The 121,896-nt window shown below is 35.3% G+C and overlaps 9 protein-coding genes and 1 non-coding gene across 16 annotated transcripts; 5 read left to right on the top strand and 5 right to left on the bottom strand.

Annotated features, from left to right (window-relative positions):
* Positions 1 to 530: 530 nt before the first annotated feature.
* AGD5 (ARF-GAP domain 5) lies at positions 531 to 7,504 on the top strand. 2 transcript variants are annotated; one of them, XM_059586856.2, is made up of 11 exons: positions 531 to 785; positions 2,367 to 2,425; positions 2,677 to 2,767; positions 2,875 to 2,929; positions 3,042 to 3,132; positions 3,272 to 3,497; positions 4,848 to 5,073; positions 5,220 to 5,407; positions 5,643 to 5,888; positions 5,988 to 6,046; positions 6,957 to 7,504. In XM_059586856.2, exons 1-11 carry the CDS (start codon positions 735 to 737, stop codon positions 7,114 to 7,116), a joined length of 1,452 nt encoding a protein of 483 aa, XP_059442839.2. In that variant the 5' UTR covers positions 531 to 734; the 3' UTR covers positions 7,117 to 7,504. The 2 variants fall into 2 exon arrangements, with proteins under 2 accessions (XP_059442839.2, XP_059442840.2); XM_059586857.2 differs by having other exon boundaries at positions 533 to 785; positions 4,851 to 5,073.
* Positions 7,505 to 14,011: 6,507 nt separating this feature from the next.
* LOC132174903 (cotton fiber-like protein (DUF761)) lies at positions 14,012 to 16,001 on the top strand. 2 transcript variants are annotated; one of them, XM_059586647.2, is made up of 2 exons: positions 14,012 to 14,686; positions 15,224 to 16,001. In XM_059586647.2, exons 1-2 carry the CDS (start codon positions 14,074 to 14,076, stop codon positions 15,604 to 15,606), a joined length of 996 nt encoding a protein of 331 aa, XP_059442630.1. In that variant the 5' UTR covers positions 14,012 to 14,073; the 3' UTR covers positions 15,607 to 16,001. The 2 variants fall into 2 exon arrangements, with proteins under 2 accessions (XP_059442630.1, XP_059442629.1); XM_059586646.2 differs by having other exon boundaries at positions 15,221 to 16,001.
* Positions 16,002 to 18,072: 2,071 nt separating this feature from the next.
* On the bottom strand, positions 18,073 to 23,207 carry CCDA (cytochrome c biogenesis protein family). 3 transcript variants are annotated; one of them, XM_088514600.1, is made up of 13 exons: positions 23,085 to 23,207; positions 22,806 to 22,884; positions 22,260 to 22,394; positions 21,549 to 21,604; positions 21,068 to 21,198; positions 20,875 to 20,960; positions 20,732 to 20,763; positions 20,095 to 20,256; positions 19,663 to 19,735; positions 19,450 to 19,550; positions 18,783 to 18,875; positions 18,668 to 18,714; positions 18,073 to 18,346 (listed from the first exon to the last, which is right to left on the bottom strand). In XM_088514600.1, the coding sequence occupies exons 2-13, from the start codon at positions 22,882 to 22,884 to the stop codon at positions 18,271 to 18,273; spliced, it is 1,071 nt and encodes a 356-aa protein (XP_088370726.1). In that variant the 5' UTR covers positions 23,085 to 23,207; the 3' UTR covers positions 18,073 to 18,270. The 3 variants fall into 3 exon arrangements, with proteins under 3 accessions (XP_088370726.1, XP_088370727.1, XP_059444941.2); XM_088514601.1 differs by having other exon boundaries at positions 22,260 to 22,400; positions 22,815 to 22,884; XM_059588958.2 differs by having other exon boundaries at positions 22,260 to 22,400; positions 23,085 to 23,206.
* A 3,407-nt stretch (positions 23,208 to 26,614) lies between these two features.
* LOC132176099 (uncharacterized) lies at positions 26,615 to 28,280 on the bottom strand. Its single transcript, XM_059588224.2, has 3 exons — positions 28,162 to 28,280; positions 27,969 to 28,023; positions 26,615 to 26,978 (listed from the first exon to the last, which is right to left on the bottom strand). Exons 1-3 carry the CDS (start codon positions 28,241 to 28,243, stop codon positions 26,819 to 26,821), a joined length of 297 nt encoding a protein of 98 aa, XP_059444207.2. The 5' UTR covers positions 28,244 to 28,280; the 3' UTR covers positions 26,615 to 26,818.
* An 8,063-nt stretch (positions 28,281 to 36,343) lies between these two features.
* LOC148586703 (uncharacterized) lies at positions 36,344 to 37,066 on the top strand. Its single transcript, XM_088514143.1, has one exon. It carries the CDS (start codon positions 36,344 to 36,346, stop codon positions 37,064 to 37,066), a length of 723 nt encoding a protein of 240 aa, XP_088370269.1.
* A 5,929-nt stretch (positions 37,067 to 42,995) lies between these two features.
* On the top strand, positions 42,996 to 58,521 carry ATM2 (myosin 2). Its single transcript, XM_059585264.2, has 25 exons — positions 42,996 to 43,277; positions 43,609 to 44,142; positions 45,055 to 45,156; positions 45,259 to 45,402; positions 45,499 to 45,649; positions 45,769 to 45,796; positions 45,958 to 46,126; positions 46,277 to 46,340; positions 46,477 to 46,490; positions 46,573 to 46,657; positions 47,378 to 47,481; positions 47,586 to 47,724; positions 48,488 to 48,606; positions 48,698 to 48,850; positions 48,937 to 49,026; positions 50,800 to 50,877; positions 51,255 to 51,413; positions 52,612 to 52,815; positions 53,059 to 53,264; positions 53,358 to 53,493; positions 55,059 to 55,188; positions 55,997 to 56,107; positions 56,187 to 56,302; positions 57,129 to 57,338; positions 57,588 to 58,521. Exons 2-25 carry the CDS (start codon positions 43,675 to 43,677, stop codon positions 58,059 to 58,061), a joined length of 3,654 nt encoding a protein of 1,217 aa, XP_059441247.2. The 5' UTR covers positions 42,996 to 43,277; positions 43,609 to 43,674; the 3' UTR covers positions 58,062 to 58,521.
* A 529-nt stretch (positions 58,522 to 59,050) lies between these two features.
* LHCB3 (light-harvesting chlorophyll B-binding protein 3) lies at positions 59,051 to 60,540 on the bottom strand. Its single transcript, XM_059587661.2, has 3 exons — positions 60,291 to 60,540; positions 60,030 to 60,191; positions 59,051 to 59,695 (listed from the first exon to the last, which is right to left on the bottom strand). The coding sequence occupies exons 1-3, from the start codon at positions 60,426 to 60,428 to the stop codon at positions 59,186 to 59,188; spliced, it is 810 nt and encodes a 269-aa protein (XP_059443644.2). The 5' UTR covers positions 60,429 to 60,540; the 3' UTR covers positions 59,051 to 59,185.
* Positions 60,541 to 61,475: 935 nt separating this feature from the next.
* TRNAF-GAA (transfer RNA phenylalanine (anticodon GAA)) lies at positions 61,476 to 61,548 on the bottom strand. The gene has a single exon. It is a non-coding gene; the product is annotated as a tRNA-Phe (tRNA).
* A 13,525-nt stretch (positions 61,549 to 75,073) lies between these two features.
* On the top strand, positions 75,074 to 78,091 carry LOC132175649 (uncharacterized). Its single transcript, XM_059587660.2, has 5 exons — positions 75,074 to 75,252; positions 76,234 to 76,298; positions 76,403 to 76,432; positions 76,541 to 77,651; positions 77,804 to 78,091. Exons 1-5 carry the CDS (start codon positions 75,184 to 75,186, stop codon positions 77,948 to 77,950), a joined length of 1,422 nt encoding a protein of 473 aa, XP_059443643.2. The 5' UTR covers positions 75,074 to 75,183; the 3' UTR covers positions 77,951 to 78,091.
* Positions 78,092 to 79,666: 1,575 nt separating this feature from the next.
* MRE11 (DNA repair and meiosis protein (Mre11)) lies at positions 79,667 to 93,503 on the bottom strand. 3 transcript variants are annotated; one of them, XM_059585587.2, is made up of 23 exons: positions 93,391 to 93,503; positions 92,864 to 92,940; positions 91,524 to 91,659; positions 90,682 to 90,839; positions 90,380 to 90,470; positions 88,827 to 88,946; positions 88,673 to 88,741; positions 88,498 to 88,589; positions 88,211 to 88,313; positions 88,012 to 88,119; positions 87,854 to 87,916; positions 87,701 to 87,772; positions 87,476 to 87,553; positions 86,469 to 86,531; positions 86,309 to 86,369; positions 83,667 to 83,749; positions 83,263 to 83,376; positions 82,947 to 83,024; positions 82,450 to 82,521; positions 82,067 to 82,314; positions 81,147 to 81,267; positions 80,662 to 80,853; positions 79,667 to 80,054 (listed from the first exon to the last, which is right to left on the bottom strand). In XM_059585587.2, the coding sequence occupies exons 2-23, from the start codon at positions 92,878 to 92,880 to the stop codon at positions 80,022 to 80,024; spliced, it is 2,172 nt and encodes a 723-aa protein (XP_059441570.2). In that variant the 5' UTR covers positions 92,881 to 92,940; positions 93,391 to 93,503; the 3' UTR covers positions 79,667 to 80,021. The 3 variants fall into 3 exon arrangements, with proteins under 3 accessions (XP_059441570.2, XP_059441571.2, XP_059441573.2); XM_059585588.2 differs by lacking the exon at positions 93,391 to 93,503 and adding an exon at positions 93,308 to 93,381; XM_059585590.2 differs by lacking the exon at positions 87,476 to 87,553.
* Between the last annotated feature and the right edge of the window lie 28,393 nt (positions 93,504 to 121,896).

The following is a 121,896-nucleotide window of genomic DNA, read 5'->3' as shown; positions in this document are numbered from 1 at the left end:
ATCTGCTTGATCTACTTGAGCCACTGTTTTCCAAACAACTCACAACCTACCTAACCAAATTTCAAATGCACTTTTGGTTGGTAGGCTTTTTTTTTTTTTTTTTTTTTTTCATTATATATATATATATATATATATATATATATTCTCATTTTATTATTTGTTTTTAAAATTAAAGAAAAATTAGCAAAAAACCAAAAAAATAATAATAATACACACAGAACTCCTAAAAATATAAAACAGTATTCACTTTTATATTACATTAAAACATTTTTTTAAAACTAAAACTAAAAATTACCACAAAAAAAACACATTAACAAACAAAACCTATTTTTTGCTGGCTTGTGCAACTCTGAAATAAAAGTCGTTGAAACCTGTCCACTTATGATTCGACTGAGCCAAAGCGCACAGAAACTTGTGTAGACCCCTCCACTCATGATCCCACCATCCACACGTGCCGGAGATTAAAAAACTCGGCCACCAAGCTCAGGCGCACACGCGCGGAACGCCAAGCCAGGGAAAATAAAAGTCAAGAGCGACCACTGCTTCCATCCCTCTTTCTTTCCGCGTCGCTTAGTAATCAGAGACGGCGAGTTAGAGAGAGGAGAGAGAGAGAGAGAGAGGGTGTGAAAAGACCAATTTGACCTCGTTCTTCTTCTTCCTCTCTCTTGTGCTTCTGGTTCATATATTTGATTTGTTTTTTGTTTTTCGTTTTTTTGTTTGTTTGTGCGGACACCATGAACGAGAAGGCCAACGTTTCCAAAGAGCTCAACGCCAAGCACAGAAAGGTCCGAAATTCTCCTCCTCCTTCTTCTTCTTCCTATTCTTCTTTTTATTTGCTGTAGGCCCCAATATTTGATGAAATGTTGAGTTTGCCACACTGTTTTTCCCCCAAAACTACCTGTGATCATTGATCTTCGATTATGCTATTTGATTGGGTGCTGAGAAATGGAAGACACAGGAAGGATATTTTGAAACTTTTGGGGGGATTAATTTGCCGGTGTATAAGATTTGGGAACATTTCGGATTTGATCTGTGTGGTTTGGACCTGAAATGTTCTTGGTCCATTGATTGGTTGATCGGTGCTAATTGTTTTCTATCACAGATTATGTGCTGAGAGATAGAGATCACCTTTTTTTCCCTTTAATTTTGTTGTATTGGGGATTTGTGTCGGATTTGAACAAGGTTATTTATCTGGTTGACGTTGGACACTTTTATTATTATTATTTTATTTCTAATTTGTTGGGGGGGTTGGGGGGAGGGGGGGGTTTGAGTTTTGGATGCTGAATTTAGAATATGGGTTCAGTAGGTGTGTTTCTATTTGATTGAATGGTGTTTACGTCAAGCTTATGTTGTAAAACGTGTTGTCTTTAATTAGATTCACGGTTCTTATCAGTCTTATATGGTGTTTGCTTTTAACATTATCAGTTTGTAATATTTGGGCAATGAGAGAGATTGATTGGGTTGTTGGAGAATTCGTAGGATTTGCTTTGATTATTTGTTAAACCCCTCCTAGATATGCTGTGATAGGAGTTTACATCTATTTGAATCTTACACGATATAATATATTGTTTATGACTGGGTTTTATCAAATATGCAATTTTTTTCAGTAGAAAACTATGCTACCAGAACCTAGTGTGCTTTTTTTCCCCTTTTTCTGTCGGGTAGGTTTTAATTTGCTACTTCAAGGTGATGTGGCACATGGAAACAGAAGGGTTGGAATTCTTCTAGGATTACATCATACATATGTACTGCATCTCCTTTCATTCTTATTCATGTAAAACATTTTCACAACCATATAGTTATTGATTATATTTTTTAAACTTTGTGGGAGGATATAATGGATATCCTATATATAGGGCAGCCATCAATTTTCTGCGCTCAAGTCTGTCTATCATATTATAAACTTGACTTGCAACCGCATCATATTGGTTCTTTTGGTTGGTGGACCCTTCCCAGACTGGGTGTATGAGGAAAAGTATATTTGTTTCACATGACAATGGGAAAACATGCCAAATTATATTTCTTCAAGCAGTTGCTTGTTATATGAGATGCATATGTGTAAATATTTAAACTAGAATTGAGATCATTGGGTTGAATTTTGGACCTATGGACCATTTAAGAGGCATTTATCAATTTCCCTGTTGTTTCTTGTACACCATTTTTAGTTCGTTCTTTGACCTAATGTAATGGTTCTACTGTGCTTAATGATGCCAACACTGTGTTTTCGCTCTTGTTCGTTCAATTTGGTTTTCGTTTTTGTTTGTATGCTGACCTTTGCTTCAATGTTATCTACTTTTCTTGCTCCTCCAATCTGTTCTCTCATTACATTCTTATCTAGTTATCTTTACTGTTTCAAATTTATGCAGATACTGGAAGGACTTCTTAAATTGCCGGAGAACAGGGAATGTGCCGACTGCAAAGCTAAGTATGTAACTTTAAAAATTCTGAAGAGATGATCTGGATATTATAATGACTTCGATCTAGGTATAATAGTTTTATAACGAGGAAGCCAAAAGAGATGATTTAAAAAATGTTCACTAGTAGAGTTCTAAGTACATTTCGAAGAAATTCACTCAACAATAAGATTTTTCTTTGGTTATTCCAAACATAAGCATGTTGTTAGTTCAGTACATTTTACTTGGATAAGTTGCTTATAATGAGCTAATTGCTATGCAGAGGTCCAAGATGGGCTAGCGTGAATTTAGGCATCTTTATATGCATGCAGTGCTCTGGGATCCACAGAAGTCTTGGGGTACACATATCAAAGGTGATATTTTGCATCTTACATCTCAATTATTCTGTTTCCACTTTCAAATTTATGAATTTTCTTCATGGTAGGCTGATTTGGATATTCAAAAATGGCTTTGGTTGCAGGTGCGGTCTGCTACCCTGGACACTTGGCTTCCGGAGCAGGTTGCCTTTATTCATTGTAAGCTTTTCTTTTAGGTCATGAACTTGAACTTTTCCTTATTGATTTCACGTTGAAGATTGAAAAACTGCCTACACAATTTTAATTTGTTTTTTTTTTTGTTTCTACATAGCAATGGGGAATGAGAAGGCAAATAGTTACTGGGAAGCAGAGCTACCCCCAAATTACGATAGAGTTGGAATTGAGAATTTTATTCGTGCAAAGTATGTAAAGAGTTAGCCCTAGGAGCTAGTATATTTCTTTATATCATTTTAGCGCATTGTTATCTTTGATATGTGCATCTGATTACAATAATAAGATTACATTTTTTTTAGTTATGCTAATAATAGTGTATAATTCTAGGTATGAAGAGAAGAGATGGGTTTCAAGGGATGGAAAACCTAAATCACCTACTAGAGTGCAGGAAGACAAGGCTTCTGTGCATTGGCAAAGGCCTGGGGAAAGAATTGGGCATGGCCATATTTCTAGTTCTGAAAATACATTTGAGGAAAGGAAGAACACTCGACTGCCCGGTACTGCTTCTGCTACAAGAATTAGTGTTCCTGTTCCTCCTAAAGGACCTGAGCAGGTATCTTGATTTGTTTTTCCTAGTTGATTACCATTTGTTATTGTGTGTCTTTCTTTTCAAAAGACATACCTGTTTGGAAAAGGTGAATACAATTGAATCTCATGGCTTCCAAAGTATCTCTGAATGAACTCTAATCCTTTTTGGTTCGGCAATACCAATAGAATGCTCGTAATATTCAGATTTTCAGTGGGCAGTCTTTGGTGAAGACTAGCCCATCCTAGTAGTCAGGGACAAAACTAAATTGGGGCCATGGTCCCTAATCGTATTCTCTTCTAGTGAGACAAAGCTGTAGCAGTTCAGTTTATAGTTTCTGAGAGGGAGCCAATCTAGTTACTTTAACAATCATTAGAACACTGGTATCATCTTTAGGGTTGCTTTTATCTATTACTCCTTAAGTCGCCCAGATATTTGCAGTACTGCACAACATAAAACGTCCTTTTCTAGGTGGTTGGTTTCTGGATATCCCCGATGTGGGGAAACAAATCACAGTGATCCCTTAGGGGTATCACAATGGAACACACACTTTCCTAAATGATTTGGATTATGCATATCAAGTGAAAGGGGTAAACAATTTCTAATTTGGTCACTTATTTCAATCAACAGTCAAAATCAGGTAAATAGATGAGAATCAAATATTTAACTTGTGTTTTTTGAAAATCCACCCTATTGGTTGGATTGAAACTTAAATATTAAAATTATTGTATTTGTTAATCACTGAATGCCGAAGTAAATGGCCATTCTTGGGAACCTATATTGCCATTTTGCTCCCACAGATTTCTTTCCAGATACCCATACCTAAGCCATCCTTTTGCTTTTGGAAGCATAGTGACGGGTTAGGAGAAAACTAGCCAATGTATTAATCATTGTGGTTATCTTGATAAACTATAAATATCAAGGCGTATCTGGAAGTATTTAAGTCGTCATAGTTTTTTGATTTCTATATAGATTATGTAGCTACAGTGTTTTGAGCACGAGACTTTCAAATCAACGAATGGATCCTTCTCTGAGCCTTTGCTCCAAGGACCGGTTATAGGATGGCTGTCATATGAGGGTGATAAATTTGACCATTGCCATAATTATTGATGACATTCAGAAGAAAATTGTCGAATCAAATACCAATGCTGCATTAGCTATGTAGTGAAGGGATTATGGACTAATCTATACAGCATTATTTAATGCATTGTTTTGTCTCCTAATCTATACTGGCTAAGACTGGTCAACCTACATGAATCCAGTTTTTCCCTCATTTCTTTCAAAATGATTATCCTTTTCTGTTATCAACCTTTTTGTCTAAATTTGAAAATAGATATAATGCATAGGTTCTTTATGAATGACATATATACATACTAGCAGGTTACTCCTGTTCCGAAGCCTCAACATGTTGAGAAAATAGAAACGGCACCAGCAGTGCCCCAAGCTGAAGCAGCAAAGCAGGCTTCAGATGCTGCTTCCACTGTCTCTCCACCAAAAGTAGACTATGCAACCGACCTTTTCAACATATTATCCATGGATGGTCCAAGTGAAAATGGCTCAGGGGCAGCTTCACATGATGATAATGCTTGGGCAGGTTTTCAGTGTATGTCTCTACTGGCCACCTCTTTTCACTTACTGGATCATCAAAGCTGTCTTGCTAGTTTCATCCCTTTTTTTGTGAACATGTTTTTTGCAATTGTGTTGAGGTTGAGAATCATGGTTGTGATTTTATCTTTATGGTTCTTGCAGCTGCAGCTGCTGATGAAGACGTGTCAACAGCCGAAAAAACTGGTCCAACAAAGCCGGTCGAAAATAGTCCCCAATCGACTACTGGAATTGAGGATCTTTTTAAAGATTCACCATCAGTAATGCCTGCTTCAGTGTCAGAGAAACCCAAGAAAGATTTGAAAAATGATATTATGAGCCTTTTTGAGAAGGTATATATTTCACCATCATTTACAAAATTACAAGATTTCTATGAAGTGTATGTGACAAAAACTTTAGGTAGCTTTATTTTTTATTTATATAAATCTTCTATTTTCTATTTGGATTTCCAGTGTAAAGGTTTATTTTTCTAATTTAAAATTAGGCTTAATTGATTGAGCTGGTAAATTTTGAAAAACCAACAAATAAGCAAATAAGCAGAATATGAATTCATGGTTTGAGTTGCAGTCGAGTATGGTGTCACCATTTGCTGCTCATCAACAACAACTAATGATGCTGGCTCAGAAACAGTCCCTTCTGATGGCTGCTGCAGCTAAATCTGTTGGTGGGGAACCGAAATTTATTGGAGCTATGCAACAACCTGGGTCCAACGGCAGTATCAATTTGTCTGCTCAAAGTTGGGCAAATGCTGGCCCTCAGATTCCTGGAATGATAATGCCAACTGGTGGGCAGAGTGTACAGACATTCATGCAGGTAAAAGTCCATAGTTGGGCTTTCCTAAATTCATAGTTCTTTTTGTAGTAACTTCTATCTAGGGAATTTCTCATTTTGTTATATTTCTTCCTGGGTTAGACAAGGAACATGGGAGCAGCACATCCAGTGGGGAGCTCTGTTCCATACCCTACATCTAGGTATGTTGTTAATCTTTTTTTTGGTTGGCTAAAAGGATTTTGGGATCTCAAAAATAGAAACCAACAGTTGTTTCAGAGAATTGTTTTTTTTTTTTATAAGTAATTTCAGAGAATTGTAATCTATGTTAAGTTGTTTTAGTTGTCAACTGAATTAGTTCTAATTTCATGTGAACAATTGAGTTAAATATTAGATGCCTAGTTGGTGTTTGTTTGGTTGCAAGGCCTTTTGATGTCATGGTTACTTGCGTAATGGGTCTCTTATCCCAGCCATTGCCTAATGGGAAGTCTCAAGCTTTGTTTAGTAGCTTTTGTCTAGACAGCTTTCAGGAGGTATGAACATTTGTTTAGCATTCTTGTGTTCCTCATTTGTTTAGTGTTCTTGTGTCCCTATCGGAAACTACCCATATGCAAGGACTCCACCCTACCTCATTTCAACTTAAATTCCTGGGATATGTTTTTGCTGCCCCAAATGCCTCATTTGGTTTGAACCCGCAGCCTGTTGCTTCGTGTGAAGGAATATCAAGAAGTACATATTTTTCTTGCAAACGATGCTTATATTAAGGATTTTCGATGAGGAAAACGGTTGCCTTCGTTGCAGATAAATACTAACAACAAAATGCTATTCTTACAAAGATGGTTGTCTTTGGGAATGCTCTTGCCTCAAGTTTTGGTTTTTATTCTTTCAGCATTGTTTTTATTTCTACAAATTACTCTTCACTTCACAATTTGATTCTTTTTCTCACTTTTTTCTCCATTTGTTTTGTTATTTCCTGTGGTTTGCTCTAATGATCTGTCTGGAGGTGAAAGTGAATCTGCACCTTCCCACAGCGTGGTTGTTAATGTCCCCCGTTGTTTTGCTAAACACCGTAAATCTTCATATTCATAATTGTTGCCATTCCTTTGTTTGCAGCCTTTATTCCATGGGCCAAGCTACCCCAGTCAATGGCGCCACAACCACTGGAGTGAGTAAACCTCAACCAGCATCTACAGTATCATCCGTTCCTGCTACGCAATCAGGGAAGGATTATGATTTCTCCTCATTAACGCAAGGGATGTTTGCAAAACCCTGAGCAGCCTTTTGGGGTGACAACGCTCGATTCGCCATACTACTATACGAAAATAGTTGGAATTACAGGAAAATAGCACTTGGGGAGTTTTCTCACCTGTACTCGGGGTTGTAAACCATTTGTAGAGGCAGTTCAGTTTTTTTTTTTTTTTCTTCTTTCATTTCTGAGTGATTTCATCATTTGTATGATTAGGTGTATCTGGAGTAATAAAGATGAGTTTAGATTATTTCAATTTTAACTACTTTTTCCCCCCGCAATTTGCATATTTGTTGATAGACTTTCAGAGTGACGAAAACGAGCACCCTTCTAATAAGTCCTGGAATTTTTGGAAGCATATGGAAAATGAATATTTGAAATTCTTAATCTATAGCAACTTGGATATTTGATATTTTATGCTGGATTTTGTGTATTGCTGTATCTGACTGGGTGGCCTTGTGATAACTCGGAGTTAATTATTATTGTTGGCTTCTTGCGTATATTGTATGTCAATTGGGTTAGATACATATTTGTCAAATGTGGGACAAGCCCGTGAATCCCATGCGTAATAATTACGAAAGGCGTGAATGACATAAAATATAATTTTTAACAAGAAAATGGGAAGGAGGTGGGTGATCTCACCCAACAAGATGCCATCCACCACCTTCCCTCCACCAGCAACCCATGGAGGTTTTGGGTGGGGCGACCAACCCCTGCCTTCACTAATGAAGGGTGTGGATGGGTCACCCTCCCCCTCCCCCTCTTTTCCTTTTTTTTATTTTTTTATTTTTTTTACCTGGGCATTTCTATATATGTTAAGCTACTTTATTGGGTTTGACATGATTTTATGTTTACATGTCACAATTTTTGTTAAAAACCCTAATAACAAGTATACAGAGGAAGCGATTTGATAACGAACCATACCTTGAAGAGTGATTTAATCAATTTTCTTTTTGTTTTTACCATATGTCAAGCTAAGCTCGCATTTTTATATATGGAGCTAATTTATTGGGTTCGATATGGTTTTATGCTTACTATCACAATTTTTGTTAAAAACCTTAATAACAGGTATACAGAGGGAGCGATTTGATAATGAAGCATACCTTAAAAGTGATTTAATCAATTTTCTTTTTTCTTCTTGTTTTTGCCATATGTCAAGCTAAAGTTGCATTTCTATATATGTGGAGCTAATTTATTAGGTCTGATATGGTATTATGCTTACATGTCACAATTTTTGTTAAAAACCCTAATAACAGGTATACAGAGGCAGCGATTTGATAACGAAGCATACCTTAAAGAGTGATTTAGTTAATTTTAAACCATATGAAATGATTTGATAAAAAAATTAAATCTCATGAAACTCTACGAACATTTTTTTCTATTTCTTAATGTACAAAGTATTTTACATATTTATTTATAGAGATAGATAAATCAAACCAGAACTTCAAATGCTTTTAGCTTGATTTAAGATCTTAATTTTCAATTTAATATATCTGAGATATGAGTTTAGGCTCATTCTAAATTTGAGATCTCCATTAGCCTTTTCATTAAAAATACAACTTGAATTGTTGTGAGAATATAATTAAGTCCCTTAGATTAAAGAATATATAATTTTTTTTTTCTTCAATCAAACGACATTACTTTACTCCAACATTGAATTGTTGTGAGAATATGATAAGAAGCCAGGCTTATGGGTACCATACCTCCTCCCATCACTCTCTCTAAGAAGCTCCAAACTGGTAGGGCCCCACATGATCCACGTGTCTAGCTTCCCAGCCAATCAATATCTAACATTTCTTTTGTTTTGTTAGGAGATATAGCTCCATCGAATCCATTATTGAGAAGAATATGCAATGATCTTTTTGAGTCTTCAAAGTTAGGCACATATTTTAGACTTGTGAGGAAAGAACAAAATATGACGTCGTTTTGGACGATTGAGAAGTGTAGACCGTGTAGCAGACTAGCCACTAGAACTTGTATGCGGCTAACCACCCACGAAGGCGTGCCTCTCCAATCTCCATCATGATACGTGTCAATAATCCCTCAATTGGACGGTGCCATCAAATTGTACGGTCATAAATAGCTTCCCATTATTGCACTCTTTTTTATGAATACTTCATATACTTTTTGTACTTCTGGTCAAATAATATTAGGTCATCTTTGGACGGACTGAAAATTGGGTAGAGAATCGCCATTTGTATTGGTAGCAATTATTGCATCAAAATATTAGAGAGTTAATATAGGATTTATATGCTCAAATAACTAGGGTTTATAATCCTATTTGTTTGAATCTGATGAGAATGTTCTCATATTTTTTATTCAAATTGTGAGCAATTTGATAAAAAAATTGCTAAGGTTCCGGTTCTCAAAAAACTGCCACGACTTGACTTGAAAGTCTAATACATTTGGGTTCAAATTCTTCATCGTCAAGTACTTAAAATATTCAATTAAAATGTGACGTGAATTACAGAAAGAGATAATGTTTGAACTCGACACCGTTATTCTAATACCACGTTAAATTATCAATTTAGAAAAAGTCTACTTGCCCTCCTCAAACTAACACTCAGTTGATAATGTTTTCTCCAAACTTTCAATTGAGACTATGTCTCTTCAAACTACCAAAAACTGTTAATATCCTCCAATGACAAAAATACCCTTTAAAAAAAATAAAACTAAAGCTAATTTAAAAAAAAAAAAAAAAAAAAAAAAAAACAAAACAAAAACTAGGGTATGGAAATTAAAAATAAAAAATAAAAAATTAATGTTACTGTGCTCCCGTTGGCATTTTCAACTCAAAATAAGCTTGCAAAACAAGCATTACCTCCGACTTTCAAATGTGTCACCCATATCTTCCAACCTTAACTCTCCAAATGCATCTCCTTTTGACTTTGGTTCTTATTTTACTACACAAAACGTGAACCAGATGGTGCCACGAGTACATCCATGTAGCCAACTTGTCAACTTGATCCTTTTGTCTCACTTGACTAGGGAAGCCCCGCCACCACACATCTGGTTTGGTAGAGAATTGAGCTCGTCTTGACCGTGGATTCTCTGCACATAGTTGCGTGTTCCTATGGCTCATGATTTCCCCAAAACCCAAATTAGTCTGAGAGTCTCCCATTGAGGTAACCTAGCTTTGTGGTTTTCAGGGTGGTCGGTATTTTTTAGGAGTGGGACAAGGACGTACGGCTAAAGAGTGAACCTTTCTATCTCACTAATTTTCGTTGTTAAAGATATGCTTCAATCTTCATGCTGACTAACTTATCATGATTCATATATAATGAAAAGCACCTGTCTTTTCTTTTTCTTTTTTTTTTGTTATTAATTAAGTTGTTTATATTTCTATGAAATTTCGACAGCATGACAACCTAATTATAGGGTTTGGACATTGACGGGTCCTAAAAGAGACTACCGGCAGGCTCAAATTACTTATTTCAAATTCTCATGAATTGATTGACACACCAGTCATCTAAGAAAATTGCGGGACTATTGGAGGAGTACTTAGATGTCAATAAGCTCATAAGAGGTCAATCTGCTAAAAAGCCCAACTAACTTCCAGGAACGTGAAATAGGGTCTCGCTAGAGACCCGATGGCTTATTGACTTGACAACCCATAGTCCAACTAACAACAAGGATCCAAATGTAACATCACCACAAGAATGTTGTTTAGCAGCAAATCCGCCTTCCGCCAGGTCAGCTAACACAATGCTCACACCATGTTACCTTCCCTAACACGCGAAAAGAGAAAATATCCACATCAAGCAATAAATTATTGGCTGGAGGCTCTCCCAAACCCTAAATGGATGTTGGCCTATATAAGAAACCAATGTAAACCTCACATGTATGAAATTTAACCCTTAGTAAAACTCAGCCAAAATAATACTCATTCGTCATACACTTACTAACTTGGGCATTTGAGCGGCTTCACTAGATCCCACTGATGAACCCTTCTAATTCAATATTCCCTCTCGAGTAATACTAAATAATAAACAAGTATCTCCCTTTCATCCACCAAAATTAATGTGGAGTGGTCCCTCATAGCATTTGGTAGATGAAAATAAATGTTTTGGTTGAGAGACCGCACCACATCAATTTTTAGTAAATAAAAGGTAAATACTTATCCAATATACAACATTACTCTTTCTAAAAGGCGGTTTTAAAATCACTATAAATCATTGCACCAACACTAATAACGTTGGTGGGAGAATATGAGTTTATTTTATAATTTGTTATTCTCGCACAAATGTTTGTATAAATCTATTGAATTGATAAAATAAATCTATCATTAAGAGTATCAATGGAAAGGTCCTCATCACAAGCACATGGACTTTTCAATGTTAATTATTGTTACCCAACCCAAAGACTTTCTAGTGGAATTTTTTTTTTTTTTTTTTTTTTTTTTTTACATGTCCACACAAGAGAAGGGAGAGGGAGGATTCGAACTAGTGACCTCCACTTCATTAAGCGTGGTCCACAGCCGATTGAGCTATCTCTTGAGGACCTTTCTAGTGGTAATTATAATTAATTAATCTCACCCAAATGTTTATTAATCCTGTTTGTTTGGCTGCTATATATTATATAAAGAATGAGAAAGTTATCATTGGGTGATTTAGTCGGCATGAGATTAAGCCAAATTTCATATGCAACTTTTTGGTCGTATTTGTCGTTGCGTTACTTGTCAGACTACTTGTTACATTTTGTTTTACTTGGTAATTACTTCACGTTGTGGTCGGTTTTTATTTTATTGTCGCGATCGTGGTCGGCTAAGTGTGCGCTCTCTGAGCCGGTGGGCACGTGGGGAGCCCAAAAGACACAGCACCCATGGGCCGGGAATTCAGGACCCGGAGTTAACGGTCAAATAAAATATAGCCGTTGCGAGGCGGTATATCCTTAGACTATTTAAAAGATTCTGACACCATCCCGCTGCATTCTTCGTTAAAAACTCAACAATAACATTAAAAAACACAGAGAATTAACATGTATTTAGATTCTCTAGGATGATTATTAATGCAACCAAAGGTTGACAACACGACAGAGTTAACCGCCTCTCCAAACATCTACACAGATAGGGATTCTGGCTCGGTTTTTGCGAACCACGTGGCAAGGTTGATTTGGGACAACGTAGTCTTTTTTTTTTTTTGGGTGATTTTAATCTTAATTGAACCGTCTGTTAAGGTAAAAGTTCGACTTTCAAAATAAAAATAAGATTTATTTCCGTTCAAATAAATAGAATTATATTCAATTAGTTATAATAGATGAGTAATTTTATGAGTTGAGATTTTCGACAACCTGGGTCATCCCAGAGTCACCCAGAGTCTGCTAAATCTAACATGGCCAATTTTTTTTTTTTTTTTTTTTTTTAATTAAAGAAGAGAGATATTAAAGAGAAATCAAAATTTAAAATATTAGCACTAAATTTGAGGTATTAGCACAAAATTTAGGATGATCGAATCTCTTTTAGGTGATACAAAACCCTAAAGGGTTAACCTTCTATCCATAAATTTTAGTTTTGAACCTAAAAACAAGTTTTGAGGCATTAAAAATTAAATATTAATTTATAAAAATTTAACTAACCAAAAACAAAAAAAAAAAACAATTTTTTTTTTTAATATATGTCCTACGCTAGGCTGCCTTTTGGCGGCCGCATAGCAGGGCTCGTAATTTTATATTTTTACTTTTTGAGAGGACAAAAATACATTTATTTTATAAATAACTGAATATTATCCAATTCAAATGAAATTAAGAGAATCCTTCTAAAACTGATGTGACTTTTAATATCACAATTAAATTTTAGATGAATCATACTTGAATTTTGATCCAATAGTGATTTTGAAAGCTACCTCAGCTTTAGGAGGATTTTAGGAGGATAAAAAGATGGTACCTAACATTACTCGAATCATAATTCCAAAATAAGAATTTAAGTAAAGTCTACTTATCCCCTTCAAACTATCACCCTAATGACAATCTATCCCCAAATGATCAATTACGACAGTTTACCTCCAAAATTACCAAAACAATGACAATGTACCCCCCAATAGTAACAAAATGATGAAATTACCTCTATAAAATTTGCAATAAGACAAAAATGCCCTTAACAATTTGAAAAAAAAAAAAATAGTATTTTTGTTTTTATTTTAGTAAGGGTAATTTTGTCATTTTTTTTAAATTAGAGGTACATTGTCATGGTTTTAGTAATTTGGAAGGGTAAATTCTCGCAATTGATAATTTGAGAGTTAAATTGTCATTAAAATAATAATTTGAAGAGATTAAGTGAAATTTAATCTAAAAATTTTTAATTCTATTAATATTAATTGTCCTACTGCTTTTATTGATAAGACTGAGTTAGACGTATCACTAAACGCTTGATATTTTTATCATTTATGCCCGTCTCAATAAACATGTATTACTATAATCAGGAGCAGCTAGAATAATTATAATACAATTGTCATATCATTGACACGAAGCAAGATCCTGATTTTTTTTTACTAAATACTCTTTGTCATGATCACGTAATATTGAGATATCTAAAAAGGACTTCTACTGATGGAGAACAAATATTAAAAAGTTTTTTTTTTTCTCAGTCACTATGGATCGTTTTTTCAGTCAGCAAAGCGTGGACACGTATTATAATCCCAATTGTCAAGACTGCCACATAGCAAACGCTGACGTGACAACCTGCCAACTCCTCATCTACAGATCACGTGTTCATCCACATGGAACAGCTCCGGGACCCACCCACCACATTTTCACAAGCCCATCATCGTAAATTCCTTTCATCGCAAGCAATCGAACCCATCCATGCCTTCCAATAAAAAGACATTTCTTCGTAATCCAACGGCCCACGTTTCACCACAGAGTCACAGACGCTTCTCCTTATAAATTACCCGGCCCTCTCATTTCTCCACCACGCTCTCATTCTCTTCGCACTCTTTGGTTTCCAGAAAATAATTAAGAAGAATCTCAAGCTCTCACAACGGCGAGAAAATGGCGTACTTCTCAGCGAGTTCGAGCTATAGCTGGAACCTTTCTCTGAAGCTTGTCCTGATCTCTACCGGTGTGCTGACCATGGCTTTGGCGCTGAAGGTCTCGGCTCCGGTGGTATCGGATTTCGTGGTATCCGAGATCCCTTCGATTTGGAGCTTCCTGCTGTCCTGGCTCAGGCCTCCCTACCTCTACATCCTCATCAACTGCATCATCATAAGCATCTTCGCCTCATCAAAGCTCCAGCCGAGACCCGACGATCCGGCGCCGGAGATGCTGGCGGCTCCGCCGACACCGACTCCGGTGAAGGATGTACGTGAGGACTATGTGGCTTACGGAAACGACGACATTTTGAGTAGGTACGTTTACGACACGGCGAAGGCTTCGGTTCCTGTGGTGCGGGGGGTCGATTCGGAGGGAGTGGAGAAGACGTCGAGCAATGAGATCTTGATGAACGGTGGTCATGAGGCTGTGCTTCCGGGGTCGGCGTGGGACGGCGGGCTTCTTAAGCAAGACTCCTTGGAGCTTCTGTTTTCGAACAATGAGAAAGAAAATGAGAAACCGCCGGTTTCTGCCAGATTCGCTCATCGGAAGCCTGTGAAAGCCAGTCCTGAAGGTATTCTCTTCCCCCCCCCCCCCCCCCCCCCCCTTCTCTCTCTCTCTCTCTCTCCGTTTTATTATTTGTTTTGGAATTTTTCGGCGAATGTAAATCTGGCCGTTATGATTAAGTCCGTCACTCCGGCACTTCAACGGTTATTTTCTGGAAAATAATTACTTCACCGGTGGCTTTTTCCGATCTAGATTTGCGTGCCGCTGATTTTTTTTTTTAAAAGCAAAATAATATTCATTGTAATTCAAAATTCAACGTTTTTAAATGTCGAAATTACCCTCGCCTTTTCGCATATTTTTGTAGTGGTGGACCATTTGATTGAAATCGATCTTAAAAAGTGGGACACAGATCCGCTGAGACCACATGTCATCTGTTGCTATCAGGACTACCTGAACATTTTCTCTCTTTGCCACTCAAAGTTGAAATTGCCCCTACTATTTTTCTTTGAATTGCACCTCAGTAGGCACGGTTTTGATTCTTTTGAATAGACAGTGGCAGAAAGGGTAATTAAGTTAACAATTTTTTTTGGTACTTTTGCAGCAGGGAAGGCCTTGGGAGTGTCGAGGCCGAAGCGGCAGGAGACGTTAGAGACCACGTGGAAGACAATAACGGAGGGCCGTTCGATGCCGTTAACGAGGCACCTGAAGAAGTCCGACACGTGGGAACCGCACATGCGGCGCAACAACCAGCCAACGGACGAGAATACCCCTCCTCCGAAAATGAAGAAGTGCGAGACGTTCCCCGACCGAAGCAACAACTCGTCGCCGGGATCGGTACGACTCAAGAGGGAACCGTCGCTGAGTCAGGACGATCTGAACCGGCGAGTGGAGGCGTTCATCAAGAAGTTCAACGATGAAATGAGGTTGCAGAGGCAGGAGTCCTTGAACCAGTACCGCGAGATGATGATCCACCGTGGAGACCAATAGATTAAAAAAAAGAAAAGGAACAAGACAATTCGGTTGGTCAGCATTTTCTGATTTTCTCTTTGGGGTCAAAAGAGAAAGAGAAAAGGTGAAGAAAACCCCAATGGATATGGGATTTTTGGTGGTTTGAAGTAAAAGGGGTCTGTAAAAAAAGGGTGTAAGTCTTAGAAATTGTGATATAATTTCCCAAATTTTCTTTGGGTGGGATTTGGAATGGTAAGAGAGGCAAGTGAGCTTGAATTTTGAAAGGTAGTTGGATTTGTTGAAAGTAGTTCGGATTTAGAAATGATTAGTGATGTGATTAGTGGATGGATATTAATTGCTGATAAATTTCGTCATCAATATTCAAGACAGACAATGTTTACCTGACGAAGATATTGTCATTGTCTTAATCATTATATCGGTGTGTTTTTATTTTTCCTAGTAAGATTGAATTTGACGATTTCTTGAATGTTTTTGGTTTGTAATTGTTCTTGGCCCCTCAACAGAGAAAAATCTAAACGCCACTCAAATGTCTTTAACATGGCTGTCGATTATGGGATTGATAAATGATGCAAATGTTTTAATAAATTTTGAATTTTAATTTCGTAAAACCAAAGTCTCTTGGCACCTTTTCGCACCATCATTTTGGTAAATTTAATCAATGATACTGATAAGTTTAATTAAACTGCTAAGAATTTTTTTTTTTTGCACAATAATAAATATTTTATCATGAAGATCAACTTCGATCTAATTTATTACTTGCTATAACATCGGGTTATGCTATCATTTTGATGCAAGCAAGTTTTTGTCGGTGATGTCCCAAAGGGGCAGATCCAGTAGTTCATTTTTGCAGAGACATAAATAAAATAATAAAATATAATGATAATTTCTTTTTTTTTTTTTTTGTTCTCTTTTTATATATATATATATATATATATATATACACAATTAAAAATATAAATTATAACACAATATGATTATCACAAAAAAGTATATTTATGAGACTTCATAAATATATGCCAAATTGATATATCAGTTAACATGTAGACACTAGTACAAAAATAAAGAAAAATATAAAGTGTCTAAAATTGCATTCAACGTGATCTTAGAGAAACAAAATTATCAAGTATCAAATTTGAATTGAAGCTTTTGAAAATTGTTCATTCAATGTGGACAAGTAAATTATCTACAATGAACCCATTCTCCATTTTGTTACAAAGTCTTGTTTTAACAATCTTCATAACTGAGAATACTCGTTCGGTAGTTGATGAACAAAGAATTAGGAATTAGATGTATGCAAAACCCTAGATTTAAAAGACTTACCGTTTTTCTTCTTGTTAATCTGTTGATGGGATCATGGGAAAACCCAAACAATAAGAGTAGGCACTGGGGCAGGCAAGCAACAGCGGAATCAGCAAAAGAATAACTGAATAAGCGAATAAAAGAGAGTTTTTTTTTTTTTTTTTTTTAAGGTTAGGTTTGGACTTTGGAGGGGCTGGGTTTTTTAAAAAATAAATAAAAATAAAAATAAAAATTGGAGGGGCTGGACTATGGGCTAGGCAATATTTGAAATAAAAATATATGAAATTTTTTTTAAAAATAAATTTAAGCAGGAGCGTCAGCCCCTACATCTTTGTGAGTAGATCCACCCCTACTCAAGGGGTAGCTCAATTGGCTAAATACCACGTCTCATGAAACAAAAGTTAATAGTTCGAATCTTCCTCTGTTCTTGTATGAACATGTAAAAAAAAAAAAAAAGTTTTTGTCGGTAATTGACCAAAGCCTTTTGAGCTCGTTTAAAAATACATGTAAATTGTACATAATTGGAATTGGGTAGTGGCAAGGCAATGGGGGTAGCAATACAGACGGAACCCTAATATTTGGCGGTTGGCACTGTATTCATGTGGCCAAGAAAGCTTGAAAAAACGTGCGAGTTCTGGATAAAGATCTTCAAAGGTGTAGAATCATGTCACCGTAGATCATGGCCACGTGTAATACAAGGTTTATCCTCCACCGCTTCACGTAAAAGCCTACTATATTGGGCACTCTTTCTTCTTCTCTGCACTCAATTTCAACACCCAACCAAATTGAGAGTAAGCCCTACTGATCTTATCTGTTCCATTGCAATTAATGATGGTAATGCCAAAATTGTAGAGGAAACTTATGCTCAACACTTGGGCTTTATGGTTTCAAGGTTTTTGGATGGATCTCGCATCTATGACGTTACACCCGCTTCTACTTTCACACTTTCATTTTTAAGTTTTTTAACTTTACTTTTAAGATTACTATTGAATCAAAATTCAATAATGATCAATCTCAAATTCAATAGTGATTTTCAAAACTACGTCAAAAAGATAGTGTGAGAAGGTGAGTGTGGAAGTTGAAGTGTGTATCTTCATTAATATTTGATTAATATTTCAAACTTGGGTTGAAAAATAGGACAAACCCATATGCATGTGTAGTTTCCCTAATTAACTAACATTAATCTTGGGCTCAATCTGAATGAGGAAAAAATTAAACTTTAAATTCCTTCACATTATTGAATTGAAGTTATAAAGAGAGGAGAAATAGTGTGGTGGCAGGAGCAGAAGAGAATATATTGTCTATGTTCAGCAGCTTCATCTACTTAATTTTTCTTTTTTCTTTTTTCTTTTTTCTTCTTCCTATACATCAAGAAGTAAATCTCTACATTGCCATAGTAGTGACTGGGAAAAGCCTATCCAAGAAAGTATAAACACCCCCTCCTAACAGAAGTGCACCACTGCAAAAGCAACCAATTCAAAGCTGCATCAGAAGCAAGAAATCTAAGCAATGAGAAAAACAGTTCATGAAAGACACGTGCACATCATTTCTACATGCTTGCAGGAGTGGGAGTGATCGATATGAGTCATGAAAGTCAAGTCTACCACCACTCCTGTGAACATGTGACTAATGATGACTGAGAATTTCTTTTTTCTTTTAAACGGGGATTAATTTAAGAATTGGTTGTGGCTGCCACATCAGTATTATAAGATAGTTAAGAGATAAAAATGTTGTTTGTAGCATTACTCTTCATATATATTACATGTTTTCAAGTAACTACCTGATTGGGTTGATCCATGCCGAGAACTTGCGAAAAGAAAGCAGGCTCTGTAAACATACAAGCATTAATATTTGCTAAGAAAAATTTACAACAAAATGCAATGCTAAGAGCATACCTGCAATGCTCCAGCGAAAGAAGCAGCAAGAAGCAGAGGAGCAACATAGCCAGTTGTGTATGTCAAAAGCAGGCTGCCTCCTATAACTGGATCCTGTTATATATTGAACATGTCCTGTTATTTATCTATTAATCATGACAAGAGTAAAAATATTGTACTCTGTTTTGAGTGAAACTAAAGATAAATGTGGCTAAAAAAATTCAAAACATCAATGTACATATAGTCCGTTTAAAGCTTTCTTTCTTTCTTTTTTCCTTCTGACATGCATGTTCACATCAAAGCCTCCTCTTTTATTGAACTCTTTGAATTGATTGACAAATTGTTAAGGTTGGGTGTCTCAAAAAGTAAGATTTATCTTCCATGACATGTAGTGATATAAAGAGTTTCTCCAGAGAATCAAGAATAAAAAGAACTCTAGCCACCCATTCATTAGCATAAGTTTGGTGTCCCTTAGCAATATTGAAGCACTTACTCATAAGTGCTAACTTGGTACTTATCTATGAGCTAGTGAGTCCTAAGCCAGTTACAATAAATGTTAGCTTCCTCTATGAGAGAGAGAGAGAGAGAGAACAAATAGCAAACATGTGAGGGCATTCATATTATATCTGCAGTCTCAAAGATACTCAAAGCTTTAAAGACATATAGCAAAATAAACATTTCAAAGTACCTTGGACGTAGCTACATATCCAAGCAGAGTGGCCAACACTGGTGTACTGCAAGGTGAGGCAGCTAAAGCAAACGTAAGCCCAGCAAGATATGCTTGCACACCTAACATGTCAAATTTAATTTAAATTTGGAACCTGTAAGCAATTTAGACAACCAGATTCATGCAAACAATGAGTACTCGAGACACCAAGGGTAAAATAAAAAGGCCAATTACTTGATGGGAAGTTAGCAGCCGCAGCACGGGGATCAAAGTTGTTAAAAAACGAGGGGAGTTGTAAGTCAATTACCTGTAAATTAGCCATTAGATTAGCACATAACTAGAAGAGGTAGTATTAGGAAAAAGCTAAGTCAAACAAAGTCTAAGGGGTTAAATTCTCAAATTCTATTAGCACCTTTTGAGAATATTGAAGCCTTTGAGTAGGCTTGTTTCCTAAGCCTGATCACTTCACTAATTTGTTTTTGTTTTTTGATGAATAACTTCCCTAAAAAATTATAAGCACACTTGAAACAGCACCAATACTCTAAAATGACAATTATTATGTCTTTTCAAAGATTACAGCAGTTCAGTAACTGACACACTTAGCCACAGATCCTATGATGAAGGTGGCAAAATACACAAAATACAAGAAGCAACATGAATCAATACCTCAAGGAGGTTTAGACCCATAATAACAGCTAAACCAGAAGCAGCTACAGGTAATCCTTGCCCGATCTGTCCATATGCCTTTCCAGCAAATGAGGCTGCTATGCCTAGGACAGCTAGTGTGGTTGCCAATCCCAATGAGAATGCAATGGAATCCCCAATGATCTGACCAAATGAATGAGAGAGAGAGAGAGAGAGTGAGTGATATGCAATCACATAGTAAGGTTATGAAGATCTAAACTAATACATATAACTAAAAAATACAAGGAAATATGTAGTACAAGTATCAAAAGATATGTGTATCTTGCTTAAAAGCTAATCAACTAGAATAATCAGTGTTTTCAAAATATATTGAGGACAAATAAATTTGCTAGTGAAAATTCAATTGAGGTCCCTGATGAATATTCGGTGGCAAAGTGCTGAGGCATATAAATTCTTCTTCTTTCAGGACCATCTCTTTTCATCACATGTGAGACTAAAGACCCAACACCTAGAATTAACTTAAATGAGTATAACTTGTCAACATATTTCATAGCGAAGTTCAATGTCTCAGTAAAGATAGAAAGATGCTACAACACAACTGGGGCAGAAAAAGTGAGCAAAAATATGAATAAAGGTAACTCATTCAGGAAGTCATTACCTCTGCTCTACTTTTCCCAGAACCAAATGCTCCTGTATAATTCCAATCAATCCAGAAAACAGCATATGATGAGATCCAAATTTATGATGCTGCATTATTCAAAGAAAAAAGTTTCCACTAGATCTGCTATATACAATACTCACCAATGTAACCAAGGGTCAGTGGTAATACACTTAGCGTACAAGGAGAAAGGCTGGTTACAAGCCCTGCCCCAAAGATAACTGCCAAACTGTCACAAGGAATAAGTAGCGAAAGTCAGAGCAATAGAGAATGCTGAATAAAATCTTCAAAAACACCAATGCAAACATTGAGGACAGAGTGTAGGACTGAACTTACCTTGTAAAACTGAGAGCTGATAACTGGTCCTGGACAGCTTCATTAGCCTGTTGTCCAGCTGAAAATAGGAAGCCTCCAAACAAATCTCCAAGACCTCCATCAGCCAAATTATAAACAGAGGTGGCTCCTTCCTGATATTAAGGAAAATAATTCTAGTTCTTGATATTATTCATAAGAAGCATAACTTGGACACTGACTTTGGAAGATCGCATGATCTGTAATATGCAGACCAATGTTTAACCTTATGAGACATTAACCTCAAACATTCTTCGAAAGGGTTAGGTTGATATAAAATGCAAATTTGACAATCAAGCAATAATGAGAAATTAGAATTAGAATTGAAAAGATCAATAAAAATATATTACATGCTAGAATACTCAAAAAATGGCAAGTCACGCATGATACCCAGTGTGAAACGCATGAATGGGCACACATGAGATTAGAGGACACTATTGCAAACAAAGTAATAGCAGATTCTCACCAATATATCATTTGTACTCACAGCCCTTGCCGTGTTAGTTCCCACCAAATTCACCGCTGGAAACAGCAGAAATAGAAAGAGATGTTCACCAATGCAAACAAGTATACCAAAGATCTATTTTTGCAGGCTATATTTTAACCAGAAGTTTGAAAGGAAAAAGGGGGAAAGGCAAGTAGAATTAACAAATTCAATACATGCAACCAACATAATTGAGTTTTCATCCAATAAAATAGACTTTGATAGGGACTCGAAATTTGGAAATCTGCTGTGCCTAATCTCATCAGACAATCACTATGCTAATACAATAACTCGCTCCTCACTGTTTCTATTGTTGAAGTGCAGGTAGATTCTGAATTTACAAGGAACTTTTTTTTTTTTGTTCAGCAAGTTACATAAGCATGCGGTAAATCATGAACCCACGACCAAATGCCCATTTGACCTAAATCACATTGGTGATTTTAAATTGCTTAGGCAATTGAATCACATAAAAATTGAGATTAAATTTTTTTTGGGAGAAAAAAAAAACAACAAAAAATTTGAAAAACTCTCTACATAATATATGAATCTTTCAAGTGGCGTGCAATTATTATAGAAATGAGCAATAGCTCTTTACCAAAACAAGGGAAACAAAGCTAAAGGAAAAAGAGTAAAACTTATTAAAAACTACTAAATAGTAAATCAACAACATCAAGAAAGCGTACAGGTCCTTACCTGCGATGGCATTTACAAATGTCTTAACTTGAAAACTACTGCTTCCGGCATGCTTCGACAACAACACACTATCTCTGTGACCATCCTCAGCCTTGGGAGATCTCTTAAGCATCTTGATTGGCACTATATATCCACCTTTACCTTGAAATATATGAGTAAGAGGTTCATTTGTGGTAGATTGTATATTTGTATCAAACAAAGAAAGAAATAAACAAAAAATTTATTCGCAAATGCAAATAAAATTGTTAGTATCTACATCCTGACAATCTACCATGACTCAAAAATTCATATAAAAATATATTTATAAATCAAACAACTTGGAAAAAAACAGAGAGAGACACTTGAGATATCAAGTTTGGTGAATTTTGACATTAGAAAGGTCAGCTAAAATCAATGCCACAAAATGTTAAAGATGATGTAAAGAAGAAAAATGAGATTTTACCCATGTGGGCTCCCCTAAAAACTCCTAAAAATCCCCAAATTTTGGCATGTAAAAGGTTCTTTGAAGGCCTCCAATACACACACACACACACCCAATTAGCTCACCGTGAATACCGTTTGTACTGGCATACTTGCAACTGGAGATTGTGCAAGAACTACGGCAGTGGTTTATAACTAAGCTCATCTGCAAAAGTTTCAAAGAAAGTCGCAAATTAACAACAACAAAAAAAAGTAACTAAAGGTTAGCTGAGGCGAGCTAGTTTCCGATATGATAAGAAAAAACCAAAAAAATCGAAAATTTTCTTTTCATTTTACACGGTTTTCACAGCAACCAAACAAAGGACAAAAGAATCTGCAAAGTTTGAGAGAGAGAGAGAGCTCTACCTTCGATTGTTTCGTTAAGCAGCGAAAATGAACATTGATAGTTGATACTATTACTTCTTGTCTAACGGCTCTCGCAAGAGAATTACTTCTTGTCTTTTTGTCAAAGGCCAGATATTTATTTGGAAAAAATGATTCAAACTCACTTCAAGTGGTTTTCCTCATTTGCAATAAATGCTCCTTTGTGATATTAATAATATTATAATGTTCGTGGAGGTAGAAATAACCACACAAAAAAAAACTCTTTTATCAAATTTTGTTAATACAAATTTTATGTATAATTTACTCTTGAAAACTAGCTTGGAACACTCACAATAGAGTAGCTAAATAACATTTTTATCTGAAATGACTAATTAGATTTGTTAAAAAAAAAAAACACACATTGAATTAGCAAAAAAAAATGCAAAATAGATATTTTGAGTATTTGTAAACAGTGTCCCGCAACATAGAGCGGGAATTGTTCACATAACTATTTTATTTTTTTATTATTTCTCTCACATGCTCTCTCTTTTTCCCACTTTTATTTTTTTCATTCTCCGCTATCTCTCTCTCTTGCATATCACATCTCTCTCTGCAGACCACCGTTTCACACGGCATAAGCACGGTTAACATTGCACTTGAATCATGTGGAACATTTAAGATTGTAACATATCACCACGCTCCGGAGCCGACATCTACGACGACTTATTCTATCAACATTGACTCGAGAATAACACTTTCTTTTTTTGTGATTCCACTCATCTGTTAGTATCGATTAACTTAATACGATACTCATTCATAGTATTAAGACATTTTGATTCATCTTCTATATATGTCGCCCCTTCCCTCACTTAACCATAAAGAAATGATGCTCTATGTACAATAGCGGCACGAATGAATTGGGGAACTGGTTATGGAGGGTTTCGTAATTCATTTGAAAATGTTGGATCGAAAGAAGATCGAAGTTTCACAAGATGACAGCTAGACTTAGTATGCATCGATCACAGACTCACAGTACAAGATGGATGATTGGGAAGGAACAGTTGCACTGAGTGAGCCTGTCTGCGATGATCTCATGCAGATGGATGAATTTCAAGGCTGGAAATGTTGTGGTTCTGCTATGGAAAGACAGAGAAAGTAAAATAAGATATTCTGGTCTCTGAAATTATCCTGATCCTTGTAATTATTTTTTACTCTTTCATTAGTAAATATAAGTAGTTATCTTCATTGAATTTGATCAAGTGTGCAGATGTCTTGTTCTAGTCAACACAAATCTGCATTGCTTTCAAGCTTTTGATCTACTCCTTAGGTTTCAAACAAACCTCGTACTTTTCTCTTACAAAACGTTGACAGATGGTCATGTCGGTAGTTTTACATTAATTATGTATTTTCTCCTTGCAGAATCACTAGAAACACTTGATGTCAGAGTACAATTTAAGTCATGCAGCTTATTCTTCATACAGAAGACATTTTACTCTACCCAATGGAGAGTTTTAGAGCCCGGATCATCCTATCTAGTGGGGTGTAATAATACTGCTGTTTTGTTCATGTGGACGGTTCGTAGAACATGCTTTGCAATATGCTATTTCAAATGTCATAAAAATATTATGACATATGCCGAACTACCTTAATCTCTATGTTTATTCTATTTCTTTTTATTATTATTATTCCACTTTATATTTATCATATTATAAAATCTTATAAGGCGATCGTGGCTGGCATGATTGATTACTGTATATAGTGCATACATCTCAGAAGCTTGCATGTGTATAAGCTTCTGCTTGTATTTTCTTTGATTTAATTATACGCATTTCCTTTGCCAAATGTATGATTGCAGGAACGATCATTTGAATTAAAATCACAAATATATATATCAACGGTATGTGACTTTAAGTAATAATATAAAGAAAATATTAAAGAAAATATGAGTACGTATTATCTGAAATAAAGAAAATCCAAGCATTCCCAATTAAGAAAAGAATCTGAAACCGAGAAATTAACTAATGCTTAAACCTTCTACTCTTATCTTGTTTTCCTCTTGGATTCCCCTTCTTGCTACATCGTTTTCTTGTTGCAGCAAGATTTGATTCGTAGAGTGCAACGAGGCTCTCGTCCTGTGGCAAGCCAATGGATGGCTCCATTGATGAAAGGTTGTGGACGACGGTCAATTATACAATCGATATGCCTATAATCGATACATCGATACGCCTATAATCAACGATCAATTATACAATCGTGGAATAGTTGTGAGATAAAAATGTAGTTTATAAATATCTTAATTCAACAAATATATCCAAAAATTATTAGGGGAACAAAAATTTCCTACAAATTATTGTAAGAGTTTCTATAATTCAACCTCTAAAAAGTGACATGTGTCATTTAAGCATGTAATAAGCATTTATTTTCTTATTAATGTTATTAAAAAAAAAAAATTGAGAAGCACATGCTATTAAAAAAAATGTACTTCTTAGTACTTGTTAAGAGATAAATATCACTTTTTTAGAGGCTAGACTATAGGAGTTCCTACTACCCAGTTTGTAGGAGTAAATTTCCTACAAAATGAGTTATATGAATTTTTATAAACTAATATCTAAAAGTGTTATGTGTCATTTGAATATACAAGAAATACAAGTTTACATCTATATATATATATATATATATATATATATATGGTCCATGTGCTTTGGGTGTGTATCAAATTAGTCATCGGGTTTTCTAACATTGTAAAATCAATGTTTTTGTCTGCTTCTGTTAACGAACTTTTTTTTTTGCTTTGGTTAAAGAATAACTATGCAAGGGTAATGACATTAAGTTTTTTTATTTTTTATTTTTTATTTTTATGACAAGTCTACACAAGAGGGGGAGAAGGATTCAAACTAGAGACTTCCGCTTCATAAGGCGTGGTTTCCAGTCGATTAAGCTACATCTTAAAAACATAATGACAATAAATTAGGCGTGAAAGAAAACCATCGATTTGATGATGTGTGGTGAGGCTAATGTGAAGCCAAAAGGGCGAGATAAATGATTTGGCAATATTTGATAATTGTCAAACAATAATTATATGAAGATAACACACATGGCGCAGCATTATTGGACCAATTGATTTCTTTTAGGCATGATAAATGGCCCACTGGCGAAAATAGATGAAAATATGTTAAAAAGTACAAGGACTCATTTTTATCACTTTAAAAAACTCAATGATTAATTAAAAAAAAAAAAAAAAAAAAAAAAAAAAAAAAAAAAAACTTCAACGATTGATTTGATAGATACACACCAAAAGCACAAGTTAACCCTTTTTTTTTATACAAAAAATTAGTACGATAATTAAACATATTTCTCTTCTTCAAATGGTTTTTTGTAATTTGACTATTTCAACACAAATATATATATATATATATATATAAGATAGGCTTTTTATCTTCTCCCCACCCCCCACAAGATAAAAAATTAATAGGTCCTCCCCTGCAGAGAACCATCCGAATTTATTCTAAGTTTATGTCCTATCACAGGCAAACTCAGCAGATCATAATCCTCAATATCATGAACCATTAATATATTAACAATACTAGAAATTATATTTCAATTACTTGAACTAGCAAAAACATTCAACTAATAAGCACTCTAAAGCTTATACAAAAGAGAATATAAATTACCCCGATGTAGAGGTAAGTAAACTGATGCAGAGATCACACAAAGGAATTGATGATACTAAGCCACTCCTATAATGTTATGGTCATGTAGATGGGATACTTGGTTCTTCAGTCATACAGTGTTTTCGCAGATTGTGTTCTCGACTTTTTGCTTTCATGCTTTGAAGTTTTCTCATCATACTTCTCGCTTTTAGATATAGCTTTTGCAATGGCTTTCATCTTTCGGACATTTTTTGATCTCTTCATTGGTCTTCCCTTCTTCACCTTTCTGTTTAGAAAAGAGGTCCGTGATTAGAGGAAGAAAAAAAGAAGAAACAAAGGATTCAAATAGTAATCACATTTGAAACCAAACACGGCCAAGGTTAAAGTAAACTTAGTGAGAAAAAGAAAAACCAGGGTTAATGGATTTATTGTGAACATATCTCTAGGTCACCTATAGTCCTTACAAATCAAAAAAGAAAGGATTTGAATCCATAGATGCAAAACACATAAATAAATTGAAGTCTGCCAATTCAAGAAAGTTGTACCCATCTAAATGCTCATGAACCATACAAAGCCAGTATATAGGTGTCAAAAGCCAAACATTTAAGATTTAAGATTAAGACCCCAGAAAGGTTAGATATAGAAAATGCCAGAGCAGCTACAGAACATGCACTTCCAGAATAGCTGGGGCTCGTATTCCCCTACTTCAAAGGTGCCATAAAACTAAGCTAAAAGAAACCTTCAACTTCAAGACCAGAATTACCTCTGGTTTGGAGCTGCAACCATGGCTCCCTATTTGCACAGAAATCATAAGTCACAAGTAAAAAGAAAGTTAATTTACTTGTGACTATATTAATCTATCCCTAATTTAGATTCCTCCAAAAAATATCCTAATCTATATTAATCTATCCTAAACCTCAAATAAAATTTCAGAAAAAGGAAAAGATCATCCCCAACTGGTTAACAGTTCCTTCTCCCTCTCATCTCCACCTTGCAGAAACTATTCGCTACAATTGGAGGATAAAAAAAAAACAAGATGCAAGTACATACAATCCAGAAAACAATACAAATGTAATGGATTTATAATAAAATTACAACAAATCATCTTAGTGACTTAGCAGCCAATATAGTCAGACAACATGAACATAACCCATTACATACATATTAAACGTACAAATATTGTTCAGACCTACAAAGAATATTTCACACATTTTTCACTGGGAAACATAGTTTTTTAGACAACCCCAGTGATAATTGAATTGTTGTTAATGCTTACTTAATGTGAGCAGCAGAAGCTGGACTCTGAATTACAGACTCTGTCGTGTCCATTACTGCACAAAACAATGAAAAAATGTGTAAATTTTACTGCTACAACACGCACGCAGAATAGAAATCAAAAATAAAAACAACAAATTGAAAATTCAAAGACTCTATTTTTCCTTCGTTTTCCTCGGCAGATGAAGCCGTACCTTGAGGGAGATCTGAAACGGTCTCTTCTGTAATATCCATTGAAACGGCTGCGTTTCGCTTCTTATTCCTGTTCTTCGCCATCGCTGTGTGTGAGAGAGAGGTGATTTTTTTTTTTTTTTTTTTTTGTTCCCGGGAGGTTTGAAGGCAAAAACCCTAGCTCATTGAAATTTGAAAGCGATACCATATTGGGCCGTAATGGGTCTAGCCCATTAATCTTAACTTGGGCCAGGATTATGGGTTTCCAAATTAGCAAAATCAATCTTTACCAAAAACCCAAGAAAATGAATAAGAAAAAAAAAAAAAAAAAAGAAAGAAGGAAAGAATCAAACTTTGGCCCACAATGCAATTTTTGACATGATTTGCAAACCCGAAACTAACCCAACATAAAATTAGTGGATTAGGGTTAAATGGTCTGACCCGGCTAATTAAATAGGTCATATTAAGATAAACCTATATAATCTTATACCCAAATCACGATACAATCCAAACTTGAAATGCCAATAGATTATTAGCACTTCCTTAATTCACTCACCAAACCTCCGATAGTTCCAATAGTGGTACAAGAAGTAACAGTGGGCCATTTGCCATTTATAGGCACTCATTGAAACCCAGAAGCAATTGCACTTATATATGGGTTATGAACTTATGGTGTCAAATAATTCATTTTGTGTGGCTATGGCATGTGTTTTTGCCTCTTTCAGCATTGGTAATGACGATGCCAGATAGTGTGTCCCATCATGGAAATCATTGTTGTGCAAAAACAGCAGCTAATTCCATTGTTGTTTGGAGTTTTTCTTGTTGGCAATACCCGGCTAAGTATTTCAATGGCCCCAGTTAATCGTTAGGTATGGATTGTTTTGGCAGTATACTATCATCTGGGGCCACACTTGTTTGTAGGGTAGCAAATTCAAATGATTTATGAGCATTTTAAATCAGCAAATGTTTATAAGAAACTAAAAAGGGCCCTACACTGTAACGATACAGAGAAAAATGCAGCTCTAGAGAAATTAGTTAATTTAAAGCTTTTCGAATATTACTTATAAATTCCAATTTTACTTAATAAGTAAACAATACAAGGCTTAACAATCATGAATATATTTATAAATTACTCACTCTATATAAACTACTCATCTTTCCAATATATGATCGGAATTTTATGAAAATAAGTGTCACGGGAATTCTCACCTAACAGTTTGTAACGGTAAGTGTCACTGGAAATGCCACGTCAATTTATAAAGGACTTATAATAAAAATTGTAATACTCCAGCACTTAGAAATTTATACAAATTAAGGATTTGAAAAAGAATGTTGGCTACAGAAACCAAGTGTGTTCACTGGGCTCCATAACCAAGTGCGATGCATTATGAAGCAAGTAATAGTATTCCATAGTAGTAAATAGTTTAAAACTTAGTGATTCATAAAGCAGGATTGTGTTAAAGGGAGCGCAGGCTGGGACCATAGCTTAAAGAAATTGGATGTGGTTGATGGCCCTTTGGCTGGAGGGGCCTGCTTGGCTTGGTGTCCACTCATGTCAAGTCATTCATCGTCGATAGTAGATTTGCGTATCAAGTTTGGATTGTATCAAAACATAAGTATAAGATTATATAAGTTAATTCTAATCTGACCCATCTAATTAAACGGTTCAAACTCTTCAACTATAACCTACTAATTTCATATAAGTTCGCATTAAAAGTTTGTAAATCGTGTAAAAAAATGTCTGCCCTAATTTTAATAAAAACGAAATGAAAATATATTTTCTTTTTCTTATCTCTTTTTGCCATATCCTTGACTTGGTGGCTACTCCAACAGGACATGAGAAGTCCAAGGAACTGAAACTTTGGTGAGCTCTTTTTAGACCAACTGACACTATTCCACTCTGTCAGAAACTTCATCCTCCTTACAATGATGTTCAATGATTGTGAGGTATCTTAGCACATGACAAAGAAAAGAACAGGGGGGGCAATCTAATGACATTTACACATACCTAAGTGTAAAAGTTGTTCTTAGGGCATTCATTTTATATGTTCTTTCTTTTTTCAGCCTAGGATTTTAGTTCAATCAAAAACCACACATCTTACCTAACAACTTTACTAAAGCATGACAGCCACAACATCTTGCTGTGAAATACAAAACGATGGATTTAGAGGCTAGGATGGTCACCTAATCCAATTAATAGATGTGAATAGGCCATGGTGTAAAAGTAGTTCATTATTATTATAGTTAAGATATGGTAGACCAAATATATACTCAACCAATCTAGATTGAAAAAAGGGATATGGGAGTCTAAGATTCGAGTTAGTATGATAAAACTCGAACCGCAATTCTCGACTAGATCACGAAGGCCAACGCAAATGAACAAAGTAGAAAACGGGCTATAGGACTTGACCAAAGGAAAAAACCTACATAAAATTTCCACTAAAAACATGTCATGATTGTAGCATTAAGAATAACTAATCCATGATTTCAGTCTAACGTAAACTCAAACAATGTAGAATCCGACTTAGTCCAAAACTCACTAGTGAAAAATATACGTAAGGGAAGGTTATAAAACCATTCCATATATGAGCCATACGCACGCTCATAGACTTCATATGAGAAAACCCTAATTCTCCTTTTGAGCAATATACACTTTCCTTTATTGTTAACTTAAACATTAGAGAACTCTCTCGTCGGTAAGCTTTGACAAGTCTTGCAAGTGTTCGTTAACTGAATTTAACTTATGATCAACTACATCATCAAGATGTCATGATCTAGGATGTGTAAGTTATACATGCATTATATTCTAAAAAGATCAATGATTATTATATTTTTTTAGATTCACTTACATAGCATAACTCTACCTAGTACATAACATATATATATATATATATATATATATATATATATATATTCTAAAATGGTAGGTAATTATTTCAATCAGAAAAATTACCTAGCAACTTTACTAAAGCATGATAACCAAATGGAAGTGATGTGAATTTTAAGGTGATTAACATGAAAGTTGTTTGAGTCAACGATTGAGAGGAAACTTAATAATAATTAATAAGAAGTTAGGAAATGGCTCATGCAGTCATAATTAGAGCACTTTTGGAATTTAGAAGTGGAAATGATTACGTTTGGTGTAGGCTAATTTGTATAACCCTAATCCCCGGTAATATCGGTAAACGAGTAACGATATTCCAGACAAACTTTGTGGTGAATTGGCATGGGACCATTTTCATGTTCCTTAATTAATTTGTTTAATAAAAGATGTTGCTAATCCAGAGGTGTGACGTGCATGGCACGATTCAGTGATATGAAAAACCCCAAGACTTGCGAGAATGTCTAGATTTTGGAAATGCCACTTTATCGATTAAGTCAAAATTAATAAGTTATTTACTTTCTTTCTTTTTTTTTCGGATTTTGTTAGTAGATGCCTAATACAAAATGTTTGCCGCACAATCGAATGAGTTTTTTTTGGGTAAAATTCATGTACCCCCTCAAACTAATTCAAATCAACGTACCGTGTGTGTGATGTGAACTCTAGTTTGATAAAATTCTTTCTCTCTCTTTTAACTTTTCATGACATATTTATAATTTAAAGTAATTGCACCACGTGACATGTGTTAAACAAAAGCCACAAGACAAGTAGCATACAATTAATTAAGTGGATGATAGGTTGACAAACTGATCTATTCGAAAGTAGAGGAAAACTTAAGAACTTAATTGTTGAAATTAAAAATTCAGAAACTATATTAAAATTGTATGAAAATCTAAAGACTAAAATTTATTTTTCCAAAAATAAATTTTTATATATCCGCACAAGAGGGGATGAGGGATTCAAATTAATAACATTCGCTTCATAAGGTATGATCTTCAACCGATTGAGTTGTCTATTAGAAACTAAAAAAAAAAAATCTTAAGAAAATAAGAGCAAGGATTCTTCTGCTTGTCTACATAAGTCAGTAGCCCTATTAAGAGAAAAGGGCCATAATTGTTGAGAATACCTTGGTAGGGTGGCAACCTTAAGAAGCCATAAAATAAAAGGCAATATTCCCCTATTATGGTATGTTACCCACTTTTATTATTATTATTATTATTATTTATTGAAATTATGTTATCCCACCTTTTTATTTTTTTACATGTTAAATAAATAAATAAATAAATGAAGAAGATTGACAAGCTAGAGACCTATATGAGATTCCATAAGATCAAAGCATTAGTCATTGCTATTCAGAATATTGTTCTAACCATGCAATCATAACAAGCATTTGGTCGTAACAAATGGGGTCACAATTTCTCTTCTTTTCTGAACAAATAATAAAGTGGGTCACGATATCATACCCTCCAAATATATGTTTTAGCAATCAAATTGAAAAAAGGAGAAAAGAACAGCCATTATTTCCCAGTAACCCTGGGATTAGGTGGTCTTTGCCGGTTCAGACAACCATAGAAAAAGGTGGTTTTGCCGGTTCTAATTTCTTCCCAAAAAAAAAAATAAAACCATGGGCAATTTCTTGTTGTTGACTTATCCATCTGCTTCTGCCTTTTCCCCCCCCAATTAGCGGGGGCCACGTTACCGTTATCATAATCTCCCTCCACTTGAATTATAAATTTTTATGCATGATTTGAGTTGCTCAAATTACAGATTTAGCCTTCTCTAAATCCGAAATCATTCGAACTTGCTCTCTTATTCTAACTTTTATTATAGTTGGTCTCATTTAGTTCTTCTTGTACCTTTTTAGTTTTTTTTTTTTTTATCTTTAATCTGCACATATTCGGAATTTAACAGGTAAAATACTTATTTGGTCTCAAATAAATGGAGTGATTTTATTGCATTTGTCTTGCTATCATTGATTATTACTTATAATATAACCAAAAATAAAATAAAAATTGACATGTGGACATATTAATACTATAGATTATAAATTGCCTAATTTGAGGCTGTCACGTCAACAATATTTCAATTTATAGGAAGGTTTTTTATTATATGGGAAATGTTAGACATCTTAAGACTTTCTTCTCAATAGTTGTTCTCAAATGCTGTGTCACCATCCTATGAGTTTGTAACACACTTCCTAAAATAATAAATCTCATGAGATTGTGATACATCATTTGGGAACTAACTTTTGAAAGAAAAATTTGGGATATATAGCACTCATCTTATTATATATCCAGAGAAATGAGACAATCATACTTGCAACCATATTGAGGAAAAAAAAGAAGTCCATAACTAGTTTCTAAATCTTATTATAATTAATTTTATAATAACTTTCTGGGTTTTTAGGCAACTTCTATTCACTCCTTGGTTTTTTAAAATTAAAATTGCATTTTAACTCCTTTAAGTTTTTGTGTTTTTTATTTCTCTCTTTTAGTCCAAAATTAATTAGGTGGCATATGACCTCGTTAATGAGTTTAATAATTATTATATATATATATATAAAGGGAAGGGTAGATCCCCACCCACCTTCAATGATAGAGGGGGAGGAAGTTGTAACAATTTAGATAAAGTGCTAGCAATTTGAACTCCTTAAAATTATTTATAAAACATATTCTCATAAAAGATTTGGCAATTCTAATTGGCGTGTCGGTTTTGAGTCAGGTCAATCAGATTTAGGTTAATCTAAATATGACCCATTTAATTAAACGGGTCAAACCTCTCAACCCTGATACAACTCATTTAAACAAATAAGTGACACAAAATAGCCCATTTAATAAACAAGTTGTGTTGGGTTGACTTGACACGACACACATTAACACGTTTAATAGACAGTTCGTGTTAGGTTGACCCAAAATATGACTTGTTTGACCCATTTTCACACCTAAATATGAATTTAAATGGAGAAAAAAGAATTATATGAATTTTAAAAATGAATCTATATGAATTTTAGCCTTTAATTATTTTGTTCTTTAATTGTTAAAAAATATAATTTTATTTATATAGGCTATGCAGGTCACCAATGGAATAGGCGAGTTGGCACAAGATTGACTCGTTTAGTAAACAGATTAACTCAGATTGACCCGAATTGACATGAACTCCATTACACAAAACTCTAACTTGCTAATTTCGTGTTGTATTCATGTCGGGTTCACAAATCGTATCAAAAATTGTCAACTTTAGTCTCATATAATAAGAAACAAATGTGAGACTTAACATCCATGAACACTTTTATAATCCACTCACCGAATGTTGGACAAACTTTTGGGGTGTTACAATATCTCACTTAAATCATTGATGTCCTCGTCAAAGTCCATGTTATGGAGTGCTATCTAAGCACTACATGGTATTATTATGTTGCTTTGATACTATTTGAAATGACCTGAGAAAAAAAAAAAAAAAAAAAAAATTTGCCACGAATGTGCTATTACTCTAAAATAATTAAGTAAGTTGTAATTTGAGTTCCCTAAAATTACTTACAAAAGCTCAATATTATCTAATATGGAATCAGTGTATAACTTAAAACATATGAATATCTTTATAATCTAGACATTCAATGTAAGTAATATACCAACTCAATATGAGACTAACTTTTAGAGTGTCATAGGTAAAACCTCCCCCCACTCCCCAAATAGTGGGGTAGCTCGTGTGGTCACCCGGGGTTGCCACCCGCACTGCATGCATGGGTGTGGTTGCAATCCCCTTTTAAAGGTGGTGGAGTTGAATTATCACTTCTATCCCCTCCCATCTCTCCTCCCACCTCCTCCCAGTAGAGGCGGGCAGTAATGGAGGGTGAATGACCGGCTTCTCTATTTATTTTTAACTTCTTTCTCAGTTTTTTTGGTAATTTTTTATTATACAATAAAAATATGTGACATGTGACATGACAAAACTATTTACACGACACCACATTAACTTAATGTCAACGTAATTATTTTTTAGGAAAGGAGTGAAATGACAAAACACGGCAACCTTAAAGGGTTCAAATGTGATTTTAAAAAATCTAAAGAGTAAATTCAAATCACATGAAAACTCCGTGAGTTGTTATGAAATTTTCCTAAGCATGAATCATGATAAGGAATTTTGATATGATAGTAAATGAAGTCCAATCTCAAGCAAGAAAAGAAATGGCTCTTCCCACAGCGTAGTCACCATGTAATCTGTTCATTATTATGGTAAAATAGGTGTACCAAGATGTAAATCTTATGTATAAATATACATATATGGAGGTTCTTTTCATTTACTTATAGATGGACTATCATGACTTACGATTTTTTTGGTAATATGAAGGTTCATTTTGAATTGCAGTTTTAATAAGTGCAATTTAAAAAATTACGTTTTTGAAATCGCTATTTTTTAAAATAACAAAGGGTTGGTAAAACATGTTAAAAATAATTTTTTATGAAATATTTGTTATTCGAAATCATGATTTCGGTTTAAATTCACGCTTTTTCAAATAAACATCCCCTAATTTGTTTATAGAAATCGTTGTTTTTTTTTTAATATATATATTTTAGATTATATGCTTTCTAAATCGTAATGTCAAGCGCATTACGTTTAGCGATATCTTTTAAAAACACATATTTTTGCGAAATCACAATTTCAAACGCACCCAAAATAAAATATCATGGGAGAGGGGGGATTTTTGCAAAGAGGGTAATGCTGCTAGAAAAGGAACCAGCATCGACCCATCGAGCCACAAGACGGGCGCAAGAATTTGCGTTATATGAGACCTTAATTGTGGACCACTATACTTTGATTTGTTGTTTTTATTATTAAATTAAACAAAACATGTTTTAAAAAAAATTAAAATATAGCGCAATCAAATATAGGATACTATAGTAGAATAGGTATAATAAAATATATGATACAATAGTATCTTAAGAAATAAGACATATAGGGTTTCAACAACTGGAATTTTCACAGTCAAAAGTGCATATTTCCTGGAATATGGCAGAAAATTGGAAGTAAAGGGAGAAGGATCAGGTACCAGAAGCTCAAACGATATTTGGAAACTAATTTGGGGGTTAAAAGTACCTAATCCAACTAAGGTTTTCCTTTGGCGGGCATGTAGCAATATATTGCCAACTAAAGATAATCTAAAGAAACGAGGGATTAGGCTTAATGAGCAGTGTTTGTTTTGTAATTGTGAAACGGAGACTATTCGTCATGTTCTCTGGGATTGTCCTTCGGCAGTAGATGTGTGGAGTGCAGGTGGGAGAATTTTTCAGAAGGCCTACTGCGAAGGGTGTGATTTTAGGGATGTCATGGAGAAGATGTCCCTGCGTTGCAGTAGGGGGGAACTGGCTTTTATGGCTTTGCTTGCTAGGAGTATCTGGCTGAGGCGCAATACAGTGTTATATGGTGGGGAGTTTACTCACCCGAACCGTATTTTCCTGGAGACAGAATTATTTTTTCAGCAATATCGACAAGCTAATACAAGGGCGGAAGAGGACGAACAGGGATGTAGGGGGGAGAGGCTGGTAGGTATGAAATGGAGCTGTCCTCCGGTGGGTTTCTTCAAAATAAACTGGGATGTTGCTTGTGACAAGAAGAACCAGTGTATGGGGGCAGGAATTGTGGTCAGGGATTCAGATGGATTGGTCAATGCAGCACTCAGCAAGCCTTATTTTTCATTCCAAGAGCCGGTAATAGGGGAAGCCATGGCAGCGTTATCTGCTGTTGAATTTGGCAGAGATATCGGGTTGCAGGATATTTGTCTGGAGGGAGATTCCTTGATTGTGGTTAATGCAATACACGATAAGGTGGCTAAATGGAGCAGGTATGGACATATTATAGCTGATATTCAATCGGTGTTACATCAATTTAGGCAGTGGAAAGTCCAGCACGTGAAGAGGACAGCGAACATGGCAGCACACGGCTTGGCAAAGGAGGCAATTACTTTACTAGAGGACAAGGTGTGGTTAGAGGAAATACCCCATAGTATCTATGATACTATTATTTTAGAGCAGGTAGCTCTGGATGTATAGAGTCTTTATGGCTCTTGTTTTTATTGAGATGAAATGAAGATTTATCAGTTTCAAAAAAAAAAAGAAATAAGACATATATAAATCATTTTAATACATAGAGAAATTTTAAGGAATACATAAAAATATTTATTTTTATCAATCTCATTAATGAGATTTAAGAATAAGATTAGTTAAAAGAATGAGAGATTATGTCGGGAGATCCCTCATCAATTAATTTTATTTTTCTAATTATATATTTTTATTCTATTTATTTTATTTATCCTATTTGTTTATATAATATAAATGATACGGCTTAATGAAACGGAGGAGATTTCTCCAATCCGAAGTAAACTCAAACTTTTTTTTTTTTTTGTTTTTGTAACATGTAAACTCAAACTTAATGAGAGGCTTGAAGTACTTCTCTGAAAAATAAATTGGAATATCCTTCCAAAAAGACGAAAAACCCAACCCTTTTTAAAGTCCAAGAATGATTCCGACATTCTCTATGTCCTCCCTCTGTGCCTATCAAATCAAATGATCCGGGTATTTCTTTTTCTCATGCTTTTTTTGCCATTCTTATTTTTTGATAATTTTAATAAAAGCTTGATTTTGTCCCTTAAAAACAAAAAAAAAAAACACAAAGGTTTTTTTTTTTTTTGAGATACATTAGTAAAAGGTTGGAAATTTTTTCCAAACCAGTATAAAGGAAATAGTCTCTAATTCATTTAAAATAATGTCAAATATCTATAAACATTTAAAATGCACATTAAATTCGGAGAAAACATTACTTTGACCCCTTAAACTTCCACTCGATTTTACAAACATCTTCTAAACTTCCAAATATCTCATTTTGGATCTCTGAAATTTTAATTACTCTCAATCTGGACCCTCTGTTAGATTTTAAATGTTGCATGACGTTTATACCCCTGACTTTTGTATAAAATTATAACTTCCAAAACGTTTTTTTTTTATTTAAAAAAAAATGAAAATCAATGACATTTTGGTCTCTTTTTTTTTTTGTATTTTTAACGGCTAAAATTAACGGAAGGGTTCTAATTGAGAGTAATTAAAAATTCATGGATCAAAAATGAGAGATTTGGAAGTTCAAGGGTTTGTAAAATCGGATAGAAGTTTAGGGATCAAAGTGAAGTTGCTCCTTAAATTCTTAACATCATTAATAGTAGTTTACTAACTTAAATTAAATTTAATGTACCTTTTAAATGTTTATTAATACTTGACACTATTTTAAATGGGTTGGAAGATATTTTCTCTAAATTGATTTAGAAAAAATTTATGTCCTTAATAAAAATAGCCATTATCTCCCCATCTAAACTTGGAATCCCCTTCCCCGAAAGGATTATAATCTCTTTCAAAATTTTGTTGCCTTAATAATCGATTTTATCTAGAGATTTTACATAAATGCCGTAAAAAAAATAATAAAATAAAAAAAATCAACCTATTATATGTTGGGACTCTTCGGAGTGTCCGATGTATGCAGCCTCTAAACTGATCCTAATTAGGCCTGGCAATTCGGGTAATCTGGTAGACCCGATTAAGACCCGCGACCCGATTACCCAAGACACGAACACGACCCGATTAGCTAATCGGGTTAACAGGCTTGACACGAACACGACTCGGAAAATACCCGGGTAACCCGACACGACCCGTTTAACATTACCGGGTAAGATTGGGTAAACACGACCCGACACGAACATATATTAAATAGGTAATTCGACCCGACCCGACCCAAAAAATATGCAGAAAACAGAAAACTGAAAGAGTGACCGTGAGAGAGGGAGAGGGACAGCCGGAGAGGGAGACCGATCGTCGGTTTGGGTGGGGGGAGCTGGCGGATGCAGGGGATTTTGAGAGAGGGTCTGAGGGAGATAGAGCCGAGAGGGAGAGAGGAGAGAGAGGCGTCGCCGGTCAGCCGGTGGGGGGGGGGGGGGTTGGCGGCTGGCGATTGGTGGGGTAGGAGTCGTGAGGCCGTGACCGTGAGGGTGAGGGTGAGGCGTGAGGGTGACTGGGTGAGGCTGGCTGCTGGTGAGGGGTAAGCGCACTGAGCGTGAGACAATGAGATCAATGTTTGATTTTAGAATTTAGGGTTTCACTTTTTCACTTATTCAAGTTATTCTAATTTCTTAGTTCTTACCGGGTCGGCGGGTTGCACATATGCAGACTGCAGTAATAGGATGCACTGATGCACACAGCACACTTGCGGGTTGGGCAATTGGGCAGTTGGGCTTACGCTTGGGGTGGGTTTTTTATTTATTTTTATTTATTTATTTATTTTTTTAAGTTAACGGGTCTGGCGGGTCGGGTAACCCGCCAGACCCGTTAACTTAAACGTGTCTGGCGGGTCGACCCGCCAGGCACGAATTTTATTCGGGTCTTAATCGGGTGACCCGATTAAGACCCGAACCCGATAAGCCCAAACCCATTACCTGCTAATTTCGTGTCGTATTCGTGTCGGATTCGCGGGTCGTGTCCAAATTGCCGACCCTAATCCTAATACGGGCAGCTCTTCTTGCCGTTGAAACAGCCTCTCTTCTAAAATTAGATGACATCATGTCTTATGATTGGATAGTCATAAAATGTTCTCTCATGTTGCCATAAGACATGCATACACACAAACTACAAACCTTCAATGACTTTTTCCTATACTATTTTTAGTTTATTCTCCAATTATCTCCTCTTCTTCTTCTTCATCTTCTTCTTTCCCCCCCTAATTTTCTAAATATTTGCTTCTTCATTTATCACAAAAAAGGATTGGGTCCAAATTTATTTACAAGTTTTTTCACAAAAAAGAAACCGAAAATGGAATTAGATATGAACAATTTTTTTTTTTAAAAAAAGAACAGTAATCTTTTGCTTTTTCACAACACTTTAGCCAAATCCCACAAAAGAACACCTTTGCCTTATTTATCCAGGTAGCAGTCCCGCGCTTTTTACATAAAACCTCACTTTTACACCGAGGGATGGATTTAAGGGGAGCTGGTGGGGGCCATGGCCCCGAGTAATTATAGAATGTCGACTTGTGTCCTATTAAGAATGATGTGGCTATAAAATTACAATTTGATCAAAATTCAATAATGATCAATCACAAGCTCAATAGTAATTTTAATAGCAACATTATTCTTAATAGGATATAAGTAGAACACCTAAAATTACTCCATGGCCCGGTCAACCTCCAACTCTATAAAAAGGTTTATTAAAAATAGTTTGTTAATTTGTTAGAAAAAATAGTTTTTTTTTTTCTTATTGGGGTCCTTAGATTTTTTCTTTTTACAATCCAGCCCCTTAAAATTGAACTTATAGTTTCGTCCCTGCTTACACCAAAAGAGTATTAAAAACTTTGTATTTTATTATTAAATCAAAAATATTAACAAACCACCAAAAGTATAAAACATTTCTCAAAAAACAAAAAAAAAAACACATAATTAAATGCAAAAAAATATATAAATTCCTAGTAATAAAAAGCTCCCTTAATGAAGGGGTAGTATTGTCCATGGGCTGGTAGTAAATAATAATTCAAAGTTCCCTCCAACTCCAGTATTTACACTGTCACGCTCACCAAATTCCGACTTTTGGATATTCTTGTAGGTCAGAGTCTTAAGTCACAGTCATGATTTAAAATTTCAAAAACATCAGTGCCATCAACAAAACGGAAGGGCCGCTCAGCGACAAAACACATTTTCTTATCCTTCTTGGCACGTCGAAGAAGGTCGCCAGAGCCACTTACTGCCATTTATTTTATGTACTCAATAAGTCAATATTGACCTTATTCCATCGCATATTTACAAACTTGCCAATGGGTACGTAATGCTGCATTAATATGTGACTACTTGGATCTTAGCCATTTTAGGAAAAATAATTACATATATGACTTTAGGTAGTAAGGTTATTGAAGTTTGCCTATTACGACCTGTTTGAAATTGCGTTTAAGGGGTTTAAAAGTATTTTTAACACTCAAAAGGCCCGTTTGAATAAAAAAAATATTTGTTCGGTAAAAAAATACTTTTAAAGGTAAAAAAAAACATAAAAATAACCAAAAAATACGTTTGACAAAAGCTTAAAAATAAAGCTTTTGTCTAAAAGCTCTTTTTAACTTAAAAACTATATTTTTCAAACGCAATATCAAACAGGCTCTACGCCTATGATTGGAAGACGGTAGTGTTTAGCAAGGATCTGGGATTGCCCAATGTCATTCGGGAAGGTAATGCATTGAAAATAGTACTGGCATTATGAAAGGAGGAACAATCATGGAGTAGGCATGCAACTCTGATTGATGATTCAAAGATAATTTTGTATAGCTTTCATTCATGGCAAATATTGTACACAATGAGGGAAGCAAGTATGACAACTCATCTATTGGTAAAAGCAGCTTTCCCTCAATTAGTGGAGAAAATTTGGATGGAAGAATATATTGATTTCCTTCATGTTATTGTATCTTCTGAAAGTTGTACGATTTGATTTTTCATAAATGAAAGAGTAAATTTGTTCTTAACCCAAAAAAAAAAAAAAAAACGTGGTCATAATTTATGAGTGAGGGAAAAATTGAGAGAACTCCTTGATTATCATATAAAATGTAGCATCAAATAGTGATAAGTAGGTTTAGGCTCTAAATGATTAGAGTAATGCTATATACTATACTCATATTTCACGTCAATTTTACTAATGGATTGATATGATAGTGCCCATTAATCATTAGATTAGCCTTTGTTAAAAAATAGAAATAAAAATCTAAAAATTGATGAGCATTGCAATATGGACATAAATTTCCTTCAAACCAATCTTGAGAAAATATCCTCCGACCAATTTAAAATAGCGCCAAATAAATTTCCTTGCAACATTAGCGTAACAGAATAAGAGTGTAGTATATATAGCATTTCTAGAATGATTATTGTTCCCCCACAAAGGTGATGCAAAAAAGGTGGAGATTTCGTATGCATGGAGGCTCCAATAAAAAGATTGATTCCATCTTCTTCTTTTTTTCCATATATATATATATATATGAAGCGATTATTTTCTTTTTAATTGGTCCTCCTCCAATTAAAAAAAAAATAATCTACCATTACATTTGTAGGACGAGATTTGGGTTTCACAAATTCAGTAATGAATTTGCAAGAGTTGAACGTGAAATAGTAATAGGGAAGACCAATATATATATATCAAAAACATGATATCCCTCATCTCACACAATTTCCTTGCCACTTTCCTTTCCTTGAGCTCTCTTTCTTACCTTTCAAGCATAAATTATCAATTGTAGCTTTTCCTTCTTTTCAAGACAGATAATACTTTAATCTTGAAGTAGTCATTTACTTTATTTCCCTATTCTATTATTGTTTTAATGTTTTCTTGTGATAATCGATAATATCAATATGGCCATGCTTGATTACATTCACTACACTTGAAGATATTGAAACATTCCCATAAATGGCTAAATTAACAAACCTACAAAAATACAACTAGCTCTAGTGTAAAAATGAAACCGAGACAAAAGAGGATCAAATTCGTTTCGTAACGCTTTTTAGAGTAATTTTTTGTTTTTTTTTAGCAAAAAAATAACAACATTAACAAACAACTCAAAATATAAAACGCTCTTAACTTATTTTTCACATAAAGAAAAAAAACCTTCTGAAAGAGAAATATTTGTTTTTCATATTTTGTCAATTTTTGTATAAGAGAATTTATAAAAGAGATGAAAAGGAAATAAATCTGTAACAGCTCTCTTAATGAAAAGGCCAAATATGCCATCCAAACAGTATAACACGTGCATCAAATGGATTGGCCACGAGAAAAGTGAAGGGCAATAAAGCAAAAAAAAAAAAATACCAAACTTGTAAATATCTTGAAATAGTGAGGCAAATAGTAGAACTGCTCTTTCCCAATTTACAACGACACTCAGCTTTTCAGGTCCCAACTCCCAAGTGTCTCTGCGTTTTCTTCAATCCGGCGCAGTTTTGGCTCTAGCTTGTTCCCAGAATCCTTTTTTTTGTTTTTAATTTTTTTTTTTCCCGATATTCTTATTACACACAATATTTTTATCCTTATCAGATCCAAACGGTTCTCTCAAGAAAACAATGCTCAACCCCACCTAGTCACCAACCTGAAATATTTGAATTTCTTCAACAAAACCTTAAAGCAAAGCAACGACAACAACGGCAGCAACAAATCTGTCATCCAAGTTAAGCTGCGAATTTTGTTTTCAAAACCCGAGAAGACGAAACAGGCAACAGCTTTTTTCCTTTCATTTCTGTTTTCCATTTCCTTCTTTCTCTCTCTTTCTCTGTCAAAAAGACACGCACACAGAGAGACAAGGTTTGTTTCTCTGAAACAACCTTAACCTCCTTGATTATTTGCGCAAATGCGGTTTCGGAGTTTGTTTTCTGGAGGTGTTTTTTAGAAAGAAAAAAAAAAAAAAAGATACTTAGTTTTTTTTTTTTTCGCAACATTTCCGGCTTGTCATTATTCTTCTTACGGATTTGGACTACCGGAATAGGATTCTTACATTTTGATAATTCCTGTTAGGGTTTTCATGGTTGGTAAATTGGACAACGCAGGGTTTGAATTCGTTCAACTGAGGTGGAAATTGAGCTTTTGAGGCTGAAATTCGAGTGAATTTGGTGATGTTATCGCCGGCGACGATGGCGCGGAGCTCGCTGGAGGAGATGCTGGACTCGCTGCGCCGGAGAGACGAAGTCGAGAAGCCGAAGGACTTGCCGCCGGCACTGCCGGCTCGGCCGACGTCGAGGGCTCGGCTGCCCTCGGCGCGCCGCTCTTTGCCAAACAACTTCAGGGTCAGCGGTGATGGTGGCGGCGGCGATGGCGGTTCACCTCCTTCGTGTGAGTTTAACGGGAAAGAGGAGGGAAAGAGGAAAGTGAGCGAGTTGGGTTTCAAGAGAGGGAGCTTCGGGAGCAAGAAGATGAAGAAAGATCAGAATGTGGAGTCGCCATATGCTGTGGAGTCGGAGGAGAGCAAAAATGAGCGAACGGAGGGTTCGGATTCAGATCATGGCTCTGCGGCGCCGAGTGCTTCGCCGCGGAAGATAAGGGAATTGGATTGGGATGACAACATTGGTTATTTCATCAAGAAGGTAACGGAGAAGGAAAATAGTGAGAATAATATGTTTGCTTCAGATTGATTCTTTGTTGTTCTGTTAGTCTTGTTAAGGTTTGTTGATTGACAATCTCGTAATGATTAGAGTATTTTGCCGTATAACTAATTGCAAGCATCCGTACATCTTGGGGTCTTAGACTAGAGAGAGTGATCAAGAAGGTGTGGAATTTTGTCATTACCACTCTTGGTAAGAGGTGTTAATTGAAGTACTGAAAGTAGTTGGAGTATTTGATTGTACAGTTAATTGCAAGAACAGAGCTGCTTTTTTTTATTCTGCATGCTGTTCAGATAATAAGTTTACGGGACTTAGTCTAGAAAGAGAGATGAAGAAATTGTGGAGTTTTCGATGTGATTAATAATGGGTGGGTGGGTGTTGGTGGTCAAATCCCTCAGCTCTCTTTTGCCCATTAGTTGTGATTAATAATGGGTGGATTGATTGCCCAGAGGGGAGGCTAATTCCAACCCCTCAACTCCCTTTTTTCCGTTAGTAAAAACTTGTATCAGATGGAAGATCCATTTTAGGTATGTGATTTTGTTTTGATGGATTGGTTACGACACCTAGGGCACTAAAAGATACATTTGGATGTGATAAATATACAAATTAGAAGTCAAAACATGATTGAAATGTTGTCAGGAGGCCAGATTTTCTTACTTTCGAAGTGAACCATCCATTTGATGTTCTGGAACAGCACTGATCTTCTGGCCTCCCTTACTTTCGAAGTGAACCATCCATTTAATGTTCTGGAACAGCACTGATCTTGTTCCCATACCGGTTGAAAATTTAGCAATGAATTAGTTTTCTGTGAATTGTACCAGTGGTCTAATTTGCTAGTGTTGATGTATTGTTTCTGAAATGTACATAGACATTGAATGTAAATTTTCCTACCAGAAACTTCGTGTTTGGAGTTGGCTCCCAAGTAGGCAGTGGGAGTCAGGAACGATAAAATCAACTTCAGGGGAGGAAGCTCTTGTTTTACTGTCCAATGGAAATGTAAGTTTCTTAACCTTTGGCCATTTCTGAATTCTGTTTAAACAATCTTAAGTACTTTAGTCGGTGGGTTGTACTTGCACTTAGGTTGTGTGATTACTATAGGTTATGAAAGTGCCCACAGGAGAGCTCTTACCTGCAAACCCAGATATACTGGATGGTGTAGATGATCTTATACAGCTTAGTTATTTGAACGAGCCATCAGTACTTTACAATCTCCAGTGCAGATATTCTCAGGATAAAATCTATGTAAGTATGATATGGTCCTCTTGCTCATGCTTGCAAGTCAGAGTCATATCTCCTTTTTCACTCTCCTTTGACAGTTTTTATGTTTCCTTTCTGTAGAGTAAAGCAGGTCCAGTTTTGATTGCAGTTAATCCCTTCAAGGATGTACAGATATATGGAAAAGATTTTGTCACAGCTTACAGGAAGAAAGTAATGGACAATCCTCATGTTTATGCTATAGCAGACGCTGCTTATACTGAGATGATGAGAGGTGGGAAAATCCATATGTTTTCTTATGTGAAGAAAGAAAGTGAAACATTTTGATTCTCTTTTGCCCACGTGTAAATTCTTTCTCAAGCCTTTTCTTTTTGCTATAATTTTATTTTGCAGATGAAGTAAATCAATCCATAATCATAAGGTTAGAATGTCTTCAATTAAGTTTCCTTTTAACTAGGAGCTCGGTTATGATCATTTCTTTAGTGTTCTTTAAGTTATGTTCTGCAACATTGGCCTTTGAGCTCATTTTGGAGATTTATTGGTAGTTAGCACACAGAATCATCTTTTAGTTTTTTCTTGCAGTGGGGAAAGCGGAGCTGGGAAAACTGAGACAGCTAAAATTGCAATGCAATATTTGACTGCCCTTGGTGGTGGCAGTTGCGGGATAGAGTATGAAATCCTTCAGACAAACTGTATACTGGAAGCATTTGGGAATGCAAAAACATCGAGGAATGACAACTCTAGCCGATTTGTGAGTTCCTTTCTTTCTTTTCTTCATTGCAGAACGTACTCAGTTTTATCATGCTCTATAGCTTAAAAGTTTTTGTTTGGTGTTGAATATTAAAATTTTGCAATTTATAAAGTGAAGTCTATAGTTTACACATGTTCTAATTTTGCGCAGGGGAAGTTGATTGAAATTCATTTTAGTTCACTGGGGAAGATATGTGGTGCTAAGATACAAACCTGTAAGGAGTTTGAATTTGAATAAATTGTTCTAATATACTATTTTGTGATGCATATTAATCGAGATAACTGACTTGATTGCTGTTTCAACCTCATGCTATGTCAAATGTCAATTTTACCTGCGATAATTGTGGACAGTTTTGTCAGAAAAGGTAAATTGTTGCCCCATCTGAAGTGCTGTGAACTTTTATATCATCTTGTTTTACTTCTGAAATCATGTACATCTCTGAGCAGTCGAGAGTGGTTCAACTGGTCAATGGCGAGAGGTCATACCACATCTTCTACCAACTTTGTGCTGGTGCTCCTTCAGTTCTTAAAGGTTGGACTTTCATTTTTAATCATTCCACACAATTTTCTCAAAGTAGAATTCTCATTTTGGCTGATTCTCATCCTTTCAGTATCCATAATTGTTACTCCATTGTGACAACATTGGCTATATATGTCGTGACATTGTAGTCAAGGCCCTGAACCTTTCGTATGCTTTTATGTGTTCTTTTGGTGGGAAATTTAGGTTTTCCAATCTTTATGAAATCATCACAGGATAGCCTTTAGACTTTCTCTGCTTCTACAGTTACTCTTGCCATATGGCATGCCAAGGATTTTCTAAATGTTACAGACTACACTGAAAATTGAAGATTTCTCAAAATAGCTAGACCTTAGGACTGAGTGATCCTCTTTGTGGGGCAACTCGAATGTTCATTTTGCTCTCCTTGTGAGTGGCCATTTTTATTGGAAGCGTTGAGTATAGTTCTCTCAGCTTTCCTGATTGTTTCTCTCTACTAGCCTCATCTGTTAAATATAGTGATGATCAGCAACCAGCCACAGTGCCCTCTCAATATTTGGAATCTCTTAAAATGTTGTTCATATTCATTTATAACTCTTAAGTCTTAAGACAAGAATTTTTTTTTTCTATTTTATAAAGTTACAACCAGCCGCGGTACCCTCCTCAATATTCTAATATGCTCATAATTTATTTAAACGAGATAGTAGAGAACTTATTCTCTTGATGCTTGGAATTAATTTTTGTTTTTCTTTGTAGAGAGACTGAATCTAAGAATTGCAAGTGAGTACAATTATCTTAATCAGAGTGATTGCTTGGCAATTCATGGTGTTGATGATGCTAGGAAATTTCATAAGCTCATTGTAAGTTTACATATAGTTGTTTCTGTCACCATTCTGGTTCATATACCCTTCTTCCTTTTATTTCTGTCTCCTATTATCCTTATTGTTGTTTCTTGTTTCTCCAGGAAGCCCTAGACATTCTTCGAATCAGCAAAGAAGATCAAGAACATACATTTGCAATGCTTGCTGCAGTGTTATGGCTGGGGAACATATCATTTGAAGTAATTGACAATGAAAATCATGTAGAGGTGTTGGCTAATGAAGGTAAGTTTTATGTGTTTGGCTTCATGACTTTCTTGATGGATGTCTTGCACCTGATGCTGTTTGTATGTTGGTAGTGCTGATGGCATAAATACTTGGTGCTAGTTGTAACCATCTAGAATTATTTTAATTAGTCATAAACTGATGTTTATAATCGTTTTTTTTAGAGGTTTAGAACTACATGGTGATATTTTGAGCTCTGGTAAAATGTTTGATACATATATGTGGAGAGATTTTGATTACTGTGTCAATAGCAGGTCATCCATCCCCAGAAGAGAGTGTGTGTGTAAATTTTTTGGTTGATACAGTTGGCCAATAGGGAAGTTTTTTAAAGTAATGGAAACGTAAATTTGAGAACCGGTAGGCTGCTAGAAATGTTGTGAGAATTGGTGTCTATGCCTGTGAGCTTATTTTTTAATAAAAGATATCTTCTTATGCTGGCAAATATGATCAGAAGGATCATATAATAGGTTCCTTGGCTTCTGCCTTCTATCCCAAGTGTCATAGTTGAGTAGTAACTCATACATTGAAAGAGATAAGAAGTTAGTGAAACTTTGATATAGCAACTAATGCCGCCCCCCTCTCTCTTTCCTTGCGTCCTCTATTTGTTCCTATGAGTACTGTTTACTGTCATGGTATTTTATCTAGAACTTTATTTAGGCTGTCTGCTTTTTCTGCGTACTGGCAAATTATACGTATATTCTTTAAAGACTTTATTATATCGACTTACTTTGAAGTGACTTCTACTAACTTTTCCTTCTCTCAGCTGTAACCAATGCTGCCAGGCTGATTGGTTGCAGTTCCCAGGAACTAGTGATAGCTTTATCTACCCATAAAATCCAAGCCGGCAAGGATACTATTGCTAAAAGATTGACATTGCAGCAGGTCTGTTTAGCGTTCTGTCCCTCTATTCTAAGCAGCTCTCAAATGCACTCTTTTGGGGTTACATGAATTTTTTCCCCCTTCTGAAATTCAGGCAATTGACACAAGAGATGCATTGGCAAAATTTATATATGCGAGCATTTTTGACTGGCTTGTAGAACAAATCAATAAGTCGCTTGAAGTAGGCAAACGATGTACTGGGAGATCTATAAGTATCCTTGATATATATGGTTTTGAGTCATTTCAGGTATATGCTTTGTCTTCATCTATATAGTGATTTTTTAGTGCACTCTTGTTGCATATTTGATGGTGATATCATCTCCTCATTTTCAGAGGAATGGCTTTGAACAATTTTGTATAAATTATGCAAATGAGAGGCTGCAACAACATTTCAACCGGCATCTATTTAAACTTGAGCAGGAGGTGAGCGTCTCAAATGCAATGTGACCTTTCAATTTATATACAATGTATTTTTTTAACAAGTCATTCTTTAATAAAATGATGCATAGAAGAATCACAATTATATGTCTTGTCATGTATATGTAAACCTATTCTCTAAGTGGCTTTTGCATATTTACAGTGTGTTTGGGAGTTTGGGACTTATAAAGGAAAGGAAAGGAATGAATTATGAGGGAGTAGAATAGATAAGAAAGGTTTGAGATGTTCTTCGTTTGTTTGGATACTTAAGACTAAAGAAATAAATGTAAAGGAAAAAATTATGTACTTTGACTATTATTCCCTTCTCTGTTACCATGTCTTTTATCAGTTGAGGAGGGAAAGCGAGATTTCATACCAATTATGAAGGGAATGGAGTATATCTCCTACTTTTGGGTGGAATGCAAATGGAATCCAGCATTCGATTCCACCAATTTCTTTCCTTTAAGATTCACTCCCTTATGGGGAATTCCATCAATCCTTTCATTTCCACTCCACCGGTTTGACCAATGCAAGCTTGCTGATAGAGACATCTTTGATAAATTATTGCTCACTCTAAAACATGAATGAATCAAGGGTGTGGGCATTTCAAAGAGGCTATCTGGAAAGTTATTCCTTTGATCTTGATGTAGAACATTTGGTGAAAGGAATTGGCGCTACTTTGAAGACTACTAGATCCTGCTTTCTTTAAAACCCACTTTTTTGAGATCCCTCTTAGTTTGGGCTGTATTCTCTGTTTCTTCATTCTCCTTTTTGAATATTTTAGATCTTGTTAACTTTTTAGATAGACACCTTTAGTGTGGTTGTCTCTCTTGTTTACTTTCATGTGTGAGGGCTTTACCTATATTCTTTTCAATAAATTATTACTTATATATAAAAAAAAATCTGACGGTCCATGGTGCATTAGCATTAGGATATGCTTTTCACAACATAGATGTAGGAATTGTGGTTGACACTTGTACAACTCTATAACCATACTATAATTCAGCCTGTACTTCTCCAAATGAAACCATCGCACAGTTGTTCTCTTGTATGATTACTCACTAGAAGAATATCTGGTTGTGCCTCCTACATAGAAAATCCCTTGCTGTAGATATAAATAAGAGAACTGTTTACTTTTCACTGCCCACTAGTTGCATTGCATTTGGCTGTGACAATAGTTAGAAGATCTTTGTAAGTGTTGCAAAGTGGGAGCTGCAAGGCAGTAGAGAATGAAAATTGCTAATCTAATCAGTCCCTTCTGTTTGATTTTAATTCTTTTGGACTAGGATCATATGCTCTATATGCTCATATAAACTGTTGTTGAGGATTCTAGATGCTGACCTGCGAGCCAAATTTAAGCTTTATGTAATTAAAGGAAAATGTACTTGAAGACATTCTGCAAAGAGATGGGGGTTCTGTAGTGTTTCTTGTCAGACCAATTGGTTTTGCAAAACCAGAATTTTTTTTTAGTTTTTAAATTTATCTGTTTTGACACACTTTCATTGGGTGTATCTTCTGTTTCACTGATTCAATAGAACTTTCCAATTATCAACATATGACATGGTTCTTATGAATAGCAAAGGGATGAGGGTTCTGTAGTGTTTCTGGTCAGACCAATTGGTTTTGCAAAACCAGAAATTTTTTTAGTTTTTAAACTTATCTGTTTTGACACACTTTCATTGGGTGTATCTTCTGTTTCACTGATTCAATAGAACTTTCCAATTGTCAACATATGACATGGTTCTTATGAATAGCAATGTCACAATTTCCTTGTTTCAGGACTATGAATTGGATGGGGTTGATTGGACAAAAGTTGATTTTGAAGACAATCAGGAGTGCTTGGATGTCTTTGAGAAGGTATTTCTATGGTTCAACATTATCATTCACGTGCTACCTTTTATTCAGGAGATGATTGGAATCTCTTGCACAAAGTTCTTTGATTTGACTTTGTTTTGTATACTTTATTTTTGGAGTGTGGGCCTTTCTTACACCTTTTGGTGTGTGTGTGTGTGTTTTTTTTATGAAAAAAATGAAAAAGCTTTTGCTTGCATTCATTTATATACTCTGCTATATAGTATGTTATTTTTATGATAGCTTCCAGGAAATTTTGCTCTCAGGTGCTCATGATGGATGCAGTTCTCATTTCTTTAGATTTGTTTGTTCTCACATTAAACCAGAGTATTTTCCCTTGGTAGTTGGATCACTCACTCTTTGTTGTCCGGTGGATTGTGCAGAAGCCTTTAGGTCTACTATCGTTGTTGGATGAGGAATCAAATTTTCCCAAGGCCACTGATCTGACATTCGCTAGTAAGCTTAAGCAGCACTTGAATTCTAATTCTTGCTTTAAAGGAGAAAGAGGCAGGGCTTTTGGTATACGTCACTATGCCGGAGAGGTTAGTTATAGCTCAGTTTGCAAGGAGCTTTCAATATTATGTTTTCATTTGATTTCAAATTGACTATTGAAATTGTACAAGTGAAATTTGTGACTGTCATGACTCATCGGACTTTGTGCTTATTGTACAATAGCAGAGATGAAAGTAGTGTCAGAAAAAAATAAAAATTGGTCCACACAAAAAAATAAAAAAGAGATGAAAGTGGTGTGTATAAAAAAAGTTTAATATCATCTACTTAAGAGAACTTATTTATGAGGGTGTTTGGCAACCATAGAACTGTTTCTAGTTCTGAACAACACAAAAGTAAATACTAGCTCAGCTTTGACCTGGCTTCAATTTATATTCAGTTTATCTGAACCCCATGGTAGTCATGTTTGGCTTTTTATGGAAATATGTTCCACTACTTTTAGTATTCGTAAATAGAGATTAAGTACTAATTTTATATTTTACAAAATTGACCAAATTTTACATACTTAAAATTGATTATACTTTTCATGTCTGGCCCAGTTTTGTGGTTTGCCAAACAAATCTCCTTCCATTTCTTTCTTTTGTCGCTCTCTTCTTAGCAACATCTTGTAACCAAATATCACTCAGATATTTGGACACAGTTACTCTGGCAGCTTCCAATCTATAAACTAGCCATATAGCTTTAAGATTCATTTAAGAAGTCAGCATATTGCCTTTTTTTTTTCTTTTTTCTGAGCAGTCAGCATATTGCTTTATTGTCACAATCTCTAACTTAGTATCATGATGGACCAATATTTATCATACATGCTGAAACTTTCAAAAAGATTTTCTAGAATTTTCCATTCCACTTTGATCCTGACAATGAATATTAAGGCGTACATTTGAATCTACAATAGCACTGTCTTTTCTAATCCAGATATAAATATTATGTAGTTTTTCCAGAGATGATGTTGAAAATTTGAGTTCAATAGTTGGTAGTAAATGATGATATGATATAGGGAGCATGGATAATGGTGTGTTTGGCTAGATCTTCCTAATTTTTTTTCGCGTTGCATAGTTTTATAGCTACAAGGAAAACTAGAGCTTTCTTAAATAGTCAAGTCATGCAAGATTATGAACCACTTTTTATTTTTTTATTTTTTTTTATAAATAAGTAAATGCAAGATAGCAAACCATGAAAGTCATTTTTCACAATATGTTTATGGCTTCGCTAACATCTGGATTTTTTTAGGTCCTATATGATACAAATGGTTTCCTGGAAAAGAACAGAGATCGACTGCACTCTGATTCCATCCAACTCCTCTCATCATGCAGTTGCCAACTGCTACAGTTATTTGCGTCCAAAATGCTTGGCCAATCCCAGAAACAAGCAAACCCTATGTGCCAAATAGGTGCGTTGGACCCCCCAAAGCAGAGCGTTGGTACAAAGTTTAAGGTAATATGCTTGTTACCTTCTTATCATTTGAATATATAAATAGATGTTGCGTACTTAAAAGCAGAAGCTGAAATGATGGAATTTACGGCAGTGGCATGTGACTATATGAGATGATTTTGGTGTTCCGCTTTGTTCTGAAAATTGCAATATTTTTAGAAGTATGAAGAGTACAAGATAGTACTTGGAGATGTAGCTGAAGTTTTTTTTTTGCAAGATCTCAAGAAATGTCTTGGATTCTTGTAGGGTCAATTGTTCAAACTAATGCACCAGCTGGAGAACACCACGCCTCACTTCATTCGCTGCATAAAGCCAAACAGCAGGCAGCTTCCTGGCTTATATGAAGAGGACCTTGTCTTACAACAGCTCAGGTGTTGTGGCGTGTTGGAGGTTGTTAGAATTTCCAGATCTGGATATCCTACTAGAATGACTCATCAAGAGTTTGCAGGAAGGTAGAGGGTTTATTAGTTATTTAATGGTTCTTTACTTCTCTTTTTGAAAAACAGATGTTGAATTAATTCTTCTTATGTGCCGATATTATTCAGGTACGGTTTCCTACTTTCAGAGACCATTGTATCTCAGGATCCATTAAGTATATCAGTTGCGGTGCTGAAGCAATTCAATGTCCTCCCTGAGATGTATCAAGTTGGTTATACCAAACTTTTTCTCAGAATGGGGCAGGTAATTTCCTATATAGATATATATGTGTGTGTGTGTAATACTATATATATATATATATATAGATGGATCGATAGAGTAATTCTATTCATCACCCCCTAAAGCCTATGTAGTGTGGCCCCCTCAAACCAAAAAACCAATCTCCATGTACCAAATGCTATAGAGAAACCATGCCTCATAGGCTTTTGGGGGATGGAGGGTGATATATATATATATATATATATATATATATATATATATATATATATATATATATATATAAAACACACGTCTTTGTTCTGGACAATGCAAGACTCTAGAAAGTTTTAACTTTATGTTTGTAATCTATTAAAGGTAGGTCTTCCTGTCCTGCGTGAATGAGAATGATTAGATTAATTAATTGGATTCATATCTAGCATGGGCAAGTAATTCCCATGCTGTCTTTTCCAAAAGAAAAAAAGGAGAAAAAAAATTAGGTTTGGAAGGCTTTACAAACAAATTGCAAGAGAAAGCCATATTCACTTTATGTCTATGAATGGTGAGAATAATTTGTGAAGACTCGTTATTGGCATTGTCCATAGGAGTGGTGATATATTGTACAATTTACAAGTGCTTTCACTAACCATGTCAGTCAGAATGATTTGCCATAGTTTTCTACAGAAATTACCAAGAATCTTTTCATCGTCCCATCAGTTAAAATCAAACACCCATAAAGATGTAAATCAAGCTCTAAAAGGTTTTCTTAATTTGTCATATTACTGCATTTGTTTTTATTTTCTGTTTAGATTTTTATTTTTTATTTTTTATTTTTTATTTATTTTATTTATTATTATTTTATTATTTTTATTATTTTTTATTATTATTTTTTTTTTATAAGTAATCGCCAACTATTATTAAAAGCATAAGGCGCCTCTAGGTACACAGGAGGTATACAAACGGAAACACCTAACTAGAAGTAGCAAAAAGAACAAGAAAATTACTATAACTAATTGTCAAAGGAGACACATAAACAGCTGTCCATGGATACAAATTTTTTTAGAAATTCGTACCAAAACATGTGTAACAGTGCCCACAAATTCTTAACTAGCTAGAACAGTCCTCGAAAAGAGCTGAAACAAAGAATATTTTTCCTAAATGTTTTATATGGTCTCCGAAAATAATTAAACACTGTACTACTATTCTGATTCCTTCACACTGAAACTTACCTTCTATGTGCAGTACTTGTGCTTGGAGTTGTATGGATATTGCCCCATTATTCAGTTGACTTATGGGACCCTGAGTATAAAGGATGTCAATGAAAGGAAAATGAATCAGGAGAAAAAAAGGTCGAAAGGTCGAATAGGAAAAGAAAACAAGATAAAAACAAAAAAACAGTATTGGAGGGGTCATTGCTGAGTTGACCTGATACTTTACTATGGAATGAAAGCAATTTTAACATTCGACTGAAAGGGTGTTCTGTCAATTGAATTAAATCTTGATACTTTGGAAGATTTTTGAACTAAACTGTCGAGTTCTGAAACTGTGATTGTTCTCTTTTTGATGAGTTTATTTTCTTTAATGGTTTTTCTGATGCTATTAATGGTTTATAGATTGGTGCGTTGGAGAATGCGAGAAATCAAGTTTTGCAAGGTATACTTGGTGTTCAGAAATGTTTCCGTGGTCTCCAAGCTCGCCATTTCTTCCACGAGCTTCAGGAAGGAGTGATGACATTACAATCATGTAATGCATGCATATCCATGCCTTTTAAATTGGTTTTTTTTTTTTTTTTTATTAGTAATGTCAATGTATTAAAAAGTGCAAGGGGCGCAACCCATGTACACAGGAAGTATACAAAAGAGCCCACAAATACAAGCTTTAAACTGAAAATGACGTACATAAATCTAGAAATTCCGCAAGCGTTGAAACTTGTGAATACTACAACACTCTCCATGAGAAAAGTGTTTAGAGCACCCTTTTCTTCAATCCTTTTAAATTGTTTCATTTAATGCATTTCTTTGCTTGTTCTATAATCTTGTTCATGTTAAAATTATTCTGCAGTTTCGAGGACTCGTCTAGGAATATTGAGGACCTTCTACACTTTTTCTTGTACACCCTTTTCACTTGGACCACTAGTTGGCTAGCGCCCTTAGTGACCAGCTTCCCTGACTTCATTTTTATGTTCTCTTCTTCTTTTTCTCCCTCTTAATCGCTCTCTTGTATACTCCCTGTGTACTAGGGTTGCACCCCTCTGCGCTTTGATAATATATCTTTACTTATAAAAAAAAAAATTATTCTGCAGTTTTTCTCTGTCATATGCAATTTGGATATTTCTATAAAAGAAATGCTGCTTTATACATTTTAGAGTCTCTTCAGGACTGTAGTTTTCTAGGTCTCACAGGTGTTTATGCTGTAAAGTGCCTAAAACACTTGAATTGGTGGCTTAAATTCTGAATTAGTTTTAGGCGGTCTGTTGATTCTTTTGGATCTTCAGAAGCTTCTTTTTTCAAGCGTTTAAAAATGTTTGATTAAATTGATGGAACCAATGCAGTTGTTCGTGGTGAAATTACGAGAAGGAAGTATAATGATAGGATAAAGTGGTGCACAACTAGTGCTTCTGAAACCCTTAATGAAATGCAAGCGGCTGTGCATTTACAATCTGGTAAAAGTTATTTTGTTCATTGCTTTTGTGGTGGTTCAATTGCATACAGTTTTCTTATTGTTCATTTAAATAATTGTAGTAATCCGTGGATGGCTTGTTCGGAGGCATGTCAATGGCATGCATAATTTGAGAAAGTTACATCCTGAGAATGCAAAATCTAAACGGAGGCCAAGCAGGAAGATTTCAGAAATGAAGGTACTCTCTCTGACACTTATCTGCTTGCAAGAATTTTTACTATGTTTTGGTCCTGGCGCTGTAGTTATTATGTAGTTATAGAAAATATTATTTCATGAAGTGGTGTTTTCCTTTGTATCTCTCCCCTTAGTCCATGAAATTTTGCTGGAGTTTTGGAGCTATAAAATTCTCATGATGCAGAAGTTTTCAAATATGCTTGAAACCAAATTTATAAATTAGATTTAGTTTTCCCAATATTCAATAGTTTCCCTAAGAAGCTTGTTTATCTGAAAAAAATTGATTTGACAAATTTTTATTTGTTCAACCCTAAAAAACTGTAGAAACATTGCTGAAGAGTCGAAATACTTCCATAGCTTTATAATCCATTATAAATGGCATATGTCAAACAACTTCCTGCATGGCCTAGACTGCCACTGGGGCCTTTTGCCTCAGCTTGCATTGGCCAATGGCCACTACCAAACTGTATTGTTAGCACATAGAGAATGCTGCACAATCAATATGCATTTTGAGATTCACCAATGAAAGGAATGCAACTAGGGGAGCACATCCTAGGGTTGGCCTAGTAGTAAGTACATCGGATGAAGGCATAGACTGCACATCCTAGGTTCGAATCCCACTAATCTCAAATGTGGGGCTTATTTAATATGCGGGTCATGCGGGTGGGTTTGTATATCTGGGGTTTACCTACCTACCTTGTACACGATGAGAGGTTGGGTTGTTGTAGTTCTTTGTTACCCAAAAGAAAGGCAAAGTATGTTTTCTTTTTATATTTTCTGAAAGTTTTGTCAACCTGGATGACTAAAAAGGTCACTTTCTTTGTGAGCAGGATATACCGCAAGAGGTTCAGGTTCTGCCTCCAGTTTTGGCAGAGCTTCAAATGCAGGTTCTTAAGGCACAAGCAACTCTAGAACAAAAGGAAGAGGAAAATTCTGCACTGAGGGAGCAACTACAGCAGTCTGAGACAAGGTGGTCAGAATATGAAGCAAAGATGAAATCAATGGAGGAGATTTGGCAGAAGCAGATGGCATCTTTGCAAGTGAGTTTGCATGTTCATACATAAGTTGAACTACAAAAGATGTTACATATATGTCATAGAAGTTAACAAAACTAAAATGTGCCTGAAGGCGATCAAAGAACCAAAAAAAAAAAGAGAGATGGTAACAAATCAATAAAAGCTACTGTGCTTCTCTTTAATTTTTTTTTCGTGTTCATAACATGAGAGCTGCACCCTTACTAATTGAATTACTCAGATGCCTGGGAGTTTTTAATGGTAATTGCGATGCAGATGAGTCTTGCTGCAGCCAGGAAGAGCCTATCTGCTGACAATGCTGCAAGTCAACCTGGAAAACTTGATGCTTCTTCAACGCCTCAGTATTATGACTCAGAGGATAACACGTCCTTGGGATCTCGAACTCCTGGTGCAAGCACACCCTTAAAATCCTCTGGTACCAATCACGAAGTTGGAGCAGGGCGAGACACTAATGGTACTTTGAATGCAGTCAGCAATCTGGTAAAGGAATTTGAGCAGCATAGACAGGCTTTTGACAACGGTGCCAGAGCTATTGTTGAGGTCAAATCAGGGCACTCAGGTTCTCTTGTAAATTCTGATGATGAACTTCGGAAACTTAAACTCAGTTTTGAAGTATGGAAAAAAGAATTCAAAATTAGGTTACGAGAGGCAAAGGCAAAGCTTCATAAACTTGGGCGTTCTGAAGGTCGTTATAAATGGTGGGGAAAGCTAAGCGCAAGAGTGTCATAATATTCTCGTTCTAGATCATCCCTGGTGAAGTGTGTACAGATGGAGATAACTCAAAGACTGATGATGGAGAAAGAAATGGTATCAAAATACTGCCTCCTTACTTTTGAAGGAGTTGTTTTATTGCCTATATCTAGGGGGTGTTCCCATAGTGAGGCAGTGAAGGGAGAGAAATTGTATATCTACCAATTTTTGTTACTTGGTAGAAGTGTTCATAAGCCTGTGCATAATAGCCAAATAGGGATTTGTTGAGAGAACTTGGCCCTTTAAAATTCTCCATTCAGTAGTTAGTGTATTTGTGTATAATCTGTTGTCAATGTTGTAATTTTTGAGAATATTTAGAACTGAAGATATGGAAGGAAAGTGTTCATATCACCTATCCTTCTGCATGAAATGCTTTTGGTAAGGTAAACTATTTGGTCATGGGATCTAAGTACATAAATATATTACTTTTATTGTGCAGTCCATCTTTCTCTTCTTAGTACACTTTGCCTAAACCCTTAAAGGATGGAGTGTTTCCTGGCTTGGTCTTCTTATCTAGGGTTTTGTAATTTCTTTGGGATGGCGTTTTGACTTTTTTTAGCCAATGCATAAAGAGTAACAAAAGTAGAGTGTTATACAACTGAAATAACATGGCTGCCAAAATTAGCCTCAAGTTTTTGTTTTGTTTTGTTTTTTTTTTTTTTGAGTAATTCTAAATACTCAATTCTTACTTGAGTTGATATACTAGTGCTTATAAACTCTTGAGTTTATTTATTTATTTATTTATTTTTTAATAAAAGCTAATCAAATGGTTGATAAGCACTATCACATCAGCATAGTGGAATGAGAGTAGGATGTGAGTTGAGTTATAACATTACCTTTTTTTTTTTTTTTAACTGATTTTTATTGCTGATATATAACAATTTATTAAATGGCATTATTTTGCATTATCATACTTTAGGAATACCTTCCCTTTTAGTTTAATTTAACTTTAGAAGACCAGCACCATCTGAAAATCAATAGCTACCGTTGGATCACACCAATACAAACATGAAGTTTTTGAAGTCTAAAATTACAGTAACTACACATGGACTTCCCCTTCTATTTCATTGACATGAAACAAGATAAAAGGACTGGAGCTCAACTTAAGATCCGGGCACGAACTTGGTGGCATAGACCCATGCGTTGTTGGCGACAGGGTTGTCAAGATGGTCCAAGAGGTTCTCCAGGGGGCCCTTGCCGGTGACAATGGCTTGGACAAAGAAGCCAAACATGGAGAACATGGCTAGCCGGCCGTTCTTTATCTCCTTCACCTTCAGCTCAGCAAATGTGACAGGGTCGTCAGCAAGACCAAGAGGGTCGAAGTATTGGCCGCCGGGGTAGAGGTCGTTACCCTCTCCGACTCCGGGAAGGCCGTTGATGCGGAATCCCTCAACGAGGCCCATGAGGACGACTTGGAAGCCAAGCACTGCTAGGATGCTTTGGGCATGAACAAGGTTAGGATTGCCCAGGTAGTCAAGGCCACCTTCTGAGAAGATTTGAGCTCCTGCTTTGAACCATACTGGTTCCTTGAAGTCTACTTTAACCCATTTCTCAAGCACTTCTGGAGTGATGCAGCCCAGTGCTCCAAGCATAGCCCATCGGCCATGGATCACCTAATTTTCCACAACAATGTAGTACCATCATGAATACTACTGCTATAGTCACAATGCCACTCCAATAAATGCAATTACTTCATTGAGAAAAATGTTCAGCTATGAAGAATCTGAATGTTGACAAGTACTTCATTCCAACTCTAATTATCAGGAAGCGTAATTCTATTTAGCAGACTCATATTAGACTGTCATATAACTGAAATAATGTGACAATAAAAATTAGCCTTTACAACATCATTCGGGTTAAGCAGAAATAACCATTCTTTGGAAAGATTGACATCATATACCCATTAATATTAATTTTTTTTTGCTAACTCAGATTAGCATTAATTACCTCAAGAGCCCTGTTCTTTGCAAAGGCTTCAGGGTCAGCAGATAACCCAGCAGTGTCCCAGCCATAATCACCGGGAAATTCTCCGGTCAAGTATGATGGAGTCTGAGCTGAAAAGGGTCCCAAGTACTTCACTCTGTCTGGACCGTACCACAGATCATTCCCCTGTGATGAAAAACAAAAAAAAAAACCCCACAATGTTAAGCACCCGAAAAACACAAACAAAAAATAAATTCAGAGAGAGAGAGAGGAGGGAGAAAATACCATGGTGTATTTCCCAGTTCCCAAAGCGACAACATCTCTAAGAGGGTTAGCGTTGGCACCCCTGGTTTGGCCAAGAAACGGAGTTGGCCTGAGAACAGTGCTGGAGCTTGCAGTTGCTGCCATTAGCGTTGCAGCCATAATCCCAAGCTTTCAGTTATTTTACAGCTGAAACTGGGCTTAGAAGAAATAGAGAATTGTTGACGGAAGTGTGTAGAAAGGGGAAGTTATTATGTGCAAGGAATAAGACAGCGGAAGAGATGGGTGGTGATGAATGCAAGTGTGGAAAATTGTGGCGAAGAATGTCTGGTTTGAATCAACCAATGAGAAGGCTCTAAAAGATTTTTAGCATCTCCAACTCATATCTTTCTATCCACATTTTATCTCGTCCACCATACTACCTCCACCTCATTTTTTCTCCTCCACCACATTAGGGGAATGTGGCATGGCATTGTCTTTGCACATTTGAAAAAGAGTAATGGTATATTCCACACCATTGTATGACTATTATTTTACTATGTTCACGTGGTATTATTAATTATTTTTGAATAAGTCAATGTTAAAAATAAAAGGCAAAAAAAAAAAAAAAATCAGTAGAACTCAAGAGTTAGTTGAGACTGTCATGTTAACATTATGAAATAATTATAAGATAAAAACGTGATTTCTAGTATTACTTTTTGAATCAATGTATGGATGCGACTGTATTCAGACACTGTTGGGGCATGCACATGTCGCTAGGCCAACCTTTTAGCATGAAAGCATTTATATACAAGAAAAATGAGATATAATTATACTATACCCCATTTCACTCTTATATTGTTGAGCTAATGTGAAACTACTCATTAACCCTTATTTTTTTTTTTAACAAATGCTAATCTAATCCAAGGATTGTTGAGCTCAGCCACATTAGCCGATAGCATTACTCTTATATAATTTTATATTAACGTACACATGTGCATCGTTATCGTTATCATTATGGTTGTTAATAAAATAAAATAAAATTATAACCATAAACAGATAAACTGCTCATCTCCCACACACACAAAAAAAAAAAAAAAAAAAGTAAGTCGGTAGTCTTTCCCCCTCCCCCCCTGAAGGCTAGAATTAGAATTTGCATGAAATATTATAGCCGTTTCAAAATATTGCGAAAAGATTTACAAAAACAAAAATATTGCTAAAACCAAAAAATGCGGTGAGCGTGGATCGAACACGCGACCTTCAGATCTTCAGTCTGACGCTCTCCCAACTGAGCTATCCCCGCGATGCTGATACATTCCATCTAATTAGTCCAAACCCAACCAACATTTAACCTCGGCTTTCCTCTTCCAATGCCCGTCACGCTACCAGAGGGCTGCCTTTTCGGTTGTCTGTATGATCTTTTACGTTTTGACGTTAAAAACGGAAAACAACAAAATGAACAACACCTAAAAGGCAAGACTGAAGAGAAATTGAAGGGAAAAAGAAAAAGCAAAGGTTCATGGGCATTCTGTTCCTCTTGGCCTTATGCTTGTGGATATGAGAATATTACATATTAATCTATATGTTGGAACTAGTGGCTCAATGCTCTTATGTATTAACATTGTAAATGAAAACTAAGTAATAAAAGAATGGAAAATGGAAGATAAGAAATGGAATGATGAAAAGGAATTGAGAATCTTTATTGAACTAACGAGTAACTTCGAGGGTTACTCAACCTCCTAAACATATTCGACAATGCCAATCTCCTAGTTCACAATGAACATAATGACTATCCACATACCGATTACATTCTCACTCAAGCTATTTAAACAACATTCCCCAACTAACTCTGAACTAACTAAACTATATTATAACCTTTTCAACTAACTAAACTATACTATAACAGAAGGTGCGCTTGAGATAAAGGCCAAGCTCCATCTGCAAGCGCCCTTCTCTTGGACATAAACTCATCATTTCTGTAGCAAGGTTTCACGCCACACCACCTCACGTAGATTGAGTATTTTTCTGCCCCAACACCTTACATCTATATTTCCAACGCCATCGATGCCAAAGCTTTTGTACTCTCCGCAAAACCTCATTCATCATCCGAGACTTCCACGCTTGAAAATTCTTCACCAACTCAACCTCTACCAAATATTTTTCAGGCTTCGTATTTTCAAGAAAGAAAAGTCTTTTACCTGGATCAAAGCACCAACTGCCGCCCCAAAGAAAAAGGACACCATCATCTAACTTTTTTTGCGGAGCATTATCAAGTAACTGCACCTCATCGCATGAAAGCCTCCCATAATTCGAAATTCTTTTCACTAAATCTTGCTCCCCCAATTCTTCACACTTGATCTCTTGTTTGATCTCCACGTTAGCAAGAATCAAATGTAGCTTCTTACAATCCATGGACTCTCTCTCCTGGGACAGGTCTAGAAACTCTTTCTTGTGACCAAAGTTCGGTTTGAGATCAATGAAGCCAATGGATTCCGCTTGGGAATCGACCTTCTCAAGAACTGGATGTATCTTCTCCAACTCCATAGATTCAATCTCCCTAGGGACTAACTCGGACTCTTCGACCCTGTTAGAATATTGTGAATCTTTGCTTGGTCCCTACTCTTAGCTTGGTTGCCAAGTTACTTGGTCCCTACTCTTGACTTGGTTGCCAAGTTAATTTCCTTATAGAGATTGTTTTCTTGCAAGTTAATTTATTCTGTAATTATTGTATTATTTTGTAATTATTGTATTTCCTTTCTTTTAGGGCCTCATTCAACTATAAATAGGCCATTCCATTGTACAATTGAAATCACATCAGAAATACAAATTTCTTCTCCACAATTATCTTTCTGTTATCTTTTTTCTACATGGTATCAGAGCCGCCGTTTTCTTGGTGCATCTTTTAAGCCTCCGTTCTTCGTCCGTACAATTTTCTTGTTTTTCCGTTTGAGCGTTCTTTTTGGTGGTTCTTTCTATTTCAACAATACACCAAACGTTTGTTGCGGTTATTTTTTTGTATGTGACGGAAGTTGTAGAGGTCTTGTTGTTCAAAATCAGAATATTTGTGCACCATAGCTGCTGTGCACATGCCACACCAGATCGCTCCCTAAGGCTGCACCTGCACCTTCGCCACACCGAATTACTACCCACAGGTTTATTTATTTAATTTTTTTTTTATTTTCCGAGAAAAAAAAAAAAAAAAAAAGTCTACCAATCTTGATAATATTGTCTGTCCCATTGACAATATTTTAGATGGTTCCAATTATATGTTGTGGGCTCAAAATATGGAAGTTTTTTTGAGAGGGAGGGGATTATGACGTTATATTTGTAGAGAAACTGTTGCACCCACACAAAAAGAAGGTGAGTCAGCCGACAAATTTGCCAGTCGATTTGAAGATTGGGATAGTGCAAATTATCGTATTATTTATTGGTTTATCAATACTTCAGTTCCTTCCATCCATAGTTTACTCCCCAAGCTTGGGAATGCAAAGGCTGCTTGGGAGTTTTTAGCAAAACGATACAATTGTACTTATGATGCCTCACTTGAGTTTCAGATTGAAACTAAACTTTATCAGACACGTCAGGAGCCAGGTCAGTCTATTGCTGATTTTTATTCTCAAACTAATAGTCTTTGGGAGCAATTATCCGCTACAAATCCTCAACTGAAGCATCCTGAAGATGTAGAAATATTTGCAAAGTATCGGGATCGTCGAAAGTTTATGCATTTTATGATGGCTCTTCGTGCGGATTTTGAACCCACTCGGGCTTCTCTCTTACACCGCAATCCTCTTCCCACATTGGAAGCTGCTGTAGCAGAACTTATTTCTGAAGAGACTCGACGGTCCACTATGCACTTGCAATCTCCAGATATGGCTGTCGCTGCTACACCTTAGAGTGTTCCTAAATTTCCTCCTAGATGATCCACACCACCGTCTTCCTCCATGAAGTTAATTTGCAACTATTGCAAATAGCATGGTCACTCTATTGCTAATTGCTATAAGCTCCAAAACAGACGTCAGTCACGAGCTCCTTTCCAACAAACAGCCGCAATTGTTTCATCTGGTTCCTCTGCACCTGCATCTTACACTGAGAACCAATCTCAATCCTCTGCTCTCACTGCATCTGACGTTGAGGCACTAATCCATCAGGTTCTGTCTCGTTCCTCTACTGCCTTGTCCGTTATATCAGGTAAAAATTCATGGTTCATCGACTCTGCTTGTTGTAATCATATGACCCATGACCCCACCTTATTTTCCCAAAAGTCTGCCCTTTCTCCCAACCCTGTCATTTATACTGCTGATGGTTCTTGGTTACCTGTTAGTCACAGTGGGTCTATTTCTTCACCTAATTTGTCTATTGATAACATATATCTTGTTCCCCAATTGTCATTAAATCTTCTTTCAGTTGGCCAACTTTGTGAACTAGGTTTGGAGTTGACATTTTCTAACAGGGGTGTTCATGTGCATGATCCACAGACGGGTCAACTAATTGGGACCGGCCGTAAGATTGGACGTCTTTTTGAGCTTTCATTCTTACAAACTCCTATTCACTTAGCTGCTGCTGTCAAAACACTCATTGCTTCTTCCAACTTATGGCATTCACGTTTGGGTCATGCCTCTCTACCACGTGTCCAACTTCTTGCATCTCAAGGTCATATAGGATCAGTAGATGTAAAAGCTTTTGATTGTGTTTCTTGTCATCTTGGCAAACAAACACATTTATCTTTTAATAAAAGTGAGTCTTCATCTTCTGCACCATTTGATTTATTTCATTCTGATATTTGGGGCCTTGCCCCTGTTCCCACTGAGGGGGGATCTCGCTATTTTGTTATTTTTCTTGATGATTATTCTCGTTATACTTGGATATATTTATTACAGCATCGCTCTGAACTCACTCAAGTTTATCAAAATTTTCATCAAATGGTACAAACCCAATTTTCTCGTACCATCAAAATTTTTCGTTCAGATAATGCTATGGAATATAATGAGAAATCTTTTCAAAATTTTTTAAAACAAAATGGGACCCTCTCTCATCGTTCTTGTCCTTACACTTCTCAGCAAAATGGGGGTGCAGAACGCAAACATCGTCACATCTTAGACACTGTAAGAGCTATTCTCATCTCTGCCTCACTTCCTGAACGCTTTTGGGGTGAGGCTGCTCTCACTGCTATTTACACGATTAATCGTGTGCCTTCCCCGACTATTCACAACCAAACTCCTTATGAGCGCTTGTATGGTAGCACACCTAACTATTCTTTGCTTCGCGTCTTTGGTTGTATCTGTTTTGTCACTCTTCCTCCACATGAGCGTACTAAACTTGAACCCCGCTCTCGCTTGTGTTGCTTCCTTGGTTATGGCATCACTCAAAAAGGTTATCGCTGCTATGACCCCATTGCCCGACGACTTAGGATCTCTCGCCATGTGGAGTTCTGGGAACATAAAATGTTCACTAGTCAAACGCCTTTTCCGCATTCTTCCTCCGCATATTCTCCTGTCTTCACTGACCCCTCTATTGTCTTATTTCCTGGATCATCTGCAGATAACTCAAGCTCATTGGACGAACTTTCTACGACTGCTTCTAATTTGCCTGATTCGACTACGGATCCTTCTGCTACATCACACACTCCCGAGCCTTCTCCTGAACTTCGTCGCTCCGATAGGGTAAGAGCACCACCTGCCTATCTCTATGATTATCATTGTTTTTCTGTTCTTGCTACTCTTCACGAACCTCACTCTTATCGTGAGGCTAGTGCTGACCCTCTTTGGCAGAAAGCTATGTCTGATGAACTAGATGCCCTTTCTAAAACTCATACATGGGACTTGGTGGGTTTGCCTCCTGGGAAGTTTGCAGTGGGATGTAAGTGGGTTTATAAAATTAAAACTCGTGCAGATGGATCTGTGGAACGCTATAAGGCTCGTCTTGTTGCGAAAGGATTTGCTCAGGAGTATGGTATTGACTATGAGGAGACTTTTGCTCCTGTTGCTAGACTGACCTCTGTTAGATCCTTACTTGCAGTTGCTGCTGTTCGGCATTGGCAGTTATTTCAGATGGATGTTAAAAATGCATTCCTCAATGGTGATCTTACAGAAGAAGTCTATATGCACCCTCCACCTGGCTATCACCATCCGCCACACAAAGTTTGCAGACTCCGTCGGGCACTTTACGGTCTCAAGCAGGCTCCTCGTGCTTGGTTTGCCAAGTTCGGTTCTGTGGTTGCTCAACAAGGCTTTGTTTCTAGTTCTTATGACTCAGCTCTCTTTCTTCGGACTACTGATAATGGTATTATCCTTATCCTTCTTTATGTAGATGATATGATTATTACTGGTGATAACATTTCAGGCATCCGTGCTCTTCAATCCTTCCTTAGCCAAAATTTTGAAATGAAGGACTTGGGAACACTCGGCTACTTCCTTGGTCTTGAGGTTACCTCAAGTAATGATGGTTATTATCTCTCTCAAGCCAAATATGCATCTGATCTACTTTCCCGAGCAGGTCTGACAGACAGTAAAACATCGAGCAGCCCCCTTGAGACCAATGTCAAACTTCTAGCCACGGATGGTGAGCCTTTATCCGATGTTACTCTCTACAGGCAGCTAGTAGGTAGTCTTATTTATCTTACTTTTACACGACCTGATATTGCCTATGCTGTTCATTTGGTGAGTCAATTTATGAGTGCACCTCGATCTACTCATTATATTGCTGTTCTTCGCATTTTGCGCTATGTCAAGGGCACTATGTTTCATGGTATTCATTTCTCTTCTCATTCATCTCTTGAGCTCCGAGCCTACTCTGATGCTGATTGGGCTGGTGATCCTATTAATCGTTGCTCTACCACTGGATATTGTTTCCTACTTGGAACTTCTCTAATTTCGTGGCGCAGTAAGAAACAATCTGTTGTTGCTCGATCTAGTACTGAAGCTGAGTATCGTGCTCTTGCTGACACTACATCTGAACTTCTCTGGTTACGATGGCTTTTGTCCGACATGGGTGTTTCTCAGTCCACTAGTTCCCCTATTTATTGTGACAATCGGAGTGCTATACAGATTGCTCATAATGATTTTTTCCATGAGCGCACAAAACATATCGAGATTGATTGTCATTTCATCCGCCATCATCTTCAGCAAGGTATTTTGCATCTTCATTCCGTCACCTCTGCAGATCAATTGGCTGACATCTTTACCAAATCTCATCCACCTGGACGACTCACTGATCTTATCTCCAAACTCAAGTTGGCTTCTCCCCCTAGAGTTTGAGGGGGGATGTTAGAATATTGTGAATCTTTGCTTCGTCCCTACTCTTGCCTTGGTTGCCAAGTTACTTTGTAACAATCTGATCTCGTATAGCGGAAAAACTGTAATTATCAATACAAAAAAAATACTGTTAAAATACTTTTCTTTATACAAAAAAAATACCCAAAGCTATGTCGTATAAGGCATTTATACAAATCTATCCGACAGTCTAAACTCTAGACAAAACTTAACCAACTTGGAATCTCTGTACATCTCAATATGAATCTCTAATCACAACTGCATAATTACCTTGCTTTTCCATTCCTGCAAGCACTACAAAAAAACTGTGAAGTAGTGAGTCAATTGATTTCCGACAATATAAATCATTGTTGAATCATATATATATAGCAAAATGCTAGACAAGTTATAAAACCACAAAAATCTGTATTATTGGATATCAATATCATACTCAGTAAGTAAGAATACTTACAGTGGATTACATGAATGGATCATCAAAGGTAATTACTTGAAACCCGTTCTGCTGCAGTTGGTCCATACCCATAACAATCCCTTCACTGACTTTCTCTCTCTCTCTCGCCTAAACTCTCTTTCTTCCTCTTCAGCTCTCTGTCTTAAATTTCCCATCTCACTCTCGGTTTCTCTTGTGTTCTTTCTTTCTTGTAGCGCTTGGTCTCGCCCTTTCTCTCTCTGTTCTGAGTAAACACTCTTAGAAAGAAGAAAGACCGAGTAAAAAGCGGAAGAAAGAAGAATATATGCAAGAGATGGGAGAGGAGATGAGTTGTGAAAATTGTGAAGGAGAAGAGCTCTATTTATAGGAGAAAATCAAACACTATTCTACCTTCAATTTACAATTATACCCTCATTTTACTATTTCACCAACCCTATACTATTCTACCTTCAATTTACAATTATACCCTCATTTTACTATTTCACCAACCCTATACTATTTCACCAACCCTATACTATTCTACCAACCCTATACTATTCTACCAACCCTATACCATTCTACCTATACTATTCTACCTTCTTATTCTACCATCCTTATACCTACCATTTACTATCCTATTATTTCACCAATTATTACAATCATACTCCAAATTATACCAATCAATCATCAATTATCATATCTCTTAAATCTCCCAATAAAATAATCAATATAAAATCATCATCATGATATAATAACCTCAAATCAATATTCATTCCAATAATATTCATAAGATCTAATAAGTTCCTCAAGAATAAATATTATTACCTAATATCATCAATAAATATCTCAACCCCAAAGTAAATGCCATTACCTAATATGAATATTAATATAATCATAGCATCAATTTAATATCTCTAAAATAAGACTTTAAAAATCTGGGGTGCTACAATCTTCCCTCCTTATTAGAATTTCGTCCTCGAAATTAAAGCCCATAAATTATCACCTATCTCCAAATTGAGCAACCCAAATTAAAAACAAATCATACTTGAACCATAACTTACTCAAGTTACTATAAAAAAATTTTAAATTCAATCTGTTCATAAATAAATATCATAACATATTCCATACTCAGGCGATGTGAGACTCTACAAGCACTCTTCTTGGGCACCAGTGTCACCGTTGGCAATCCTCAGGGAATTTCTTCATTCTCGGCCCTTAACTTTTGGCCCTTATACATTTCATTGTGTCTTAACTGACACCATTATAATATAACCCACTTTTGGCATCACCAACGTGTGTCCACTAGCGACCCTCATAGGCTTGTGCACACTCCCACCATCTCAGGCTGGGTAATGCTTTGATACCATTTGTAACATCCCAGGGAAAAGCGCTAGCCACATCTGCGCTATTACCCCAAAAGGACTAGTCAATTTGGAGCTTCCCTAGAATTCATTATAAAGCCCAGTTTCACCTAGTAACTAGGCAATGTGGGACTTAGCACCCATGACTATCTCTATAAACTACCCACTCAATGTGGGCTTCTTCTCATCATGCAGTGCTTCAATACCACATGACCTGGCGTTACTAGGTGGCTCTGATACCATTTTGTAACAATCTGATCTCGTATAGCGGAAAAACTGTAATTATCAATACAAAAAAAATACTGTTAAAATACTTTTCTTTATACAAAAAAAATACCCAAAGCTATGTCGTATAAGGCATTTATACAAATCTATCCGACAGTCTAAACTCTAGACAAAACTTAACCAACTTGGAATCTCTGTACATCTCAATATGAATCTCTAATCACAACTGCATAATTACCTTGATTTTCCATTCCTGCAAGCACTACAAAAAAACTGTGAAGTAGTGAGTCAATTGATTTCCGACAATATAAATCATTGTTGAATCATATATATATAGCAAAATGCTAGACAAGTTATAAAACCACAAAAATCCGTATTATTGGATATCAATATCATACTCAGTAAGTAAGAATACTTACAGTGGATTACATGAATGGATCATCAAAGGTAATTACTTGAAACCCGTTCTGCTGCAGTTGGTCCATACCCATAACAATCCCTTCACTGACTTTCTCTCTCTCTCTCGCCTAAACTCTCTTTCTTCCTCTTCAGCTCTCTGTCTTAAATTTCCCATCTCACTCTCGGTTTCTCTTGTGTTCTTTCTTTCTTGTAGCGCTTGGTCTCGCCCTTTCTCTCTCTGTTCTGAGTAAACACTCTTAGAAAGAAGAAAGACCGAGTAAAAAGCGGAAGAAAGAAGAATATATGCAAGAGATGGGAGAGGAGATGAGTTGTGAAAATTGTGAAGGAGAAGAGCTCTATTTATAGGAGAAAATCAAACACTATTCTACCTTCAATTTACAATTATACCCTCATTTTACTATTTCACCAACCCTATACTATTCTACCTTCAATTTACAATTATACCCTCATTTTACTATTTCACCAACCCTATACTATTTCACCAACCCTATACTATTCTACCAACCCTATACTATTCTACCAACCCTATACCATTCTACCTATACTATTCTACCTTCTTATTCTACCATCCTTATACCTACCATTTACTATCCTATTATTTCACCAATTATTACAATCATACTCCAAATTATACCAATCAATTATCAATTATCATATCTCTTAAATCTCCCAATAAAATAATCAATATAAAATCATCATCATGATATAATAACCTCAAATCAATATTCATTCCAATAATATTCATAAGATCTAATAAGTTCCTCAAGAATAAATATTATTACCTAATATCATCAATAAATATCTCAACCCCAAAGTAAATGCCATTACCTAATATGAATATTAATATAATCATAGCATCAATTTAATATCTCTAAAATAAGACTTTAAAAATCTGGGGTGCTACATACTTGGTCCCTACTCTTGACTTGGTTGCCAAGTTAATTTCCTTATAGAGATTGTTTTCTTGCAAGTTAATTTATTCTGTAATTATTGTATTATTTTGTAATTATTGTATTTCCTTTCTTTTAGGGCCTCATTCAACTATAAATAGGCCATTCCATTGTACAATTGAAATTACATCAGAAATACAAATTTCTTCTCCACAATTATCTTTCTGTTATCTTTTTTCTACAGACCCTTTCCATGGAATTTCCACCTATTGACTCCTCTGCCTTTGAATTATCATCTAACAATAATATAATTTCGTCTCTTCGTTGTTGCTGTGAATCTTGCAAAAATCTTTCTTTTAAAGCTCTAGCAAATTCATCCCAAGAAGAAAAACATTTGACTTAGGTAATTCTTGGAACCAAATTAGAGCAGTACCTTTCATGTAAAATGAAGCAATTTTTAGCCTTCGTTAGAGTAATGCTCAAAAAACTGCTCAGCTTTGTAACACCAACTCAATGGTTCCTCTCCATGAAACTTTGGAAATTCCATGTGACCATAAGGTACATGCTTATCCTTTTGTTTTAGTGTAGATGACAACTCCTGGATACTCTGCTGTAAAATAACAAACTGATCGTCATGAAACATCTTGTAGAATCGAAGGGTTTGGAAATAGAATCGAACGGCTCTGATACCACTTGTAACAGTGCTCTTATGTATTAACATTGTAAATGAGAACTAAGTAATAAAAGAATGGAAAGTGGAAGATACGAATTGGAATGATGAGAAGGAATTGAGAATCTTTATTGAACTAACAAGTAACTTACTCAACCTTCTAAGCATATTCAAGAATGTCAATCTCCTAGTTTACAATTGAACAAGTCCATAGATTCTTTGATACCTTTACAATTATCTCAAGAGCCTTATATCCACTACATTCTAACTACTTGGGCCAACTACTAGGCCTAACTAACAACTAACCTAATAACAGAAATGGGGTTTATATATATATATATATATATATATATATAAAGTGATTAATTTTTAATTCGAGTCGATTGCAAAAATGCAAAACATGTTTTAGAAAAAGATGTTTAAAATATAGCAAATAAACAGATTTTTGCTAGATGGCAATCAATTTTAAGCATCTTTGATTTTGATATTGAATACATCAAACGAGATCAAAATTCTATACCTAATTTCCTCACTAATGAATTTTTGCAGGGAAAAGATGGCTGAAAAGCCATAATCCAGTAAAAACAAAAATAAAACACCTTCCATTAAGTCACAACCCAGTCACCATATAGTCCTGAGCCCAGAAAATGTAAACCCCTATGACACATGTTCACCCATTAACATGTTAAACAAGTTTCAGGTTCTTGTTTCCCAAGACCTACTTTTTCATCCACTTTAGCATCCCCAAGTCATCCGGACCCTTACCAGTTGGTAGAATGTCCTAGTATCCCTACCCAACAAAACTCTTCAAAACTCATATAGCAGCAAAAATTCTATACCAACCAGCCAATTACCCATACCAATAGATCAAAGTTTGTCTAAAAAACCTATATAGAAAACCTATTTTTTGTAGAACATGACCAACGTCATCTCAAGAATCCTTTGGATCTTGTAAAGAATTATTTCCCTCATAAATGGAATTTCATTCCATTTCACCCATCTAAATCCATCAATTTCTACAGAGACATTTTACTCCAAACAGCATCAATTACCAAAGCCTCTATCCCAGACAAATATGATTCAGAACAGAAAAGAGTAATCTTTGATAAAATGTATATCACAAAGATTATTTCAGCAAAAGAATGGGGTCACCCAGCTAATCTCAAAGTCCTGCAGGGCCACCAAGTTCAATACAGCTACTATGATTACATTGAAGCATGGTCAAAAGTACTTTTTTATCAAAACAATAATAACAGTCATTCCTGGTATCTTTGTTTTGATAACAATTTCAGCTGTCAGCTACCTATTTGGTTCAACAGATGGTGGCAAAGTCATGGGATGATTCCCTAGATTTTACCCCTAGAACTTGCAGATGCATTACAACAGTTCTCTACAACCTACAGAGTTAATGTAGCAGAAAGTCAATTTCCTTCCTTGCTCCATATGGAAAAGAAATATAAAATCTCATGGCTCTTCAAATGGGATTATGTCATTGATCAAGGAATTTGCAGAAGAAACAGATATGTCCTCTGGTGGGACAAATGCAACATTCAAAAAATACTTTCATCAATACAGAGAGAATTTCCTTCATTCACCACTCAAAGCCAATTCTTGGCAAGCAAATCACATTTACAGACAGAAATTGCAACAGCTATGGCCCAGGTCCAATGTAAAGAAGACCTCAAAGACCTTTGCAGAAACCTTCTCCTTAAAGCTGAAGGTATTGAAGAACAAGGAGAACAAAGTCCAGCTTCATCCTCCTCTTCAACAAACCAAGTACAGCCCAAGACCCCTATGATCTTGGTGAAGATTGAGACTTAGAGAAGCCCAAATCCAGCAATTACTGTTCCAAAATACAGCAAACACTGTTCCTAAATATAGAACTGTTTATATCACTGTTCTGGTGGTCATTACTGTTTGGCAGCCATTACTGTTCATGCAACTGTTTACATACTGTTCATGTCGGCAGCTACTGTTCATAACACTATTCAGCACTATTCACCCGACAAATCACTGTTCATCTACAGTGTTCAGCTTTTAATTTTTTATTTAAAGCCCCTTCAGCTCTTGTAAATGCAGCTCGGGTTCTTCCAAACTTTGAAATACTCCTTTCTCTTCTCCCTCTCTGATCATTAATGAAATCTCACAATATGTATGTCAGAGTTTCATCTATGTATTACAGAATGTTTCATTCAATAAAAGCTTCTTCAAGTTAATTTTACAGCATCATATTTTCGTAAGTCTTTATTTTCATATTCATTATGTATATTCTTGAATTTATAGTTCCAATTGAAGTATCTTCAACATTTCATATTCATCTTTATGTTTATATCTTTGTGTATCCATCTAGATATTATGTTCATATTCAGCCTAGAATCTTATCTGCAGTCTCTGTTTAAATTCATCATTATGTCTTTGCTTTTTGATCTATGATCTAAATTATATATATATATATATAGGTATTTTTGACAAATGTATTCTATTCCTTAAGAATTTGTTAAGCTACTAAAAAATGAGTGGCTTAGCTAATTCTGTGCGTATAAGATTAGTAGTCCAATGGAAATAAACTATTTCTAGGAATAGTGTATACCAAACAAAAGAATTACCTAGGATTAGCTAGTCTATTTCAAGGGTGAATGCAAAGAGCACGCGGCGTGTTGAGCAATTTTTTTTTTTTTTTTTTTTTGCATTAAAATATTAAAAAAAAAAAATTTCCTTCACGGCGTGCTAAGCACGCCGTGTAGTCTGTATCATGGCTCCTATTTCAATGGTCGATTTCGCAAACCAAACGGGGCCTTAATGTAAATGGAATGACCCTTTCTATTTTAAATAAAATGAATAGTACTTGTTTTAGAGTTAGAATTTAAAGTTAGTGTATATGATGTTAATATTGGTACGCCTTTTAAAAAAAAAAAATTAAATAATGTTATATATTAGATGCATTAATTTTAAATCCTATCATAAAATAGATAGCAATCGTCAAGACCCAGGCAAGTTACCATTGTGCCCCTATTTTGTAAAGGCCCTAAAAAATGCATTTACAAAAAAAGAAAAAAACAGAGAGAATATGAAAGGCCTTGCAAAAAAAAAAAAGAGAGAGAGAGAGAGAAAGAAAGAGATAAGGCTATTTAGCATACTATGAGGGCCTAAAAAAAAATCTTAAATAAAATAAAATAAAATAGATTAATATTTTTGCATCTCAAAAAATAAGAAAAATTAAGTCGGAAACATGATGGGTCAAACAGGTCAAGCCCAAATCAAAGTAGCCCAAACAAATTAGCTGATTGATAACCGACATTCGGGTTTCATGCACAAACATGACTTGTGCTTCATGTCAAACGATGACAGTCCCGTGAGAGTACTTATATTTTACTCAACATTTTGAATTCCTCCAACGGTCAAATTGCTTTGGGGCCCCACTCTCCCATTAATAGCAACATAACAAATCCCCAAACATACTAATCAATCTCGACCGTCCATCTGTAGAACCAGAACCACGATGATAAAACAGTTATTTCAACGTCGTCGTTTTAGCGCCCTTGGGGCTTCCAAGCTTCTTTATGAAGTTGTTTGTTCCAATGCCAACATTAGCCAAGGAGCCAAACCGTAAGATGGAAATGTCTCTTAGGCGCTCAATCAAACACAGAAATCGCTGACTTCTGGAGCGGATTCAAAGCTTTTCTTGTGACTTCTTTATGGCTCAGAAAGTGGAGAGAAATGCTAAAATGGCTTGCAAAAAGGATGATGATCACTGGGCTTTTCTGGTACTCCTTTTCTTCCTTAAAGCATGTAATGCTGTTCGAATATTCTTCCTTGATATTATTCTCATTTATTTTTCCTATTCTTTTTATGGTTTCTGAAAGCTATTGGATTTATTTTTTCAATATTTTGTTCTAATCGCTAAACAAAATTGTTCTTAATCTTAATCTTTTTTTCCTTTTTGTTTTTTTTTGTTTTGGTATTTGACATGATCCTGTCATTTTTAATATCTGGGTTTTGAAAATATTGGATTTCTAATTCTTCTGGTAAAAACTTAAAGATTTATGGGGTTTTTCATTCTAGTCCATTGGTTCTAACTTTTATGTGGGCAATGCCGCAATGGGTAAATCTGTTTCGTTACATCCGTTTTGACGTCTGGGTTTAAAATAGAGAAAATGTGTTCTCTTTGTTTGTTTATTGATTTATCTTCTTGGTTTCTGGGTTTTATTGTTTCTTTGGTATTTTGATCACTTTGATTTCTGATTTCTAGTCTTTGAGATTGGGTTTTGCATCTCTTGATTGTAGTTCCGATATCGTCTTTTTCATTTCTTTTAAGTATGGTTCTATATTGATTTACGGCTATTATATCCTGATTCACTTAACTATTTTGGATGCTGAGAAAATGTAGGGAAAACTATTAATTGAAGCTTCAAAACTTGATTTTTTCATCATTTGGACACCAGAAGAAATATGAATTACATAAGATCCGAACATTTTCATTATGCTTATGGATCTTGGAAAGAATGGAAGCAAGTAATAGAAAGTGTAAAATTTAACTAAAAACGCAATTTGTTAAGCACTAGCAATTTCCTTTGCTTTCGTTGCTCTTTTAGAGATCCAAACAGAGCCCTTGGGACCAAAACGAAGGAATCTATTATCTTTTGTTCATTTTTCCTTTTTATGATGGCATGTTGTCTTTTTGGTCTGTGCTGATATCCAACGTTGTTTGTCTCGGTTACCACTCACAGTTGTTTTTGCTTGTATAGGAAGAAATCGAAGCACCTATGTGGGTAGATCTCACTCTAGAAGCTAACTTCAACAACCAAGACATGTGAGCTTTTATATAATTGCTTTAACCATTCCATGTTTTCTTTCCAGAGCTTTATTGTCTATATTTATGATACCAATTCCAATATTCTCCTTGTTACATTGCAGCAATAATAAGTGGTTCCGCACAAGCCACCCGTATGCAACCTCTTTTCTTCACTGGTTTCTGCAGTATTGCTACATTGGCTTTGGAATGTAGTTAAAAGTTTCAAATCTCACTGATTATGAAATTGATTTAATTTTCAGGTTCCACCAGTGTTCTTCTCACCAATTAAAATCTGCATTTTCTCATTCTGGTGAGGGTATTACATCCTCAGACTTACAGGGATCAACATCACCAAAAATTCCATCGTCAGTCTCAAGATCAAGAGGGAAAGAGTATAGGAGCAAGAAATGGAAAGCGGAAAATCATGATTTCGCATCAAGTATGAAGCATCCAATCAAGGTTTTAAGTGGGAAATCTTATTTGGTAGATCCACAATGTGGTGAGAAAATAAAACCTAAATCAGGCTTTATAAATTTAAAAGGAACTTCCATGTCAAAATCACGTTCCGTTTGCGAAAGCAGTCTAACCGGAAATTCCATACCGAGTTGCTCTAAACCTGTATCCACTTGTGGGGATCCTGCAAGTAGGTTGAGTTCTATGGGAAACAAGACCTGTGAAAGCAATACAAGCACCATTACATCTCAGAGCAGTCAGCAACAAGAGCAGAGTTACACAGAGGTATCCACTATTCCACTTTTGTCAGATATGAGGATTAGTCTTAGGAAAAGCTGTAGTACAAGACAAGCACCAAGGGTGGAGATGAATAATGATAAAAGGCTGTCAAGAGGCCGCAAATCATCATCTGGCATATCCAGTGTAGGGTCATCATCAAACCCTTGTTATGATGCTAGGAGCTCAACATCTACATCACTAAGTCAGAGAGGAATAACCCCAGATAGCAGAAATGTAATGAGGATGACTTATGCAGCAAAGAACAAGGTAAAAAATTTGAGTGTATACAGGGCATCAACCATTAAAATTGAAGAAGTGAGCTGCAATTCTAGAAGGGGAACTAAAATCAACCTTGTAAAGTCAGTCCACCAGGAAGCTGCAAAGCCAAGAGCTTTGGTGCCACTTGGAGTTAATGAGCAAGAGTCGTCGTTTACTGCTGCAGTAAAATCTAAGGAGAAGATGAGAGCAGGCAGGTTTAAAAGATTGGCAGGTGATGGAAAAGAGAATGCCACAGGGAGAATGAGTGTGAGTCAGAAATGCAGTGGCAAAGGCATTGCTGCTGTAGCCATGATTAAGGATCAGAAAGGGACAAAACAGAGTGTTCGACATAAGGGTGGGGCAGGATTGGTTGGTTCACAGGTGGATATTCTTATTTTCAATTGTGTGGGCTCGTTACAATTTTGAAAGCATCCAATCTTTTGATCTTTTATAACTTGTTTTAGAGGTTATTTTGCATGCTTATTATCACATTTTCACTCGACATTATTTGATATTTATGAACTTTTGAGCAGGGAAAAGTAACCGTTCGGTGCGAAGAGAATAATAAACCTGCGAAGGTGACCCAAAGGGGTACGAAGAGAATTGTAAACCCGAGACGGCCTAGCTTCGACGAGAGAAGAGCATGGCAGCACACCGGGTTGTGTACAGTACAAACCTAGCATCTTTCTTACCCCCACAGGGGGGAACAAACTTGGATATGGGTGTCAAACTTTTAGTGTTTTTTCGGCTTTAAACTTCACAGACATATCTCAGACCCAGAGGATTCTCAGTGTTTTTGTGAATGGTTTTCTAATTGTATATTCCTTTTGATTGTCATCTTCATATTTGAGCCCGTTGGATTTGGGTGTCAGTTTGGTTTGCGGAATAGGTATTCCATTAGGAAAAAAAAAGAAGGTATTATTGATAATAGAAGATGTTAGAATGGAATAATTATTTAAATTTTTTAGTTTGGTAACAACACACATGGTCTAACTGGAATTAAATCAAAATTATTAAAATCCCCCGCATTATTTTAATTTTTTTTTTTCAATTCATATTAGAAAATAAAAAATAAAACAAAAACAATCTAAAAAATCGTGACGTGGCCGACCATCCCAGCGCGGCCATCCCTGAAAATCAACAGGGGTGGCCGCGACCACTCCAGAGGAGCATCGGGGGGGTGGGGGGGCCATCCCAAGACACCACAGGGGTGGTGCGACCACCCCCGGATGCCTTGGAGGTGGTCTCGCGAGGCATCCGGGGGTGGTGCGACCACCCCGCCTCTTTTCTGTGGGTGGCTAACCACCCCAATAAGTGGTCGGTGGTCGGCCACCCTCTTTAATTTCCATCTTATACTTCTTTTCTCTTTTTTTAGTTTAATTTTAATATATATATATATGTGCGTGTGCGCGCGCGCGCGGGGTGTTTGTGTAAAATGTATTACATTCCTCAATGTGTGCAAGGGATTAGTTATTCATGTGTATTACATTCCTCAATGAATAACTATTCCTGTGTGTGCAAGGGATTAGTGATTCCGACGGGAATAACTATTCTCAGGAATAGACTTTTACCAAACAAAAGAATAACTATTCCATAGGAATAACTATTCATTTCCAGGTCCCCAAGAGGTAGCTCAAACGGCTAGAGAACATGCCTTATGAAGCGCGGTGGTCACTTGTTCGAATCCATACTTCCTTCTCTTGTGTAGACATGTTAAAAAAACAAAAAAAAAAAAAAAAAACCTATTCCATTCTAGAGGTCTATTCCACAAACCAAATGAGCTCATCTCGGCTTCATAGAAGCATCTCTGACCCAGAGGATTCCCAGTGTTTTTGTGAATGGTTTTCTAATTGTATATTCCTTTTGATTGTCATCTTCATATTTGAGCCCATTGAATTTCAACCTCCTGCCGACTTTAAATACAAAAAAGAAAAAAAAAAAAAGATATATATTTTATATTCAATACAAATTACAATAAAGCAAGCATATTATGACGCATGAGGTGAGCAATATTAACAAGCTTTCTAATTGACTATCCAACCGAGTCCGAGTGCAGCTTACTTTATGTCAGTTTTAGCTTGAGCTTGGCTCGAGTATCTGGAGCTTTTCAAATGAGGAATGCAATATAAAAATTAACCATTTCTAATCAAAAAAAAGGGTGTAGCTATTCTATTTAAGCGTGATCATAGTAGTACCTACTTGTTGGGGGCTGCATAAAAGAGAGACAGTAAAAACAGCAGGTACTTCCTCAAATCCGACTTAAGCCATAATGTTATTATGAGATGTGGAAAACAGCCTTGCACCAGTGGATCTAAATGGCGGAACATTACCTTGCATTTTATGAGCAAGAATCATATTTTATCCCATAGTAGAATTTTGTTTTACTGCAACAAAAGTTAGCCCAAAGAAATCACACCCCAGATTCAATTATGTGCGACAAAAAGATTTGGAGCTTGGTCAGTTACAAATAATATCCTCTCGCATCATGTAACTATATAGACTCGAATCTGTATGCATTGATGGAAAGAAAAAGTTTGTTGCACCTTATATAAGCATAAGCCGGAAATTGGGGAAGACGGACAATACTTGAATTGAAGACATTGAGCTTAACCTTCTCTCCCGCTGGTCTGTGATATTTAGCTAATCCTACAATTCTTCAAATAAGCTTAAGTAGCAGAAGGCTTCCACGTACCAATACAAAACATCATGATAACCAGGATCTGATGAAGGTATGGTGGAACTCGTCCATTGTTACCTTCTTAAAGCCCCGTAATTTCTTGTTACCTGTAAACAAGGAGAAGAGCAGTCAGGTCCAGCTACATAATCTCAAGGATGGAGAAAAACCACATCTCTAAGATCCTATAGTGGTAAAATAGCCTTTAAGAGGCGAACAATGCTTATCAATTGTCCTGTAACATGTGCTGCCACTTGACCATGTTCTATTGGAAGCACACAAATCACAGGGCATGGATAACGAAGATGAAATGTTATAATAAGGTTATGAAGTTTGACAGCTAGGTTTGAAATGGATAGTGCCTCAAGAGGATGGTGGTTTCATCAGTTATAATTATGATATCATGATACTCTTCCTCAAAGCCAACTAACATGAAATCATTGTAGTGGGGCTCCTAGACACAATAGCGAGTTTATGAACAGAATATAGCACTGGCGGTTTAGTTACATGGGATCAAAATATTAGACGAGCAAGACATTTCCATCAGCCAAAGTCAGGAGGGAGAAAAAGGCTAGTAATTTTTTTTAAAAAGCTACCTAAAAAACAGAATGAAGCACTTTAATTGGACACCTTCGGATATATATATATACAGTTAGAATTCTAGCAAATAGAAGAGACTACCAAAAAAAGAAAAAAGTGAAAAAAGTAAAAACCAACCCGAGGTTGAGATTTATTTAATCTCTTTGCCACATCATCATCGTCATCATCATCATCTTTGTTCCCGAGCATCCTATTAATTGTAGAGTTATCTGACTTCCTTCCCCGCTTAGAGGATTGCGTAGAACCTCTACCTCTTCCCCTGGGAGCAGCCCTTTTCCGTCCTTTGCCTTGTAGACTTCCATCATTTTCCTTCAAAAAAGTAAACGACCCTCAGTTTAAATTTGACCAATCAATACATTACGAAAGTATCGATGTCCAAGATATATATACTATGTCAGCAGGGCTAACTCAAGGCAAACTGGAACCAAGTTCTGAAAGTGTAGTGTTGGTGGACCAGGTTATATTCAAGTGGAAGAGTCCTCGCATCATTAAATCAGAACACAGATAAGAAAAGTAATTTGAAAGATTTGCACGTATGATCAAGATTAGGAAAAGATTAAGGTACTGTTGGCCTATCAAGTCAACAAATACAGAGTCCATACCGAACTGTCGTCAACCTCATCAAGTCCATGTGTCCCAGCTTCTGCACTTGAAGCAGAATCGACGTTATCCTCATTGTCAGCAATACTTCGAACGGAAGCTGATGCAGCAACCGATGCAGATCTGCAATAATAATATTACTTGAGATGCTTCACTAGCTACATGAATATCTAAATTATTTTATGCAATTTATCTCACAAGGTGCAGCAGAGTTCTGATTGCATACATTCCATAATTCATACTTCTTTTGGTAAACTTCTCACATTCTTTTCCAACCCTTTCACACATTATCACAACCCACTCTTTTCATTAATTCAAATCTTCAAAAAGAGTTCATTTCCAACTCAATACTCTGCTTATTAAGAGTTTTTAGCTTTGATATTTGCCTCGTGCTCATCAACTCTAAGATAGAGAACTGAAAGTGACAGAGAAAAGCAAGCTAGATAAATTAGACAGGGATTCCCCGCATTCCTAGCACTTCAATACAAAGAAAACTTCATTTTTTGTTTCCTTTCTTGCTTTCCCCATTAAATTTGTTAACAATATTTGTTGGTGACACAACTCCCCCATGACTCAGCTAGAGACAGAGTGAGAGAGAGTGTGTGCCCGTAGCATGGCTAATATTAAGGGGAGAGAGAAATGGTAGGGATGTGGAGAAAGCAGGAGAGCCAATTTCACTATTTTCGATCCTAGACCATTTTTTCTCATTTCTTACCAGTAACGGACATCCCCCAGGCTTCTCATTCTATTTCAAAGAAATATCAAATATAGTTTCTTTGATGCCATCACTTATTCTAAAACATGATTTAGACAAAAATCTTGCAGCTTAATACATGAGGGGTTCAGGATCTATAATTACGACTAGCTCAATTTTTCTTATAGATCAGTAAGTATATTGTCAAACTTTAGGTTCAATAATAACCTTTGAGAATGACGGAACCCTAAAGCTGCGTCAAGAGTTGTCTGCTTCAAGTTACTGGCACCTCTGCCCCTACCCCTTCCTCTTGTAGAAGTTTTACTTTTACCAAGTTCAGAAGCACCACGAGACACCCTAGATGACCCTCTCCTGCCTCTAGCACTAGACTTTGAGCCAGATAACTGTGTTGTGTCTTCATCATCACTAAAAGAAACTGCACTTCCAATTCCGGCAGCACTTTTATTTCTTGGATCCTAGAGGAAATTGAAAACACAAGCTTAGAATGCAGACAATAGAAGCATATATACAACCCAAAAAGCACTGCCTAAAAAGCTTCCACCATGATGATTAGTAATGCAATGTCAACAAAGTGGACTATAACAAGAGACCTCGAAAGACTGAGAAGTGGATGTAAATTGCGTGGTATCCTTAGGGCGTGCAGACCTTTCTTTGACACGTTCCTGCAGATAAAGAAGATACATAAACAGTTATTAGCAATAAGAAATTTTGCATGTATGGTCAAAGTATCTAGCAAAGGAGCCCTCCTTAAATGCCCTAGTGATACCTCAACAATACCAAGTTAAAAGAAGAAAAAAAATTGTTTTAAACATTATATATATATATATATATATATATATATATATATATATATATATATAAACCAACAGTAACTGCAAAAATAGTTGACTAGTTGCCAAAAGGCGCCAAGGGGCCTGAAGGTGGCCACTAAGCCTTTTGCAATAGCCACTCCATTAGGCCCTAAACACAGCATTGCTCACCTCAGAAAGATAAAGGGGATTGCTTATGTGATATTTTTAAAAGAATGCATATTACTTGAGCATTAAACTAATGATAAAGACAACTATAAAGAACTTAAGCTTCTTGCCTCCATGCACTCTCCAACTTTAAGAATTAAGTCTTCCTCTTCAAACTTCAGTGAGTCTGCATCCTTGGCAATTTTGTTCTGCGGAAGTAAAAAAAAAAAGTAAGCAACAAATCAGTCCCCCCCCCCAAAAAAAAAGTAATCATTTGTATATAATACAATAACAAAATACCTACCAGGCTACCACTAATATTCTTAAAAAGCAAATGTCATGGTAATGCAAGATTTATAATTACATATACCCACTACATCTAAAGCCAACCCATCACTATTTCATGCTCACTAAAGTGTAGGGATGATGATCATATAGGTTACTTACTCGTGTTTCTTCAAGATTGTATTTCAGACAAGAATAGAAAGCCATTTTGTCATCCTTGTTAACAAAATTTTGTAATGCAACGTCCAAATCATTGACTGGAAGGATTTCCATTTTCTGCACAATCATATGTTACAAAAAGAGGTTTAGATTTGTAACAAAATAAAACATACTATGCAATGCATAAAAATTTCTATTGTAACTTCCAGTGTTATGCAAGTTCCATTTAGCCCCTGAACCAAAAGAGAAAATTAGATTCTCAATAGAGCTTTTGGCTCATGGTATAGAACTGGAATCCATGCCTACGCTTCAGTAAAATTCAATTGAGATTTTCGGAAATGAATTATACATGTGTTTATCAAAACCATAAGCAGTGAAAAGGAAAATTAAATTTAATGGTCCAGTACCAGATTACTTTCAGCGACTAAAGCCTCTATATTCTGCTGATTTAGTTCTTCTGGGCGAAGCCGTTCTGAATCATCAATTTTAGCTACATTCCAAAAAGGACTAAAATTATACCATTTCCATGAAAAATATTAACTGTTGACAAATATGTGAACTTAAAACAGAAAACACATTAACTACATAATATCTGGTACTTAGGAAATTTATTTTATTTTTTAAGTAATTGATTCTCATTAGAAAGCGTAGAGGGGGCACAACCTATGTACACAAGTATACAAGAGAGAAGAACAAAAGTCCCAAAAAAAAAAAAAAAAAACAGTAAAACTAGAAAAGTAAGGACTATTATACGCCGCCATCCATGCATAAAGGGAGTTGAACATAACAGATTTTAGTTTTACCACTGAAATTACGCAATCTTTAAGACTTCGTGTGTTTTACTCTCTACAGATGTACCACATTAAGCACAAAGGAGCTATCCTCCAAGCCTCTTAAATGGTATGGCTTCCCACTTGACCTCTACAACTAGCCAACAACCTTATTACCTTTTTAGGCACAACCCACTCTACACCAAAAAGGTGGTGTAGCGCAACCCATAATTCTCTTGCCACCTCACAATGAAGAAGAAAATGATATATGGACCCTCCACTCCTCTAGCACATACAACATCAGTCTACCAATATGACAATCACTGCACACAACCACAGGTGCTTTGCCTTCATTAGAAACAAGGAGGAACTACTACTGACTGCACCCCCATGAAGCCCACAAACCATCCTCTCTTCTCTCTTGGATTGTGTGAGACTCAATCTCAACATCAACAGAGACCAGGTGACTTGATCTACGTCATCCTGAAGAAAACTGCACCAATTTGGCCAGAATTCTGCCAGAAACCACCGGTTTGACCCAAAACCAACCTGGTCCCTGATCTTTTATGTGGAGTTTTCATCAAATTGAACCCCGAGTATGTTACAAAGGTTGATCTTTTATGTGGTATCATTAATTGATTCAATTGTATTAGAATCAATTGAAGAAGGATTGAAGTTGGAATTTCAAATTAGGGTTAATTTGGATATTTTGCTGGTCTGATTGTGATTTCTTCAAATTGATTATTCTACTTTGAAATTAAGATCTTATACATATGTTTGGATGCTCAATTGATGTTAGTTGTGATTGAATTGAGAATAATTGGCAATTAGAGTTTAGGGTTGAGCCTAAACTTGGGGATTTCCCAAGGCTAGTTGTCGTCTCCCCAAATTTTTTTTTTGATAAATAAGTGATTCATTGAAAAGTACAGAAGGGCGCAACCCTAGTACACATGAAATATACAAAAAGAAGCCCCACTATAGACAAAAAGAGGAACATATAGATAAAAATTGGGACATGGTGAAAATCTTAGGCACACTACAAGCTTCGGTCCAATGGAACAATGATTGAATAAGCAACTTTTTGAGCTCTTCCATTGACCTTTCTTGATCTTCAAAGCATCTTGCATTCCGCTATCACCAAATGATCCACATAAGACACAATGGTGCTATTCGCCACACCTCCTTAGCTGAAATATTACCACGCCAACACACTAACAAATCTGCCACCCCTCCAGACATAACCCATGTGACATCAAAAAGAGTGAGTACTACACTTCATAACGCTCGTGCCACTTCACAATGAAGGAGAAAATGGTTGATAGACTCACCACTTTGCTTGCACATGCAACAACATCCCACCACAACGATACCTCTTTTACGCAAGTTGTCCAAAGTTAGAATCTTTCCTAAAGTCGCCGTCCACACAAAGAAACTAACTCGCAATGGAACTTTGACTTTCCATATACTCCTCCATGGGAAAGTAGAAGTTTCTGTTCCCAAAGAAGAGAGCATGCGAAAAAAAGATTTTACTTCAAAAATATTTCGTTTGGAAGGATTCCACAACATGCAGTTCGTCGCTCCCCAAATTGATGGCTCAAAACAAAATCAAGGACCCTAATTAAAGGTCAAAAGTTTCACTTTGTTCATATCATGACCAAATCATAGTAATTTGACGAATGAAGGTTATCTGTATTTCAATCTGTTATGCAATCAAAACCGTAAAGCCATTTTTTTTCTAGCCCTTCTGCCACCAATTCTAGCCCTGCTGCCACAATTTTCCTGCAACCAAATTCTTTCAAGAAACAACTCCTCTTGGCTATTCAAACACTATTCTTTTCAACCTAACTCAAACTACAAATCCTACTATTTATAAACCCTAAATCCACAACCTCTAAAACCTAAAGCCCACCATAAGCATCTGCAGGTAGATTTCTTAATCTGTCCAACATCATTCTCATATTTTGCATCGATCTCTTTGGATCTTGAAGTAATGCTTGAAAGTACCTGTTGAATTCTAATCAAATATGGATGGCCCTGGTTTTCCTAGACTACAACGCAGTTCCTAAAATTTCCTTGATATATTAATCAATGCCAGGTTACATGAAGACCCCATGCCATAACAAGCTTGTTGTGGTACAGTACCAAGAACTACAATTCAAAATAATTTCAAGACTTCCAAACAGGACTAATTAAACTGAATCCCTAGATATACACAACACGAAACCATATGGTCAAAAGTTGGTAAAAATGACTAATGTAGCATAGACAATTTGAATTACCTACACTCTGACCCTTTCTTGAAGCCTTTGAGAAGATAAGAATGTCTTGGGGATTTGCAACCTAACAAAACTTAGGAATAATTAATAGTCTCTCAAATATGTTGCAAAAGAAAAACCAGCATTAGCATACTGATCCAGCATGACTGGTCACTGAAGGTACCTTGCCCACATACTTCTGCCCAAATCTTTGAGGGTTTATTGTCATAAATCCAGAATAATCCACCTGCCAAATCAACCACAAAAATGATAATGCCACAACAGATAATTCATTTTTCCATGCAATAAATGTCAATTATCCTCCACAAAAGGACTGCAATGGAATTCAGATAATGAACTTAAGTAAGAAATATAACGCCATAGAAAAGCTTGTTAAGAATATATGGGTGTGTTTGGCAACTAACTTCTCTCATTTTGTTTCATTTCTCCTAAAAAAGAGTCAATTTCTTTTGTTCTTATTACCAAACAACTTTCTTCACTTTTATCTCACAAAAAATTCAAATCTCATTTCACCTTTATTTCACATCAATCACTTTTTATTACTATTCAAACAAAAAACCCACAACAAAACTCTTGATCAAATAGGCTTTATAGTTCTGGAAATATCAAAAGCATGAAGGAAAAATTTCAAGATGTCCATAACGCCGCTAGCCATTCTAAAAAGCATCCCAAAATTTAGAGGAAGTGGGACATAGATCTAATAAGGAAATTTATACAACTTTGAATGATGAAGGTGGCACCAATTTAAACAAGATGAGGCAAAAATGTCTGAGATGCTTGGCCCAAAACTGCTAAAGATCAACACGTACATTGGAAAGAGCAGCTTGGTTTTAGATGAAGATGCAAGGGAGGAGAGAAGACACAAAAACCAAAAGTAAAGGCAATGAGAGAAGACATGAATTTGTGAAGTATTCAATAGAAAATATTGCACTAAGTAAAGCTCAACGGCAAAATAAAGATTCATGAACCTATCCCATAAAATGGGTGTCAAGGCTTCTGCTGAAACATATAATGCTATAAATACTTAAAATCAGGAAATGACATGCAGCTTGAGCTTGCTCCAAAGTTGAAAAGTGGGATGGGCCAAAAATTGTAAGAGGAACAAGTAATGTTCAGACATGAGAATCACCCTTCATGTTAGTATTGTTAAAAAATAAATGCAGAAAATACCTTTATTCGGACCAATGGCAGTTTCAGCTCTGATATGTTAATAGCATTTTTACTAGATTTCTCTATCAGATTTCTGACCTATAAAAATTCAAAGTTAAAAATATGATAAATTTGCAATAAATAAATAGCACCCTGCCACGCCAAAAAAAAAAAATCATAACTAAAAAGGACAAAAGGGAGCTGAAAGGCACAAACTAATTGCCAATGTGAGGAACCAATACCTACCACTTTGTCCAAGTGTTCAAGAATTGAGTTTTGATCATTGGGATCAATGTCAGGTTCATCCTTTAATACAATCTGCATCATAAAGAATTGAGTAATAACTATGAATTTTGTTTTTTGCATATATAAAAATAAAAAAATAAAAATCATACTTGCCTCAGTATACTGAAAAGGTCTCACTGATGTTAAAGGTATCTTAGTTGGACGATACTGGTTCCCCTATATCATTATGCATCAACACCGATCAAGGTTTGGATATAGGAGTATAAATACTTGTTGAAAATATAAATTTCAAAGTTTTGTCCATGGACAACCTTAATTTCTAAGAGAAGTACATGCTTCGGCTTTGATTCTCCATCAATGAGTGATGTTGCAACTGAAGAACCTGGTTGTGTAATGTGAAACCCCATTCCGGGAACTTCCTTCAAAATCAAAATCCACATTCAATTCATGAGAGAGAGAGAGAGAGAGAGAGAGAGGGGGGGGGGGGGAAGAGTACTCATTCCACAGCACCTGAGGGTCAACAAGACATTCATGTTCATGCCCCCACACTATGAAGTCAAGGAATCGTGGTAAAAAGTGCTCATTTATTGCATTTTTAGGGTTTGTCTTTACTCTGCATTCCACATTAGAAGGTAAGATCAATGTTCACAAATATTGAAATCTGACAGTATTATATATAGTATAGACCTCATAAGTGCTCAAAGGGCTCAAAGGTTAGATTAGATTTAAGATAAATCAACATCTTTTCTTTTCATGAATGATTTAATACAATCTCTCCAGAAAAACCAACAGACAACCTGTTCTGATGAAGGACCAGAATGTTGAACCAATCTGAAACTTGGCAACCTTCTTGAGCTTCAGGCCGCATCCATTGTACAGCATGTGGTGTCTGGACAAAAAATTATAAACTGATATTAATGTAAGCATACTTCAGTCACTAATCAAAAGATGGAATGTCAATGTGCTGCATACCTGAAACATTCTATTTAGCCGTTCATCTCTAATGTTTCCTAGACCATAGAGAGCTACAGGTGTTGAACCCTGCAATTTATTAGGAGTTAATAAGTCACGCAGCAAAGGGACTTAAATATCCCAAGTCTGCTGTTAATCAACTCAGCTGCCATACCTTTCTTATAAGAATAGGGCAGAGAGTAATTTGACCAACACCAGAACCCCCAAGAGCCATTTTCCCAAAATAGTTGACAAGATTGCATGCTGAGAGAATATCGACTGCAGAAAGGTTGTCCTGTCACAGTCACTCATAAGAAGCACAATTTCAGGGGTTTAAGAACAGAAGTGAAAATAGTCTAGGAAGATTGATTAAAGTAAACCCATATACAAATTTATCAAACAAATTGAAGGGCAGAAAATCAAATTTGCTTAGGATATAGGTAAGAAAAGTGTTTTTTTTTCTTGATGCAGTTGGATAATATTGCTAGCATTAAAACCTACAACTCCAGCAGCATTCATTTCAACTGCCAGTCCGGCAACTGGAGAAGGCAAAGATATCCTAAGTCTAACACTAGCAAATGTTGTAAATAAAAGATTTCAAGTTAAAACACCAAAGTTCAAGGCCTAACTGAGATATTAAGAAATCCCGACCCTATTATTACGCATTATCTATGCACATTTCACTGTCCAAGAGCCCCATCTTCAGCTAACTCATAAGTTATCCAAATTGAAGTAGAAGTCCTAAAAAAGGCTGTTAGACTGCTTTCTCCATTTGGTTATCCCATTTCAGGATGGCAAGCTCATATTAGGTTCCTTCTATAGATAGCAAATGGGGTTAGCGCAATCAGCCAAAAGAGGGTTCCTCAAAATATCTTCAGAACAGGACAAATTTGTTTCTGCATGATTCCTAATCTTCCCTCGCGGTAAAAAAATCAAAAAAAAAAAATGTCAGTCCTATGAGACATTGATATGTAACTGATTCAATTTTCATATTAATTATGCTGACTTGTTACCCGGAAACTAGGCTTCTTCTCTTGACATCTTCATGGAAACCATTCACATCTCTCCCTCTCTCTCCTTTTCTTTGTTTTCCATACCCTTCAGGGATTTTATTTAATTTATTTTCCTGCATTGGTGAAATTTGAACCTAAGACCAACTCTCTCTCTCTCTCTCTCTCTCTCTCTCTCCTTTTCTTTGTTTTCCATACCCTTCTGGGATTTTATTTAATTTATTTTCCTGAATTGGTGAAATTTGAACCTAAGACGTACATAAACCCCATCAAATCTCTTTACTGCCCAAGCCATGGCTGAAGAGCAAGCTTATTTGGGGGAACTCAAACTCTCTCTCTCTCTCTCTCTCTCTCTCTCTCTCCTTTTCTTTGTTTTCCATACCCTTCAGGGATTTTATTTAATTTATTTTCCTGCATTGGTGAAATTTGAACCTAGGACCTGCATAAACCCCATCAAATCTCTTTACTGCCCAAGCCATGGCCAAAGGGCAAGCTTATTTGGGGGGGAACTCAAACCCTAGCCTATGGTCTTACTCATACCACAAACAAACAGCACTAGTAAGCTAGTCTACATTGGCAACAGCTTAAGGTCTAAGCGAAAAATAAAGGGGTGTTAAAAATCCTATAAACAAAATCTGGCCGCAACTGACTAAAAATCTTATAACATACAAAAAAAAAATGAAGAAATAATATACAGCATTTTACATAATATCCCTACCACTCCAGCAGGATCATCATGATTTCCATGAATGCTGAAGACTGGCAAGCCAACATTGAAGTGAGGATCTTCATAATTTACATGACCAAATCTGTAAAAAGTATCACATTGTTATTAACTGTAGTGTACATTTCAAGAAGAGCTTCCCAAATAAGAAAGTAATATTACTGGTTCTGATAATCCATGCCCCACCAACCCCCCCACCCCAAGTGGTGGCCGCCAAGGGGGTACAAAATGGGAAAAGAAAACAGAAAACAATTTCTTGAGCATGAAGTACTTAAAAGTGCACATTAGGTCATTACCTATTTGGGAAATTCACGGTCTGGTCACTAACAACTTGGAACTGCACTGGCTGATCATTAAGGCAATGACGACGGAGAATCTCAATGGCCTTAACCAATGTTGACCTTGAGGGCTTATTCTCATGGAAAAGATCACCGCCAAGGAGTAAGAAATCAACCTGATAGCAAATGGACAACAGAGCTTAGTAGCATTTTGATATGTATGGATAGAGATTAAGTTCTGTATTTGGTTAAGATATTATGCCACAAAGCATAAAAATTGTCGCTAAACCAAGCTCTCCAAATTCTGATTTTTATTCAAATTTAGACTTGAAAATGAAAGGAATTTCATCTTCTTCTTTTTTTTCTTCTTTTTGATGTCGGGGGCCCTTCGGACCCACCCCTGCGGAGTAAACCCCGGTCCCGTGCACTGCACCTTCGGAAGTTTCCCTACACGGAACTGGTTAAATCGCTGGCTTTTCACCAGGTGGTGTGGCCCCAAGGAATTGTGGCCCCAAGAAATGAAAGGAATTTCTATTCAAGAAACTTAGACAAGAGCAGAAGTGCAGGAGTATTTTATAAACTTTTCTGGCAGTAACTGAAGAGGAGGAAGAGCTACATAATAAAGTTGGCCTTGGACAGAAAGTACTATAGGAAAATACTTGTAGTTAGAGGACCTTCTGCTAAAGATCAGAGGTACCAGCTTTTGAAAGAATTTACAAACTAGTATGTGCAACAAATGCAAAGGGAGTAGGAGGAGGCCCTCTCCAGATCAAGAAAGAAGATAAGAAATATCTATACTGCAAAAGTGGTACAGCATACAAGAGATATAGGAAGAAAGAGAAGGAGATAATAGCCATAACCTGCTTTTGCTCTGCTATTGAGCATATCTCCTCAAATGCTTGAAAAGAATCATGCCGCCGTATTTCATCCTTCTCCATATATCCCAGATGGCAATCAGTAGCAACAAGTATCCGAAGTGTATTGCTAATATCCTCCCTGTGAATTTCTTTTTAGTTATACATTCCAAGCGATATTCTCAAGCAGCCAACGAAAAGGGCCCAACAGAATCAGATTTATTTTGGTAAGTACAACGGAATAAAATTTTTGCTTCAGCTATGTTACGTTATGAGTTTCTAATTGTTGGACATGACAATACATTATGTATGTGCCAAAAAGAACATACTGCTGCAGACCTTTTTTCTGATAAGTAACATACTGCTGCAGACCTACTCAACAGGTGTGTCCAATAGAGTAAGAAAACTTCCTCCACTATAAGTTCCAAAGGAAACTTTCTACATATGTTTGTAAGTTTAATATATATATCAAAACAAATGACTTTCCCACCTAGGGAACTAAAATAAAAGCACACACTTCATTTCAAACCATGTAAGGAAGAAAAAAATTGAGGGATCCAATACACTCTAAGGGAGAGCCATGTGATGATTCTACCATAATTGATGTATTAAAAAGAAGACAAACTTGTCACGCTATTGCACATCATAGAATGTACAGGGTAGGAAGCACTACATAAAATCCCACCAACAGTATTTGCAAATTTAAAAAGCAATCTTGAGTCATGATTTTGGGCATCCATAAGATTCATGCTGTCTGAATATTCAACCTAATGAGTCACACTGATTGATTGTCCGAAAAATAGAGATTCATCAATAATTCAACTCTTATATAGAAAACAGTCTGGATATATGATGCAGTAGAATATCAGTTTATCATCAAGATTGCTAGTGTACTGTGAGGATAACTCTAAATATCTTTTTCAACATAAAACATTTGGCTAACCACTTAAAAAAAGAAACAAAAACAAAAATGCCTATGACATAAATACAATTAAGAAAATTTCACCCAAAATCCTCTCATTAGCCGACAGAAACTACCAAATTATATAATTCTGTTAGATGCCCATTTAAACATTATCCTCCGTTTGGACAAAGAGAAATTTCCACAAGAAAATTAACTAAATTTCCTTGAATACTCGAATCTTCTATTTAACATAATTTGGGACGCAATAGAATAAAAACCTCCTTCAAACAGAGCGTAGCACAAATATTTCGCTAAGTTGAGGTGTTCTTCGAATTGTCAGAAACTAACATAACATACAGTAAGAAGCGTTAAACTCCACTTTCTTTCTTCTTCAGCAATTTTCTCAATAACCAAGCAAAGTGCAAGGAAAAACAGGTTTTACCTGGGCAAGTCTCCCATGGCAACTAATTACTACCTCTTCAAACCCACAATTTGAGTAATGCCACGAAAATGCCACAGCTAAGAGAAAAACCGAGAGAGAGAAATCAATTTGAATCAGTATAATAAAGTAACACCAAAAAATGGAAATATATAACACTAAGAAAATGCAAATCGACGAGAAAATCCTAGAAATGCTTATAAAACTTTCCGATAAGGATAAAAATTCAAAAATAAGTTAAAAATGGAATGAAAACCCTAGGGAAGGGTTTATCAGCATGATAGTTATATAAAGGTAAAATAGAAAAGCATGCGGTGTTAGCCTAAAAAGTGATTCTCCTAGGTATACGTTTTAGCTTCTGAGAAATTGTCAAAGGAAATTAAAACTTGGAATGACAAAAAAAAAAAGGGCGATTCAACCCAACCGAGATACGAATTGAAGGTCTACATTTTCTCGGGAACCAAACATAGAGTAAGGCGTCAGGGCGAAGGACGTATATAGAGGCAACGAATTGGAAGTGCGTTTGCTACCTTTCCTTCGGAATCGAATCTGTGCACGAGCTTATTCAATGAGTCTTGGAGAGGAAGAACGGAATGGTGGCGCGGAATTTTGAAAGAGCAGAACGAAGTAGAAAATGAAGAGAATGTACGTAAACTTTACTCTACGCCTAAAGCTATTATTATCCGCTGTTAAAAAATTTGAAGTGAATGAAGTCAGAATGACGTGGCAGACAGTGAATAACAGATAATATAAGAGAAAAAAAATTGCATTTTCTTTTTTTTTTTTTTTTTAGAGATATTCTATAATATAATAAAAACTCTATATTTTGTCTATAAAAGTCCATATGGCAAGATGTCATATCATTTTTTTTTTTTTTCCTCCAAAAAAGTATGATGTAGCATCTTGTTACATAGACTTTTATGGACAAAATGTGAAATTTTTATTAGATTTTAGCATTTTTTTTTTTTTTTTAAGATGAATGCTAGACTTACGTGCAAGTAAAAAAAATAAAAAACAAAAAAAAATTAGAAAAGTGTTAGAGATCTAAACAAATGGACCCAAAAATTTTTTTAGACATGACAAGAATTTTTAAATTAAAAAAAAAAAATGTAATTTTCACTCCTTTATTTGCCATTTACAATCTGCTACGTTAATTTAAAAATTTTTCTAAATTTATTTGTTCCGCTCCATATTTCTTCTAAAAAATTTGCCCCGTCACAGAACAGGAGGGCAAAAAAAATTTGCCCCGGTCAGTCACCAGACCCACGGCGGGTCTGGCCTGACCCCGCTGGGTCTCTGGCCAGACCCACGCTGGGCTGCGTCCAGTGACCTTGATTTCCTGAAAAAGAAAAAGGAAAAAACAAATCCTCCAGAGTCCAGCCCAACCTCCCCCAGAGGCAATACTGGATTTTGATGGATCTCCTGTAAGAGAATTTTCAACCTTGTCAACTGGTATCATGCCTGTCGGTTCAAATATTTGTTCACTTCCAAATGAGACCACCCCTAACACAGTAGGACCAGCCACATCCCATGGGAAATAACGGCCATCAATTTTGACAAGAAGACTACCATCCTTCACAACCTCAGGACCTAGCTAGAGTGGTAAATCTATTTACATCGAACTTTTCAGGATCAAATGCTTGAGAAGCTGCATCAACCTCCATCTCTTATTGGAAGTGCATCCTTAACGAAGGTAGATGTTATAATCTAATTCTGGAAGGTTGCGTGTCAAAGGATCTGATCGCACCGAGTTATACACTCCGGGAGGCACGAATCAACCTTTAAAAACAACGTTTTTGCGTGATTTTATAGCATTGTGAGATCTTTTGATACTCTACTTTTTTTCTCATGTATTTTATTTATTTTATTGTTAATTTTCATATTGTAATTATTTTATATCAATGAGAATTTGTGTACCATCCAAAATTATTTCCAACAATCTTAAAGGTTGATTCGTGATGGTTGCACAAATATTTTGGTTATGACTATAACAACATTATTTAAACTTGTGAAAAGTCAAATACTATAAAAGTTTATGGTATACAATTCGCATACGAGAACGATGAAATCAATTATATATTGGGTGGAAAGATTTTGTTATGAAAAATCTGATAATTGATTTGTTTATCAGAAAAAGAGTTTAATCTCATGTGTAGGTATTGAAAGTGAAAATATTTTAATTGAAAGAATTTTTGATTATTTGAACTCAAATTTATGTTAATTTAATTTGTTTATCAAATAATCTTTTATTGTTGGGTTACTATTCTTACCATAAAAAGAGTTAAGTTTTTTTATGGATTTTTAGAACTTAGCGCTTTTTTGTTATGTTGTGCTAAGCTTGGTTGGAAAACATCCATGTAAATTTATAATAATAACTGTGAGTGATTACTAATTTAGTGATGGAGAAAATACATAGATATTGCTAATTGTGTGCAAAAAATACCACTTTGCTAAAGATTTTTGCAGGTAAGCACATGGTAAGAGGAAGAGATGTGGTGTACGTATTGAGTCGATTAGTTCTCCCGACACCTAGTTGGTATGTGGTGACGACAATCTATTTTGGAAGATCTTGAAGTAAAGCTGTTGGCTTCGCTGTGAGTTTTCAACTCAGATTCATAGGTCTTATTTTTTAAGACATAATATACATTTCATTTATTAAAATAAAAAATAAATAAATAAATAAATTGAAGTTATGATTGTGCTCCTTAATTGAGCTAAAGCTGGTGCAAAATTTGATAATTACATTAATTTTGTATATGATAAGCGGTGGCTTCTATTGATTCATCTATTTCAAAAAAGAAATAGTATCTAGCATTTATGTTAGCTATGACATGCTAGATTAGCATAATTAAACACTTTAAGTTATTTGGTAATTCCTCGTATATATCATTCAGCTTTCAAATTTCTCTGACATGATAGTTTAGAATAAAATATATGTGATTATTGAGGTTTATTTGATACATGATAAATTTATCATATCATAAGAATGATATCATTGACATATTTATTAAAATGAGCCAATAATAGTTTATTATTATGTGGTTGGGCTTGATACTTTGCATATTTATTGGGGCTTTAGTTAAAAAGATTTTATTTTTAAAATCTTGATAGAACTTGAAATATGCAATCTCTATATATATAATATATAAGGATCATGTTAAAAAATCACAAGTGATGATTAATATTTTTTTAAAATAGCTTTAGAACTATCAATTGACAAAAAAGAAATAAGAGAAAATGACATATCATACTTGCAAAAAGATGAGCTCATAGAAGTCATTTCTTAAAGCATATGTGTGCTATTATTAAAAAAAATTATTTTCTTGTGACTTTTTGGTTTATTCCATTAATATTTAGCATGATAAATTTATACATGTAAATATTGGCTACATCAAGAGAATGAAGAGAAATTAGAATACTGAAATAAATTATGAATGCTATGATTGTCAATTTTTAGGCTATCTACCAAAGTGTGGTTAATATGCTATGAGGCCTATTTCAATAAACCAAAAAAAGTTCATAAACTCATGACTTATTGTTATATATATATATATATATATATATATATATATATATATATATATAATTTTAAAAAAAGCGGTTAGCGGATTTCCAAAACCCACTAACCACTAACCGCAACCTCCTAGGCGGTTAGCAGTTTTTACTAACCGCTTTCAAAACGATTAGGCGGTTAGCGGTTAACGGTTAGACGGTTTTAAATTTCACCCCTAGGAATATTATTTGCCATTGTTTATATTTATAAACTTGTTATACATCAAATGGATATCAAAGTTATTTTTCTAAATGATGAAGAGATTTATATGGAGCAGCTCGAGGGACTAGTAATTCCCGGTCAAGAACATAAAGTGTGCAACTGGTGAAATCCTTGTATGGATTAAAACAAACTTCTAAACAATGACGTTTGACAAGGTGATATTGTCTAATTTATATTTGATTAATGGTGCAAGTAAATGCATAGCAAGTTTTATAATAATGAATGTGTCATTATTTGTTTATACATATATTGAAGACTTGCTTAATGTTTTTTTAAACTAGTATTGATGTTGTGCATGAAATTAAAATAATTCTTGCATCTAATTTTGATATGTAAGACATAGGTAAAGCTAAAGTCAAATTGGACATTAAAGTTATTATGGATAATAATTGCATTATTTTATCTCATACATATTATATTAGAAAGATACTTAAAAGATTTGAGCACTTTTATTATCTACCTATGTCTACACCATATGATTCAAAAATACATTTAGTTAAGAATCATGGTGATCATTGTAACAATCTCATATAGCGGAAAAACTGTAATTATCAATACAAAAAAAATACTGTTAAAATACTTTTCTTTATACAAAAATACCCAAAGCTATGTCGTACAAGGCATTTATACAAATCTATCCGACAGTCTAAACTCTAGACAAAACTTAACCAACTTGGAATCTCTGTACATCTCAATATGAATCTCTAATCACAACTGCATAATTACCTTGATTTTCCATTCCTGCAAGCACTACAAAAAACTGTGAAGTAGTGAGTCAATTGATTTCCGATAATATAAATCATTGTTGAATCATATATAGCAAAATGCTAGACAAGTTATAAAACCACAAAAATCCGTATTATTGGATATCAATATCATACTCAGTAAGTAAGAATACTTACAGTGGATTACATGAATGGATCATCAAAGGTAATTACTTGAAACCCGTTCTGCTGCAGTTGGTCCATACCCATAACAATCCCTTCACTGACTTTCTCTCTCTCTCTCTCTTAAACACTCTTTCTTCCTCTTCAGCTCTCTGTCTTAAATTTCCCATCTCACTCTCGGTTTCTCTTGTGTTCTTTCTTTCTTGTAGCGCTTGGTCTCGCCCTTTCTCTCTCTGTTCTGAGTAAACACTCTTAGAAAGAAGAAAGACCGAGTAAAAAGCGGAAGAAGGAAGAATATATGCAAGAGATGGGAGAGGAGATGAGTGGTGAAAATTCTGAAGGAGAAGAGCTCTATTTATAGGAGAAAATCAAACACTATTCTACCGTCAATTTACAATTATACCCTCATTCTATCTTCAATTTACAATTATACCCTCATTTTACTATTTCACCAACCCTATACTATTTCACCAACCCTATACTATTCTACCTTCAATTTACAATTATACCCTCATTCTATCTTCAATTTACAATTATACCCTCATTTACTATTTCACCAACCCTATACTATTCCACCAATTATTACAATCATACTCCAAATTATACCAATCAATCATCAATTATCATATCTCTTAAATCTCCCAATAAAATAATCAATATAAAATTATCATCATGATATAATAACCTCAAATCAATATTCATTCCAATAATATTCATAAGATCTAATAAGTTCCTCAAGAATAAATATTATTACCTAATATCATCAATAAATATCTCAACCTCAAAGTAAATGCCATTACCTAATATGAATATTGATATAATCATAGCATCAATTTAATATCTCTAAAATAAGACTTTAAAAATCTGGGGTGCTACAATCATGGTGTTTTGCAAGGAAAACACGCATAAATCATTGGTAGCTTGATGTTTTGACAAACTGTATATGCCTTGATATTACATATACTGTCAGTAGATTGAGTAGATATAATCGTAATCATGGTATTGAGCATTGTGATGCTATCTCTAAATTGTTGAGATTCTTAAAGGGTACAATTAATTTTGGTTTGTCATGTTGTGATTATCCTGCTATATTGAAAGAATATTGTAATGTTAACTAAATTTTTGATTCAGATGAGCAAAGCCTATTAGTGGCTATGTGTTTTGTAACACCCCCAGCCCGTTAAGGCTGAGTTTGCCACTTTTCTTCTTTTTCAACAAAAATTCTTGCAAAGATCTATAAGGTCTATCAGAGTACTTGATTTTAAAAGATACAATAAATGCGTAAAACATTTTTTTCAAGAGATTTTATTACAAGCGGAATTAGAAAACATTAAACTTTAGTTGCGGAATATCATATCATTACAATAACTTATGTGAAAAGACTTTGAAAATTAATAATTATTCCCACCCCATTCCGGCCTCCTATTCCAGCATCCTTTCTACCTGAAAACAAGAAATAAAACTGAATGAGCCCAAAGGGGGCCCAGCAAGTAACATCCACGACCATAAATAGTTTTACTCCTTGTTCTCAGTTTTGAAAATCATTTTCGCAAATAAATATAATTCTAGCCATAATAATATCTGTATGTACGGTTGCATCTCCCGTAACATATACATACTATTACATCTAGTAATAGATCATCGTTGTAAATCATCTTTATAAATCATCATCATAATGCATCATTATAAATAATCTTTGTAAATCATCTTAGCATATCTTCGTTGAAAATATAGTATCATTTTCTCATAATAAGGCCCATGTACACTATTACCCCTGTGCACGAGGGTTGCGGGTCCTTGTGACCATGGCACTGAACTGTGGCCACAGCCATGCCCGACCGTCAATTAACTCTTTCTTGGTGCACTCAACGGTCTAGTTGATGGAATACCACCTTCTGGCATAGCCTCCTTCAGTGGTTTCGCCTCCATCCGAGTATCGGTACCGAACTCTCATCTTATCTTATCTTGGGGCCAAAAATACTCTCCTCCATACATGTGCCCTCATTTCATAAACATTTATCTCATCTCTTGTACTTTTCTTTGTACTTCTTTTGATGCATCTTAGGGCAACATGTAGGAGGGTTTATCATCATTTTTCTTTCTTATAATCATCATCATTTCTCAACTTTCTTTTCTTAAAATGAAAACTTTTCCAAATATAAACTTGTTGTGCTTAGAAAGCATTTAAACAAATAGAAACTTTCTAGATAATTCTTTTAGAAATCCTTCATGCATGCAACATAACTTCATAATACGTAAATAAAATAATCATTTACAATTTGATACAAGAATATATAAATAGCATGACATGAAGTAATTTTAGAAGGGGTAGTGAATTTACTTACCTCTAGACTGAAGCTAGAAGTGGTATGAAGGAATCTAGTTGCTCCAATATGACTAACACCACTAGTATATCTTTTGAAACTAATTTCTAAAGTCCGCTATCTCTTGTGTTCTTTCTTTCTTGTAGCGCTTGGTCTCGCCCTTTCTCTCTCTGTTCTGAGTAAACACTCTTAGAAAGAAGAAAGACCGAGTAAAAAGCGGAAGAAGGAAGAATATATGCAAGAGATGGGAGAGGAGATGAGTGGTGAAAATTCTGAAGGAGAAGAGCTCTATTTATAGGAGAAAATCAAACACTATTCTACCGTCAATTTACAATTATACCCTCATTTTACTATTTCACCAACCCTATACTATTTCACCAACCCTATACTATTTCACCAACCCTATACTATTTCACCAACCCTATACTATTCTACCTTCAATTTACAATTATACCCTCATTCTATCTTCAATTTACAATTATACCCTCATTTTACTATTTCACCAACCCTATACTATTTCACCAACCCTATACTATTCTATCTACCCTATACTATTCTACCTATCCTATACTATTCTACCTTCTTATTCTACCATCCTTATACCTACCATTTACTATCCTATTATTTCACCAATTACCATTCTCTAATTACCACTCTCATAAATTTTCCAAGAATTAAAAATCCTTAGCTACAATGGATATTAAAATAACATCATTATCAAAATAATCTATTTAAATAGCTTTGAAAATTCTGGGACACTACAATCTTCCCTCCTTATTAGAATTTCGTCCTCGAAATTAAAACCTATAATATTATCGTCCAATCTTCAAGTTGAGGGATTCAGATAATATTCCTTTCAATCCTTCATCAAAGCTTACTCTCTTTTATCATATTGAAATTCCATCTCCTTCTTCTATGAGTAAATCTTATTCACAGTCTAAAGTCTCAATTTCTGCAATCATTCATCAATTCACACTAAAATCTTACCTCAAAATCTTTTCCATTATTTCTTTCCAACCTCAATAACAACAATCGAGTTATTCATCAACAGTCTACAATCAAGGTTTAAACATCAAATTAATAAATCATGTGATCAATAGTTCATACCTCCAATCATCATAGTCCTCATTTCAAGCCTGCAATAATTCTCTCGATCTAATTTAATTAATCTTATCAAAAAGGTGTAAAAATCATTCATGCCTATATTCTCTTTAGTATCTCAGTATTCCAAATCATGCATACGAAATTTTAATATGATGCTCTAATAATTATTAACTTCTCACCATCATAAACCTGTAAAAGTAAATAGCACCAACATTCTACAGTTTATATTTTCCAAAAACATCATTACATGAATATACCTCAGAAGTGACATCATAATTCGATTCATTCTAAATACACAACCGTTTCTATTTTCTCATCCCAACTTTTGTGTCGATGCTACAATATTAGCGAAAATCTCTCTGTACTACATCTTTACTTGATAAATCATAACTCAACAATAGAAACTCGTAATTATGATTTCAACTCAAACGAAATACACGATTACATCAAATGTAAGATTCTCATCCATTCTTGACTAATACATATTGTGCTTTGCTGCGTTCTAGAGATGAAATTGATAAGCAAGCAAAGTAGGATATGGGTAAGTTTCCAAGCTGGATGTCCCAAAACACTCATGTTATAATTTCTCTCCCTTGGGTCTTGCAAGGTCAAGAAGAGAAAAGAGAGAAAGATAGTCCTGTTGCTTTCTAGAAATGAAGATTTGAAAAGCATTTCAGGACATGGCATGTATGTGAGACTTTCAAAATACCCACATCGGATGCTCTCTCTCTTCTGTCATTTACGAAGACTGAGAAGAAAAGAGAGATATTTAGCCTGAGAAGCATGATCAAGGATAATCTTGCTTCCTCAGGACATGATCAACGATAATCTTGCTTCAATGGTTTACTACTGAGAGTATAAGGAGTTGGGTTTGTGAATCAAGTCGTGAGGCTGCATTTTTCTCTTGAGGATACGCTCAACTAGGAGGAAAAGTCGAGCTTTCATTGTATGGAAGGTCATTAGAAGATTTCAGGTGAAGGAGTATGATCAGAAGGCATGCGTTGCAATGGAGAAAGAGGTGTGAATTTATAGGAAAGATTTCTGGTAATGAACGAGCGCGTGGTGCGCGTTGGCATGACAATTCATTCAGTTGCCCACGCATGATATTTGAAGTCGTTGATTGAACAGTGGGTTTGAAAAATGAGCTCAGTCGAATTTATGACAGGAGACAAGATCCTACTTCCACGGGATCTTTTGACAAAATTTCCATCGCGGCCCGAGGTCGCCTAACGCTTTGTTGTTTACTGTTTATTTCACCTGAAGTGAAAAATTCCTTTAAAGCCACTCGTCTGCTACTTCCAGAAACTTCAAAAAATCTCTTCAGTTCCTAACGCTTAGTCTCTTCTCAGTACTTCATCTCTCCCAATTTCTTCGTATTCTCAACTATTTTTCCTTACTCTCCTAAATATGGGAGCATCATCATCATCCGTTAACAACTTCGATTTGAATGTTGCTCCTGCAGCACAACCCATTGTTATGCCTGACGTGCAACCGGATGTGCCTGTTGTTCCCCCTGAAGTGTCTGCTATTCATCCCGTCATACCTGTTACACACCCTAATGAACCTGCTGCATATCCTAACGTATGGCAGCCAACTTTTGTCTTTGACAATCGTCCTATCACTATTCACGATTCTGTCATGCTCCATGATTCTACTGCTGTAGCAGTGGCCAAAGGTTTCATAATTCCACGGGATCAAACGTTCTTAGCTGATAGGTCGGATACTGATGCTATTAATAACTCATTGGCATTCAGTATCCAAGGTGCTGCTTCAGTTTCTGACATGGCACAACGTTTGAGTGCCAGAAATGTTGAGCTGAAAGTCTCAAGAAACCAAATCGGGGTCTTACAGCGAATGCTCAAATACTACAAACGAAAACACGTGGATTTGAAGCAGGAGAATACTCAGCTGAAAAAGATGGTGTTATCTTACGCAGAATACTTGGGACCAAAGATGCTAGAAATGGAGAAGAATACCGAACGTCTCCAGCGACAGCACGAAAAACTCCGGGTCGATGTTCAGGGGTGTTGCAAGTCTCTCCGCACACGCTCTAGTCAGGTACCTCATTAGAAATAAATATTCTCTTTGATAATTCAATTATATAAATATATACGATTCTGCTCATACTAGGTTTTCTCTATGCAGAAATAATTTTTCTGGAGCAGCTCTGAGGAATCATCTGCTCATCATTACCACGTGTCTCTTTATGCAACAAATTCTCTTCTTTCTTTTTTTTTTTTTTTTTTTTTTTTTTTTTGATGGACACTTGTATGTAATAATATAAGGAGCTTGTTCTCCAAACATTTCTTTTCGTAATCATTCAGTACTCATTCAATATTCATTATGAAATCATTCTGTCATTGTAATAACTTCCTTTAAACAAACAATCTGTTTAAAAAGTTAATCACTCAATAAAACATCTAAGTATGCACCATCACATGTTTTCAACCTCTAAAATACCTTAATATCATTGAACATATATCTTATAAGAGAAATTTAGATCATGTCACTATATTATATCACTGTATTATATTGTCTTTCAACTCTTACCTTTATGCTTCAATTTACCTCAAGAATAATAATCCATTATCTTTACTTAGTAAAAGAAAATTATATCAAAAGCTTTGGCATGTAACTAAAATTTCTCATAATTTCATATCCACTAATGCCTCAAAATTTAAATATTATCCACAACCTAGGAGCACTAATTCATCCTCAAAACTTTAAGCATCACTTCAATATAATTTACCTCAATTACAGAAAACCTAGCACCTCAAATTCTAAGAATCACCTTAAAGATTTCATGAGTTGTACCTTAAAGTCATCACAATCATTTGAAAATATCAAAATCCTTAAACCACAACTTTATATATCAAAATATCTTATAGATTCTAGGGTATACCTCATTTGCATTTATCCCTGCAATACTTCATGCCACTACGTAATTCTTATTCATCAATCCATATATTATAACATCAATCATAGTATCATTATTGTCATCAACCAAACCTTAGCCATTACCAAAAACTCATATAAACTCTTATATCATTAATTCAGTTCAAGAATCATTTCACAATCGACATCCATAAGACCATTCGTTACTAAGTCACTTACACCATTTGTCTCACAACCTAAATCAATAAAACCATTTTGTCACCAAATTAATTTCACAAATTAGCTCGCAACCCAAATCTATAAAATCATCATACGATTTTTAAATCATGATCAATAATCTTTTCTAAATCCTCGAGACACCTTAAAATATACCCTTATCAATCGATACTCTAGAAAACTGTCGCAAATCCAAATAGGCAGATACTATAGATCACAACCTATCTATAAAATAAAAATTCATCTCCGTCATTAACATGATCACAATAATAAAATCCTCCAAATTAATCACACTAAGATGATTTTTTTTTTTTTTTTTTTTTTTAACAAAAAAATTAACCATTAGAAAAATGCTCATGCATCATTTATTAGAGACCACACAACAATGCACACTCTACTTGGCCGGAATGTGGCTTCTCATTAACCCCCCAATTTTTGTTTTTTTTGTTTTTTTTGTTTTTTGAAAAGTCTGCCAGAACCTTATAACCTTTGCTCTGATACCAAAATTGTAACACCCCCAGCCCGTTAAGGCTGAGTTTGCCACTTTTCTTCTTTTTCAACAAAAATTCTTGCAAAGATCTATAAGGTCTATCAGAGTACTTGATTTTAAAAGATACAATAAATGCGTAAAACATTTTTTTCAAGAGATTTTATTACAAGCGGAATTAGAAAACATTAAACTTTAGTTGCGGAATATCATATCATTACAATAACTTATGTGAAAAGACTTTGAAAATTAATAATTATTCCCACCCCATTCCGGCCTCCTATTCCAGCATCCTTTCTACCTGAAAACAAGAAATAAAACTGAATGAGCCCAAAGGGGGCCCAGCAAGTAACATCCACGACCATAAATAGTTTTACTCCTTGTTCTCAGTTTTGAAAATCATTTTCGCAAATAAATATAATTCTAGCCATAATAATATATGTATGTACGGTTGCATCTCCCGTAACATATACATACTATTACATCTAGTAATAGATCATCGTTGTAAATCATCTTTATAAATCATCATCATAATGCATCATTATAAATAATCTTTGTAAATCATCTTAGCATATCTTCGTTGAAAATATAGTATCATTTTCTCATAATAAGGCCCATGTACACTATTACCCCTGTGCACGAGGGTTGCGGGTCCTTGTGACCATGGCACTGAACTGTGGCCACAGCCATGCCCGACCGTCAATTAACTCTTTCTTGGTGCACTCAACGGTCTAGTTGATGGAATACCACCTTCTGGCATAGCCTCCTTCAGTGGTTTCGCCTCCATCCGAGTATCGGTACCGAACTCTCATCTTATCTTATCTTGGGGCCAAAAATACTCTCCTCCATACATGTGCCCTCATTTCATAAACATTTATCTCATCTCTTGTACTTTTCTTTGTACTTCTTTTGATGCATCTTAGGGCAACATGTAGGAGGGTTTATCATCATTTTTCTTTCTTATAATCATCATCATTTCTCAACTTTCTTTTCTTAAAATGAAAACTTTTCCAAATATAAACTTGTTGTGCTTAGAAAGCATTTAAACAAATAGAAACTTTCTAGATAATTCTTTTAGAAATCCTTCATGCATGCAACATAACTTCATAATACGTAAATAAAATAATCATTTACAATTTGATACAAGAATATATAAATAGCATGACATGAAGTAATTTTAGAAGGGGTAGTGAATTTACTTACCTCTAGACTGAAGCTAGAAGTGGTATGAAGGAATCTAGTTGCTCCAATATGACTAACACCACTAGTATATCTTTTGAAACTAATTTCTAAAGTCCGCTATCTCTTGTGTTCTTTCTTTCTTGTAGCGCTTGGTCTCGCCCTTTCTCTCTCTGTTCTGAGTAAACACTCTTAGAAAGAAGAAAGACCGAGTAAAAAGCGGAAGAATGAAGAATATATGCAAGAGATGGGAGAGGAGATGAGTGGTGAAAATTCTGAAGGAGAAGAGCTCTATTTATAGGAGAAAATCAAACACTATTCTACCGTCAATTTACAATTATACCCTCATTTTACTATTTCACCAACCCTATACTATTTCACCAACCCTATACTATTTCACCAACCCTATACTATTCTACCTTCAATTTACAATTATACCCTCATTCTATCTTCAATTTACAATTATACCCTCATTTTACTATTTCACCAACCCTATACTATTTCACCAACCCTATACTATTCTATCTACCCTATACTATTCTACCTATCCTATACTATTCTACCTTCTTATTCTACCATCCTTATACCTACCATTTACTATCCTATTATTTCACCAATTACCATTCTCTAATTACCACTCTCATAAATTTTCCAAGAATTAAAAATCCTTAGCTACAATGGATATTAAAATAACATCATTATCAAAATAATCTATTTAAATAGCTTTGAAAATTCTGGGACACTACATGTTTACTCTGGCTAAAAGGGCTATCTCTTGAAAGTCTTAAAAGCAGACTTGCATAGCAAGGCTTACTATGGAGTCAGAGTTAGTTGCCTTGGAGAAGGCAAGAACTGAAGAAAATGGCTGATGAGCCTATTGATAAATTAATTTACTTTTATATGTTAATTCAGTTTCACCTGTGTTTTCATTGTGATTGACAGGCTGCCATAGCTCGAGCAAAGAGTAAAGAATTTATAATGAGAAAGTGCACGATATTATGAGGCAGCTTATTGAGACTGGTATATATCCATAGACTTTGTGAGGTCATAAAAGAATTCTGCAGATTCTTTGATCATGCCACTAGCAAGAAGTCTAGTGAGAGAAGCATTGAGGGGGATAGGACTGATACCCAAATCATGACACTGTGATTGATACCCAACCTCTCTGATTAGAGATCCCATTAATGAGGTTTAATGAGAAACGAAGTCACAAGTGGAATGAGGTATGGTATTGTCAATTTATGTTTATTAACTATCTTGTTGAGAAGATTAGTGATGAGTCAATCCCTATGATGTAAGACAGTACAAGATGCAGAGTGATTAAGAATGAGCTTAAAGCTCTTAATAGATCCATAGTCCCTACTTGTTGGGATGAGGTGTTCCCTTCACACACTCTTGATGGATACCACCTATACGAGTGTGGATGTGCTATCTCCTATGAGACTTGGATAGATCTCTAGAACGCTCATGAAAGCCATTTTATGGTGTAATAACAAAAGATGCAAAGTGAGTAAGGATAAGTTTAAAACTCTCACTACAACAAAAATGGGTTTTAGTGACGTGTATACTATTCATTAATATCTGCTATGTTACAATTTAGTGACGTGGCAGTTAATGACATGTTACTAAAATATTTAGTAACGTGTAAAACTCCACATGTCACCATTTGGTGACGTGTCATAAATAACATGTTACCAAGTAGTAACGTGTCATTATGACACGTTACCAAAATGGTAACGTGTCATAATGGCACGTTACTAATTGGTAACGTGCCATTATGACACGTTACCAAAATGGTAACGTGTCATAATGGCACGTTACTAATTGGTAACGTGCCATTATGACACGTTACCAAATTGGTAACGTGTCCAATAAACCACACGTTACAATACAATATTGGGAACCAGCGCCCAGCTGGTTTCCAATATTTTTTTTCCCCCCTCTTTCTTTCTTTTTTTCCCTCCTATTTTTTTTCTACCTCCCCAGCACAGGCTTCGAAGAAGAGGGAATTTCCTTTTTTCTCTCTATCTTTTCCTCTATCTTCTTCGAAGAAGAGGGAATTTCCTCTCCAGCAACTCCTTTCTCTCTCTCCGGCAACTCCTTTCGGCAGGTTCGGCATTTCTCCGTCCATCTCCTCAGGTATATATTCCTCATTATATATAGCTTGTGTTTTGCATTAACATATTGGGGTTTAATATATATAGCTTGTCTTTCTATTGTTAGAAAAAATGGTTAGGTTGAAACAAGCCAAAGAAGAGGCTGAAAAGGAGATAGCTGAATATCGGGCCTAAATGGAGCTCGAGCTCTAGATCTGCAGATATTTGTATATGTTGTTGAAACTGATTCAAGGCATTTTGAGTTCTATTATATTATTTGATGGTTTATTCAATCTGATTCCATGATATTATTTGAAAAAAAAAAAAAAAAAAAAAATCAGATTCCATGATATCAACTGTGCTGGGTTTGGATTTTTGAAAATCAAATTCCATAATATTATTTGAAGAAAAAAAAATTCCGGAAAAAAAATTTGAAAAAAAAAAATTTCAAATTTTTGTCCGAAATTTTTTTTTTAATAATTTTTTAAACTTTAGTAATGTGTCAAGTTTGACACGTCACCATTTGGTGACGTGTCAAAATTGACACGTTACTAAAAGTTTAGTAACGTGTCAGAAACTGACACGTTACTAAATTCCTAGTAGTTACGACCAATTTGGAAACGCCCCAGACACGTTACCAATGACACGTTACTAACCTTTAGTAACGTGTCAACAGCCTTGACACGTCACAAACGGTCCGTTACCAAAAAATTGAATTTTTGTAGTGTCTTAATGGATCCATAGTCCATACTTGTTGGGATGAGATGTTCTCTGCACACATTCTTGATGGACGCCACCTATGTGAGTGTGGAGGTAGTGTCGCTTCCTATGAGACTACATGGTCTGTATAAGGCGCCAACCCGCTATAGAACAACCCAATTTTATTTATTTGATTTGATTTGACTTTTTGTTTATTTGATTTGATTTTTTTTTTTTTTTTTGAGAAAGTTATGTGAATGATAAGTTTGTTTAACTTGCGGATTTGGTTAAAAGAGTTTAACTCTACCACGATTCATTAAGTTCATACTTATTTATCCTAGGTGCGGTTAAAACTTTCGGTTACCACATCGATGCATGCTTTCAATCTCATTTTATTCTAATGTTTGTAACATGTAGGGGATTGTTATAATATTTGTTACAAACATTCATTTTTCAGTCATTTGAAAATGTTTTATCATTTGATAATATCTTCACGAGTTTTTATGAGAAATAAAAATCATCTTTAACCATTTTGGTTTATAACCGTTTATATTTATTACTTGGTTATGAGTTATTAAATAAAAATTAGTTTTAATTGATTTTTACCGTTTTAACCGTTAGTCTTTAACAAGTTTTATTGTAATTTGACCATTTGATTATTAACAAATATTTTACCGTTTTTTGGTGTTATGACCATTTGGACATTATATAAAGAAATAAAAATCCCCAATCCTATGGAAGAGTGAGTTTGCAACAAGAAAGAAAGAAAGGCAAACTTATTTTCTTTATAAAAGAGTTTTGTCCTATTTTAGAAGACCAATTGCATAGAATTCTATTCTATTCAATTTCTATTTTCTCTTTGCGGTTTTTTATCAAGAAGATCAAAGGGTTGTCCTACTAGTTTTCGTTATTTTTTTTTTTATTTTTTTTTTTTATTTTTTGACATGTCCGCACAAGAGGGGGAAGGGGGATTCGAACTAGTGACCTCCACTTCATTAAGTGTGGTCCCAGCCGATTGAGCTACCTCTTGGGAACACTAGTTTTCGTTATTGGAAGTGCGTCATTAACGAAGTTAAATGCTATAGTCTAATCCTGGAAGGTTGCGTGTCAAAAGATCCGATCGCACCGAGTTATACACTCCGGGAGGCACGAATCAACTTTTAAGGACAACGCTCTTGCGTAATTCTATAGCATTGTGAGATCTTTCCATACTCTACTTTTTTTCTCATGTATATTTATTTATTTTATTGTTAATTTTCATATTGTAATTATTTTATATCAATGAGAATTTGTGCACCATCCAAAATTATTTCCAACAACAAGTGCTTGCAAAGAGATATCTCTGCATAAAGCACAAAAATTTGCAAAATAATTTGCCCCGTTCAGTCACTAGACCCACGCTGGCCGGTCTCTTGCCAGACCCGCCATGGGTCTAGTGACTGAACGGGGCAAATTTTTTTTGCTCTCCTGGTCTTTGATGGGGCAATTTTTTTTTTTTTTTTTTCCTTACCACGTCAATACATAAGGTTTTCTTCGTAGAAAGCCTTCGTAAGTCTAGCATTCTTCTAAAAAATTTGTAATTTCGCCAATTTTGTTATTCGAACCTTATAAGACGCGGTGATAAAATTCAATAAACTAAATAGAGAGTTTTTTTTTTTAAAAAAAAAAAAAAAAAAAACTTTGATAGACGGTGAAAAAAACCGTAACCTTAGGAAGTGATTTTATAAAAAATTCTTACCTTAGTGACCGCTTGAACATTTTTTTCTCCTAAACAATTTTCGGTGTAAAACTTTTTACCTTAATAACGTAGCTCTCTAGTTCATCCTTAAAATATTTATGACGAAATCTATAAGCACGACATGTGACGGGGAGGTGATTGATTTATAAATTACATTCGAAGACTTAACATTTTACACCAAATGACCTAGGTGTTGAAAATTTTAATGGCCTAAATTTTGATCATTGAATAAGACCAATTTATAAGACCTAACACTTGTTTTTAGGGCTTTCAGCCAAAATGATCGATTGTTTCCTTGTAATGATTGTATGGTGTCGTAATTTTGTGTAACGATCGATCATTGCCTTAAAACTATCAAACGGTATGAATCTATTCCCAATGATTGATTGTTGCTGTAAAACCATTGATCAGTGATACTCTGCATGTACTTGAAACTTAACATTTTTTAGCGCAAGTATGTGAGAAATGACCTAATTAAGGGCATAGGATAAATTCTACACATTCCTGATAATGATGTATTTTACGACTGTAAAAAACATAATAAAGAATGATTGCCACTTCATTCGATATCATTTTCAACAAAGTAGCTTACACTTACAGTCTCTTTCCTCTAAAAGGTCAGCTTGTCGAGATAGGTTCACCGCATCACATCCACCGAGAGCAAGTTTGCAATCTTATTTCCAAACTCAAGCTGGCTTCTTCAACGCCACCTTCCATTGACGGATGATATTAGAATATGATGATGATATGCTATTTAATGTTAGATTATCAAGAGATCATATACAAAATAATGTGAAGACAATCTTACAATATTATTATAATATTCACAAAATATCATAATAACATTTATTGTTTTAATTACTGTATATTGTGTGTTAATTATTATAAATTATTAGTTCATATTTCACCAGTCTCATTTGACTGTAAATTGGTGGAACGTACATTATACAATTTAAAAACACTTAAATAAAAAGTTATTTTCTATAATATTTGTTATATTCTTCTACAATCTTATACCAGATAAGTTTACAATATGGCTCACAGTAAATAGTTTAATAATTTGAAGTTTTTTCTTTCTAAGCAATTATTTGAAGTCTTTATACAATCACTATATTGAAATGATCAAGGCCTTATTTTTTATTTTAATAATTTGACGTCAATGTTTTTTTGTTTTGGTTTTGGTTTTTTTTTTTTTTTCTCTCTCTCTCTTTTCCGACAGGGTACACGTGTGTACGATAATGATTTAGTTTTTTTAAATAACTCGAAGTCTTTGAATAGAACCAATTGGAAATTTGTCAATTGTATCTTCCTTTTATTTATTTTTAATAATATTTGAATTTGATAATGGATGCCCACCTCTGGGCTCCACTAGATTTATTATTGCAAGTAAACTGGGTAATACCCTTTAATTATCGAGTTGTATATGCGGCCATAGGCTAACGTATTTGAATTTCTTTTTGGGATTTTATAAATAGTGTTTAATTTTTTAATTTTACAATAGGGTTTAAACTGATATGATATAATCATCATGATCTATTTATTTGTCAGCCTTGGGTCCTCCAGTTACCCAGTAACCCCCAACTGCCTTAGACGATTTATTTGTCAGCCGATCAATGGGATCAACTTGGTTGAGTTGTTTCCAACGGTTGATGAACCATTAAGGTTGGGCCTTGAGAATCTGCTGGTGCTATGGTTCTCCAATAGCCCTATATTCTTTTTCCCATGGCGGACTTGTCTAATTAGTCGGGCGTTGGTGTACTTGCAATTAAGGTTGTCCTATGTACCGCTTCCAAAATTTAATCAAATAAATAATTAAATTCCGTGCGCCTCCCACAAACTCATCTACCTCGTAAATTAGTCGTCCAAGATGATCTATCTATAATCCACTAGAATTAATTAACATAAATAATCAATCTGAAAGTTATAAGCGGAATTTCCCATATCAACTAGCTAGCATGGAACAACTGCCATACACAACTATTAGAATACAGTGACCTGAGTTACATAACAGAACCAACCGAACTTATGCAGTCAGTCTCAAGTTTTAATAAAATAAAAGGAATTAAAAGAGTTAAGACCCTTCTGAATGTCATGATCATGTCATGCGTTTCATAATTCATTTTAGAAAATATGTTATATTTACTATCACGCCAATGGAAATAAGTAATGTAAATTTGGAAATGAATTATAAGGCATATTCTTAGTGATAACGATTTTCAGCATTTAAAATAATAAAACATGATAATGCATTAATAATACATAATATACTGATAAATTATAACTCTCATCCATATGGAATATTCAGGCCCTTAACCATTTCCAATAAGATTTGTGCGTTCTTGAAAGAACTTCTAGTAAAACACTATGTCGAGACGCGCACAAACTAACGACTATCATTACACAGCTTGACTAGATCCAACCCTGGGTAGCCTCCGCCACTAACAAGGACGTATGGTTGTAACCACCACAAGTGCATGGTTGGACAGGCCAGTCACTTAGCTGGCCTCTTAGATCCAATGACAAACATAAAATAAAAATATGTACCATAGGTTGTAGAACGCAATGGTTAAAGCCAAACCCAAATCCTACACGTTGATGGTCCTATAAATTTGTTGCATAACGTTTTGAGATTTTGCAAACTTCTTTATGTTATTTAAAACCTAGTGCTATGATACCACTATTAGTTCTTGGAGAGATATCAATGGAAGTTTATGGAATAGTTATTCCCGTTTAAGTGGAAGTCTAGGAGCCAAAAAAAAAAATCGTCCTCTAACTCTTTTTTATTTATAGACAACTTTGCAACTTTTTGTAAATAGTTGCACCCTTTCTCCTTTAACTCCATGAAAGTTATCACCTTCGATCCGCATAAACAATAAAGTGCATGGATGACTTTTTTCTTTTCTTTTTTTTTTTTTTTTTTTTGAGTAGGTATGACTACGTTTACTATACATTGATTATTCCTTCCAAGTCATCAATCGCCGCTCCTTGCACAATCACAAGGTGTTCATCTAAAGATTTAGGGATGATAAAAAATCAAGAGAGAAAAATAATAATTATTTTTATATCACTTTTATATACAAAAAAAAAAATGCAAAATTTTTATCTATTTTAGACCACATCAATCACATCCAAACCAAACGCACATTATATATATATGCCCATTATCAAACAAGGCCTATATTTGTCAATTTAAAATAAAGAATACATGTTTTTAAAAAAAGACTAAAAGGCAATGAGTAATGTTTGTATGAGGACTAGACTCTTTTTTATATTCTCTCAAATATGATATGACTTTTAAAATTACTATTAAATTTGAGATAATCATTGTCACATTTAAGAGTACTATAATCTTTCTTCTAGCATTACTTGTATGTGGCTTACATAAGTTGAAAATGAAATAAAACCAATTTGAAATTGAAGTAATTCTACTTTAGAATTAATTAATTTGGTTTATAACCAATTATATGATTTGTGGAATACCTCAGTTTTACATAAAATAGTGGCAGCTCAAGTTTTTAAAAAGTCAAATACCTCCTTCCAGTCAAAATCAAATATGTTGCTCAAGAATATTCCAAGAACCTTACATTGTCAACCCTTGTTTATGACGAAAATACACTGTCTAGCTAGAATCAACGCCGATGAGTCAACCACTGATTGGGAAATAATAGCCCAGGATTTTGGGTGGCTCTCTAGTTTCTTCTACTTTCCTTTCTTAAAAATAAAAAATAAATTTGGGGTTGAAATATTGAATGTCAACTCTCTCTCTCGATCTCGATCTCTAGATGAATGGAATCAACAATGACTGGTGCAAAAACAACGCCACCCCAAAGTCGAGGATAAAGATAATTAAGCTGGGGGTAATCTTTAATATTAACAAAAAAATCTATGTAAGAATATTATCATTATTTCAATTTACATCATCTTTGTCCTTTTTGTTAATTTTTTAGTTCAAATATTGAACATCATCTCTCTAGGTCTCTCTCTGTGGATATTGAATAGCGATCGGTCTCACCATATAGAGTTACATATGTATGGAAGAAAGTCATAAAGAAAATTGTTCAAGACAATGACCATCTTTATTTTATTTGATATGATAAATTTAGTGTATCTAATTACGTACGTATATGATGTTATATTATTTATATTTTAAAAAAGACAAGTCAACCCTAATGATATATATTCTATTAAATACACCAATTTTAAATTTTAACTATGAAAAGAATACTATTCATTTTATTTGAAATGGATAAATTCTATTGGTTGTTCAAGAAGGACCATGCATTCATTGTTGTTCAACAAAAAAAAAAAAAAAAACGACAATCAACTACAATTAACTACATATCTTCTATATTTCTTTTTGTCCATTAGCATGAAAATGGTGGAAGTTGAAAAACGCTATGCCGACTCCAAAAACTTGTTTATTACAATTTATGCGGAATTAATATTACGAAGCAATAAACAATTCAATCACCTAAAATATATAAAGTAATAAAGAGGCAGACACAGATATTTTGGTTACGAAGAGGAAACCTTTTAGAAATCGATCTAAAAGTAAAACCTCTCCGGGGCAGCCAAATCCAGGAAATCACTATCAAAAGATTATCCAGAGATTACAGACACTAGGAACACTTACAACCCTTTGCAAGACCTTGGCTCTGTAAGATCGACAAGCCTACAACTCGTCTCCTTACTCACAATCTTCTTCAACGTGATTCTCCTTTACCGGACCCTTCCGATAGACTTCTCAACCGTAGATTTATCAAAGGAATAACTAAAACTCTAAGAGATTTAATTTAACGCTCACCACATATGATCTCTCTTAGCACAGCCTCCGACGAACTCTCTTGGGGTAAAAATTCGTACTTCTCTCTTCTATAATGATGTATATATACCCCCGATAAAACCCTAGACCTAACCCACTTAAAATCACGTTTTTGGGCCTAAAACTTACAGGGTGTCCGGACATGTTAATGGGCGGTCCGGACACGGCTTTGCGGAGCAAGATTTTAGTTTCTGGAAATGAGGTACGGACCCGGGGAATTGCGGTCCGGACCCGACCTGTCCAGTCTTGATCAACAGCTCCGATCGATGGGGGTTTATGGTCCGATTGAGCTGAAATTTTGCAGGGACGTTCATAACACATGAATCTACATTATAACGGTGGAGATTGGATTCTGAGCATTCTATATCAGTGTTTGAGCCCATGAACAGTAGCAGCTGCATTTTGGAACTGAATTAAGCCAACACAAGAACTAACAGAAGTGTTACTTGGCCACACAGATGGAGAAGGTTTCTTGAAATGCTTTATGCGTTAACGTTTATGCCGAAGAACATATGGGTAAAATTCCAAGTAATGCAAAAGATGCCAGATAAAGCGTTGATGAGGTTTTGTGAGAGGCTTATGGGGTATGGATTGAGATCATCTTCAATAACTTTAATATGTGCTATTTATTTAAAATGAACGGCTAAGAAAAACAAGGAATGACGTATACTGCACGCGAGTTACCAGGGTAGTTGAACTACCCTTTTACCACAAAGGATGGTTTGACCACTTCCAACTATCCTCTTTAGCTATTGGGGTAGTTCAACCAATACCTGTCTCCCATATAGATGAGGTGAGAAGAGAGGTAAGTGTCATAGAGCCATTTGCAGAGACCGGATCGGAGCCTGATATGGAGAATAGCGTGGAGAGCTCCGAGGATACGAGGGAGTAGGTAGCGTGCAATGAGAGTTAGCGAGGGACTATAGAATGAAAATGATGAAGAATTGGGAGAACGTAAAGGATGGAAGAGCGGGCTTTGTAGACGAACTTCCACCAGAAGTGCATGGGGGTGAGATCGGAGAAGGAGGAGGAGGGAGAGTTGGTAGAGTGGTTCGGACTGAAGTTTATGGCGGTGCACATGTGTGATTGGGAGTAGGGGTGTAAAAAAAAAGGGGGGAAAACCGGGACCGAAACCGGGAAACTGGTTGGGAAAAATCAGTAACCGGGGTGCCCGGTTTTGGGGGTTTTAAATACCCGGTTATAACCGGATAACTGGGTATATATATAATTTTATATATATTTTTTCCAATTTAGTATATTTATTATTATTATTTTGCTCTAGGGTTCACAAAAATCGTAAATCACTTCTCTAGTTCTCTTCTCTTCTTCATTTCTTCTACGTAGATGAGATTTGTAGTTGAATCAGTTGATATAACATATATGTACCTAGAAAAATATAGAGGCTTAGTGACGGCTGGTATAGTGTCGTTTTAAGCTTCAAGATAATGATACCCTATAGAGCATTTTGGCATCAACGCCAAACATTGATATGTTCGATGTAGAGGACTACGAAATCACCATCTATGAATGGTTGACCCAGGAGGATAAGGTATGTCCCCTCTAAGATATGTTCCAAATTATATGCCACATAATAACAAGTCTACATAGTTATATATTGTTAATCTAACTTTTGTAGGATAGGGCTAGGACGAATGGGAAGTATGAAAGTTGCACTTGCATCCACACGTCTGTAGGTCGAAGAGCTACGCTTCAATTGCCAATGAGATGGTATGTCCTAAGCATGCCTTATAAGTTCATGAATATAAAGTTTGTAATATTCGTTCAAATTTTTATTTTTTATTTTGTTACATGTATTTGTTGTAGGAGATAGGCATTTGTGAAAAATCGACTCGCACTGTCATGTTCGAAGTAACCCATACCAGAAAGAATGGCACAGTCGTCAATGCAGATACCAAGGAGAAAATTATATACGCATTAACTAAATATTTATTTAACATCATTAAATGTTGTGCTAGCTATTAATTCGTATAGAAATATGTTAAGTCTTCAATGAGGCTGGTAGTATACTTGTGCTTAACTCAAATGTATATTGTGTAGGACAAGATGAAGGAATTGATGCCAAATGACACCGCATTAACATCCAGTTCGACAGAGGGATCAATACGATGGTCAGAGGACAACGTGTATGCTCTTGTTATGGGGAAGACGAAACACTCCGGGCGAGTACGAGGGGTACCTGGGGAACTACCATGCAAATCTAGCAGTCGTTCAACTAGGCCATCATCGCAAGACTCACAAATTCCTGCTCTACTAGGTGAGATTGGTACGTTGAAGGGATTATTGATGGCACAGCAGGAACGGTTCCAGGCACATGCAGAATAGTACGAGTCACAACAGCAACTCATCCACAAACAACAGGAGGACATGTTGCAAATGCAAAAGATGCTTAAAGTTGTTATGGCTAATACAAGAAATAACAACCAGTTTTCAAAGTCGGGCACATAGTACTCTCGAGGCCATGTGAGAGCGATATCATCAGTGGTTAGTCGTCCAGGTAACAGTCTTACTTTCACCCTGATGAGATAGATGAATAGTAGTACAAGGTAACATATATACTAGTTGATTAATGGTGCAAATAATGCAAAATAGTATTTAGCCAAGTGTATGGTTTGGTTTTGTCTATGATGCAAATAATACAATGACTTATTTATTATGCATGTGCTTGAACTTAATAGGCTGAAGATGAAGCCTATTTCTCATCTTCTTAAAAAATATGTTGCATTTGTTTAATAGTTGTTACTTAAGGAATCAAGTAATAGATGCAGGTGATAGAGCTGCAACTGCCGAGGATGGAGTAGTAGGCGTTGTGATGAACGGAGTTACGCACATTTCTCGTGGTTCATCATAAAGTACGTATATATCCCCATCTCGATGCATTTTCCATAGTTACATATTGTTATTGTAACAAATTATATCTCCACTTTTTCAACATAATTTCAGTATGAAAGTTACTGATGTCGATAAACATATGGTATTCATAGTCTATATGTCACCGTAAATTCTACTGGGTAGCTAACCCATATGGTCAAAATTCTCTTTACCAAATAATTTTTTTAATGCATGCATATGGAACATAGAGAGAAGGAAGAGAAAGAGCGGGGGGTTGGAGGGCAAGAGCAAGTGAGAGAATGAACATTAAAGGGTTCTCCTATAATTATTATCATTATTACTTAGTTTCTGGGTTCAATTTTTCTAAATTATTTGTCCTATGTATGTTCACAAACAAATGTTTATCTCAATTTGTTTATCGTTTACTTACATGTTTAGCTCAAAGAGATTCCTGTGCCGGTGGAGTCCACCAGAAGAAGTAAGAGGAAAAGAAAGCGATTATAGATTTATTGGATGAAAATGGCAGGTATACTCTCGTTTATGATGATAACGATGGAGACAGGATGCTTGTTGGGGATGTCCCATGGCAGTAAACATCTAGATTTGGTGATTGTATTACTTTTAATACTTTGTTTGGGCTTATTTTAATCCATTAATTAAACTTGAGTATTGCTTTGAATACATATTATGAGTTTCAACTTCTACTATGTTGTTTTGGATATTATTAATGGGTTTAACTTGAGTATTGTTTTGGATATTATTTTTGAGTTAAACCTTTTTTTTTTTTTTTTTTTTTTGACATTTCCACACAAGAGGGGGGGAGAGGGATTCGAATTAGTGACCTCTACTTCATTAAGTGTGGTCCCAGCCGATTGAGCTACCTCTTGGAGACATTTTTGAGGAAAACTTGAGTCTTGAGTTATATATTATTTATGCCTTTGAACTAAAGTATTGTTTTGTAATGTTGAGTTGTGATGTGATGTTGTGTTGCATTGAACCTATATTATTTTATGAGTTTGAACTTGAGTATTGAGTTGTGATGTTGTGTTGCATTGAACCTATATTTTGAGTTGTGACAATCAACTCATGAGTTATGCAAGAAACTTGTGCAAGAAGCTGGAAGGAATTTACTTCACAATGCTGTAAGGAATTTCTTTCGGCCATGGCACAAAACAAGAAACTAGCCAGCTTCTTTCATTATGCAAGAAGCTAATTGGAAAAAAAAAAATTAGTTATGGTTTTTAATCGACACCTTATAATTGGTGATGGTTTTTAAAAAAACCGACACATTTTTAAAGCTGTCGGTTGGTTCAACCGACACCTTTTAAAAAGTGTCAGTTTAGGCAAAACCGACACTAACCTTCTTCCATTTTCCTACCCTTATTTAGCTACCCTTTGGAATCGTCACTACTTTTGTAGTGACAGTTTTTAGCTCTAAACCATCACCAAAAAGCCATTACTAAACCTCTATATTTTTGTAGTATGTAGTCAATGTAGATGTAGTTTAATCTAATGTATTATGCAAGCTTTTAAAATGAAATTTTAGGACATTTTAAGGCTAATTGTTTTTTTTTATTATTATTTTTTAAGGCACAAAATAGTTAAATTAAGCCCAAAAATTAGGCACAATACCTAAAATAAGCACAAAATGGAAAAATATTAATAATAATAATTAAAAAAAAACGGTTACCGGTCCGGATAATCGGGTACGTACCAATCGAAACCGGCTGGTTATTGTATAAACGGTAAACTGAGATTATGGTTTTCAAAAATAAAAAATCAAATATTCTGATTCCGATTATCAGTTTTGGCCAATAACTAAGAATTGGAACCAAATTTTCACCCCTAATTGAAAGTGCTCGAACCACTTTAATAACGAAAGAGGTAGTTTGGCCATAATTTCTTTCTTTTAGGTACTATTGTGTTCTAAACTGATCATTTAAAATGAAGGCCGGCCGTCTAAAGTTATTGGATCGAGTGCAGATAAAATATTGGGGAAAGTCCACATAACCCCTTCAAACTACCACTCAATTGACAATGTCCCCCCCAAACTACCAAAAATTGTCAATATTTCCCACAATGACGAAATTATCCTTAGTAAAAAAAAAAAAAAAAAAAAAAAAAACAACAACTTCTAGAAAAAACCTAAAACTAACCAAAAAAAAAAAAAAAAATCAAAACGTTGGCCAATTTTTTTTTTGTTTAAAACTCAATTTTATAAGAAAAAAATTAAAAAAAAATCGATTTTTTTTTTTAATAAAAATTGAAAATTTTCGTTTTTTTTTTGTATTTTTTTTTGTTTTATAATTTTATTTAAATAAAAATTTACGTTTAAAAAATAAAATTTTCGTTTAATAAAATGATTTTTTTTTTGTTTTTTAAAACTAAATAAAAAAAATAGTTTTTTTTTTAATAAAAATTTCTGTTTTAAAAAAAATTAAAATTTTTTGTTTAAAAAAAAATTGTTTTTTTTAAAAATATTATTTTTAAATTAAAATTTTTCGATTTTTAAAATTTTTTTTTTTTTTTTTGAATTTATAAGGGTATTTTTGTCTTATTGAGAAATCTATAAGGACATTTTTGTCTTATTGCTAGTCTTGGGAGAGACATTGACAATATTTTGGTAATTTGGAGGAGACATTGTCACAATTGAAAGTTTGAGAGGAACATTGTCAATTGAATGATAGTTTGAGGGGGGTATCTGGACTTTACCCTAAAATATTTCATGGTTTTGGACGAAAGAAAACAATTTGCTTAATTCACACATGCATGACGCATGTTATACGTCAGATGATGCCACCTCTCTAGAGAGATCCGTCAGATGATGCCACCTCTCTAGAGATCTCTCTCTCTCTCTCTCTCACATGCGCAGAGATCCTAATTAAAACGGTAAAACCTGCAACACGCGGTGACCATTTAAAATGAGAGAAGACAAAGTGTCGTTATCCGAGCCCACTACATTAATATATTTCTAATTACAATTATAGTTATATTAAGCCGTGGTAGCTGGCTAGAGCCTAGAGTTAGCTAGCTAGAGTACACGCTATTTCTATATGAATAGAGATTTTCCGCTACCATGAGGCAGTCAAGCGTCACATCCGACTTTCTCTCTTTATTTTTTTTTTAAATTTTTTTTTTTTAATTGAAGAAGAAATATTAAAAGAAAATCTAAATTTAAAGTATTAACATTAAATTTGAGGTATTAGCACCAAATTTAAGATGATAAAATTTATTTTAAGTGATACAATTCCTAAATGGCTAACCTTCCACCCCTAAATTTTAATTTTAAATCCAAAAATAAGTTTTGAGGCATTAAAAACTAAATATTAACTCATAAATTTTTTTTTTTTAAAAAAAAAAATTATTATTTTTTTAATATTTGTCCTACACTAGGCTGCCAAATTTTGGCAGCCGCATAGCAGGACTCATTTTTATATATACGAAAAAAATATAAAATGACCCCAAATTATCAACTATTTGTAATTTGACTTTTTCATGTTTAAAATGTAATAAAGTAGCTTTTCAAATTACCAACTAGTTGTAATTTGGCCATTTTGAGAAAAATAATCAATTTAAAAAAAGGCAAACTCTAAAAATAAAAAATAAAAAATAAAAAATAAAATAAAAAACAAATTAAAAATTAATTAATTAAGAAAAGGGCTGTTGGGTGGCCGCCCAGCCACCCCATGGCCTAGGGGTGGCTCACCGGCCTCCCCACAAGCCTAGGGGTAATCTTGTTGGACCGTCTTTTTGATCAATTCTTGATGGTATATACTGAAGGGGGGCAAGAACGAAGAAAATAATGGTAAAAAAGGAGTAGCCACCGAGATTGAAGTTTTGATGGCAGGAAGTGATCAGAATGAATCAAATTCCATTGATGATCATATGTGGGGTGGTCGGCGAGCCACCCCCAGGCCATGGGGGTGGCTGCCTGGCCACCCCACAACCCTTTTTTTGATTAATT

This window comes from Corylus avellana, chromosome 3, assembly GCF_965113065.1.
Source record: "Corylus avellana chromosome 3, dhCorAvel1.hap1.2, whole genome shotgun sequence".
In the NCBI taxonomy this organism is placed as follows: domain Eukaryota; kingdom Viridiplantae; phylum Streptophyta; class Magnoliopsida; order Fagales; family Betulaceae; genus Corylus; species Corylus avellana.
Note: the sequence above shows the minus strand (reverse complement) of the source record. Positions and strands in the feature narration are given on the sequence as shown.

What these genes read in the sequence shown, in the direction of transcription:
- AGD5 (XM_059586856.2), top strand. Translation starts at nt 735, where the DNA reads ATGAACGAGAAGGCCAACGTTTCCAAAGAGCTCAACGCCAAGCACAGA. An exon ending in CTCCTAAAGGACCTGAGCAG is followed by an intron (nt 3,498 to 4,847) that starts GTATCTTGATTT and finishes TATACATACTAG; the next exon opens with CAGGTTACTCCTGTTCCGAA. An exon ending in GTTCCATACCCTACATCTAG is followed by an intron (nt 6,047 to 6,956) that starts GTATGTTGTTAA and finishes CTTTGTTTGCAG; the next exon opens with CCTTTATTCCATGGGCCAAG.
- LOC132174903 (XM_059586646.2), top strand. Translation starts at nt 14,074, where the DNA reads ATGGCGTACTTCTCAGCGAGTTCGAGCTATAGCTGGAACCTTTCTCTG. An exon ending in TGTGAAAGCCAGTCCTGAAG is followed by an intron (nt 14,687 to 15,220) that starts GTATTCTCTTCC and finishes GTACTTTTGCAG; the next exon opens with CAGGGAAGGCCTTGGGAGTG.
- CCDA (XM_059588958.2), bottom strand. Translation starts at nt 22,884, where the DNA reads ATGAGCTTAGTTATAAACCACTGCCGTAGTTCTTGCACAATCTCCAGT. An exon ending in GGCTGCTAACTTCCCATCAA is followed by an intron (nt 19,551 to 19,662) that starts GTAATTGGCCTT and finishes TTGACATGTTAG; the next exon opens with GTGTGCAAGCATATCTTGCT. An exon ending in CTTTCGCTGGAGCATTGCAG is followed by an intron (nt 18,715 to 18,782) that starts GTATGCTCTTAG and finishes GTATGTTTACAG; the next exon opens with AGCCTGCTTTCTTTTCGCAA.
- LOC132176099 (XM_059588224.2), bottom strand. Translation starts at nt 28,243, where the DNA reads ATGGCGAAGAACAGGAATAAGAAGCGAAACGCAGCCGTTTCAATGGAT. An exon ending in CGTTTCAGATCTCCCTCAAG is followed by an intron (nt 28,024 to 28,161) that starts GTACGGCTTCAT and finishes TGTTTTGTGCAG; the next exon opens with TAATGGACACGACAGAGTCT. An exon ending in GCTTCTGCTGCTCACATTAA is followed by an intron (nt 26,979 to 27,968) that starts GTAAGCATTAAC and finishes TTTTCTAAACAG; the next exon opens with AAAGGTGAAGAAGGGAAGAC.
- LOC148586703 (XM_088514143.1), top strand. Translation starts at nt 36,344, where the DNA reads ATGGAGAAGATGTCCCTGCGTTGCAGTAGGGGGGAACTGGCTTTTATG.
- ATM2 (XM_059585264.2), top strand. Translation starts at nt 43,675, where the DNA reads ATGTTATCGCCGGCGACGATGGCGCGGAGCTCGCTGGAGGAGATGCTG. An exon ending in TTTTACTGTCCAATGGAAAT is followed by an intron (nt 45,157 to 45,258) that starts GTAAGTTTCTTA and finishes TGATTACTATAG; the next exon opens with GTTATGAAAGTGCCCACAGG. An exon ending in TGCTCCTTCAGTTCTTAAAG is followed by an intron (nt 46,658 to 47,377) that starts GTTGGACTTTCA and finishes TTTTCTTTGTAG; the next exon opens with AGAGACTGAATCTAAGAATT.
- LHCB3 (XM_059587661.2), bottom strand. Translation starts at nt 60,428, where the DNA reads ATGGCTGCAACGCTAATGGCAGCAACTGCAAGCTCCAGCACTGTTCTC. An exon ending in GAACTGGGAAATACACCATG is followed by an intron (nt 60,192 to 60,290) that starts GTATTTTCTCCC and finishes TTTTCATCACAG; the next exon opens with GGGAATGATCTGTGGTACGG. An exon ending in CAAAGAACAGGGCTCTTGAG is followed by an intron (nt 59,696 to 60,029) that starts GTAATTAATGCT and finishes GTGGAAAATTAG; the next exon opens with GTGATCCATGGCCGATGGGC.
- LOC132175649 (XM_059587660.2), top strand. Translation starts at nt 75,184, where the DNA reads ATGGCTCAGAAAGTGGAGAGAAATGCTAAAATGGCTTGCAAAAAGGAT. An exon ending in ATGATCACTGGGCTTTTCTG is followed by an intron (nt 75,253 to 76,233) that starts GTACTCCTTTTC and finishes TTGCTTGTATAG; the next exon opens with GAAGAAATCGAAGCACCTAT. An exon ending in TGGTTCCGCACAAGCCACCC is followed by an intron (nt 76,433 to 76,540) that starts GTATGCAACCTC and finishes TTTAATTTTCAG; the next exon opens with GTTCCACCAGTGTTCTTCTC.
- MRE11 (XM_059585587.2), bottom strand. An exon ending in GCCCTATTCTTATAAGAAAG is followed by an intron (nt 88,742 to 88,826) that starts GTATGGCAGCTG and finishes AATAAATTGCAG; the next exon opens with GGTTCAACACCTGTAGCTCT. An exon ending in TGCCATTGGTCCGAATAAAG is followed by an intron (nt 86,532 to 87,475) that starts GTATTTTCTGCA and finishes TTGATTTGGCAG; the next exon opens with GTGGATTATTCTGGATTTAT.